The sequence below is a fragment of the Erythrolamprus reginae genome, chromosome 10 (genome assembly GCF_031021105.1).
Source record: "Erythrolamprus reginae isolate rEryReg1 chromosome 10, rEryReg1.hap1, whole genome shotgun sequence".
Taxonomy (NCBI): domain Eukaryota; kingdom Metazoa; phylum Chordata; class Lepidosauria; order Squamata; family Dipsadidae; genus Erythrolamprus; species Erythrolamprus reginae.
This window is the reverse complement of record NC_091959.1, coordinates 34064499-34205190: the sequence shown is the minus strand read 5'-3', so window position 1 is coordinate 34205190 and position 140692 is coordinate 34064499. Positions and strand designations below refer to the sequence as shown.

The following is a 140692-nucleotide window of genomic DNA, read 5'->3' as shown; positions in this document are numbered from 1 at the left end:
AAATGTCATAAGGTTTAACTAGTGTATTTAACTAAATATATAAAGGTTTAATATTTAATAATATGTTTAAATATATTGTGGTGAGGCAGCGTCATAAAAGAGATGGGGGGCAGCGGGGGAGCCTACAAATCCAATAAATAAGGTTGTCTCCTATTTGAACTGTGTATAAAGTTGGCTCTACTATGACTTGTGGACATCAACTCCCAGAATCCCCGAGCCAATCATGTCAACTCAGGAATTCTGGGAATTGAAGTCCACATCTCATAGAAGAGCCAACTTTGCCTACCCCTGGTCCTAGACCATTTCAAACAAGTGGCTGTCCAGTCTCTTCTTTAAAACCTCCAGGGATGGAGCAACCACAACTCCTGGAAGCAAGCCCTTTCACTGATCATAACAGAATCATAGGACTGAAAGAGACCCTTGGAGGTTATTTATTTTGTTTATTTATTATTAGAGTTGGAAGGGACCTTGCAGGTCATCTAGTCCAACCCCCTGCTGGTGGAGAAGACCCTACATCACACTAGTCCAATAGCAGTCCACTTTCCTTGAAAGTCTCTAGTGCTGGAGCATTCACCACCTGTGCAGGCAAGCCATTCCACTGGTTGATCGCTCTCAGTCAGAAAGTTCCTCATTCCCAGGTTGAATCTCTCCTTGGATAGCTTCCTTTGTCCGTTGCTCCTTGTCTGGCTCTCTGGTGCTTTGAAAAATAAAGTGACCCCCTCCCCCCTGTAGCAGCCCCTCAAGTATTTATAGACTGCTATCATGTCACTCCTGGACCTCCTCTTTGCTAGACTATCCATGCCCAGTTCCAGTTTTCCTCGTATGTTTTTGCTTCTAGTCTCTTTATCATTCTGGTTGCACTCTTCTGCACTTTTTCTAGAGTTTCAATGTCTCTTTTGTAGTATGGTGACCAAAACTGAATGCAGTACTCTAGGTGTGACCTAACTAGGGAATTATAGAGTAGTATTAGCACCTCCCTTGTCTTGGAGTGTATTCCTCTGTTTATGCAGCTCAAGATTGTGTTGGCTTTTTTAGCCACTGTTGCACATTGTTGACTCATGTTTAGTTTGTTGTCCACTAAGACTCCAAGATCTTGCTCACATTCACTGCCGTTGAGAGTGTTTTCCACTAGGTATGTGTGTTTTGGGTTTTTCTTACCTAGGTGTAGGATCCTACTTTTCTCTGCATCAAACTTCATTTTCTTTGTTTGGGCCCATTGCGCTGCTTCAATGATGGCGAACCTTTTTCTCCTTGGGTGCCAAAGGAGGGTGCATATGCGCTATTGCGCGTGCGCAAGTGCCCACACCCATAATTCACTGCATGGGGAGGGTGAAAACAGCTTCTCCTGAACCCCAGAGGCCCTCTGGAGGCCAGAAACAGACTCTTTCCCAACATTTGGTGGGCCCAGTAGGCTCATGTTTTGCGCTCCAGAGACTCTCTGAAAGCCAAAAATGCCCTCCCAGGTGTTGTGGCTGACTTTGGGCCAGCTCCTGCAGCGGGGAATTTGGATGTTGATTTAGGGGAATCCTCGGGTTATCAGAGACCTGTTTTATTGCCAGTAGAATCAGACAGCGAAGTTGACTCACAATTAGGGACAGACAGTCGGGGAGAGGAATCAGACAGGGAGATAGGTGCAGCCAGCCCACTAGTCAGTGCTCCAATTAGTGAGTCATCAGAATCAGAGGAGGATCCACTTGTGGATGCCCATGTGCGCAGGCTTATGGCAAGAAGGGATCAGTTGCGCAGGCATCTCAGAAGATAAATGAGCACACCTGTTTAAGGGGTAGTTATGTTAATGTGTTTGGTGATAAATGAAGGGTGTTGGGGAGTGTGAGTGTGGGCGTTTATCCGTTAGAGAAAGAGACTCCTGGAAGAACATTGCTACAGCTCGTATTATTCAAGGACTTCTACTGTACTTTGGATACTCCATAGTTAAAGTACTCTTGAGGATTATTTGGCATGGGTGGCTGTGGAGATTTACAGCTGTCTCATCTGCCCTTTTATTTTGGTACACTGTTGCATTCAAGGACTTTTTTCGGGTGAGAGAAATTTGGCTCCTCTCAGAGTTTGGGTTTACAAGATTGCTTGATAAACTTGCTTTCCTTTTCCCTGTGACTGTGTGTGTGTTTGAAATTCATTCCAAACTCACTGAGGGCTAATTGCCAAGGGCCCGGCATAACACCAGAGCCTCCATGTGAGACAAAAATCAGCTGGCCAGTACAAACATGCATGTTGGAGCTGAGCAAGGGCAACGGCTCACATGTAAGCAGATATGGCTCTGCGCGCCACCTGTGGCACCTGTGCCATAGATTCCCCATCACTGACATAGGCTATCCTGCTTTTTGTCTGATCTGGAAGTTTTCCCCCAGGCTGTTTATGTTTTATGTTTGGTATGTATGTGTTGTTTGGTTTTTAAATATGAGAGGGTTTTATATGCTTCTTTTTTAATATTAGATTTGTTTCGCTATAATATTGTTTTTTATTGTTGTTGTGAGCCACCCCGAGTCTTCGGAGAGGGGCGGCATACAAATCTAATAAATTATTATTATTATTATTATTATTATTATTATTATTATTATTATTATTATTATGAATGTGTTCTACTGCCCAGCTGTGTAAAACAGATGGTGCACTACAGGTGGTCTAAGAGTCTAACCCAGAGGTCTTTATACTTGGCCACTTGTAGAGTTCATAGCTGGCCCTTAAGTCTTAAAACTGCCAAGTTTGGGGACCCCTGGCCTAGCCCTTTCTTTCATCTGCTGTGCTCTGCTTTTCCAGGTACTTCCTCTGCAAGGTCATCTCCGAAGACCCTCGCTGTCGGCAGTTCATTGAGGAGCGCATAGTGCACAATGCAGTGAAGAATGCAGTTGCAAGAATACATGGAGACTTTGGAGTCGCCTGTTGCTCCATCGCTTTTTCAGGTCTGGTTTCCAGGGCTTTGCTTGTTCACACAGTGCCAGGTCGTCTTTGACTAATGGCCGCGATGCAGCCTCTACATTCATTCATTCATTCATTCATTCATTCATTCATTCATTCATTCATTTATTAGATTTGTATGCCACCCCTCTCCGTAGACCACATTGTGGTCATAAATCGTGATAGTTGTAAAATACGTCATCTCACCGGCCTAATTTTTATGACATTTGCAATGGTCCATCACTTTTTGGCGATGCAGGCTGGGGAATTCTATTTGAACTCCACAAAAGGTCAAGTTTGAAAACCCTTGCTATATTTATTTATTTGTTTGTTTATTTATTTATTTATTTGTTCATTCGTTCAATTTTTATGCCGCCCTTCTCCTTAGACTCAGGGCGGCTTACAACCTGTTAGCAATAGCACTTTTTAACAGAGCTTCCCTGGTGCCGGGGGAGGGTAAAAACACCCTGGAGATTCGTACTGCCCCCACCCTCTTCGCCTTCCACAAAAGTCTTAAGACTCATTTATGCCACCAGGCTTGGGCCGCCCCTGGCCAATGAATGGTTGTATGGCTGTTGTTTGAATGGGTACGACTGTTTTTTAGTAAAACTGGGAATTTTAGATTGTTTGTCTAGTTTTAATTATTTGGATTTTGTAGTACTGTATTGTTTTTCATATATTGTAAGCCGCTCCGAGTCTTTGGTGAGGGGCGGCATATAAATCCTAATAATTAATTAAATAAATAAATAGAAATTGTATTAAAGGGTCGCGGCATCAGAAAGGGTGAAAACCACTGACTTAGAGATTCTCTGGTTTCTCTCTTCAGTAAAATACCTGAATGCCTACACGGGAGTGGTTCTCTTCTGCTGCCGGAAAGATTTTTATCGGCTTCTGTGGTCGTCCCTTCCTTTTATTACTCACTTAGAAAATAGGAGCCAACATTGCCCTTGCTCTTTCAGCACCCTTCATGTTGGAGGTAAGCTTTCTCTTGTGAGAGTCTGTATTTTAACACGACGTTTTTTTAAAAAAATCTTCCCTTGTGCAATCTCTTAAGGGAAATAATCTAATTTATTGGCACCATGTTCATCTTTGCCAGAAGTGGAATAATTCAAAGTCTGGGTTATATTTTTTAAATAAAAATCTATACAATTTACAGTTAATAGCACCAATAAATACGGTGTTAACAATTTCTAAAAACAGAAGGTTGAAATGAAAAAGGCCGTATAAATATATAAAGAATGAACTGTGATGATAAAGTTCAAACAGGATGGGGGGTATGTTGTGTTAGGTTTTGTTTTGTTGACTTATAAGATGTAAGTACAACATTTAAACAAGTATATTGTAAAACGATATTTTTTTAAAAAAAGAAATGAAAAATAAAAGTCAAGTTGGTATAGTTGTTAAGGGCCCAGCAGTAGAAATTGGGAGGAAATGAGTTTTATTTTGGATTTAGGCACAAAGCCACATGGGTGACTTTGGGCCTGACTCTCTCTCTCTCACACACACACACACACAACTTGGAAGAGGACAAAGCAAACCAATAAAACTGCAGGCAGCCTCTGAGAATCAGACATGATTAAACGGGAGGGGGGGGAATTCAAAAGGACACAAGTAATTGGGAAAAGTTAAGCTTCCCAACATCACCTCCTTAGATGTAGCCATCAGGGATGGCCATCAATAATACCATATTTTGTGAGCCAACTCTGATCCAGAATATTAATATCAAGAGATTTTTCATTGGCACCAATTGTTTAGCTGGGATCCATCCAGAAACCATGCTAGCAGTTCAGAAAATCTATTTTCTCTTGCCACCAGTATTGGGTAACAATTATGTGTTGTGTAGCTTACACAACAAGCCAGTCAGTCAATTTCTTATTGTGTACATGTTATTTCTGTGCTAAAATATAATGCACTTAAAGTATTATAGACTGATTTCTGGATTTCATAAATAGTAAATAGTGTTTAAGTCACCAAATGGCAGCAAAGAGCGCAGTAGTGTTTTACTGCCCTCTAGTGGTTGTCTGGATTTGTGCAATTTGGACACAAATTGTAAAAGTTACATGGAGAACTTTAATATAGTCTTTGTTTCTTGCTTTTACGTTAAAAATGGGCAAAGAGAATGACTCATTGTCGTTTATTTTGTTAAAAATTCATTATTGTCTTTGTTATACCCAGTAATATAAAAATCCATTATTCTGAATATTTAGGCTGCAAGTATTTCTTTGCCTGCAGAGTCCTAATGTCTTCCTTCTCTGCTTCTAGCAACAATACGCACCTGTCAGAAATTCCTCATTCAGTACAACAGGGACCAGCTCCTGCTGCTGTTACGGAACTGTACCAGTGAAGGTAATTCATCATAACCTGGCATGTTGGCAACCATTTGGTTTGCTGCTCCAGACGCTTGACCAACAGGATTGGACAATCTAGGAAGGCATCCGTTGGACAGGGAATTCTGGGAATTGCTGCAGTCTAAAGTGTAGGAAGGAAAGCTGCAGTATTCCTCCACTTTTTAAGATTTCAACTTCCACAGAATTCTTGAGTTGGCTGGGGAATTCTGGGAATTGGAAGTTCATGGCATGAAGTTGCTCAGGATTGAGAAATACTCCTGCAGAGGTCTTCAGACTTGGCCATTTTAAGACTTGTGGACTTCAACTTCCAGAATATTTGGCCGGAGAATTCTGGGAGTTGAAGTCCACAAGTCTGAGAAGTTGCCAAGTTTGGGGATCCCTGTTATAGAGTCTTTCAGGGATGGAAGGCTTTCAGGCATCTACTAAAATGATCGTGCAGATCATTGGTTTATTCATTTTAAGTTATTGCACGATGTTGGGGCCCCTTATGCTAGAGTTGTGGTACTCAACCTTCCTAATGCTGTGACCCTTTCATACAATTCCTCGTATTGTAGTGACCCCCAACCCCCAAATAATAAAATTATTAGGAAACTCAGGGGTGGGGTCTAACTTACCTTGCTGCTGCTTCTCTTCCTCCTGCGCTGCGTGGGTGCGCCTTATGGGTGCACACACACCTGCAGTGCCGATTTCTTTTGAATTGCAAAGAAAAAAAAGGCGAAAACAAAATGGCAATGCATGTGCAGTGTCAGAAATTCGTTTTCTGCGCATGCTCAGAAGTTCCCGTGGAACGGGGTTTTTGGCTTTTTTTGCAGAAGTCTATTTCCATGTGGGTTGACCCGCCTGGAGACAGATAGAAGGGCGGTGTCTTTGTTCCTAAGACCATCGGAAATATTTTCCCCCCAATGGTCTTAGGCCACCGCCAAAGGGGTCGCAACCCACAGTTTGAGAACCGCTGTGCTGGAGATATTCCATTGCCGTTATGTCAGTGTTCCTCAACTAGTGGGTCGGGGGCCCCTGGGGAGGTGCGTGACCCTGGTGAACATGCTTTTTTTTTATGCAGGGAGTAGGGGTTTTTTTTGCACCAAACAATAGCACACAGCACAGAGCAGGATATATGAAGTACAGATAGCAAACCCTTAAGAGACAGTGTGGGAAAAATATTTAACAGGGATGAAAAGAAAGGAGGAGAGAGACGGAGATCATGAGACAAACGTAAGTCTCCCGAAAGCTAAGAGGAGGAAATATGACGAAGCATATGTAGCGCTTGGCTTCACTGTGACTGTGGTGGGAGACGAGGAAAGACCGGTAGGTTTACTGTCGAAAAATGTTGGCAGCAGGCAGCATGAAGCCACATAAATTAAGGCGTCACTTAAACACATTACACCCTAATCACGCTGATAAACTGCCTGAGTTTTTTCAGCAAAAACGTGGTGAATATTGCAAACAATTGTCCCGGCGGAGAGTTGGGGGGGCGCAAAATGTTTATTACTTCCTGGGGGAGGCGCAACAGAAAGTAATTGAGAAACACTGCGTTACATCAACTAAATGAAGGCCACTGAAAGTTGGGGAGGGCTTTTTATTGACATGTCCACGAGGGTGTCTTTCAAATTCCTTTCACCTGTTTTATCAGCTGACAGAGAAGCCATCCGGAAGTCGGTCCAGAGCTGTGTATTTGTGGGAGTGGAGCAGTTCCAGAGTGAAGAGGAAGAGAGTGAGGAGAACCTGGAGATGGACTGAATTACATCAACCCTGAAGTGCTTAGACAATGATGCCTCTCAAGGGCGAGGATCAGTATCTTTTCTCCATTGTATAGATACTTTTTATAGAGTTTTACACATCTCTGTATAATAAAACTAGCTGATGCTATGTGTATTGTACCAATCTTGCCCCCCACAGGTCCCTGCTCAAGGGGCAGAGGAGGGGAGAGCAACTTTTGACCCATAGCAAAACCCACATGGAATTGATGGTGTGATGTCATGGTGATATTGAGTTACTTCCAGAAGAGTGAGCTGGAGGCTGTTATCTAAGCATGGATTTAGTGCAGTGATGGCAAACCTTTTTTTCCTCGGGTGCCGAAAGAGCATGCTCGCGTGCTATTGCGCATAAGTGAGTGCCCACACTAATTCAATGCCTGGGGAGGGCAAAAACACCTTCCCCCAACCCCCTGGAGGTCCTCTGGAGGCTGGAAACTGCCTGTTTCCCAACTTCTGGTGGGTCCAGTAGGCTCGTGTTTCACCCTCCCCAGGCTCCAAAGCTTCCCTGGAATCGAGGGAGGGTAAAAATGCCCTCCCGCATCCCCCAGGAGGCTCTCTGGAAGCCAAAAACGCCCTCCCAGAGCCTCTGTACAAGCCAAAAATCAGATGGCCAGCACACACATGCACTTTGGAGCTGAGCTAGGGCAACGGCTCACATGCCACCAGTGGCACTGGTGCCATAGGTTCGCCATCATTGATTTAGTGTATTTGCTGGAAAATTGAAGACCATGAATGCACACAGAGAGGCCAACAATGGGGTCACTGGCGGATTTGCAGAGTGCAGTTAGCAGCTGCTGCAAAGACAGCAGTCTGGGCAGCAACAAATGGCCATGGCTGGGCACCCAACAGCTCCATGGAGCGGATAAAATGGTGCCCCTCCTCTGATAAGGAGAAGCAGAAGCAAAAAGGTTACCCAAGTGAAATCCCCGGTCACCAAGAAAGTGCTTGTGTGCGATGGAACTAGCAACAATTCACAAGGTCTGAATTTGGAAGATCCGCATTTTGTATATGGTGGAGTCAGCCATCCAGAGTTTGACCATTAGATAGCATTCAAATGTATATGTGTCATTCCATCCATCCATGGGATTCATTTCTTCAGTTTATTTACTCTGATATATGGCTCATACTGGAACCAGTGTTTCAATTCCACATTTAATCGTACTGTCCTGAGTTTCAAAGGAAACTTTCCAGAATAACTTAACCATCCTCTGTTCAATACAAAAATACTCTGTTGCTGTAAAAGAGCATAAATACAGGAAACTTAAAATATATGAAATATGCCCCTGCAAATAAGCTCTGCTTTCCAAGAGGAGTAAAATCACGAAGACTCTTAAGAGACAGATGCAATACCACTTGGAAATGGTATCAAGGCCTGCTCTCATGTTCCTGAATGATGGACAGTTAACAATATGTTGGGGTCACAGGTAGATGATAATCACCAGGAAAACATGCTTACCCAGGGTGTCCAGGGAAAAAGGCATTTTGAAATTCCCTGACATTTCCCTGTAAAACTTACGATCTGGTTAAGGCATGGTCGTAGATGACGTCATACCAAACGGCTAAGCCGTGGAGCAATATCGGGAGCTGAGGAAGCAAGTTGTTGCCACAGTTATGCTCATTTTTGCTTGACTCTGCCAGGCAGCATGATCCGTTGGGTTTTTTTAACATGATTTTTCCCTGACTTTTAAACATTTAATACAGTGTTTTTTCCCCGATTTATTCCGTTTTTTTCACAAATTCCCTGATAATTCTGTGATATTTCCCGAACCGCCTGATTTTCCTGATAATTTTTTCCAGATTTGCTGGACACCCTGTTACCATTAATAATAATAATAATAATAATAATAATAATAATAATAATAATAATAATTTATTGGATTTGTATGCCGCCCCTCTCCGTAGACTTAAGAACAGTGGAGCCTGTTCTCTGGAGAGGGGGTGGATTTTTCATCATTAGGTGTATTCCAGGGGAGGCTATAACTTGGATCCCTGTTCTGAACAAGGGAATGACATCAATGGCCCTCCAATTCCAGAGTCCTATGATACGGAAGGGAGACATACTGCCACCACATTATTTTATGTGCAGTTGTGATACAATTCCATGCAGTCCCTTGTCATGCCATACTATAAAGCCTGAAGACATGTAGTAGTTTTGATGGTTATCAACTCTACTGCAATGTCCTTTGAGTTGCTGCAGATTCACTTAATACTGAAAAAGCAACTACTACTACAGTTTTTGTAAATCAGTATAGCTTTGTTTTTGGCATGGCATGTTACAGAAAAATATTGCGGATAATTAGCCAGTGGAAAAATATTGTGGACAATTAGCCCGTGACTTCAGATGTTGTGAGTGCTTCCATCACTGAAGGCTTTTAACAAAAGTCTGAAATGGTCTAGGGCAGGGGGTAGGCCACGTGGGCTCTTCTATGGCTTGTGGACCTCAACTCCCAGAATTCCTAAGCTAGCATGATTGGCTCTGGAATTCTGGGAGTTGAAGTCCACAAGTCATAGAAGAGCCAACGTTGCCTATCCCTGGTCTAGGGTTCTCCTGCTTGAGCAGGGGCTGGACTAAAAGATTTCCAGGTGCCTTTCAGCTCTGTTTATCTTGGATTTAGCATGCAGAAGGCCATTAAACATCCTGCTAGTTAAAAACCCATTGTACTATTCTACATCTGAAAGCAACACCTACAGGTCTATTTATAACCATTGATTGGATAAGGGTTCAAACTTACGATGTTCTAGAAAAAGTGACATGATCCATCCTTAAAGTTACAACCATAATATGTCTACCATAATCACTTGATCACAATCTGGGTGCTTGACAGCCAACTCACAATGGTTGCAGTCTTGCAGACCGTCCTAGTCGGCTTCTGGCAAAACAAAGTTAACCGGGGAAGCCAAATTTACGTAAATGCATGACGTGACTCGCTTGATGATTGCGGTCATTATTTATTAAACTTCTTTGCTGCTCACCTCGCCCAAAGGTGACTCTAGACAGCTTACAATCGATAAAAACAAGGTGAAACATTAAAACAATATCAACACTAAAATGGATTTAAAATTTGACAAAAATAGGAAGGGAGAAAGATACACATTGAAGAGGAGGTGAGGTTTTAGCATAATAACCAGGGTAAAACTGGTTATAAAATTGGGTTCAGTCACCTGATGACTCCCACTGCTTAGAGATGGAAATTATGAGCCCAACCTTGGTCAAGTCAAGGAGTTTCTCCAAGACCAGCACATACTGAGGGACACAGGTGGGCTACTAAGGGGTAACGGTGACGTGTGCTCGCCTCCATGGCTCTGAGTGCTAGCAGAGTCCAGCGCAATTACGCTACTGCATCTGGGCAGGTCGCGAAATTGTGCGCAGACATGCAGGGGCACCACTGTGGCGCTAGCGGACACAGGTGCTGGCGGAGTCCAGCGTGATTCTGCTACTGCACCTAGGGAGGTAGCAAAATTGCGCGCAGACATGCAGGGGCAGAATTGCGCTGGACTCCGCTAGCATTCAGAGCCACAGGGGCGAGCACAAGTCAATGTTCCTTCTGAGCAGCCCCCCTCTGCTGAGGGAATATTCTCAGGAAAGAACTTATGCAGTCTTTCACGGATCACTTAACAAAGGCTGTTTCATGCATCTACGAAAACGAAGTGCTCATAGAGAGCACTGGTTTAATTTTAAGTTACCGAATGATGCTACTGGTTTGGTTTGCAATGGAGTAACAAGCCACAGTTTCCTGTTCTGGAAGATCAACTACCTGTTTCTAACCTGGTGACCCATTCATAATAAAGCAAGTGGATTCCAAATGAGAGTGACTCCAAATCAAAGATAGAATTGGCGGGGGAAGAAAAGGGAAAAGACCTGCAGAAATACGAATTGTGATGCATATGGTTTATTGCAACTATTTACCTTTGCTGGCATATTACACCAAACTTCATTGTAGTCAATGGAAATGACACTTTAGTACTAATTAATTTCAGATCAAGCCCAAAAGCAGTGCAGAATGAGGGGTTTATCTCAAACAGAAAGAACAAAAATGGGAAAATAACACACATCCTCCTACCCCAAAACTGGAATCTGGGCACCCCAGGAATTAGCCTCTTCACCCCAAAAGCAGCCCCTGCACACCAACTGACCATGGAAGGTCTCTTCCAACAGAACGTCTGCAAACACTGGTCTTCACAGAAAGAGAAAGAGTAGTATTGGGGGGGGGGGGACCGAGTTACGTGCCCCACAGTTCTCATCCGAGTGCTCATTTAGTGGGCATAGCCATCAGTTAAGTGTCTCATTGGCTGGGGTCTTCCCCAGAGGTGGGCTCCTAAGGGGGAACGGTGACGGGTGCTCGCCCCCATGGCTCTGAGTGCTAGCAGAGTCCAGGATAATTCTGCTACTGTTACCTGGGCAGGTAGCAGAATTGTGCATGGAGACGCAGGTGCACCGGTGTTTTGGCATTCGCAGAAGTAAAAAACACAGCAAAACACCGGCGCGCCTGTCTCTCCACGAACAATTCTGCTACCCGCCCAAGTTTACAAGCAGAATTGCGCTAGCACTCAGACCCACGGGGGCGAGCACACGCCACCCTTCTACCTTAGCAGCCCACCTCTGCTTTCTACTCAGGTACACTGATCAACTGAAGCCAGGCACCTTTCTTTTCTTCCTAGGAGCTGGTGTGGCCTGCCAGAAGCCTGCGCAGCCAGGGGTTTTGGTCTTCCCTATGAAGTGTGAGCAGCAGCAGCATCGTGGTTGAACTTAGCTCACTGCAGCCCCAGGCTGATGGCATTCATCCTGTCCCCTGAATGGCCAAAGCAGCTGTTGCACCCTAGGCTATACTTCTACTCAGCCCAAAGGCAAGCCAGGTGAACGCAAAGCCAGCCTGGCGAAAACACGCCTCCTTTTAGCCAAGGGTGTCTCTGAGTGTGTGCGTGTGTGTATGGGTGTGTTGCAATACTTCGGTTTGGTTTCAGCAAGCAAACAACAAACATATGCCCGTTTTAAATCACACACACCCCCCAGCCCACCCCGCTTCCCGGAAACAGATCGTGTTCGAACTAAAATAATTTATCCCTTCTAGCAGCAAAAACACAAAAGCAAACCCAATAAGTGGAGAGGAGGAAGAGGAGCAATTCTGCCCACGGATAAAATCACTTGGTGTGAACCACTGAAGTGCTGAAGAGCAGCTTCTGCTTCTTTTTCTTGCCTCGTTTCTCCTCTGCAAAAGGGAAAAAAAAACACCTCCCATCAGGTTCTTTCATTTGAGCAGAGGTGGCTAATCTATTGGCCAGGAGACTAATCTATTGGCCCCCAAGCCAACATTCCTGGGCAAACAAGCTGCAACTCCAGTGAGATCCGCCTGCTGCAGGTTACATAAAGCTCTCTGTTCTATTTGGCTCTAAAGTACAGCCTCTGCCTGTTGTAAGTACCTCTGGGAGAGGGGTGTCAAACTCAAGGCCTGGGGGCCAGATCTGGGCCGGGGGAGGGGGGGGGTTGGTGTTCTTAGATCTGGCCCACAGGACTAGCAAAGGACCAGCCCACGGTGGCTCTGCTCGCCAAAATGGGGCACCCAGCCCCAATGTGCCCCATTTTCTGCCTGGGTTGCCTCCTGCGGCACTCTGGCAGCCAAAACTTTTTGGCTGGCAGAATTTAATTTATTTGACTTCTATGCCGCCCACTCCTGTAGGACTCAGAAGGCGATCAGAAATAAAAACAAAAGTAAAAGGAGAAATGTTTCCCCTTTTGCCATTTGAACATGTGGGAAAGGGAAAGACAAAGCAGAAAAGATGGGGAGAGGGCAAGGAAGGAGAAATCAGGAAAGGGGAAGAAAATGAAGAGGGAAAGAAAAAGAAAAGGAAGGAAGGAAGGAAGGAAGGAGATAATGAAAGTGAGTGAGTGTCTCAAGGAAGTCCTGCCTTAGCCCTTGGCCACCACAGGTGCTCCCAACGAGTGAGGTTGAGCTGGTCATGCCTGCTCACCCCACCCTCCAAGGTCAAACAATACCCAGATGTGATCCCCAAAGAAATTGAGTTTGACACCCCAGGTCTAGGTTCTGCTCTTCCAGCAGATAGGTAGATTCGGCTAAATATTATTTCCCGGCACAATTATATTTATAATGTATTAAATTTATTATTCAGCCAAAGGAAGCTTTCCACTTGTGATCTCAAGGAGAGCAAGCTGGCATTGTCACGCCACCTTGTTTTAGAAAGGTGCACAACATTCTCAGAGACTCTTCTCATCCTGCTTACAATCTTTTTGGACTGCTGCCTTCTGGCAGAAGATCCAGAACAATTAAAAATCAAACCACACGTTTTCTGAAGTTTTTATCCCAGAGCCATAATTGCACTTAACAATGTAGTAGGGGGTCACCATCAGTGAACTGCTGGACAATACTACTTGCTCTGTGGTTAGGATGGTTCAAGTGTGAAATTGTGGTAGGTTGAGCATGTTCTTTTGGATTGCTATGTATGTTGAGATTGGTCTTTGGCATTGTACGAATTTCGTTGCCTGTGTATATCGTGAATACACGTACAATGACAATAAAGTACTGTATTTATTATTTTTATTTTTAAAAGGTCTGTGATTTGTACATTGTACAGGCAATCCTTGACTTACAAGTTTGTTTAGTGACCACTCAAAGTTACAGCGGCACTCAAAAAATTAGAGGCTTGCCACTGTTTTTCACACTCACGATCATTTCAGCATCCCCAGGGTCATGCGATCAAAGCTTCAGAAAATTTGGCATCTGATTCACATTTATGGTGGTCGCAACATTCTGGGGCCACTTGGTCCCCTTTTGCAAGCAAAGTCCATGGGGAAGCCAGATTCACTTAACGACCGTGCTACTAACTTAACACCTGCAGTGATTCACTTAACAACTGTGGCAAGAACAAGTCATAAAATGGAGCAAAACTCACTTAACAAATGTCTCGCTTAGCAACATAAATTCTGGACCCAATTGTAGCCGTAAGTGGAGGACCACCTGTGTTCAGCTGGAGAACCTTAAGGCAGGTGTGACCTGTCAAGGTCGGAGCCTACTTGATGCCATATTCCAAATTGCAGAGAGAGGAATTGTAATGACTTCAACCATGTAAAACTGCTTAGTCACGGTGAATATGCAGATTGTAAGGTACTCTGATTGGCTGACAAAAGTATATAATGCACCATTACATAGGTGTGGCTTGGCTTGAAAGTATTGTGGCTTAGTCTAGTTTAGAGTGGCTTGTAAATTAGTGTGGCCTGTGGTGGCTGAAGACTTGTAGCTGAATATTGAAACTGAGAATAGTAGACTGAGAATTGTGAGTACAGTGTTCCCTCGATTTTCGCGGGTTCAAACTTTGCAAATAGCCTATACCATGGTTTTTCAAAATATATTAATTAAAAAATACTTCGTGGTTTTTTTCTATACCACGGTTGTTCCTGCCCGATGATGTCATACATCGCCAAACTAATAATTTTTGCAAATAATATATATATATATATTGTTAATAAATAATTATGTTTATAAATATCAGGATCACTAAGTGTCTTATTCAATGGTGAGTACCAGTAATAATGGTGAGTAAATGGTTGTTAAGGGAATGGGGAATGGTAATTTAGGGGTTTAAAGTGTTAAGGGAAGGCTTGTGGTACTGTCCATAGCCAAAAATGGTGTACAGTGGTACCTCGAGATAAGAGTTTAATTCGTTCCGGACCTGGGCTCTTAAGTCGAGCAGCTCTTATCTCGAACGACTTTTCCCCATAGTAATTAATGTAAATAATTTTAATTGGTTCCAGCCCTCAAAAAACTCACAAAGTTAGTCTAAATTATGCAGAAAGACATGTTTTTAATGAAGAAATGTACATGTATATATAAATGAATAATGAAGTTTCTTTCACTTAACTTGTAAACTTTCTTAAACTTTTAAATTTACATATGTTCAACTTCTCTGCCACCCAATCCTGTAGGACAGAGGTCCCCAACCCTTTTTGCACCAGGGACCGGCTTTAAGCGATCAAGAGAGGAATGGGTGAATGAATGGACGGAGGGTGGGAAGGAAGGAAAGAGGGAAGGGACAGGAACAGAGGAAGGAAGCAAGGAAACTTATGAAAGGGGAGAGTAAGAGAGGAATGAGTGAAGGGAGGGAGGGATGGAAGAAGGTGGGAAGGAGAAAGAAAAGAAGAAATAGAGGAAGGGAAGGTAAAAGAGAGAAAGAAAAAGAGCAAGAAAGCAAGAAAGCAAGAAAGCAAGAAAGAAAGGGGGAAGGGACAGGAACAGAGGAAGGAAGCAAGGAAACTTATGAAAGGGGAGAGTAAGAGAGGAATGAGTGAAGGGAGGGAGGGAGGGAAGAAGGTGGGAAGGAGAAAGAAAAGAAGAAATAGAGGAAGGGAAGGTAAAAGAGAGAAAGAAAAAGAGCAAGAAAGAAAGAAAGAAAGAAAGAAAGAAAGAAAGAAAGAAAGGGGGAAGGGACAGGAACAGAGGCAGGAAGCAAGGAAACTTATGAAAGGGGAGAGTAAGAGAGGAATGAGTGAAGGGAGGGAGTGAGGGAGGGAAGAAGGTGGGAAGGAGAAAGAAAAGAAGAAATAGAGGAAGGGAAGGTAAAAGAGAGAAAGAAAAAGAGAAAGAAAGAAAGAAAGAAAGAAAGAAAGAAAGAAAGGGGGAAGGACAGGAACAGAGGAAGGAAGCAAGGAAACTTATGAAAGGAGAGAGTAAGAGAGGAATGAGTGAAGGGAGGGAGGGAGGGAAGAAGGCGGGAAGGAGAAAGAAAAGAAGAAATAGAGGAAGGGAAGGTAAAAGAGAGAAAGAAAAAAAGCAAGCAAGAAAGAAAGAAAGAAAGAAAGAAAGGGGGAAGGGACAGGAACAGAGACAGGAAGCAAGGAAACTTATGAAAGGGGAGAGTAAGAGAGGAATGAGTGAAGGGAGGGAGGGAGGGAAGAAGGTGGGAAGGAGAAAGAAAAGAATAGAGGAAGGGAAGGTAAAAGAGAGAAAGAAAAAGAGCAAGAAAGAAAGAAAGAAAGAAAGAAAGAAAGAAAGAAAGAAAGAAAGAAAGAAAGAAAGGCAACTTCAAAGAAAGGCTCACTGAGCATCTCTCACTCTCTCTCTCTCTTTCTATCCCTCTCTTTCTCTGTCTCCCCCCTCTCTCTTTCTCTTTCTCTCCCCCTCCTGGACTCCCGGATCGCTCGCGTGTGGCAGCGAACATGCTTTGGGGGTTTAGCTGGGGAGGAGAAGTAGCACCTTCCAAACCCCCAAAGCATGTTCGCTGCCACACGATTTAGCGGCGAAGTAACGTGAAGGATTGGAAAGCTGAAACCGGGCGTTTTCAGCTCCCCAATCCTCCACGTTCCTTCGCTCCTTTCCTGGCTAAATCGTGTGGCAGCGAACATGCTTTGGGGGTTTGGAAGGTGCTACTTCTCCTCCCCAGCTAAACCCCCAAAGCATGTTCGCTGCCACACGATTTAGCGGCGAAGTAACGTGAAGGATTGGAAAGCTGAAACCTGGCGTTTTCAGCTTTCCAATCCTCCACGTTCCTTCGCCGCTTGGAAGCTGGGAGGGGGGCGGAACGTCTTTGGCCACTTAGCTCTTCCGCCCCCCTCCCAGCTTCCAAGCGGCGAAGTAACTCAGAGCGAACATGCTTTGGGGGTTTGGAAGGTGCTACTTCTCCTCCCCAGCTAAACCCCCAAAGCATGTTCGCTGCCACACGATTTAGCGGCGAAGTAACATGAAGGATTGGAAAGCTGAAAACGCCAGGTTTCAGCTTTCCAATCCTTCACGTTACTTCGCCGCTTGGAAGCTGGGAGGGGGGCGGAACGTCTTTGGCCACTTAGCTCTTCCACCGCCCTCCCAGCTTCCAAGCCGCCTTCGCCTTCCTCCGCCGCCGCGGTTCCGAGTTGGGGGGTGGGTGGTGGGTGCTGGCAAGTCCCCCAGGTCGGCTGCAGTCTTTTAAAACAGCCCCGCCTTTGGCTTTTGGCTTCAGGAGTCAGCGGAGAAGCGGCGGGGCTGTTTTAAAAGACTGCAGCCGACCTGGGGGCTTGCCAGCACCCACGAAACCGCTGCTTATGCCGGGCGGCTCACCTGGAACGCCAGCAATGCCGCCCGGCCGATTGCCGAGCGGGGGCGGGAGGAGGCAGCGCCGCACCGGACCCTTCAGGCCGCTCCACCCGGGGCGAGCCCCATCCCGGGCGGAGCGGCCTGAGGGGTCTGGGGGGGCGCTGCCTCCTCCCGCCCCCCGCCCGGCAATCGGCCCGGTGGCATTGCTGGCGTTCCAGGTGAGCCGCCCGGCATAAACAGCGGTTTCGTGCCTCGGGCCGGGCAGACAAGAGGTCTGGCGCTCCCACAGGGAAGGGAAAAGGCGACGGCTTAAGCCCTTCCCTGTGCTTTGGAAGCCGCCGAACGCCGTCAGAGGGGCGCGTCAGCGGCGGGAGCCGGACCCGGCCGCCGCCCCCCCCCCCTAGCAGAAGCCAAGGACCCCCAGAGTGGGGCATCAGGGGAGGCGACCGCCTCTCCACCCACCAACTGCCGGGATAGGAGCCGAGAAGAGCCGGGCTGGTTTACTTTCCTTCCTTTCCGGAGTGAGCCACTCGAACAAAGCGTCACGCCCCCCTGACGCTTTTGGCGGCAAAAGAGCCCAGCGTCGCTTCGGAAGCCGCCGAAAGCGTCAGGGGGGCGTGACGCTTTATTCGGCTCTGCATCAGCTCGGGAAGGAAGCAAAGCAAGCCAGCCCGGCTCTTCTCGGCTCGTATCCCGGATTTGAGCTCGGGAGTCGAGCAAAAATTTCTCTCCTCTCCCAGCTCGTATCTCGAGTAGCTCGTAAGTAGAGCTGCTCGTATGTCGAGGTTCCACTGTATTTACTTTCGCATCTCTACTTCGTGGAAATTCGACTTTCGCGGGCGGTCTCGGAATGCATCCCCCGCGAAAATTGAGGGAACACTGTACTTTATATAGTAACTGCTCGAGAGATGGCAACAGTGTAAATAGTGTAGGTTTGCTATGAAAGAAGTAAATATTTTCCTAAGAAAATCTGCAGTACGTGTCTTCAAGAAAAAGGTTCTTGATATCCTGGTCCAAGGCGGCTGGTTAGCTGCTATGGCTATCTGGGTGGGCTAGCTTATGCAAAACGTTACCCCAACCCGACCATGGTGGGACAGGCAGCCTAGCCGCCCCAGCCTTGCTGCCCAGAATTAAGAGCCAATGGCCCTTTTCTCTGACTTACCCAAGAGGTGGTCAGAAGTGGACGGTTTGTCCAGCTTAAGGAAGGCTGCCTCGATAGCTTTGCTGAAGGAGTTCTGGAAACTAGGCACGGGCACACGGTCCGAGTTATCGCTCTCGGCGTCGCTGTCTCCTGGAGCCGGAGGTGCCACAGTGGGGCTCTCTTCTGAAAAAAATGCTGCTTTGAGATTTCCGGAAAGGCTAAACAGTTCTCACAAGAGAATAATTGACCTGGAAGCTCTTCTCTAGTTACTCTCCCCCTTGGTTAGGCAAAGATCGAGGTCTTTGGCCTTCCAGGTTGCTCAGATGTTAAAATCAACAAACTCTTTTGAATATTTCAGTAGTGTTTCACGACTTGCCTTGGTTCATTTTACTTTTAATCTCATTGACAGAGGCTCACTTTTTTTTTTGCATTTCACCGCTTGTTATGGTTGGCTCACAGCCAGGCCCTCTGGCAACGGACTTTGAGCCTGATGAACTGGGCACGGTCGGCCTGTGTGGCTGTTGGAGGAGTCAGACAGTGAGCTAGAGAGGGAGGGAGAGTCTGGGCGTGAGGAGCCAACAGAGGCTATGGAACCCCCAACTGGAGATTTGCCAGCGTCTGAGGAGGAGGAAGAGGAGATAAGGGATCCGATCCTGAATGTATGCGTAAGGATGCAGGGGAGGCAGGAGCAGTTAAGGAAGCTCAGAAAGAGGAAGTGAGCACAGCTGTGCATAGTCTGCACTCCCAGACAGTATATAAGGGGGAGGAGTTGGAAGGTGCTCTTTGCAAGAAGCCAATGTTCAAGCCTTCAGAGGAGAAGAGCATGTGAATTGTTTTTGCATGACAAACCCTGATACAGTATTGGACATTTGTAGAGTTAATATTCTTGTAAGTAGACTTTGGCTGTGAAGCAACTGTTTGGGTGTTTATCTTATCAACTTGGTCTCACTCCTGAATTTTTGGCAGTTGAAAGACTGTTTGGTTTGCGTTTGTGCAGTTCAACAAACGTCCTTGTAAATAGACTCTTATTAATAATAATAATAATAATAATAATAATAATAATAATAATATATTAAATTTGTATGCCACCCCTCTCCGAGGACTCGGAGCGGCTCACAACAATACACCATATATAAATCTAATGTTAAAAACAATTTAAAACCCTTATTATAAAAAGAAAACAATCACACAACCTAACAGACCATACATAAACCATAATAGCTAAGGTTATATCAGTTTTCCCATGCCTGGCGATAAAGGTGGGTCTTCAGAAGCTTTCGAAAGGCAAGGAGGGTGGGGGCGGTCCTAATCCTTGGGGGGAGTTGATTCCAGAGGGCTGGGGCTGCCACAGAGAAGGCTCTTCCCCTGGGTCCCGCCAGACGGCATTGTTTAGTCGACAGTCTAAACACGATCTGAATTTTCTGAACATTTTTCAAAGGTAGCCCCATGTAGAGAGTGTTGCAGTAGTCGAACCTTGAGGTGATGAGGGCATTCCTTTTGAAAGCTTTGTGTTTGAGCTTTAATTTGGGGCTAATTACTGGATAGCTGCCGTGCAAGACAGAACACTGCTATTGTTGGCTATTTCAAATGTGATGTGCAAGAAAGGTAGGATTATTTTGAAAGGACCACTTTAGAAAACGGCTAAATCTAGTTGGGTGATAAAGTGTCTGCAGGCAAACCAGCCAACACCCTCAGAGAGACTCCCAGAAAGGCCCAGCCCAACAGAATAATCCTGCTTACCTTTCTTCTTTGGCTGAGAACCATTCCATACTTCTGGTTTGGCTTTTCCAGCCCTCAGCATCTGAAAAGATGCAAGATGAACTCAGAAACCGGAGTATTCACCTCTCATGCTGATGTTTATTGATTTGGGAATCAAGGGTGGATCATCTGATTACCAATAAAGCCGCTTGAGGGAAATGAGAAAGGGAACCGCAAATTCTACAATTCAGATTCACTCAAAGGTGTAGGCTGAGTTCAGCCTCAATGTCTGCTCTCTGTAAAATGAAAAGAGGAGGACTTGCAAGCAGCTACACACACCTGGGCAAATGAAGGGAAGGCAGAGTCCTCCTCCAGACTTCCAACAAGGAACGGGGGACTGCCGAGGCTGGAAGATGACACTGGAGTCAACAAGGACTCTGGAAGACACAAACGAGCCAAATGTTCAATGAAGACTTGTTACTAAAGAAGGCAGGGACTATAATTCCAATGTTTATCATTACATTAACCCTCCTGGTTTTTCAGACGTGGGCATCCTGTAATTCAGGTGTCTCCAACCTTGGCAACTTTAAGCCTGGCAGACTTCAACTCCTAGCATTGCTTGAAGCCCACCAGGCTTAAAGTTACCAAGATTGGAGACCTCCTGCTGTGGTTGATTTTCAGCCCACTTAGAGCTCCAGCTTGCAGATTTCTTTTTGCTTTGCCTTTGAAAGCATCTGGCAGGAAGTAGTTATTATGCCAATGTTAAGTGTCACCACCGACTGGTGTCGGAAACAGATTTACATAAGCCTTTACAGAGCCCTGGCAAAGTTTAAGATGTATTTATTTATTTATTGTATTTGCTGCTCATTCCAAAATGGACTCAGAGTGGCTGAAAACAGTTATAAATACAACAGTAAAAAAAAAAAGTAAAAAAAGAACAACAATAAAACCAGCAGTATAATAAAAGCAATACAGTGATACCTTGTCTTACGAACTTAATTGGTTCCAGGACGAGGTTCGTAAGGTGAAAAGTTTGTAAGACTAAACAATGCTTCCCATAGGAATCAATGGAAAAGCGATTAATGCGTGCAAGCCCAGAATTCACTCGTTTTGCCAGCCGAAGCACCCGTTTTTGCGCTGCTGGGATTCCCGAGGCTCCCCTCCATGGGAAACATCACCTCCAGACTTCCGCGTTTTTGCGATGCTGCAGGGGAATCCCAGCATCGCAAAAATGGGCGCTTTGCTGGCAGCGGAAGTCTGGAGGTGGGGTTTCCTAACGAGGGGAGCCTTCACCTGGCAACGGAAGTCTAGAGGTGGGGTATCCCAGCGGCGGCAGTGGGTTCGTAAGGCGAAAATAGTTCGGAAGAAGAGGCAAAAAAATCTTAAGCCCTGGGTTTGTATCTTGAAAAGTTCGTATCATGAGTGGTTCGTAAGACAAGGTATCACTGCAATATCATTAAAAAACCATGCATACATTACAATCACTTTGGATCTAATTCCACGCTTCAACTGGACTTCAATTCCCAGCATTGCTGGCAAGGGAATTCTGGAAGTTGAAAGTCTGCCCACCCTTAAAAAGTTGCCAAAGTCAAGAAATGCCGCTTTAGAGCAGGGGTCTAAACTCTCAGAATTTGAAGTCCGCCAGGCTTAAAGTTGCCAAGGTGGGAGACCCCTGAATTACAGGATGCCCACAGGATGCTTTAGAGGATGCTGGCGATGGCTGCAATTGCTTTGACTGGCTTACCTGACTGGGAAGTGGGACTTCCTCCAACACAAGGTGGTAGCAGGTGGCTCTGGTTCTCAGGGCCCGCAAGTTCTCCTGAGCAATCGCTGAAGGCCGGAAACTGCTGCAGGTTCTCTAACGCAATCCGGACCTCTGGATCTAGGTGTCAAAGCAGAGATTCCACTCCCATAAGAAACTCTAAATAGTTTTCTACCAGAGGAGGGCTGCTAAGGTGGAAGGGTGACGTGTGCTCACCCCCATGCCTCCGGGTCCTCAGAGAGGGGCGATATACAAGTCTAATAATAAATAGAATTGTAGCAGAATTGTGCCGGACTCTGCTAGCACTCAGAGCCACAGGGGTGAGCACACGTCATCGTTCCACCTTAGCAGCCCACCTCTGTTTTCCACTCAGGTACACTGGTCAACTGAAGCCAGGCACCTTCGTTTTCCTCCCAGGAGTTGTTGTGGCCCGCCAGGAGCCTGTGCAGCCAGGGGCTTTGGACCCTCCATCACTTCTTGGCAATGCCGAGAAAGGAGGGGCTACTCCTTTCCTGAATGCAAGAGCATGTAGGGATGTGAAGAGGCAGGAAGATTTACTCTGGAGGAGGGCTACTCTGGGAGCTAAATTGGCCCTGTCCCTAGTCCAGTGTTTCCCAACCTTGGCAACTTGAAGATATTTGGACTTCAACTCCCAGAATTCCCCAGCCAGCGGATGCTGGCTGGGGAATTCTGGGAATTGAAATGCAAATATCTTCAAGTTGCCAAGGTTGGGAAACACTGCCCTAGTCTATTTGAGAAAAGCTAGAAAGATGCAGGAATCAATTAGTTCCAAATTCCCTGTTTTTCCTGTGTTGGTTGGATGTCTTATCAAAAGGGGCTCTTGGGCATTTAGCCAAAGCTTCGGACATTTCCTAACATAACCAGAACTAATTGTCTTCTTTGAAGCTAAGACTGACTGAGCTTACTGTCAGTGGCTAATTAGTATTCATTGGCAACTGAGTTTTTGTGAACAAGGATTGTGTCTTTTGATTTGTGTGCTGCCACTGCAAAGCCAATATTAGCAGTGGTACATTAATAAAACTAACTTAGTTCCAACCATGTGTTTATGATACATTTCTGACTAGGGACAGAAGAGGAGCAATGACCTCAACAGCTCTGTGGCTTCACTGATGCAAACAGGTGTCTTCCATTTCTGCATGGGCAAGCAAACTTTGCCAAAGGGTGGCGTGGATGATCCCTTAATCTGGGCCTTGCCTCTCATCTCTGCCAACCTAGGCCTAGACCTGTGCCTCTTCCCCTTCCTTTCAACTCTGTGTGATTCTCGGAGGCTGCCTGGACAACTGCCTGCAGTTTCCTTGGCAAGGCTTTTCAGAAGTGGCTTGCCACTGCCTCTTTCCCAACGCAGAGAGAATGTACTAGCCCAGTGATGGCGAACCTATGGCACGGTGACATGCGGGGCCATATCTGCTGGCACGCGAGCTGTTGCCCTAGCTCAGCTCCAATGTGCATGTGTATGTTGGCCAACTGATTTTTGGCTCACATGGAGGCTCAGGGAGGGTGTTTTTGGCTTCCAGAGAGCCTCCAGGGGGATGGGGGAGGGCATTTGTACCCTTTTTCTTGGCTCCAGGCAAGCCTTTGGAGCCCGGCGAGGGTGAAACATGAGCCTACTAGGGCCACCAAAAGTTGGGAAACAGGCCGTTTCTAGCCTCCAGAGGGTCTCCCGGGAGGGGGGGGGGGTGAAGCTGTTTTCACCCACCCCAGGCATTGAATTATGGGTGTGGGTACTCATGCATGTGTGATAGTGCACACCAACACTCTTTCGACACCCAAGGGAAAAAAAAGTTCACCATCAGTGTGCTAGACACTGGGCTTCGTGCCCAAGGCAGGATTAGAACATGACGTGGCCAGATTCCTTCACCACTACGGCAAACTGACTCGCTACCTGCCTGCATCCTGGGGTGGAGATAAAAGACACACAGGTGAGCCACTCACATTTGCCCTGCTTCTTGTTTTCCTCCATCTCAATTCTGCGTTCCCGGCGCCGTTCATCGCATGCTTTCTTCTGCCTGAGCCGCTTTCGTTTCTCAATGTCATCTAAGTTGAAAGAGAGACTGGGTAAGATGGGCTACTGCAGGCCCCCAAATCTCTGCTATGCCAGCCTTTCGGGGAACTGGGCGGCAGTTCCTCTCCCTCCACCCATATCCCTCCGATGCCCACCCCAGTCCTTGGACTTCGTCTTTCAGTGACTACCAAAGTCATCATCCTGGATCCAATCTCTCATTTCCAAATTCAACACTTCCATTAACTGCCTTTCTTTTCTCAACCCAAATCTCAAATACTCGATTTTTCTAAATGGAACAATTGGGGATTTTTTCTCACTATTTCAGTTTTAAAATGAGAGGATAACTTTGTCTAGTCCAGGGGTGGGCAAAGTTGACTATTCTATGACATGTGGACTTCAACTCCCAGAATTCTTGAGCTAGCATGATTGGCTCAGGAATTCTGGGAGTTGAAGTCCACAAGTCATAAAAGAGCCAACTGTGCCCACCTCTGGTCTAGGCTGTTTTTTAGGCAGTCTTTCTTGTGGATAATGTAAGTTGGAACTTGAAAGATGGCTGACCCTGTTCCTGAGGATTTCATGGCCACATCCATCAAGTTTTCTTAGGGAACAAAAGGAAAGCACTTGGGCCTTTGTTCTTCTGCCCCAGAAGAGCGTCCAGCTACTGCATTCTTAGTGGGCTTCCAACTACGAGGGTTGCCCAGAAAATAATGCACCACATTTTTTTTCTCAGCCTACAGTAATAGTACGAATGTGAAAATTAGATATACATTATTTGAAATGTCAGGAGCATGTGTGTAAATTTTGCATTTCTTCAGACGGATAGCGTAGCTGCAGCAGTGTTTCAAAATGGCGTCTGCAAGTGACGTCCGTTACAAGCAACGTGTTGTCATTGAATTTCTCACTGTGGAGAAAGAAACTGCTGGGAACGTTCACAAACATTTGTGATGGAGGATCTGCAGTCGACAGAAGTACGGTTAGGGCTGGGCACAGAGGGTGAGGCCATAAGAGGTGCAGAAATGGCTTCGTGTCCCAAACATGGAGTGGTACCGACAGGGTATACACGCCCTTGTGTCTCATTGGAGGAAGGCCATAGAATGGATGGAGATTACGTGGAAAAATAGGGAGTGTAGAAGAAACATCATTCTTTCTTGTGTGTCAGTATCATTGTGTTCAATAAATAATTGTTGAAGAAAAAAAATGGGGTGCATTATTTTCTGGGCAACCCTCATAAAAACTAAGCGTGGCTCAATGCTGAGTTCTGGCAAGGTTAGACGGGCACCTGCTAAATAGAGGATTAACTTTTTCCTGAACTCCTATTTTTATAACAGAAGGCAGATCTCCGGGAGCTCCATTTTTCTGACCTCACCTGAAAACATCTGCAGCGTTTCCTTCGAAATGACAGGCGGCTTCAAAGCTAATTCGCAGATACTGAACTCACAGGTGAGGGGCAAGTGGCAGAGGTAACGATGACGCTGACGGACATCCTATAGGCAGGAGTTGTGATTTAGGGAAGAGAAATGGACCCCAAACTCTTCTCCCCCCCCCACAAGAACAAGGGGGCCCAATCTGAGGTTAGTTGGGGGAAAGATCAGAAGCAACGTGAGGAAATATTATTTGACTGATAGAGTCATAGATGCTTGGAACAAACTTCCAGCAGATGTGGTTGGTCAATCCACAGTCACTGAATTTAAACATGCTTGGGATAAACATAGATTATATGCATGGTATGTCTGAATGTATGTTTGGTTTTTACTTTAATGGGTTTTTAATTGTTTTTACTATTGGATTATTGTGTATACTGTTCTATTATTGATGTTAGCTGCCCCGAATCTCTGGAGAGGGGCAGCATACAAATCCAATAAATCAAATCAAATCAAATCAAGATCCATCCTAAGATAAAATACAGGAAATAGTATAAAGGTAGACTAGATGGCCAGGAGGTCTTTTTCTGCTGTCAATCTTCTATGTTTCTAACTTCCCCCTTCCTATTTTCAGCAGACAAAAGAGGCAACCCCAAGAGACTCCCAGAAAGAGATCGAACAGAAGCATCTCCCAGCAAAGGAGGTTTAATGCTCGTCCGAGGGGCCTTGTTTGTCCACCCCCTCCTTACCTCTGTCATGGAGTGGCCAGATATCTCCACCACTGTCGCCGTGATCCTCTCTGGACTCTTCTCAAGGCTCCCGTATTCGTGCACGAGGCAACGGACGTTCACTGGGTGCAGGTAAAGACACTGCCCGTCTTCAGCTGCAGCATCAGAAAAGAAGTTGCAGGAGAGTTAGTCAGGAACAGCAGGGAAAGACTGGACTGATGACCTTTAATTGGGATCAGAATGTCTTCTGCTGACCTTGGTAGAAGTAATAGGAAAGAGAACTCTGGGCGTGTCTGCCGGCAAACGCAGCCTTGGGTTTTCCTGAGGCAGATGCACTCAAACCGGCTTCTCCTCCTTCACCTGCGCTTGACGGATCCATGTTCCTCCCCAGGCCGTTATCCACTGCCGCCTCCAAAGCAGGGCGCTCTCCACTCGCAGGATCCACAGGAGGAGATCCCAGCAATTCATCATTGAAAGCAGAATGGTATTCCAGAATGCACTGCAGCAACAAAAAGCAGTTAGCACCCACAGGTCTTTGGCCACTTGATTTCTTCTTTCTTCCCCTCCATAGGGCTCAAGAGAGGCCAACGCAAAGACACGGAAGAGGAAATTGGAGAATCGCACCACAGAACAAAGGCAGAATTTTTATTTTTAAAAAACGGGTAGAAACTGCTTACAAAATGGCCTCAGGAGACAAGTGTTCTCGGGGAGTCTCTGGGTGGACAAACGGCCTGGTGGCCTCACGTCCTGGCCCTCTTGCCCTGCTCTCACCACCACTGCACTCAGGCCACCAACAAGAGAAGCAGAGAAGATCCTAGAGAGGCTTCCTCGGGCATCCTTCTGTACACTCTTTCTAGAGTCTCAACATCTTGATGATTTTATAAGATCTATCTCAAGGTAGTGGCAGCAACAAGTGCCATGCAGTCTTTATCTACAAGTTGGATTATCAACCTGAAATTAATAAAGCCATTGAGCGAAGTGTATAAAATCATGCATGGGATAGAAATTTTTTCCCCTTTATCACACAATACTAGGACAAGAGGGCACTCCCTAAAGATCATATGTAAGAAAGTGAGGACAAATAAAGGGAAATATTTCTTCACCCAGAGGGTCATTGGTTCATGGAATTCACTTCCAGAAGAGGTCATGACAGCTGTCAGCCTTGATAGCTTCAAGGCAGGATTAGACAGATTCATGGATGCCAAGTGTATCAGGGGTTATTGAAACAGATGTCCAAGTGCCACCTCTATGTTCGTTGAGGTAGGCAGGGTTCCCTTGGGTCCCATTTGTTGGGGGTCAAGGGAAAGGGAGGGTCTTGCCTTCTCTTTCTACTCAAGATCCCCATGTACAATTGGTGGACTCAGTGGGCTTTGGCCTGATTCAGCAGGGCTCTTCTTATGTCCTCAGAGGTGGGTTACTAAGGTGGAAGGGTGACGTGTGCTAGCCCCCGTGGCTGAGTGCTAGCGGAGTCCAGCGCAATTATGTTACTGCATCTGGGCAGGTAGCAGAATCGTGCATGGAGGCGTAGGTGCACCTGTGTTTCAGTGCAGATTTTTGCCTCTGTGCGCACGGAAGCAAAAAACTGCGCCCAAAACACGGGCGCACCTGTGTCTCCAGCCGCGGTTCTGCTACCTGCACAGCTGCAGTAGCAGAATTGCGCTGGACTCCGCTAGCACTCAGAGCCACGAGGGTGAGCACACGCAGGGTGTCCGGGGGGAAAAGGCATTTTGAAATTCCCCGACATTTCCCTGTAACTTGCAATCTAGTTAAGGCACGGTCGTAGATGATGTCATACCAAACGGCTAAGCCATGGAGAAATATTGGTAGCTGAGGAAGCAAGTTGTTATCAATTATGCTCATTTTTGCTTGACTCGGCCAGGCAGCACAATCTTCTTTTTTTTTTACATGATTTTTTCAGACTTTTAAACATTTTAATAGTTTGGTTTTTCCCCCTGCTTTATTCCCGTTTTTTCCACAAATTCCCTGATATTTATTATATTATATTATATTATATTATATTAATTATATATTTATTTATTGGATTTGTATGACACCCCTCTCCAAGGACTCGGGGCGGCTCACAACATATCAAAACATATACAATATACATATATAAAAAATCCTATTAATATAGCTAGTTCCCGAACCACCGATCTCCCTGATAATTCCCTGATTTCCCTGTTTTCCAGGTTTTCTGGACACCCTGACACGTCACCATTCCACTTTAGCAGCCCACCTCTGCTCTTCCAGCTCATGGGCTGCTCGGTGCTAATCAAAATAGCAGGAGGCCTTTAGGCAGAAAGGATCATCCACCCGTGTTTTAAAAACCCACGTCCTTTGTGAGCAGGGAACTAACAACATAAGAAGAGCCATGCTGAATCAGGCCAAAGCCCATCGAGTCCAGCATTCTGTGGCCCACCAATTGTCCATGGGGATCTTGAGAAGAAAGGCAAGACCCTCCCTTTCCCCTGACCCCCAACAAATGGTACCCAAGGGAATCATGCCTGCCTCAACCAACACAGAGGCGGCACAATGTCTCTCCAATGTCTGGCCACAACAGGGAAGAAACAGATGTTTACAGGAAAGCATCTAATTTGGTGATCACTAACGTCCCCCTGGCCCCCAATCTCAACACACAACTGCCAGAGTTTGTTGCTCTTTTCTGGATGTCCTCTAGATTGGAATTTCTTCACTATGAATCCTTCTATCCCAATTCTCAGCAATCTTTCAAAATGCAGCATCCAGAAGTGGATGGAACCAACTCCAAGAGTCGTTACCCTCACGTATAAGTTGCTCTTGTCCCAATTCATTCTAGGAAGCCTCTTCCTGTTCCCCTGGACAGCTTCTGAAGGTGGATGAAATGCAATTGAAGATGGTACAAGTACTCACCTTTTCCTCCTGCGGTGCCGCCGGAGTTTCTTTCTCAGAAGCTTCTGTCATGACGAGTTTTTCCACAGCTGCAGTGACACCAGGAACATCACCGTCACACATCAAGTGGCCTTCACGATCCTAGAAGGGAAACCGATTAGGTGGTTTTAGAACTGTATAAATGTAAATCTAATCCAAGTCTTCAAACTTGGCAACTAAGACTTGTGGACTTTAACTCCCAGAATTCTACAGCCAGCATAGTTGAAGTCCACAAGTCTTAAAGTTGCTAAGTTTGGGGACCCTTGCTGTAAAATAACACAGTGTGTGTAAACTGGAAATATACAAGCTACTCTAAAGAAAATCCCAACTGCATTAAAACAGGGGCCTGTACAAGAAAGTGTTCCAAGCCAACAACTACCATTCTACAAGTACAACATTACACTGATTTCCAATTCCTCTCCGCACATGAATTCCAAAGTTTAAAGGGTTCTCCACCTTCAGTTCCTGCAGGGCTGCTTCAATGAAACATGCTTCGGGGGTATGTTTTTCCTCCTCGTACTGATGCAGAAGGGCCATCTTTTCCTCCAAGATTACTTGCTGGAGGACCTGAGCCTCAGAGGCCAGAAGCAGCTTTGAATACTGGCTGTGTGGCTTATCTGCATGAAGAAAGAGTTAGACATTGCAACAAACGTTACATTGGATCTAATGGACATCAAGCCCTCCCACCACCACAATGCACTTCAGACTCTTAAGGAGTTTCATTAAAAACTTTGCCCCCAATGACAAAATAATTAAGGTTTACAATGAAGAACTTCTGCACCATTACAAATAACCTCTAGTTGGTTTCCAGGCTGTCCAATCAGAGTCTGTGTGGTGTCTTTAGAGGGCAGGGATTGGTTTTCAGTAATGCACAGACTGGCCCACTGTAGAGCAACAGTTCTGAATGGAATTGGAGCTGTCCCTTTTAATAAGATTCACAAGAGATAAAGTAGCTCTGGAAGCAATTGGGCTTCATTCTGCGCTTAGCTCAGGTTTGCAGAACTCAAATCAATCTCCATTCACAAGACCCTTGAATCCTCAACATAGAAAATAGAATAATAGAGTTGGAAGGGACCTTGGAGGTCTTCTAGTCCAACCCCTGGCTCAAGAAGGAGACGCTATACCCGTGATGATGAACTCATGGCATGTGTGCCCTCTCTTGAGGCCACACATGCCGTCACCAGCTGCTCTTCCGGTTTCTGGCATCTGCAGCTGGACTTACACGTGCCAGAGCACTGGAAACCCAAAGACCAGTTGGCCAGTGCACATGCCCGCACTGGTCACCTTGTCTTCAGAATCCCGGCACTCCAATGCGCATGAAGACCAGTTGACACCCCAGGAAAAATGAAGGGGTGGCCTTGTCTTTGGGTTTCCAGCGCTCTGGCATCTGCGCATGTGCACTTAGTGCCAAAAAGATTCACCATCACTGCCCTATGCTATTCAATCAGAATAGAGCTGGGAGGTAGCTTGGAGGTCCTCTAGTCCAGAGGTTGGCAAAGGTGGCTCTTTTATGACATGTGGACTTCAGCTCCCAGAATTCCTGAGCTAGTATGATTGGCTCAGGAATTCTGGGAGTTGAAGTCCACACCTCATGGAGGAGCCAACTTTGCCTATCCCTGCGTCTAGTCCAACCTCTTGCTCAAGCATGAGAACTGATGCCAGGGGTGTCAAACACAAAGCCTGAATCAGGCCGGCTGGGTGCTTAAACCGTCCTGGAAGCATAAAAGGACCGCCCTACAGTGCCTCTGGTGACTAAAACAGGCGATGTGCACCCCCTGCATCTTGTTTTCACCCTCAACAGCCCCCTGCAACAGTCTGCTGGCCGAAAACGGGCCACATGACCTGTTTTCAGCTGGCAGAGTGCTGCAGGAGGATATGGAGGGCAAAAATGAGGTGCAGGGGGGCAGCGTGTGGATCCCCACGCCCTGTTTTGTCTGGCAGGGTGCTGCAGGAGGCATCTGCCCTTCCCCCTGCTACCGCCCTCTCCTTGGAGATCTCCAATGGTGATCCGGCCCTCAAAGAAATCCAGTTTGACACCCCTGCCCTATACCATGCATGCCCAAGCAGGAGCCCCTCTACCCTTCCAGACAGGTGGTTCTCCGGTCTCTTCTTAAATGCCTCTAGTGATGGAGCCCCCAGCGCTTCTGGAGGCAAGTGACACTCTTTTTTTTTAAATAAAATATAATCTTTATTGAAGATAAATAGGGGAGGGGAAGCAGAAAGCAAAAGGACTATGTAAATATTAGTACAAATTTATATGAATTTAGAGCATGCAGTTACAAAACAAAATGCACACTTACATAAGGGAAGAAAATAAAGAGGAAGAGTTAAAGAGAGAAAGAAAAAGAAAGAAAGGGGGGAGAAAGAGAGAAGGAAAAAAATTAAAAATAAACAAAAGAAGAAGAAAGAAAGAAAAAATAAGTTCATCTATGAGTTTATCAAATGTCATAAATAGTGCCAACTTATCTGTTGACCCGATTACTCTACAGCTTATAAGAGTGACGCTCTTACCCCGCAGGTGAATCGGCTGCTCCACATGGGCGAGTGCTGACTTTGGCAGTGCTATCAAGGCTCCTTTCTTCCGCTCCATGAGCTGCATTGTGATTGTATCGCCGATTGCATACTGATGGGTTTCTAGAGCCACAACACTGGAAGGGGAGGAGGGAGAGAAACACAACACACAAACACCCAAGAGGTCAATGGCAGCTGAGTTGGCACAGGAGGAAAAGGATGCCTCCTTCAGGGCAAACCTCTGTACCTTTTGAGGTCCTTCCTGTGGATAGAGCCGTAGCAGATGGGGCACTTGCTCCAGGTCTTCTCACTCAGGGAGAGATAGTGCAGGATGCAGGCCCAGCAGAAGATGTGCCCGCAGCGAGTGATCTTGGCAGCGGTGGGTGGGTATAAGCATATTGGGCAGGAGGGCACTTCATGACTGTAAATCCGCTGAAAATGGTGCAACAGAATCCCATTGGTAAAACTGAACTCTCAAAAGGTGATCTTCTTTAAAGAGCAAAAGATATACTGCTCAAAAAAAATAAAGGGAACACTTGAACAATACAATATAACTCCAAGTAAATCAAACTTCTGTGAAAGCAAACTGTCCACTTAGGAAGCAACACTGATTGACAATCAATTTCATTTTGTTGTCAGCACATTCAACTTTGCAGAAAACAAAGTATTCAATGAGAATATTTCATCAGATCTAGGAGGTGTTATTTGAGTGTTCCCTTTATTTTTATTTTTTTAGCAGTGTATTAAACCATGATGTGGGGAACTGACTATTCAAATGCCCAGTCATGAACACAATAAAGAAGGTGGCTGTCTGATTTATAGTTATTTTTAAAAACAGGTTTCTCTCAGTAGCACTGAGGATTGTGATTCTAGCACCTGCCCGGATTAGGCATTTCAATGGAGAAAACATAAGAACATCATTCCTGTGAAGTGACTGTCCAGGTTCTATATGAAGTTCTAGAGAAAAGCAGCCCCCACAATCTGAGATTTTCCCTCCCACTATCAAATTGCTTGGACCATGGAGAAAAACTTAAATTTTCTCCCCTGCAATTGCCTTTCTAGCATAAAGCAGGCTAAACCCAATCCCACTGTAGAATATGTTAACAACATGTTAAGATACCATTTCTTGGTTCTTGTCACAAATTATTTAACGCCAATAAAAGTTAAGCAAGGGATTGGTTAGTTCAGAAAGAAGAAATGACCAATTTACATGAGGTGGAAACATAGAACCATAAAATTGGGGCCTCTCCCACCCCCCACCCCCCATTCCTAGGCTATTATAAAAGATACTAACCACTTGTTCCACAAAATCCCAGTTGACCAAGGTATCTGGATCAGTGAAGTGAACCGTGTAGTCCTGATCATCACGCACTACAAACTGGCAGCTGCAAAGAATGTGAGGGATTTAGAACTAAAAACTCATAACCATCACCTGAAACTGATTACCGGTATAGAGAAATGATCCAGGAAGACAGGTTCAGTTTAAGTAACTGTTGACAATTATCTACAACAATCTTAAAACAACACAATTTATTTTGTCCATTATTCTAAGAGTCAGGGTGGCGTAGCAGGTAGAGTGCTGTACTGCAGGCCACTGAAGCTGACTGTAGATCTGCAGGTCCAGTGGTTCAAATCTTATCACCGGCTCAAGGTTGACTCAGCCTTCCGTCCTTCCGAGGTGGGTAAAATGAGGACCCGGATTGTGGGGGCAACATGCCGGTTCTGTTAAAAAGTGCTATTGCTAACATGTTGTAAGCCGCCTTGAGTCTAAGGAGAAGGGTGGCATAAAAATCAATCAATCAATCAATCAATCAAATAAATAAATAAATAAATAAATAATAACTGCAATCCAAGGACATGCAGCACTCTCAGAAATCAATTGTATCAAGGAGAGAAAATTGGAAAGTACAGTATCTGCTTTTTGACCTTCCAAGGAATGCTCTCAATTAACCAGAACTGCGTTCACTAATTATTTCTACAAATAAAATAACGCATGTTAGACCTTGGCATTGACAATTTCATAAAGCTGTGTTGTATTGGACAAAATTGGTCTTCAATTCACTTCATTAATACTTTTCTCTTTCTCTGCCTGGAATGAATTCAGATGCAAGCAGCAATTTAAATGCGTTTCAAATACAACAGGACAATGAGAGTCAAATTATCAATATAACTTCAAATGTAAAATATACGGTGAATCCAAGGAAGTGTTTACATGGAGAATAAAAAAGTTCAAAACAGCAGCTGAAAGCAACAGGTTGGAATAGCACAGAACTTGATTAAATTCTCCCTCAGATATTTGTGATCCAGACGGAGCTCACACTCACTTGGCCTGAAGGAAAAGCTCCTTGCTGAAAGGTTTGTTTTCCCATCTGTTTCTTTTTCCCCAAGTGCCGTGGCTGCTCCCATCGAAATGGCTAGTGTGGCCACGAGGTTCAAAGGTAAAATTCAACAGGTGGTTCAGATTAATCTTCTTGGGGCCGGAGAATTGGGCAGGGCTGAACTCTGCCCGTTGAGTTTCTGCTACCTGAGAAAACAGACAATTTAGTTTACAGGAGTTTCAATTAAAAAAAACCAAGTCCAATGCCATACAAAGACCGTTATTTTTACCAGGAAGTTGAACATTAGGCCAGAACTTTGGAACAATCTCTTGGAAGAGGGGAAAAGGAAACTATAGCTTTACTTTTGCCAAAGATATCATATAGATTTTGCATATAGGAACAGAGCTCAAATTAAAGAAAGCTTTATTATAAGCCAAGGCTTTATTTTTATGTAGCCTTTTACATCAGATAGCAGATGATTCACATGGAAAAGAACTTTTCCCTAACATTATTTTCTATATTATCATCAAAACTCTTTTAAAAATATTTTGCTTTCAAAGGTCATGATCTGGAAAACTGCTTATACATCTCTTAAAGCATGGGTCTTCAAACTTGGCAACTTTAAGACTGGTGGACTTCAACTCCCAGAATTCTCCAGCCAGCATAGTTGCCAAGTTTGAAGACCTCTGCCTTAAAGTATAGGTTAAGACGGACTTGTAATTTTTTAAAATATACAAATAGAAGCAACCTCTACAGCCAATCCCCAGTTTTAATTGATTCATTCAAGAATTAAACATTTGAGTTAACATTTCCATCAGATGCATTTCTTGTAATGAGCCTCCATCATCCTTGAATATGAACTCACCTAGACATAAGGTAAAGTCTTAACCATCTACAGTTTATATACCTAGGAAATGCTGAACATTTATTTTTCTTGAACTCCACAGGCTGGATGGAAACAGCCAAAAAGACAGATGTGACCTGCAAATGCCCAGGCCTGCCATATTTAATTGGCACATTTTATAGAACTAAGAAAAAAATGTACATGCCAACGCCAACCTTTCTTTCTGGAGATTTTTAGAAGCAAATAATCCATAGTAACCTCTTGCACATTTGTAGAAGTAATTTGGCCATTATTTTTTTTCATGATAGGGCATCATTGATTCCCACACCCACCCAAACATGAAGGTAAGAACATTCAATTCAACTATGTTAAATTTAAATTTTACCAACAAAGAAATAAAGGAAGACTAGTATAGCTATTTCAAGTTGTTTAGCTCCCATCAGCTAGTCATACCCTTCTGGGATTTGAACCCAGGCCGCTTGCATATTAGGCAGATAAATTAACCTCTAGGTCAGTGATGGCAAACCTTTTTTCTCTCCGGTGCCAAATGAGCGTGCATGTACGCCATCGAACATGCGCATGTGCCAACACCCATAATGCCTGGGGAGGGCAAAAACAGCCCACACCCTCCTTCACTTTCGTAAATTGCTAAAGACCCACCTAGGTCGCCAGGCATGGGGGAATTAAGATATTTTTTAATATTAGATTTGTTTCCATTGTAACACTGTTATTATTATTATTGTTGTGAGCCGCCCTGAGTCTTCGGAGAGGGGCGGCATACAATCTAATTAATAATAATAATAATTATTATTATTATTATTATTATTATTATTATTATTCCCCCCCCCCCCCCCCGGAGGCCCACTGGGAGCCAGAAATGGCCTGTTTTCCAACTTCTGGTGGGCCCAGTAGGCTCGTGTTTTGCCCTCCCCAGACTTCAAAGGCTTCCATGGAGCTGAAGGATGGTAAAAACACTCTCCTCCATCCCCCCCCCCGGAGGCTCTCTGGAAGCCAATAACGCCCTCCCAGAGCTTCTGTGTGAGCCAAAAATCAGCTGGCCAGCACACATATGCACGTTGGAGCTGAGCTAGGGTAACAGCTCGCATGCCACCTGTGGCTCCCGTGCCATAGGTTCGCCATCATGGGCTCCCCTCACTTTATCAGCCCTACCAGTGTTTTTCAGGTGAGACCAGGGCAACCTGGTCTACCCAAGTATTGGACGGAGCATACTGCTTCTGCTTTCATCTTTCAGCTCCAATCCAGGCGTCTTCGCAGGCTGTTGCTTCCACACAAACTATTTTTTTGTTCGATACAGTCACTTCTGGGACAACAAAGTTTGCAGCAAAAGCGACTGCCTGCGAAGGCACCTGGCTTTGGGCTGAAAGGCGAAAGCAGTATGCTCCGATCCAAATTTGGATAGACTTGGTTGCCCTGACGGACTGGGTCTCACAGGAAAAACTATTATTCGGTTCAATTAGATTCTTATTTTTAATCTGTATTTCAGATTTTTAATGAGAGAAGAAAACTAACAGTTTCCATTGTGTCAGAAAAGAGAGAGAAGACAGAATCTTTGCTTCACTCAAGATAAAAAGTGCTATTGCTAACATGTTGTAAGCCGCCCTGAGTCTAAGGAGAAGGGCAGCATAAAAATCAAATAAATAAATATGTAAATGTCCAAGTGAAGGCAGGAGCTCACCTCATCTCGTCTTCCACCATTAGAATAAAGGCTAAAAGATTTGCTGCCGCTGTTCTGCTCCCCCCTCTGAGGGGGCATCTTGTTAAAAGCTTTGCTTTTCTGTGAAAAGGAGCGACGGGACTGGCTGGGGAAAGTCTCATTTTTGGGATAGGAAGTTTCTCTCTTACGATGATAACGCTGTCTGGATCCACTTGTATTTTTCCCTTCTAAAATAAACAATAAAGGAAAATAAAGTTCAGCATTCAGCAGTCAAAAGCAATTCAATTCAATTCAATTCATTAGATTTGTATGCTGCCCCTCTCCGAAGAGTCGGGGCGGCTCACAACAGTGATAAAAGCAATACTGTATTATAATGGCACAAATCTAATATTAAAAATAACTAAAAACCCTATCATAATTTAAAAAACCAAACAACACATACATACCAAACATAAATTATAAGGAGCCTGGGGGAAAGATGTCTCAAATCCCCCATGCCTGGCGGTATAGGTGGGTTTTGAGTAGTTTACAGAAGACAAGGAGGGCGCGAGCAGTTCTAATCTCTGGGGGAAGTTGATTCCAGAGGGCCGGGGGCACCACAGAGAAGGCTCTTCCCCTGGGGCCCGCCAGACGACACTGTTTGGTCGACGGGACCTGGAGAAGACCAACTCTGTGAGACCTTATCGGTCGCTGGGATTCGTGCGGTAGCAGGCGGTTCCGGAGAGCAAGTAATTCCTAGCAGAGCAAGTAACTTCTATCGGGCCAAAGTGATAGCCAGACTGGTAACACAAGCAAACACCTATCTAGAGCAGGTGTCTCTAACCTTGGCAACTTGAAGACATGTGGACTTCAACTCTCAGAGTACAGGTACTTCTTGCAACTATCATAAATATGAACTATTTGCCAAGCATTCAAATTTTAATCATGAGGGATGCTGCCATGGTCGTAAGTGTAGAAAAATGGTCATAAGTCGCTTTTTTTCAGTTGTGCTGAAACTTTCAACAGTCATTAAATTAAATGTTGTAAGTTGAGGACTACTTGTGTTAGCAACATTAAATTCCCTAAGATATAAAAATTTAAAACTCCGCAATAGAAATTTCCTCAGTTGGAAACAGATTTCCTCCCTGTGTGAAATAATTATATGTACAAGTGACAGGTACATTTGTCACAAAGGAGAACTTGAAGTTTTCTACTTATAAACTTTAAGAACATCCAAGGAGCTTCTCCCTTTAAAAAAGTGAATGATTGACTGGAAATTATCAGAACTTAGGAAGGACGGTACTATACTGGTTTTTTGTGACTTTACTCTTTTATGGAAAGGTCTTTATGCTAAAACATTTGTCATGTATAATTTTATTTTTTATTTTATTTATTAATGTTTTGAATTTATGCGATTTGTAGGCCGCCCAACTCCTCATGGACTCTGGGCAGCAAACAGCAATATAAAAAACAGTAAAACAATTTTAAGAATCCTTAATTTAAACCACTCATCCATTCACTCGGACAAAATGGAACCATTCACCAGCTCCAGGCCTGCCAAAAAAGCCATGTTTTTACCGCCTTTCGGAAGGCCAGGAGGGTGGGGATCGTGCAGATCTCAGGGGGGAGTGGAGCTGCCACAGAGGAGACCCTCCCACAAGGTCCTGCCAGTTGACATTGCCTGGCTGAAGGAACTGTGAGAAGACCAACTCTGTGGGCTCTGACGGGCTGCTGAAAAGTATTTGGTAGAATGCATACCTGTATATAATCTGATCCTAAGCAACCAACAACTTGAATTGTGTCTGGAGACCAAGTGCAGGAAGCTTTGATATGAGTGTATCAAGGTACACCCACAAAAGCTCACATAGCTGGGTTTAATAATTGTCCTTGAATATAGAATAGAATGGAATGGAATGGGATAGTAAACAATAGAATAGAATTCTTTATTGGCCAAGTGTGATTGGATACACAAGGAATTTGTTGGTGCATATGCTCTCAGTGTATATAAAAGAAAATATAGATTTGTCAAGAATCATGTGGTACAACACTTAATGACTGTCACAGGGGTCAAATAAGCAATGAATTGAGCCGGGGTGGCACAGGAGGTAGAGTGCTGTACTGCAGGCCACTGAAGCCGACTGTAGATCTGAAGGTCAGCGGTTCAAATCTCATCATCGGCTCAAGATTGACTCAGCCTTCCATCCTTCCGAGGTGGGTAAAATAAGGACCCGGATTGTGGGGGCAATAGGCTGGCTCTGTTGGAAAGTGCTATTGCTGACATGTTGTAAGCCGCCCTGAGTCTAAGGAGAAGGGCAGCATAAAAGAATGAATGAATAAATGAATGAATGAATGAATGAACGAACGAATAAATGAATAAATAAATAAATAAATAAACAATCCATATTAATAAGAATCTTAGAACACAAGCAACAAGTTACAGTCATACAGTCCTAAGTGGGATGAAAAGGATGATAGGAATGATGAGGAAAAACTAGTAGAAATAGAAGTGCAGAGTTAGTAAAAAGTTTGACAGTTTTGAGGGAATTATTTGTTTAGTAGAATGATGGCATTCAGGAAAAAAACTGTTCTTGTGTCTAGTTGTCTTGGTGTGCAGTGCTCTGTAGCGATGTTTTGAGGGTAGGAGTTGAAACAGTTTATGTCCAGGATGTGAGGGGTCAGCAAATATCTTCACAGCCCTCTTTTTGACTCGTGAAATATATATACAGTGATCCCTTGTTTTTCGCGGGGGATGCGTTCCAAGACCACCCGTGAAAAACAAATTTCTGTGAAGTAGAGGAGATATATATTTTTAGGTATTTAAGGAATATTTGTACTTTTAAAACCCACCCTTTGCATTAAACAGTCATTCTATAATGTTTCTCAGCTGGAACTACATGTGATATCCTACCAGTTTCTTTAATAGAGTACAGTAGTACTATAGAAGAATTTTATGAATTTTTAATGGATTTAAAAATTTTAATGGATTTAATGGATTTAAGCCCCTTTTGAAAACCCGTGAAATAGCGAATCCATGAAAGATGAACCGTGAAGTAGCGAGGGATTACTGTATACCAAAGCATTTGGTAACTGCTAGGCAATTCTGTAGCTGCAGTACCCAGGCTTTGCAGAATGTGAAGGTAGTGTCAGCACCCTCAGCACCATTGCTCTGTTCAGATTAGGACTTAATCAATGACTGCACACACGGCTGTCATAAGCTAAAACAGCACTTTCTAAGTAAAGCTTTTATCTACAAAGAGCCTCCATTTGCTACAACGAACGATTAGTTAAAAATAGTTGGTGAAAATGAATGTCGCCTTCTGTAATGATGGAAGCTTGTGGACTCTACAAAACCATTCTGCACTGTTGTGACCTAGAAGGTCACCTAAGAGCTGTTGGTAAAGATATTCTATAAGGTAGTCTGGTCCAGTGGGTAAAGTAAAAAGCAAGAAATTGGGAGGCCAGGAGTCAACAGTGACTTACAGGCACACAAAAAATTAAAGCTGTATATTCTTTGATACCTTCAATAGCCTTTTTTTTTTGGTGGAGTGATCTCCAGATCCAATTGACCTGCAGGCTTTTACAAGTTTCCCCAGGCATTTGGGTCAGGAGGAATAAAGTCCCATTTGGATGAATTACAGTCCATTTAATCTTGATAGCTGCCCAGTTAGTTGGCAGGAATACCCAAGCCCACAGAAAATAGGAAAAGATCCAGATGGATCGCTAAAGACTTGAACACGGGGCCCTATCTAACAAAATGAAATTTAATAGGCAGAAAAGTAAGGTTTTGCACTTAAGCAAGAAAAATCAAATGTACAGGTACGGAATAGGTGACACCTGGCTCAATACCTGTGAAAGGGATCCTGGAGTCCAAGTGGACAGTCACTTAAAAATGAGCCAGCAGTGTGCAGCAGCAGCCAAAAAAGCCAACACAGTCCTAGGTTCACTTAATAAGGTATATACTCAAAATTATCGGAACTATTAGTACCACTTTATAAAGCCTTAGTAAGACTACTATAGCACCCTGCTTTGGTCCACATATAATATATAAAAAATGTAGACTCTGGAAAGAGTGCAGAAAAGAGCAACGAAGATGATTAAGGGGCTGGAAGCGAAAATATTTGAAGAATGGTTACAGACATTGGGTTTGTCTAGCTTAGTGAAAAGAGATGACATGATAGCAGGAGGTCTGCCGCAAACAAGGGGGAATCAAACTGTTTTCCAAAGCACCAGAAGGAAGACAAGAACCAATGGATGGAAGCTAATCAAAGAGAGAAGCAACCTAGAACTAAAGAGAAATTTCCTAATAATAAGAACAATTCACCAGTGGACTAGAGGTTGCCCTCAGAAGTTGTGGGTGCTCCATGACTTGAGGCTTTCTTATACCAAAATGTTGAGTCAGATGTTTAAATCGGTGAGATGATACTCAGGTGGCATTCTTCATTAAGAAAAACCCAAACCTAACCATAACTGGTTGCTAGCACTTGTCTGCTTCATGAATCTGCTCTGTGGGAATGAATACCACTCCAGTCAAAAGAACGGACTAACTCAGAAAAAGAGGCTAGAAGAACTCACATAACCATTGTCATCATCATCATCATCATCATCATCATCATCAAGCAGGCAAGATTACAAATGAAGAAAATGCAACATTACTTGTCCAATAACAAATCACCCAATATGATGAAGCATATTAACACTCCAGGAGGGTTCAAAGAATAATGGCAATGAAACTGCAGGTACTTTTGGGCTGCTTGATGTCAGTCTATGTGTCTACCATAAGGAAAGTATTGAATAAGAAAGAGCTAGAAGTCCAGGAGAATACGAGGGAAGGATCGCATTCTGCAAATTTACTCTTCTGCCTATTAGAACTGAAGAAGCTTCTCGGATGAGAAGTGAAACTTTTTCAAAGGGAAACAAGAAAGTTCCGTTGTTTTTTGGGGGGTTGGGGGGAAAACTTTTGGACTGCCCATCTCAAGTTTGTCAAGGACCACATGGATGACATAGAAGGCAACTGGAACAATGTTCAAAGGACAAATGAGATTACAATGGTTCTTTAAGACACTAATGAGAAATCTTAGGCTTAGGAGAACACAAAACACTGTTGCACCACATTTCAGATGTGAAGTTTGCCAGCAGAAATATTTGGATCTAGACAGCTTGATCATTGATGGAACAATGGATTCTCTGCTGCACAGGTGAATGCCAGGTGAATATGGGACAGGCTGCCTAATAATCTGCAGGTACATACAGGAAAACATTTGGTTGTGGTGATTGGTGCTGAAAGAGCCACAACTGTTACCATATCTAAAACTACACATAGTTTTTCCAGTGAGGCCACTGAAATGTTGGCTCACAGCCTTCTTTGCGTTGTTTTTTAGCCAGATTCTCTCTGTTAAAATGACATGGATGACACTCAGATTACACAACAGGTCACAATACTGGACATTTCTCAAGGACTCATGAACTTTCTTTTACCACTGAAACCTGAGCAAAATATTCCTGCCCATGAAAAAAGCAGGAGTTAATGAATGATTTCTACATGAACTATGAGATTTGTTTAATAATGGGGAGCCCCTGAATTTAGTTCAATTGATGACTTCATGATTATTATTATTATTATTATTATTATTATTATTATTATTATATTGGCTTCCACTGCTTCTTTCCAAGGTTTTTTCCCCAATCTCCTCCTCTAAACTACACTGACATTTCTTATAGTCCCCAAAAAATTAACCAGAATCAATCTGGTTAAAACCTAAAAACTTAGGTTTTTAACGTAACTAAAATGAGGGTGGTGCTGTCTAGATTAAATTTCAAATATAGCATCCTTGCTATTTATAGTAGAGATGATCAAAATATTTTGATATGGGAACAAAATATTCCACAATGTTTTAGTTGTCTCCAGAATATGCCAAACCTGCCCTTAGACCAGGGGTGTCAAACTTGATTTCATTATGGGTTTGCATCATTGAGGATCACGTCAGGATAGACCTCAAGATCGGGGGGGGGGGGGGAAGAGGCGTGGCTATCTTGATTTCACTCGAATCAGGGACACCTGTGGCCTAAGTGAAAATGGGCTCCCGAGCTCCATTTTCGGCCACGACTGCAGCCCACTGCCAGTGAAAACAGAGCTCAGGGGGCTGCATGCGATCTTTGCGAGCTCCATTTTTGGCTGTGATTGCCTCCTGCAGCCCTCTACCAGTGAAAATGGAGTTCCCCTGAGCTACGTTTCTCCTGGCAAAAGGTTGCAGAAAACCACTGCAGCTGAAAACAGAACTCTCAAGCTCCATTTTTGCTGGCAGAAGCACCACAGGCTGGACCTTAGCTGTTTCCACGGCAGCCTCAGGGGCCAGATCTAAGCACCCTGCTTTAGACCATGCCATTTCTGGAAGTAAATAGACATGGTATTCCAAATGACACCTCTAGTTTGAAGCTTATCCACCCTCTGGCAACTGATGCGGTCAAACTACTTCCATACCACTCCAAAGAAAAAGGTGGGGAAGTGTGGAGGCAGATAGGCTCAACTCATGGGTGTTTGTTTTTCTAGCTCTGCAAAATGGATGGTGCCTCCAGGGCAAAGGAGTGTTTTGTCTAAGACAATTGGCAGTTTGTGACAGAACAACAACTGCATCAAGAATAATGGAGACAAGGATGCCTCACTGATCATCATCATCAACACTGCCACCAAATGTTATTGGAGTGAAGACTTACAGATGCCATCTGTCCAAATAGTTTCACCTCCTTTAAAGGTTGCTAATGTTTAATAAATATTGGGCTTTTTAATTACATTTTGATCTTTATCGGGCAAAACGGCAAATTCCACGGGCATATTTGCTTAGGCTTTTTAAAATGCTATATGTTATCTCCATTTTATATATTTGCTACACAACTGATTACAAAAGTCGTTCCTAAGCAGGCTTCCCCTGTGGTCACTATGAAAAGAAGCTCCTATCCTCCCAAATGACAACTGTTGTTTTGTTAAAAAACAAAAACTGGAGAAATTGAGATTCATAAAATCTTGCAATGCTCCCTGCCTCTTGCTCCATTCTTTGGCAAAGCCAAGATCCAACCTGGTGCTGGCAGCAACTTGACATGAAAGTCTCTTAAAAGAACAAGGGTCAGCCCCGCCCCTCATTGGCTTTCGGCAGGTGGTTGCCTATATTGATGTGCAAGATTCAAAGGTTCACGCTATAGCCAGGATCGGCTCCACAGGTTGTAACTACCCAGGAAGCGGTTGCGGCTGCTTGGACTTGGCTCCAACGCAGGAGTAGGTAAAGTTGGCTCTTCTATGACATGTGGACTTCAAATCCCAGAATTCCTGAGCTAGCATGATTGTCTCAGGAATTCTGGGAGTTGAAGTCCACAAATTATAGAAGAGCCAACTTTGTCTACCCCTGCTGTAGCGCAAGGGTCTCCAAACTTGGCCATTTTTAAGACTTGTGAACTGGCTGCATGATTCTGGGAGCTGAAATCCAGAAGTCTTAAAGTGGCCACGGTTGGAGACTCCTGATCTAGAGAACTCTACCGCATAGAAGTTTCATGACTTGAGGGTAAAACCAAATATCTTTATTTAAAGATCTTGCTAACTGAAGACATTTTGATCTTTAAAAAACTATAATTTTCCAACTCTTGTGCTGACATAAAACAAATATTGTACTAATAATGTACTAAATAATGTGACTACATTTACCAACAGCAGGAAAGGATTACTCTTATTAGTATTTATCCTTAGAATCACTTAGGAAGAAAACCGGGTTGGTCTATGGTGGCTCAAAATCAGGAGGATCCCTTTCCAGACTAACAAAATTTTTATTAACATTGGATTATTTGCTCAGTTGCCAGATTTCATTATTCTAATGCTTCAAATTAGACAATTATACACAAATGCTTTACATATATATACATATACGTACATACATATTTTTGCTGAATTGAAAATGAAGGGAGACTAGTATAGATCTATTTCAAAGTTGTTTCCTCTCATCAGCTAGCCATACCCTTACTGGGATTCGAACCTGCAGCCTCTGCATTGTACCGCAGAGAATTAACCCCTAGGCCACAGGATCTCCTTTTCATATAGAAACATAGAAGACTGAGGGCAGAAAAAGACCTCCTAGTCCAAGGGTAGGCAAAGTTGGCTCTCCTATGCCTTGTGGACTTCAACTCCAGAATTCCTGAGCCAATCATGCTAGCTCAGGAATTCTGGGATTTGAAGTCCATGTTATAGAAGAGCCAACTTTGCCTACCCCTGTCCTAGTCCATCTAGTCTGCCCTTATACTATATCCTGTATTTTATCTTAGGATGGATCTATGCTTATCCCAGGCATGTTTCAATTAAGTGACTGTGGATTGACCAATCACGTCTACTGGAAGTTTGTTCCAAGCATCTACTCCTCTTTCAGTCAAAGAATATTTTCTGACGTTGCTTCTGATCTTTCCCCCAATTAACCTCAGATTGTGTCCCCTTGTTCTTGGGTTCACTTTCCTATTAAAAATACTTCCCTCCTGATCCTTATTTAACCCTTTAACATATTGAAATGTCTCTATCATGTCCCCCCTTTCCCTTTTGTCCTCCAGACCAGTGTTTCCCAACCTTGGCAACTTGAAGAGATATGGACCTCAACTCCCAGAATTCCCCAGCCAGCGAATGCCAAGGTTGGGAAACACTGCTCCAGACTATACAGATTGAGTTCATGTGCATGTGTGTTTGTGTATGCGCCGCCCCGCCCCCCCAGCGCGGCCTTACCCCCTTTGGGCTTGGATTCCCCCCCGGCCGGGCCGGCGGAGTTAGAGCGGGGCTGCTGCCCTTTGCCGCCCGTGGCGGAGGAGGGTCCGGGTCCGGGTCCGGCGCAGGGGCTGTTCTTGTCCATGGCGTTGGCAGGCGGGCGCGGTAGCGCTGCTACGGAGGTGGCGGGAGGGCGGCTGGCGGCTGGGGCCGAGGCCCAGGCTCATGGCCCGGCGGCGGGGTCGGCGCAGCGCAGTCTCGGCCACCCTCATGGCGACATGTTCTTCACGGCTTCGCCCGGGCGAGGGAAAGGACGGGCCGGCGCGCGGCCACCCACAAAGCTCCGGGGCCGAGAGAGAGAGAGGCGGCCGGGAGCGGCCTCGGGAGAGCGCGGGGGCCCGCGAGGCCTCCGCAAGCCAGGCCCGGCCTGCGCCGCCGCCTCGAGAGTGGCGAGGTGGAGAGTCCGCGGCCGAGGGGAGCCGCCCTGTCCGCCTCAGCGCCGCCGCCGCCGATGCCTGTAATGGCGACGAGTCGCCCACCGCCGTGACGGGAAGGCCCGGATGGAGCCTTTCTCCAGGGGGCGGAGCGCGCCGCAAAGCATGCCGGTCGTCGTGGTTCCTCCCTCAGCCGCCGGACGGGGCCACGCGCCGGCCTCCTTTTCCAGAGAAAACTACGCCTCCCGACAGGCACCGGTTGGGACTCGCCCAGCGGTATCGTTAACGTTTGAGGCGCTTGCAGGATTTGTTTGGCAGGCCGAGTTTTGGGGCCGCTTGTTTGGGATGTAGCAGAAATATGTGGCGGCTCCCTCGGTTCCTATCCCCGGGAAGGCTGAAAATTGGCTGTCCTCAGGCTTGATCTATCTAACTCAGGGGTAGGCAAAGTTGGCTCTTCTATGACATGTGGACTTCAACTCCCAGAATTCCTGAGCTAGCGTGATTGACTCAGGAATTCTGGAAGTTCAAGGCTACATGTCATAGAAGAGCCAACTTTGCCTATGCCTAATCTAACTTTTCTAATCGCTGCCAGTCCCCATGGCGTCCAGTTAAGACTTCTGGCGAGACACTGCATTTTTCATCAACTCAAGTGGCCTGATTAACAGGGAGGACCGTATTCCACATCCCTGCCTTATTCATGACCTAAATTCTGATGCCCTTTCTGAAGTGATTAATGGTGGCTGAACCGGCCAGTGCACATAACTTTGTGAGTGGGATGGCTCCAGATCTCAGCGCCAAAATGGTTTACTCTGTAAAATGAAAAAGAGTTGGAAAGGCTGAGTTGTTCTCTTGTCCAGCCTCCTGCTTGGAGCAGAGTTTGCTAAATAAAACATTTCATTGGGCAGACTGAAGAGCCCCAATGAAGGGCAATGTTCCCCTTCAAAGGGCCAAGATATCCCACTGGTTAACCGCTCTTTTCTCTGAAAAATAAGCAGAACTGCAGAAAAAAATATTGCTGCCAACCTGCCTTCCATTGCGGTCCTGCATACTGCACGAGTCAAAAAGGGCTGTGAAAATATCCTGGACACAAACTGCTTCAATTCCTACCCTCAAAACCTCATTACAGAGCACTGACAAGACAACTAAAAAACAAAGACAGTTTTTTCCCCAAATGCCATCACTCTGCTAAACAAATAATTCCCTCAACACTGTCAAACTATTTACTGTACTAAGTCTGCACTACTATTACTACTATTTTTTCCCATCATTCCTATCACCCATCTCTTCCCACTGCAACTTGTTGCTTGTGTCCTTAAGATTTTTTTAATAGTTTCCTGATTGCTTATTTGACCTCTATGACAATCATTAACTGTTTTACCTCATGATTCTTCACAAATTTATATTTTCTTTTATGTACAGAGAGTATATGCACCAAAGACAAATTCCTTGTGTGTCCAATCACACTTGGCCAATACAAATTCTATTCTATTCTTATTCTATTCATAACTTAGCTTCCTACTTCCTCGCACTTTCTCTTATTAGTCCCACACTCTATCTGGACAATGTTTTTCACCTGTAGCAATTTTAAAATGAGTGGACTTCAACTCTCAAGGCAAATACCAGAATTTCATGGCTGACTGGGAGTTGAAATCCACAGCAACAGCAATAACACTTAGATCTACATATGGCACTTAGTGCTTTGCAGCCATTTCTAAGCAGTTTACGGAGTCAGCCTCATGCCCCCAACAAGCTGTGTCCTCATTTTACCCACTTCAGAAGAATGGAAGGCTGACTCATCCTTGAGCCAGTGAGAATCGAACACATTGTACATAAAAGCCATAAGTGATCAATCATGATCACTATACATCATAAATCGTAAGATACGACTAGTGATAGTCATAGGATACTAAAATAAGCAATCAACATAAATCATACTAGGAAACAAAATAATAAAAATCATAAAGATAAAAGCAACAAAGTTACAGCCATAAGTAGAGAAGGAGATAGGTAATAGGAAATATGAGAATAATAATAGTCTACGGAGAGGGGCGGCATACAAATCTAATAAATAAATAAATAAATATGGTAGAAACATAGAAGTCTGACGGCAGAAAAAGACCTCCTGGTCCATCTAGTCTGCCCTTATACTATTTTCTGTATTTTATCTTAGGATGGATATGTGTTTATCCCAGGCATGTTTAAATTCAGTTACTGTGGATTTATCTACCACGTCTGCTGGAAGTTTGTTCCAAGGATCTACTACTCTTTCAGTAAAATAATATTTTCTCATGTTGCTTTTGATCTTTCCCCCAACTAACTTCAGATTGTGTCCCCTTGTTCTTGTGTTCACTTTCCTATTAAAAACACTTCCCTCCTTGACCTTATTTAACCCTTTAATATATTTAAATGTTTCGATCATGTCCCCCCTTTTCCTTCTGTCCTCCAGACTATACAGATTGAGTTCATTAAGTCTTTCCTGATACGTTTTATGCTTAAGACCTTCCACCATTCTTGTAGCTCGTCTTTGGACCCGTTCAATTTTGTCAATATCTTTTTGTAGGTGAGGTCTCCAGAACTGAACACAGAATTCCAAATGTGGTCTCACCAGCATTCTATATAGCGGGATCATAATCTCCCTCTTCCTGCTTGTTATACCTCTAGCTATGCAGCCAAGCATCCTACTTGCTTTCCCTACCGCCTGACTGCACTGTTCACCCATTTTGAGACTGTCAGAAATCACTACCCCTAAATCCTTTTCTCCTGAAGTATTTGCTAACACAGAACTGCCAATACAATACTCAGATTGAGGATTCCTTTTCCCCAAGTGCATTATTTTACATTTGGAAACATTAAACTGCAATTTCCATTGCTTTGACCATTTATCTAGTAAAGCTAAATCATTTACCATATTACAGACGCCTCCAGGAATATCAACCCTATTGCACACTTTAGAGTCATCGGCAAATAGGCAAACCTTCCCTACCAAACCTTCCCCTATGTCACTCACAAACATATTAAAAAGAATAGGACCCAGAACAGACCCTTGTGGCACACCGCTTGTAACCTGACTCTGCTCAGAATACTCGCCGTTAACAATAACTCTTTGATGTCTACGCTTCTTCCTCTGCCAGCCAAACCCCTTAATCATTAGACCAGGCTGACTTTAAATTGGGCCCAGCAACCTACTGACAATCAGTGCAGCTATTGCAAGCTACGTACTGAAGCAGACTTCACTCTACAGAGAGGGGCGGCATACAAATCTAATAAATGAATGAATGAATGAATAAATAAATAAAATATTCAAGTCCAGGCCTGCATAGAGCATATTGCAGAAGTCAAGACCCAGTGATGATAAGCATGCCACTGGCCCTAGAAGGTTCATGACTGGTGCACCAGTAGATGTTGGGCAAAAGACAGCCTTTCAGCCATTGCTTAAGGAAGAATTGAAATTCAGAAGCCCCAAATCACATTTAGGGGGATGGACCATGCCTAGAGCAATCACTAGAGCATCCAGTGTTCTTGAACTCTCTGATGTTTGTGGACAAAAGGCATCTCTGTTTGGGTTTACTCTAAAATCACTTCTCCCAAATCAGTCCTTCAGACATGGGTTCAACACTTGCATAGCAACTTTAGTATACCTGGAACAATACTTTATTATGGGCCAGTATCAGAATGTAGCTAAAATGATACAGTACTTCACCCCAAACTAATACTTTCACCCAGATGGTTCATATGGATATTACATCCAAGGGTTCAATCAATCATTCCTTCCTTGATAATTCCAACTATTCTTTGGAACCTCTCAGTCAGGGAGGAGTGGAACCATATTTTTCTTTCTGTGATTTCAGACATTAGTATTATGCACTATAACTCTGCAACAATACCTCATTAAATCTGAAGAGGAAAAAAAGATAGGCATGTGCCTTTCTAGCAGGACAATTTGTGTTAAGAATTTTTTGATCCATAAACAGGTTGTTGTCTGAAGACGAGGCTGTGGGAAAGTTCTTAGGCACCTGCCTTCTTCACAGAACAAAAAACTGAAGTCCATCTGATCCAGCTTCCTGCTTTCCAACAGCCCTGTTTTAGACGGTTCTGCTGGGTAGGCTCATTTCCTTAGTCCAAATTTCCAGATTGTTGCAATACAATAGAAGCATAAAGTAATTAACTGTAGGAGTTGAGTTCACACAAATTGCCATAGGTTCAACTGGGTTTGCCTAACTGGTAATTCAACACTTGGCTACCAGCCCCCATCATTAGTAGCTATGTTTGGAAAAGGCACATTGCCACCTGATGTTAAACCAGTGTGGAGTGTTTGCGTGTCGCCCTAGAGGTAGATCAGTGCTTTTCAAACATGGCAGCGTTTGAGATGCAAAGACTTCAACTCCCTGAATTCTCCAGACAGACACTTAGGGAATTTTGGGAGTCGAATTCCCCGCATCAGTCTAGTAGCGCAGAACTTTTGGAAAGGAGTGCAAGAGGACACCAATAGGACGTTAAACATACATTGGACAATTGCAAAGGAAATGGCGGTACTAGTCAAAAGGAACGAGATGGGAGAATTTAGAGAAATAAAAGAAGTAGCGATAGAAAGTGCTCAGGCGGTAATATTTCTAGGTTGGAAGGATGCGACAAAATGGACAATACAAAATTGGTATCTGTACACGGTGGATCATATTCAGTTTCAGATCATGGATAAGAGGATGAATTCGGCCAATTAAACTTGAGTTGCGGGAACTGATGGGATGATGGGACAAGGTAAGAGGATATATGGTCAGTAGAATTCAAGACCAAGCTATAAAGATTAAATTAGAATTACTTTATAATATGTAAAAAGATATATTGCTCTTGAGTTAAAGTGATATATAAAGTGGTGTCATCTGGCGGGACCCAGAAGAGCCTTATCTGTGGCGGCCCCGACTCTCTGGAATCAACTCCCCCCGGAGATCAGGACTGTCCCCACCCTCCTTGCCTTTCGCAAACTTCTGAAAACCCACCTTGTCACCAGGCTTGGGGAAACTGACATACTCCTAGCTGTTCCATTTCATGTATGGTTTGTCTGAACTGTATGGTTTTTTTATAAGGGTTTTAAAATTATTTTTAATATTGGATTTGTATCTCATGTATTATTTGTTGTGAGCCGCTCCGAGTCCTTGGAGAGGGGCAGTATACAAATCTAATAAATAATAATAATAATAATAATAATTATTATTATTATATAGAAAATATGCTCCCATTTTGGTGGAGGGGTATGAATGCTGTCTAGTGGTGGGCACATTGAATACTGAGCACATTGTTTTATATTGTCTGAATGTTTTCTTGTTGTAAAAATCAATTTAAAAATTTAACAAAAAGAATTTCCCACATCACAAACTTGCTACGTTTGAGAAACAATGTGCTAGGCTGTGCTTTAAATAATACCAGACTGTAAAAATCAGACTATTGAGTGCCCGCAAAAGGAAAAGTCAGGAATGTCACCTAGCCGTCATGTGGAGGTTTGCAACCCAACTTAGCATTGCTGACTAATAGCAATAGCACTTATATACCGCTTCACAGTGCTTTTACAGCCCTCTCTAAGCGGTTTACACAGCCAGCATATGTCCCCAACAATCTGGGTCCTCATTTTACCGCTCAGGGAAGGCTTGAGCCAGGAACCTTGAGCCAGGAACCTCCAAAGTGTCTCCTCCATCCTCCTTTGCAGAAGGAACTCTGACTACCATTCACACCACCTCGGAGTGCGCCCGTGTCAAAATGGAGGGAGGCGTGGTCTTTCCAGTGCACGCACGTGACCGCGAGCGCTCCGCCCCTTCTCGTGCGCCAGGTTAACCCATCCATCCACTGGCAGCTATAAACAACGGAGCCCGCGTGCGTATGCGCATGGTCCGTCCTCTGCCGCCTTTGGGCCTAATAGGGAGAGCGAGAAAGAGAGAGAGAGACACTATGCGTGACGTCACTCCGCTAGGCAAGATGGCGGCCTCCGTGCTGGCTCTTTCGGGCCGCGGCTGGGTGGCGGGCGGGCGGCGGGGTCTTTTATGGGGTCTTTCGCGGAGCCTGTGCAGCGGGGGGACCACGCACTTTGGGTTCCAGGAGGTGTCGGAGGGAGAGAAAGGAGAGAAAGGTGAGAGGGGAGAACAAGCCTGACTGCTCCCGGGAGCCCTTGAAACCCCCCCCCCCACCCAAACCTTGGCCGCTTTCAGACTTGTAGACTTCAACTTGTAGACTTCAACTCCCAGAAAGGTAGCGGCTCAGGCTTGCCTCTTGAGCTCAGAGCATGGGAAGTTATCAGGAAGGCTGGGTGGAGGCAAGCAAGAATGGGAGAATGTTTTATGAGTGGTTAGAATGGAGGGAAAAAACAAAATAACAATATTAAGTTAATAATGATAAATGATAAATCAATGATTGATTTATTAATACAACCTGCATGTGTGTATAATAGGTGTTATTTGTGTGTGTGTTTCTTCTTTTGTGTGTACAGTGGTACCTCGAGATACGAGTTTAATTCGTTCCGGACCTGGGCTCTTAAGTCGAGCAGCTCTTATCTCGAACGACTTTCCCCCATAGGAATTAATGTAAATAATTTTAATTGGTTCCAGCCCTCAAAAAACTCACAAAGTTAGTCTAAATTATGCAGAAAGACATGTTTTTAATGAAGAAATGTACATGTACATATAAATGAATAATGAAGTTTCTTTCACTTAACTTGTAAACTTTCTTAAACTTTTAAATTTACATATGTTCAACTTCTCTGCCACCCAATCCTGTAGGACAGAGGTCCCCAACCCTTTTTGCACCAGGGACCGGCTTTAAGCGATCAAGAGAGGAATGGGTGAATGAATGGACGGAGGGTGGGAAGGAAGGAAGGAAAGAGGGAAGGGACAGGAACAGAGGAAGGAAGCAAGGAAACTTATGAAAGAGGAGAGTAAGAGAGGAATGAGTGAAGGGAGGGAGGGAGGGAAGAAGGTGGGAAGGAGAAAGAAAAGAAGAAATAGAGGAAGGGAAGGTAAAAGAGAGAAAGAAAAAGAGCAAGAAAGAAAGCAAGAAAGAAAGAAAGAAAGAAAGGGGGAAGGGACAGGAACAGAGGAAGGAAGCAAGGAAACTTATGAAAGGGGAGAGTAAGAGAGGAATGAGTGAAGGGAGGGAGGGAGGGAAGAAGGTGGGAAGGAGAAAGAAAAGAAGAAATAGAGGAAGGGAAGGTAAAAGAGAGAAAGAAAAAGAGCAAGAAAGAAAGCTGCAAGCACACCCCCCCCGAGCCCCCCAGGCCGGCTGCAACCTTTTAAAACACGCGCGCCGCTTCGCAGCTGTCTCCTGAAGCCGAACGCGGAAGTTAGCATTTGGCTTCAGGAGACAGCTCCTTGGCGCTTGTATCTCGAATTTGGGCTTGTAAGTAGAACAAAAATATCTCTCCCCTCCCAGCTCTTATCTCGAGTTGCTCTTAAGTAGAGCAGCTCTTATGTCGGGGTTCCACTGTATTGTATTTTTTTTCTTTTGCACTGTTTTTAATGTACTGTATATAAGTTAATAAAAAAACTTTAAAAAAAAAAAAAGAATGGGAGAGTGGATTAGTACTGGCAAGTGATAATACCGCTTTATACCACACTGTTAAGACCTCATTTAGATGATTGCGTCCAGTTCTGGTCATCAGGATGCAAAGAAGACTCTGGAAAGAGTGCAGAAAAAAACCATAAAGAGGATTAGGGAGCTGGAGGTTAAACCTATGAAGAACATTTGAATACTCAGGTTCCTGTTTCCACTATGCATTCAAAATTGACAGTGAATAGTGTGTGTAGCAGGTGTGTATGTGTGTTATGTGTAATATAGGTATATACTTTTGACAGTGGGCAACAGAATTTCATTTTAATGTGTGCTCACAATAAAAAAATGACAATAAATGTTATGTTCTTAATGAAGTTATACTGTAAGTCTTTATGATAGAATAGAATTCTTTATTGGCCAAGTGTGATTGGACACACAAGGAATTTGTCTTCGGTGCATATGCTCTCAGCGTACATAAAAGATAAAGATACATTTGTCAAGAATCATGAGGTACAACACTTAATGATTGTCATAGATAGAGGTCAAATAAGCAATGAAGAAACAATGTTAATAAAAATCTTACAGTCATAAATAAGTGGGAGGAGATGGGTGATAGGAATGATGAGAAAAAAACTAAAAGTAATAGTAGTGCAGACTTAGTAAATAGTTTGACAGTGTTGAGGGAATTATTTGTTTAGCAGAGTGATGGCGTTCGGGGGGAAACCTGTTCTTGTGTCTAGTTGTCTTGCTGTGTAGTGCTCGTTTTGAGGGTGGGAATTGAAACAGTTTGTGTCTAGGATGCAAAGGGCCAGTCAATATTTTCACAGTCCTCTTTTTGACTCGTGGTCTACAGGTCCTCAATGGAAGGCAGGTTGGCAGCCATTGTTTTTTTCTGCAGTTCTGATTCTCCTCTGAAGTCTGTGTTGCTCCTGTTGGGTTGCAGAACCAAACTAGACTGTTATAGAGGGGCTGATGACAGACTTAATGATTCCTCTGTAGAACTGGATCAGTAGTTCCTTCGGCAGTGCTTACTTCCAAACCGCTGTGCTTGCTCTTGGGAACAGCCCTCCCCAAGGCAGCCCCATGGCTCCTGTCTTGCCTGCCTCCCAGAGAGGCTGCATATGGAGGGATCCAGAGAAGAAGTGGATTCCCCATTTTTTAATGTGCTGACATGGAGGCTAAGCAGCCACCTGTCAGCCATGCTTTAATCCCCGCATTGAGAAGCAGAGAATTAGCTGACTGCCAAAACATTTCCAGTTCCCTGATTCTGTGAAACAGATTGAAGCGTCGTCTAAATATAGTTTCTATATCATATTGCAGTTATGTCTAAGCAGATGATTAACACCTGTCACCTAGCCATTCTCTCTGATCTGCTTTTTCTCCCTTTCACAGTAAACAATCGTTCTCTTGCCAAGCCATAGTTTTGCACAACTTAATGAATCCCAGCAGCCGATAAGGTGCCACAGAGTTGGCCTTTCTGGGTCCCGTCGATTAAACAATGTTGTCTGGCAGGCCCCAGGGGAAGAGCCTTCTCTGTGGCAGCCCCAACCCTCTGGAATCAACTCCCCCCAGAGATTATAACTGCCCCCACCCTCCTTGTCTTTCGTAAATTGCTTAAGACCCACGTATATCGCCAGGCATGGGGGAATTGAGACATCTCCCCCAGGCTTATATAGTTTCATGTATGAAATGCTTGTGTTGCATGGTTTTTAAATGTTGGGGTTTTAATGTGTTTTCCTTTAAACATTAGATTTGTCACATTGTACATTGTTTTATTCTTCTTGTGAGCCGCCCCGAGTCTGCAGAGAGGGGCGGCATGCAAATCTAATAATAATAAATTATTATTATTATTAACAGAACAACAATTCTGCCTTAAAAAGGGCAATTTTGAGGAAGAGGATGGGAGTAGGGTCATTTCATTTGCATGCCCAGCAAAGGTTTCTCTTTCCTGAAGTTACATCCATCCCGAAGCTGCCTCTGGAAAGAGGTGAATCAACTTTTAGTACTGGAGAGTATGGATCAAGATCTCAGATGCAGCATTTGAGACATGAATACCAGTAGGAAGATTTGGAGACATAATTTGTCTTCATGTGGCCTTCTGGAGCTGTGTTCCATGAAAGCTGCCTGCCCTATTGGCTCCAGCAGAGTTTAGATCCCATCAATTAAGTTTGCCTGCTTTCAGGTAATCTTTAAAAACCTGTTTCTGCAAGACTTTTAGTGCCAGGATATAGGCTGTCCTCCTTTATTTTCTCCAGTGTACTACTTACTTTATATACTGTTTTGTACTACATTATGTCTATTATTGTGTTTTAATCTTTTCAAGGCATCCAGGGTCATTTGAAGTTGGATGATGCAGAAACAATGTTAAGTGTTAAGGAGTGCGCAGAGTAATCTCTTAGTAGTCAAAGATACACATACACAGAGGAAATGTGGAGGTTTTGCAGTTATCCAGCTGATAGCCCAGAGATACTAGTAATAATTCAGTAATACAATCCAGATAAATTAAGTATATACAATACTATTGACTTTGGCAATTATCTTGGTCAGAACAGTCCTAATCATGCACAATTAAATCAGCCAATACATATACAAACTATAACCATTACTTGTTCAGCTTACAAATACATAAACCATCATTTGAACACACAGTTCTTTCTACAGCATAGTCACAAAGACAAAAAAGAAATATCAGAGAATAGCCGAGAAAGAATCACGCCTTTGGCTCCCTCTTATGGCAATCTGTAACACTAGCAATAGTGTTCTATTACATGTAAAATATACATTGTTGGGGTTTTTTTATATACAGTGGTACCTCTACTTAAGAACTTTTCTAGATAAGAACCGGGTGTTCAAGATTTTTTTGCCTCTTCTTAAGAACCATTTTCTACTTAAGAACCCGAGCACGGAAAAATTTCCCAGGAAATTTGAGAGAGAGGCGCAAAGGCCCGGCCAGTTTCCTGCCATTCCCCCTTTAATCCTGGCCATCTCAGGCTTTTCTGGACTGCAAGACGAGCCTTTCGGTGGCGCTTAAGGAGGCTTTGGCAGTCTAGAGGGAACAAAGCATTTTCCTTTCTCTGGGCGCTTGGAGAGGGAATAAACCTCTGCCAGCGCCCAGAGAAGAGAAACGTTCCCTTTGCTCTGGACAGCCCAGAGCGAACGGAGCCTTTTCCTTTCTCTGGGTGCTGCCTCAGAGTCCCTTTTTTTTTTTTAAGCCTTAAAGTTTTGGATTATTTTTATTTCCCCCACCTCACCTTCTTCCTTCAGCAGGGACTGTCCTCCTCCTCTTCTTCCTCCTCCTCCTTCCCCCCAAATTCCGAGCTTTTATTTCTTCCTAATGGATTTGCACGCATTATTTGCTTTTACATTGATTCCTATGGGAAAAATTGCTTCTACTTACAAACTTTTCTGCTTAAGAACCTGGTCACAGAATGAACTAAGTTCTTAAGTAGAGGTACTACTGTATTGCCAAACACAACTAGTTATGTACATAGAACTAACAAATTTGACAAATAAAATATATTTGACAGATACATGCTTTGTTAATCTTATAGTATATTATTTAGATTTATAGATGTTCCTGGATATTTGATTTCTGTCAGAATGATATACAGTGTGTTTGTGTGTGTGTGTGTGTTACAGTATTTAATCAGACACCAATTGTGCAAGTTCTCCCACTTAAAAAGATGAGAGAGGCCTGTAATTGACATCATAGGTAGACCTCAACTATGAGAGACAACATGAGAAAACCCATCCAGAAAATCACATTATCTGATTAACGAATTTATTTACAAATTATGGTGGAAAATAAGTTATTTGGTCACCTACAAACAAGCAAGATTTCTGGCTCTCCCAGACCTGTTAACTTCTTCTTTAAGAGGCTCCTCTGTTCTCTGTTCTGGCTAAATACTTTCCCCCCCACTATAAGTCAGCGATTCCCAACCTTTCGGGCGTTGCGGACCGGTGGTGGGGGCCCGGGGAGGGGAGAGGGATGGTTCCTAATAAGCAGCAGGGGCACAGGCTTACAACTGCTGCTTGCCTGGCCGAGTGCTGAACTGGAAGTTGGGGATCCCTGGTATAGATAACAGAACTGATTTCAGTATAGCTAGGCTATGAAATCTTCGACATCACCAAGCAGAGAATTTTAACAGAGCGTGGATGTGTGATAAAGCCAAGACACAGACTTAGTTAAATAAGTATTATTTACATATAAACAAAATATAAACAATCCAGAATAAGCACGAAGCAAATACAGGATAATAAGCACTGAGCAATTACAAAGCAAATAGCACTGAGCAATTAAAAGATTAGAGCACAAAGCAAAATACAATATAGATAAAAGCACAAAGCTTATATAAGAAGATAATAAGCACTGAGCTTATACAAGAAGATACGCACAAAGCGTAAACACAACTCCCCCTCTCAGGCAAAGTGAAAAGGAAATGACTGAGCAGAATAATGAGCTTTTATAGCTTCAATGAGGAAGTGATGAAACAGCCTTGAATATTAACTCTTCAAGTACAAGTTAACTCTTTAAGTGCACATTAATTCTTTAAGTACAAGTTTGGTACAAGTGTACAATATGCAGTTTACAATGGCAATCCCTAACAACTATGTACCCTGTACTAACAAAAAAACATGAACATTTCAGTTTACCAGGTGTTTGAAAATGTGGCAAAGAAGTATGATCTCATGAATGATTCGATGAGTCTGGGAATCCATCGTGTTTGGAAGGACGTCCTGCTGCGTCAGATGAACCCTTATCCAGGAGCCCAATTAATTGACGTTGCTGGTGGGACAGGTAAGTGCCCCAGGGCAAGAGTCCTTATTCTATCCTGGACAAAAGATTGTCCAGTCTTTCACAATGTCCACCAGCCCCATCCAGATCTAGCTTAGTCTGAGAATGTGTAGCCCTCAGTAGTTAATTGCCACAACATGGGGCTACCTTTGAAAAGTGTTCGGAAACTTCAGATCGTGCAGAATGCGGCCGCAAGAGCTATCGTGGGGCTTCCTAGATTTGCCCACATATCTACAACACTCCGTGGCCTGCACTGGCTGCCAATCAGTTTCCGGTCACAATTCAAAGTGTTGGTAATGACCTTTAAAGCCCTACATGGCATTGGACCAGAATACCTCCGGAACCGCCTTCTACCGCACGAATCCCAGCAGCCAATAAGGTCCCACAGAGTTGGTCTTCTCCGGGTCCCATCGACCAAACAATGTTGTTTGGCGGGCCCCAGGGGAAGAGCCTTCTCTGTGGTGGCCCAGGCCCTCTGGAATCAACTCCCCCCCGGAGATTAGAACAGCCCCCACCCTCCTTGTCTTTCGCAAGTTACTTAAGACCCACCTATATCGCCAGGCATGGGGGAACTAAGACATCTCCCCCAGGCTTATTATATTTCACGTTTGGTGTGTATGTGCTGTATGGTTTTTAATTGTTGGGGTTTTTATATATTTTATTATTAGATTTCTCCCATTGTTATACTGCTTTTTTATTGCTGTTGTGAGCTGCCCCGAGTCTTCGGAGAGGGTGGCATACAAATCTAAATAATAATAATAATAATAATAATAATAACAACAACAACAACAACAACAACAACAAATGTAATGTGTGTGCATGGATGGAACTTCTCAGTCAACAATCCCAAGCTATTGGGAGGAGTGGTTTGAATGATTTGCGTGCCTTCCTCCTTTCCTTCCCATTACACTTAATTTCAGGAAAAGGAAATCTCACGTTTGGAATCCTTCTTTTCAAAACAAATTCAGGTGACATCGCCTTTCGATTTATCAATTATGTTCGTTCCCAGCGGGAGTGTCAGATCCAGCAGAAGCTGAAAAGCCACCAGAATTTATCCTGGCAGGAGATCACTCAGCTTTACCAGGAAGAGGAGAACGGATCGCTCGGGGGATCCCACGTAGTGGTCTGCGACATTAACAAGGAGATGGTGAAGGTTGGGAAGCAGAAATTGCAGCAACTTGGCTACTCGGAAGGTAATAACTTGTGATTTCAAGAGGGAGATTTAAGTCAAGACCGGTGTGTTTGTGAAGGTGAGTGTTTCCTTGTTGCTTGCTGTGAAGCAAGGAATCCTGTCCCTCTGTCTCTCTCTCTGAAACATGACAAGGAAGAGTCAGGCCTCAAAACCAAAAATGACATACGGTGATTCTCCCCAGCTGAGTTCTATATTCTTTTACACCTATTTTGCCTGACTCTAAAGTGTGTGTTTGTTTGTTTGTTTGTATGTATGTATGTGTATATATAGGTAGATATAGATATATGTAACATTTTTGCTGATAAGGAAAAGGAAGGGAGACTAGTATAGATCTATTTCAAGCTATTTTGCTCTCATTAGCTATCTGTACCCTTACCGCGATTTGAACCTCGGAGTCTGCCTGTAAGCAGTAGCTACACACAAAAACACACACACACTGCATATTTTCACATTGTCCTGTTCACTTTACCATTTATGTATGCAACAGAGGTTCTTATTTTCATAAATTGCATTGCTCTTTAATGAAAGATGTCTTTGGAAGGTCCCTTGAAGGAGCACCGACTGATTCCTTTTCTCATTCTTTGAAGGACTGTCCTGGGTGGTGGGGGATGCTCAAGATCTGCCCTTCGACGATGACAAGTTTGATTTTTACACAATTGCTTTTGGGATCCGTAATGTCACTCATATGGAGCAGGTGAGTGTGTCCGGTCTTATTGGTCTATGGAGCAGGGGGTGGGCTGTGTGGAGGCTTGCGAGATTTATATTTGCCTTTTTGCCTGTCACTCAAGGTGGTGTTCCACTCCTGCACTTACTAGTCCCAGCTCACCTACCTGTTGTGAGTGCTCCTTGTCCACCTGAGGCCATGCCTGATTTTGAGGAGGATGAGCCAGGCCCCTCGGGATACCCTGGACCAGTTGGGGGGCCTGCCAGAGGAAGCTGAGGCCAAGAGTGAGGCAGACAGTGATTGGGGAAGAGACAGAGGGGGCTGAAGTTACAATGGGAGATTGGTCTCTCTCAAATAAATAAATATACAGTCATATCTCGTCTTACCAACTTAATTGGTTCCTGGAGGAGGTTCGTAAGACGAAAGGTTTGTAAGACGAAACATTGTTTCCCATAGGAAACAATGTAAAGTCAATCCGTGCAACCAAACCCCCCCCCCCCCCGCAAAAAAAACGCTGCCGCCCGGCTGTCACCTTTTAAAACAGCCTGGGGGCTTCTCAGCGACCTCCCGAATGCCGAACGCCAAACCCGAACTTCCGGGTTCGGCGTTCGGGAGGCCGCCGAGAAGCCCCCAGGCTGTTTTAAAAGGTGACAGCCGGGCGGCGGGACTTCCCAGCAGCCTCCGAATGCCGAACGTGGAAGTTCGGGTTTGGCGTTTGGCTTCGGGAGACAGCTGGGAAGCCGCCCGGCTGTTTTAAAAGGTAACAGCCGGGCTGGGGGGCTACCCAGCAACCTCCCGAACCCCGAACTTTTGCCGAACTTCCGGGTTCGGGGTTCGGGAGGTTGCTGGGAAGCCCCCCAGCCCGGCTGTCACCTTTTAAAACAGCCGCGCGGCTTCCCAGCAGCCTCCGAACGCCGAACGCGGAAGTTTGGGTTTGGCGTTCGGCTTCGGGAAGCTGCTGGGAAGCCGCCCGGCTGTTTTAAAAGGTGACATTTTTTCTGAACCCCGGGTTCGTATCTCGAGTTGTTCGTAAGACGAGGGGTTCGTATCTTGATGTACCACTGTATAAATAATAATAATAATAATAATAATAATAATAATAATAATAATAATAATAATAATAATAAGCGTCCTCCTGGATCCACAGTTCACATTAGAGAAACATCTTTCAGCTGTGGCGAGGGGGACGTTTGCCCAGGTTCGCCTGGTGCACTAGTTGCGGCCCTATCTGGACCAGGACTCACTGCTCACAGTCACTCATGCCCTCATCACCTCGAGGCTCAACTACTGTAATGCTCTCTACATGGGGCTACCTTTGAAAAGTGTTCGGAAACTTCAGATCGTGCAGAATGCAGCTGCGAGAGCAATCATGGGCTTTCCCAAAAATGCCCATATAACACCAACACTCCACAGTCTGCATTGGTTGCCGATCAGTTTCCGGTCACATTTCAAAGTGTTGGTTATGACCTATAAAGCCCTTCATGTCATCGGACCAGAATATCTCAGGGACTGCCTTCTGCCGCACGAATCCCAGCGACCAGTTAGGTCCCACAGACTGGGTCTTCTCCGGGTCCCGTCAACTAAACAATGTCGCTTGGCGGGACCCAGGGGAAGAGCCTTCTCTGTGGCAGCCCCGGCCCTCTGGAACCAACTCCCCCCAGAGATTAGAATTGCCCCCACCCTCCTTGCCTTTCGTAAGCTTCTTAAAACCCACCTCTGCCGCCAGGCATGGGCGAACTGAGATACTCTTTCCCCCTAGGCCTTTACAATTTTATGCGTGGTATGTCTATATGTATGTTTGGTTTTATTATAAGGGTTTTTAACTGTTTTAATATTGGATTGTTTATATGCTGTTTTTATTACTGTTGTTAGCCGCCCAGAGTCTATGGAGAGGGGTGGCATACAAATCCAATAAATAAATAAATAAACAAACAAATAAATAAAAAACAATAATTTATTAGGTTTGTGTGCCGCCCCTCTCCGAGGACTCACAACAGCAAAACACAATGTACAAATCTAATGTTAAAAACAATTTAAAACCCTTCTTATAAAAAACAATCACACCACCTAACGAACCATACATAAAAAAACTATAGTAGCTAAGAGGTGTATCAGTTTCCCCATGCCTGGTGACATAGGTGGCTTTTTAGGAGCTTTCAAAAGGCAAGGAGGGTGGGGGCAGTCCTTATCTCTGGGGGGAGTTGATTCCAGAGGGCCGGGGCTGCTACAGAGAAGGCTCTTCACCTAGGTCCCGCCAGAGGGCATTGATATACAGTGTGTGTGTGTGTAATAGAGTTTTATTTCAAAGAAGTGGGTTTTTGAGCCTTGGAAAATTACCGGAGACCAAGAGTAGAACACTACCTACCTTGTATAATAATAATAACCTGGTCAGGTAATTAGGAAGTAAGATTGGTCTGAAGTCAGCCGGCGAGTGACCGTTTGCACCTGAATCATCATCTCTCTGAGAGTTATGCAACTTAAACCTTTTGTCTCATCTTCATTGCTCCCACCTGGCAGTATTTCTCCTCCTGTCTTTCAGTGAGGAATCTTGTAAAAAGTTTTCAAAAATTTCAAACCATTAATTGGCTATTGTTTAATCTAGATGTAACCTCCTCTTCCCGAAAACTCCGCTGGGTGAGAAGGGAATACAGCCATGTGAGGGTCCAGAATATGTCTTCTTATTGTGGGTTTTCTTTTCTTTCTTGTTTGTTTCCTGTGTGCTTCCAGGCGCTTCAGGAGGCGTATCGGGTCCTGAAACCAGGAGGGCGTTTCCTCTGCCTTGAATTCAGTCACGTCAACAATGCCCTTCTTTCCAGGTTGAGATAAAGTATTTCCTTTTCATTTTTTAAAATTCCCCCTTAAGCAAATAAGTACCGTGATGGTGTGAGATATTTCCTCTTTATTGAATTTAGCACATTATGGGTTGTCCTAGGACACCTGCTCATTCTGTGGCTGAGTCAGGCTCAGCTCACAATTATGACGTCACAGCATCCCGCCGTGGCCATGAAGTTGCCTCTCGCCATTGTCTTTGCTGGCTTGCTGAATGCAAAGGCTTTGGAGAAGCCAGTATATCACAAGTGGCATCCACACAACATCCTTGCTTAATGGCAACTGGAAGTGCTGGATTTTCTGTTGCCAAGCAGTGTGATATTGTATTTTTGTTGTGAGCCCCTCTGAGTCCTTGGAGAGGGGTGGCAATCAAATCTAATAAATAATAATAAATAATAACATCCATCTAGTGATGAAAATTCCTCTCCCAATTGCCCATAAGTGAGGACTACCTGTACATATTTCATGCAGTTAGGTTTTTTTCAGTTGGTGACCTCTCCTTCCTTCCTTCCTTCCTCCCTCCCCCCAAGAAAACAGTAAAAAGCAGAAATAGAATAAGTGTTTACTTAGCCCAGGGTGAGTAATTTAACAGTTTGACCTGATAAACTAGAACAGTGGTGGCGAACCTTTTTTTCCTTGGGTGCCGAAAAAGCGTGCACACATGCTATTGCGCATACGTGAGTTCCCACACCCATAATTCAATGCCTGGGGACGGCAAAAATGGCCTCTCCTTCCCGCCAGAGGCTCTCTGGAGGTCTGAAACAGCCCATTTTCCAACCTCTGGTGGGCCCAGGAAGCCCATTTTTACCCTCCCCAAACTCCAGAGGCTTCCCTGGAGCTGGGGGTGGATAAAAATGCCCTGCCCCATCCCCCTGGAGGCTTTCTGGAAATGTTGGAGCTGAGCTAGGGCAATGGCTTGCGTGCCACTTGACACCCGTGCGATAGGTTCACCATCACTGAACTAGAAGAATCTCTTCATTCATTCAAATACAATGCCCCAAACTAGATGTAATATATGCTTGGCCTAGAGGTGGAGCTCTTGCCTCGTTATCAGGAGGTTGTGAGCTCCTCCTGCTTGGGCAGGGGGTTGGACTGGATCAGGCGTAGGCAAAGTTGGCTCTTCTATGACATGTGGACTTCAACTCCCAGAAGTCCTGAGCTAGCATGATTGGCTCAGGAATTCTGGGAGTTGAAGTCCACCAGTCATAGAAGAGCCAACTTTGCCTAGTCCTTGACTAGATGACTTGCAAAGTCCCTTCCAACTTTTATTATATTATCTATGCAGTCAAGAGGGAAGGATGATACCTTATATATTGCACATTTTTGATGTGCAAATTCGTGAGAGCTAGATGAACTGATTGGTTGTCAGCTTTATAGGAGATATGCAGATAGTCCTTGGTTAATGACTGTTTGTTCAGTGGCTATTTGAAGTTACAGTGACTCTGAATAGCAATACTTATATACCACTTCACAGAGGTTTACAGCTCTTCTAAGTGGTTTACAGAGAGCCTATTGCCCCCAATAGGAGGCCATTTTCCCCAGTGAGTGAATGCTACTTATACCTAGCCTCTAATGTTATGGCTGTGGCAACTCTCCTGTGGCATGTACAGGGAGAATAGAATAGGATTCTTTATTGGCCAAGTGAGATTGGACACACAAGGAATTTGTCTTTGGTGCAGATGCTCTGTGTACATAAAAGAAAAAGATCCATTTGTCAAGAATCATATGAAAGATTCATAAAATCTTTCAAATACACAATACAGGTAGTCCTCAATTTATGACTGCATACTACTGTTATGTTTGTAAGTTGTGCCAGTTGTAAGGCAGGTCATGAAAGGACCATCCACAACTGTAGGACCATTTTTACTGGCTGTTAAGTGAATCCAGAGTTGTTAAGCAAACATTGCACTTATTGAGCAAACCCATTGTTTCTCATGTGGCATTTTTGCCTACGGAAATGGTGGTTTTCAGCCAAATTGCCATAAATTATACTAATATGAGCGCAAGATGCTGCAAATGTGGGCCGGTTGTTGGGCAACCAAAATACAATGCGACCATGGGGTGGTGGTGGTGGCCATTGCAACTTCAGAACCAGGTTGTAAATAACTTTTAGGGGTCCGTCATAACTTCAAGCAATCATAAGAGCCACAGTGGTGCTGTGATAGCGCAGTGGTTAGAGTGCAGTACTGCAGGCTACTTCTGCTGACTGCCTTCAATTTGCAGTTCAAATCTCACCAGGCTCTATGTTGACTCAGCCTTCCAGCCTTCTGAGACGAGTGCTATTGATATTGCCCTTCTTTCCTTCCTCGCTCCCTTTCTCCCTTCCTGCCTTTCCTAAGTGATGGAGGGGTTGGAATGCAGTATCGCAGGCTAACTGCCAACTGCTGGCAGTTCAAATCTCACCAGGCTCAAGGCTGACTCAGCCTTCCATCCTTCCAAGGTGGGTCAAATGAAGACCAGATTGTTGGGGGCAAGAGGCTGACTCTGTAAACCACTTAGAGCAGAGGTCTCTAAACTTGACAACTTTAAGACTTGTGGACTTCAGCTCCCAGAATTCTCTAGCCAGCATAGCTGGCTGGAGAATTCTGAGAGTTGAAGTCACAAGTCTTAAAGTTGCCTAGTTTGGGGACCCCTGACTTAAGAGGGCTGTCAAAGCACGGTGAAGCGGTATATAACTCTAGGTGCTATTACTATTAAGTGAGCATTGATAAATCGAGGACTACCTGTATTGCGTCTTCAAAAGATTTTATGAAGTTGCTAGAGCAGAATAGATGCCTCTCCCCAAGAAAATTCAAAGGGCACCAAAAGCCTGTTGGGGTCCCATTCAAAGCTTACTTTCAACATGTGAACATTTGTCCCTGAAGTCAAACTACTTGTGGAAAGTTTGGTCTACTAGATCAGTGATTTTCAACCTTTTTTGAGCAGCGGCACATTTTTTACATTTACAAAACGATGGGGCACATGTGTGTGTGGGGGGGGGGGGGCCCTAAAAAAAGTTTGGACAAAAAAATTGTCTTCCTCCCTTTCACTCTATTTCTCTCTCCCTCTTTTTTCTCTCCCCATCCCTTTCTTTCTTTCTCTCTTCCTTCTTTCCTCTTTTCTGCTCTCTCTCCTTCCCTACTTCCCTCTATGTCTTTCTCTCTCTCTCTTGCTTTCTCTCTCTCTTGTTCTTTCTCTCTCTTGCTTTCTTTCTCTCATTTTCTTTCTCTCTCTTTCTCTCTCTTGCTCTTTCTTTCTCTCTCTGAGCTTCGCGGCACACCTGACCATGTCTCACGGCACACTAGTGTGCCACGGCACACTGGTTGAAAAACACTGTACTAGATAAATCGCTTGCATCCAGTATCTTAATGTTTTTACATTTTGTTTTCAGTCTGTATGATCTTTATAGCTTCCAAGTTATCCCTGTGCTAGGAGAAATTATTGCTGGTGATTGGAAATCCTACCAGTACCTTGTAGAAAGCATAAGGCGCTTTCCAACTCAGGTAAAAGACCTCCAGGTTAATCTAAAAATTAAAATTTCGGTTTTATGCACTGAAGGTTTAGCACTAAACACTACATTTACCACTTTGTTTTAGGAGGAGTTCAAGGAAATTATTGAAGAAGCTGGCTTTCTGAAGGTGGACTATCAAAATCTGACATCCGGCATGGTGGCCATTCATTCTGGCTTCAAGCTGTAATCTTTATACTGAGGGGAAAGCACTGGACATTCAATTTCAAGTCAGGACAAAAGAAAGCAACTCTTTTCCAGCTGTGCTTATTTAAAACTTTGGTATCATTTTACTGGACACTATATAGTTCATTCAAAACCTGGACATTAAAGTACTGTATCCTTCAGAAATATTTTAATCATGTCATCCAGCTGAGCTGTGGCTAAAGAAATAGAAGTGAATGGAAGCCACATTTCCTGTTCTAAAGGTCCAGACTTTTATCAAGAGATGTAGGATTACTTTATATATTAAAATTAGTATTTAAACTTTCAATTGTTTGTTTTCCTGAAATGTTTTACATTATGAGGCATATTCAAGAAGAAAAAAAAAGAAACCTTAATTCATGTTCGGGTGGCAGCAGTGGTTAGCCAATTTCTGAAAAGTATGCAAATTCCTGAATATTCCCTACCTACGTAATTGACAGCAAGTTCTAAGCTAGTGATTTATCCAAATGTGCAGTGTGAATCCAGCTGTTCTCACTCAATATGAAAGACTAGCTTAGAAACATAGATGACTGACCTCATGGTCAAATCTAGTCAGAAAAAGACCTCATGGTCCATCTAGTCTTCCCTTATACTTTTCCCTGTATTTTATTTTAGGATGGATCTATGTTCATCCCAGGCATGTTTAAATTCAGTTCCTGTGGATTGACCAACCATGTCTGCTGGAAATTTGTTCCAAGCATCTACTACTCTTTCAGTGAAATAATATTTCCTCACGTTGCTTCTCATCTTTCCCCCAACTAACCTCCGATTGTCCCCTTGTTCTAGGGGTTCACTTCCCTATTAAAACACTTCCCTCCTGAACCTTATTTAACCCTTTCACGTATTTAAATGTTTCGATCATATCCCCCCCCTTTCCCTTCTGTCCTCCAGACTATACAGATTGAGTTCATGAAATCTTTCCTGATAAGTTTTATGCTTAAGGCCTTCCACCATTTTGTAGCCCGTCTTTGGACCTGTTCAGTTTTATCAATATCTTTTTGTAGACGAGGTCTCCAGACCTTGACACAGTATTCCAAATGTGGTCTCACCAGAGCTCTATACAACTAAACACAATGTAGTTAAACTCTAAAGCAGGAGTATTAAACTGGCGGCCTGCAGGTGGGATGCATCACACGTGGGCCATACCCACTCCTATGAATGGGGAAAACGTTGCAAAAAACATGTGACAGCAAGATGATGCAAGGAGTTCGACACCTTCTAAAGATTTATGACCTAACTGCATAGTATCAAACCAAGATTAACTTTAAAATGCAACAGATTCCATGAGCACATCCATGCAGCTTCCTTGCCACTATGCAGATCTGGCATTGCTGCTTTCTCACTTATTTCTTCTAGTCTATTAATCCTGGAATTCTGTCATCCGGGCACAGACCAAGTTTGATGCTGCTTAGCTTTTGGCTAGCAAGCTGAGAGCTGCCACTTTCTGAGGTGGCACGTACACGTTTGGTTATAATGGTTTACAAAAGCAAATTACTGAGTTTGTATGAAGCCCAGAACATATCACATAATAGTTTAATATGATATACAAATTAGGCCCATCTCTACAGAGCATTGAATACATCACAGTATACAAAAATGCAACACAAGCTTGCTCAGATACAATGCTATGCTTGGTAGTCAAAATGCCCAAAGGCTTTGCATTCCTTAGCTCCAGCTACTTTTATTGATAGCCATGAGACTCTGCCTGTCCTCTGTTAATAAGCCCCTTGCATTACAACTGGCTGGCCAATGTCTTGATATTTTAAAGTAGGTGTACATTGTATTCTTAGAAAAGCTTGCACTATTGCGCTGGGTACTACCATGCACCAAGTTCTTCTATTATAAACTCTGCCACATTAATTTAAGAGTGTTCAAAAAAGTTTAAGGAGTATAACCTGCTTCCAAGCACAATGTACCTATGGAGCAGGGAATAAATCAGCAAATCTTAGGATTAGAAGAAAGCTGAAACTTTTAAAAATAACTTCGCTAATAAATGTCTAGATAATCTACAATTTGCCACTGGTAACATATGTTTTTACATTTTAAAGGCACAAAACATTTCCATGCTTAATTTCACTATCATAATCAGGTGTTATCCCCTCTGATAGTTAAAGGAAGTTCCACGTACTATTTGCACCATATTTTACAAATGCAGATTCTTATTTCCATGGGGTACTTCCCTCATACCCAGTGCTTTAAGACCATAAACTTTCAAGGTTGAAGGAAAAACATTGTAATTAAACGTGCTATTTGTCTTTATAAAGAAGAGCTGATCCCGCAACACATCAACTAATCCATTAAGCACATGTATAAGCAGGGCAATCTGATCTGTCAAGGGAGAAGTGCAGTTACACCTTTTTCCAAATGTGGGATGAAGTAGTCCTGTGATGGGGAACCTATGGTGCACAGGGCCCTCTGTGGGCACATGCACAGTTGCCACAGCTATTCCGGTTTCCAGCTGGTCGGTGTGCATGTGCACACATGTTCTGGTCTGGGCACTCGGGTGTCGAAAAGGTTTGCCATCACTGCTCTAGTCCTTAAAATGTACTGAAACGTTTAGCCCTCGTTTCCCACGAGATACAGTATGATTGTACTGAGCTATCTAGCACATAAGGTTAACAATCCTTCAAGTTGAAGCTTGCATAATAGAGGCAACTAACTCTCTACAGTTTATCTGCCATATACAGAGATGTCAAATAGTTATAAATTTTTAACTTTCTAACTGATTAAGCATCCATAAGTTCCATATGGAAGATTTTGCTTAAATCATTCCATTACAGGATATTATTCTTTTGCACAGATATGCTTCAAAAGAAAAGTCCGAATTAGAAGGAAATCTAATTTTGTGTCTTAAGGTTGTGTTCTCTTAACAACTGTGCTTAAAAAGCACTGGAAGTTAAACACAAGAAACCTAGATACATTATCTGGAACAAAAAGGCATTTTCAAGTTTTTACTCAAATATAGTAACCTAGGCTGAGCCTATGAAACCATGGAGCTAAGCTTGGAAAACACTAGATTTTCATCTCCAGTGGGATATAAGTATCCCAGTAGTCCTATGCAAGAAGCTATTCCAAATACAGAGATATTAGAGTAAGTTAAAGGATAAATACTCTAGTTTTATTAGAAAATCTGGATGGACTGTTTGTTTTAGAAAAAAAAATACATACAAGCTTACTTTTTTGCAATTTTTTATGGCCACAACCAAAACACAAATTGGTACATAGGAGTACCTGTCATTAAAGCAAAAGGCTTGAAGATCAAGGTATGTTCCCTGGGGAAGGCTGAAGACTTCAGTCTATTTGGAATTAGCGTGCAGTCCTGTAACCGAATGCATATTTGGGTGAAAATGTCCCATACGTCTAACCAGATTTGAAAAGGAGAATAGCAACTTGACCCAGGTAAAAGTAGATGAAGTGTTTGGTCTCGTGAGTCACGTAGCTGCCAAAATTTCTTCCCACAATGCAGTGCCAAGTAGGATTGTATTTCTTGTCAAACTCCTGGAAGAGAATCCCTTAAATCTTAGCATCATAGATATTCATATTTCCATTCAATCTATTATACTGAAAAGCATTATTCCAAGTGACTGAATTCAAAATGATTAAATTTTAACTCTTGAGCAAATTTTAGTTCTAGCGCATCCCTGGTTTTTCACCAATTCACTTTTTGGTGTATAGACAAAAGGTGATAACTCCAAGTCCTTCAAAATTTTAAGTGATAATAAAATGCAAGAACGTACACAATCATGTTAGCCAATTCTGCAGTTTCTAGGGAAACTTTATAGAGGCATGGTTAAGTCAGTATGTGCTACTGATAATACTTTCAGCTAGAAAGTAAAAATATTAGAGATGGGAACTCTTATAGTTCTGTGACAGCCTAGTATCTTGCATGCCTCTGGGCCACACTGATCTAGGAGCAACTCTGAATTACAAGTGGCCCATTTGGTTCTCTGATGATACATAAAAAAACCAAGGATCAATTCTGGAATAGGATAGCTCAGAAGAGTAACTGAATATTTTTGAGTTGAAAATGTTGTGGCCCCACAATGGCAGGATTTGTATACAGTGTTCCCTCGATTTCCGCGAGGGATGCGTTCCGAGACAGCCCGCGAAAGTTGAATTTCCGCGAAGTAGAGATGCGGTTGTAAATACACCATTTTTGGCTATGGACAATATCACAAGCCTTCCCTTAACACTTTAAACCCCTAAATTACCATTTCCCATTCCCTTAACAATCATTTACTCATCATTATTACTGGTACTCACCATTGAATAGTGATCCTGATATTTATAAACATAATTATTTATTAACAATATTTTTTTTTGTTATTTATTTGCAAAAATTATTAGTTTGGCGATGACATATGACGTCATCGGATGGAAAAAACCGTGGTATAGGGGAAAAACCGCGAAGTATTTTTAAATTAATATTTTTTGAAAAACCGTGGTATAGGCTATCCGCGAAGTTCGAACCCGCGAAAATCGAGGGAACACTGTATACCAAAAAGGCAAAGGACATAGAGTAATAACAGTATGAGTAGGACTCAACATTCATCACTGAAAGCTATGACTAATGCACTGAAACAAAGAACTAGCACAGGGGTAGGCAAAGTTGGCTCTTCTATGACATGTGGACTTCAACTCCCAGAATTCCTGAGACAATCATGCTAGCTCAGGAATTCTGGGATTTAAAGTCCACGTCTCATAGAAGAGCCAACTTTGCCTACCCATGAACTAGCATCATTAAACTGGTTTATATGAATACCCTGCATACCTTTTCACTCAGTTATCTTTCACATAAGCCTAGTATCTCATTAATCTATGCACCTTGGATATTACATTGAATAATATAACATTATTTACATTGTTAAGGCATTAAGTTAAATGTTTTATTATTTAGCATTTTTCCATGCTTACTTTCACTAGTCAGCCAAAAGCAGAAGATTGTAGCTGGGGTTCAATTAATGTTATATAAAACCTACCCTTTTGAGAACCAAATATTCTGAAGAACACCAGAAACTTCTATCCCCTCTCTAGTTTATGTCAAACATTCTCAGGATCTTGTCATTCAACAGACAATTTGACACTTTCTGAAAGTAAATTCCCCAAAATTGAAGTTTACTGGGAGCAGCATTCTGTCCTTGAAACAGGCTAAGGATAAGAAGGCAGCAAATAATTTCTGATGCAGAGAATTTTACTTCCAGAAGCCTTCAAACTCACTCTGCAAATTCTGTTACAAATTTAGCATAGTTCCATAAGTGAACAAATTTCCTTTCCTTTGACACAAAATCATACTTTTTTTTTGCTAGTTAGGACTTGGTATTACTTTAATATTAATTTATAAATTCCGTTTAGATTATCTTCTTGGTAGCTTTTTTAAACTAAAATTCTAAGCTAGAAGTATGAGATAATGTCTCCACATTACCTTCTTTATATGGGCAGCAATGTCTTTCTCAATGTTATATTTTTCCAGGGCCTGTGTAGCACACTCCACAGAATCCTGCTGCATCTCCTCAGACATGTCTGCATTTTTGATCACAGCCTTTCGATCACTCATGATTACCTACAAAAGATAAGAAATTATTTCATTCATCCATTCTGCAACAAGGTTTTCAAAAGTTTAATTTTTTGAAGTAATGAAAGGGTCGTTTTAAAACAAAGGTTTAGCTCAGAGAGAGAACCTATTCATATTTAGCTCTACAGACAGTCGTTGTTTAATGATGCACTAAGTGATGTGGTCATAAAGTATGACATCACATGACTGCCAATTTATGACAAGAGTTACAACAGTCCTGGATGTTTTCAACTGGTGAATCCAGAATAGTTGCAGTGTCCCATAGTCATATGATTATCACTTGCGACCTCCTGCTTACTTCCCATTGTATTTGTTCACCAGAAGTCAGTAGGGGAGGTTGCAAATAGCGATGTGAGCCCTGGACACTGCAACAATAACTGCTAGCTTATTGCCAAGCACCCAAATAGTGATCATGAGACCACAACATTGCACTAGCCACAATTACAGTCATAAAACTCCTTGTTCAGTTCTTTAAAACCTTTGAACAGTTGCTGTAAGTGTGGTTACAACAAGGACTATCTGTAATTATTTTTGGCAAGCTTAAAAAATGCAATGCAATAAATTACATCCCTCTGCTTTATCAGACTCAGCCTGACAAGTACTCAGAATCCTTCTGGAAAGGATCAATATGTAACACATTCATTTCAAAAGCTAAACATGGTTGGATTTTATTTCTGCGTGATGGAAGACCACCAAGATATATACCATAGATTGGGAAATTTGAAACATGCAAAGTGTGGAATAATACAGACTGTATATATGCTCATGAAGTCAGAGATGTTGAGACTACTTTTCCTTGCTAACATAGCTACAACCTATACACTACTCAAATAAGCAGCACAGGGATCTTTAGGTTGCATGCCTTGTAATAAGGCAGATACCTAACTGCTTCTGGGCATCTCTTTATACTCCACCCACTTGCAGGTGTGCACACTTTTTGCACAATGAGGCTGGCTGTTTATGCAACTTTTGCCAAATTCTCCAGTTATTTCCATAGCCCCATTCCAAATGTTAATCCCTTCATACCAAACCCATCTAGGAATGTCTGTCTCCTAACCCCAATGGACCTCACCAGTTAACCAGGATTACTGTACACCCTACAAAAAGTATCTTAAAATTTTCAATGTCACAGACCATCACCACTCCTCAAGTAGCTCCCCTTAAAATCAAACCATTTTTCATTCTGCAATCTTCCATCTTCCCTTGAAAAGAGGAAATGGGGAGAGACCTTGTTATTTTTAGTACTAGCTGCAGACTGCCTCAGCAGGATTTCCTCCTCAAGCACCTAAACTGGCTCTCAACCCTGAACTATGTCCCTTTAATTAGTGCTCATGCTAGTTTTTAAACAGGAATGGGTTTTATACTGCTCAAAAAAATAAAGGGAACACTCAAATAACACATCCTAGATCTAAATGAAATGTTCTCATTGAATATTCCATTTGTATAACTACCAGTATTCCATTTGCACAACAGCAAGTTAAATTGACTGTCGATCAGTGTTGCTTCGTAAGTGGACAGTTTGATTTCACAGAAGTTTAATTTACTTGGGAGTTATATTCTGTTTTTTAAGTGTTCCCTTTATTTTTTTTGAGCAGTGTATACTGTACAGTATTTAGTGTTGTAAGCCACCCAGAGTCCTCTGGGACGTGGGAAGCATACAAATTTAATAAACAAAGTAGTCCTTGGAGAGGGGCGGCATATTAATCAAATAAATAAATAAAACTAATAAATAAACAAATAAAATGTTACTATTGAAAACCCCGGTAGGTTCTTGAGGTGCTAGAGCTGTGTTTCCCAACCATAGCAACTTGAAGATATCTGGACTTCAACTCCCAGAATTCCCCAGCCAGTATTCACTGGCTGGGGAATTCTGGGAGTTAAAATCCAAATATCTTCAAGTTGCCAAGGTTGGAAAACACTGTGCTAGAGGATATAAAGTGTTTAGACACTATTAACTCTTTGGTTCTGAAACTCGCTTTATATAAAGCAATATATCTATATATTTCATTAAGGAGGAAAAAAAATGATAAAAACCACAGATTAGACACAAGCGGCCCATCCAAAGCCAGCAATTGGGCAGAAGCGGAGCTATCCTGCGGATCCCTCTTCCAAAAATTTCTTCCAGGGGTTCCCCCCCAATCTGCGCCATTTATCCTCTCCCCTCCCCTTTCCAAGGATTTGATTTATTGATTCGCTTCTACGCCACCAACTCCCAATGGGACTCAGCGCAAACACGAGGTCAAATTAAATCACTTTCCCCCCCCCCAAAAGCCCCCTTGGCGCTTTCTTCACGAGGCCAAAATACGCAAGGCAGCCACAGGTGCCTCCCATGAATTAACTATCATGGTCAAATTGTATGAACGCTAGGTAGGTATATCTATTATTTAGCTCATGAGGGGTTTTAATTTGGGTTCTATTGCTAAGATTGTATATTCCACTTCTTTTTAATTGCCTTTTTATATTATATTGTTGCAAGCCGCCCTGAGTCCTTCGATTGGGCGGCCCAGAAGCAGAATTTAATAATGGTAATAATAATAATAATAATAATAATAATAATAATAATAATAATAAAAATTATTAAATATCTTTCAGGGGGGAAGCCGCATAAGGGGGAGAATGCTCGACGGGGGGTGGGTTCTCGGCGGGGGTCTCTCCAACCGCCTCCGCAAGGCAGGCCAGGAGGCCCATAGGAAGGCGGCGGGGACTACAACTCCCATCATCCACCAGCACCCCCCCCCCCTCCTCAACCAAGCTCCCCTCAACGGGCTCCCCCGCTCGTTCCAAGCCGCCGGAGAAGAACGCTTCACACGTGGGGGGTCGAAACAGTCAGGCAGAAAGAAAGCGCCCCCCCCCCCCCGTCGTCGTGGTGGAACTATAACTCCCACCATCCAGCAGCGTCCATTCACCCCCCTCCATCCAGCTCCTCTCAGCGGGCCTCCCGGTCCCTCCAAGCCGCCGAGGAGGCCTCACACGTGGAGTCAAAACGACCAGGAGACCCCGTCGTGGTGGGACTACAACTCCCATTATCCACCAGCGACCCCCCCCCCCCCACGACTGGGGATTTTTAAATTTTGTAGTCGTCTCCACCACCACCACCACCCGCCTCGCCGGAGCACTCTGGGTTGCGCCCGCCTCCACACGAAGCCCGTCCAGCCCAATGGGCCATGTAGTCGTCGTAGTAGTAGTAGTCTGAGGCGCGTCTCTCTGTCTCTCCCTCTCCTCACCGTGCGGTGGTGCGGCCGCTGCTGCCGGGCTGCTTCCGAGGAGTGCGGGAAGGGAGGTCTGTGGAGCTGGTGAGCAAGTGGGCACCTCGGCGCTCCTCCGGGTCCCCCGTCGCGCTAAACGCACTGAGGTAAAAAAAAAAAAGGCCCGCCCACCCTCGCGCGCGCGCGCTCTTACGCTCGCACAGCCGCCCTCGCCCGCCTCGCCCGCAACAAGCCTCGAATGCCGCCCGGCCCGCCGCTTTTACCCCTCCCTCCGGCCCGCCGCCCGCCGCCGCCACGCCCAGCGCGCCGCGCTCCCCCGTCCCACAGGCAACGGTCATTGGCCGCAACAATACGCCTCGACGCCCATTGGCTGCGGCGCCTCCGCCTTCCCCCGGGTTTTATTGTTGCATTTTATTGCGGCCCGGCAGGCACCGCGCCGGGCGTCCGTTGCCGGGGCGACGGGCCCAGGCTGTTTCATGGCCTGCCCGGGCACGTGGGAGGGCGGCAGGAAAGTGAACTGCTTGAACGAATCTTAAGGAAACCCGTATATATACATATACATATACATATACATACCTGTATACACATATACATATATATATATACACACACATATATAAAAGGAAGGAAAAAGAAGCTGTGATGCTCATTCCATATACCAGGATGACTCAACAGAAAAAAATAACATGTATACACTGCTCAAAAAAATAAAGGGAACACTCGAAAGAACACATCCTAGATCTGAATGAATGAAATATTCTCATTTAATACTTGGTTCTGTACAAAGGGACGTGCATAAGTGCACCAGTGTGCATAAAAGGGCGTGCATAAGTGCACCAGCATGCCTTCCGTCTCCTGTCCCACTCTCTCCTATATCTCTTAATATATCCTTCTATTCCTAAATCTTTTCTTCTATTCTTTCATTGATTTATTGTATTCCTATATCTCTCTTCTCGTCTTTCATTGATTTAACTCTATAACCTTCATCATGTTCTGGACAAAACAAATAAAATAAAATAAATAAAAGTTGAATGTGCTGACCACACGTGAAATTGATTGTCAATCAGTGTTGCTTCCAAAGTGGATAGTTTGATTTCACAGAAGTTTGATTTACTTGGAGTTATATTGTGTTGCTTAAGTATTCCCTTTATTTAACAGTGTATATGTATATAATTCATATATAATTCAGGCCCAGCAATAGAGTTCCTCAGAGTATATGCAGAGATTATTCTTCTCAACTTCAAATCTCAACCTCTGTCTTACACTTGGACAAAAAAATCAGAACACAAAATACAAGCTTTGTTAGACACAACCTTGTAAACGACCCCTCACTCTGTCAAAGACCTTGGAGTACTCATATCCAAGGACCTGAGTGCCAGAGTCCACTGTAACAACATTGCCAAAAAGGCACTAAGAGCTGTTAACCAAATTTCGCGCAGCTTCTTCTCTGGCAACATTGCACTGCTAACTAGAGCATACAAAACATTTGCCATACCAATCCTCAAATGCAGGTCACCTGCCTGGAACTCGCACTGCATATTGGACATGAATATAATTGAGATAGTCCCGAAATATTTCACAAGAGTCCTCCACTCCTCTGCTTGCAATAGAATATCTTATTCCACTATACAGTGTTCCCTCAATTTTCACAGGGGATGCGTTCCGAGACTGCCCGCGAAAGTCAAATTTCCGCAAAGTAGAGATGCGGAAGTAAATACACTATTTTTGGCTATGAACAGTATCACAAGCCTTCCCTTAACACTTTAAACCCCTAAATTGCAATTTTCCATTCCCTTAGCAACCATTTAGATTATTACTCACCATGTTTAGTTATTAAAGTTTATTAAAAAATATATTTATTAAAGGCAGACGAAAGTTTGGCAATGACATATGACGTCATCGGGCGGGAAAAACCATGGTATAGGGAAAAAACCCACGAAGTATTTTTTAATTAATATTTTTGAAAAACCGTGGTATAAACATTTCGCGAAGTTTGAACCCACGAAAATCGAGGGAACACTGTACTTGAAATTTTGGTCTTAGAAAACCTAGAGCTACCTTGCCTCCGCTCTAATCTAAATGTAGTTCATAAAATCATCTGCTACAATGTCCTACTGGGTTCATAAGAACATAAGAAGAGCCAGGCTGAATTGGGCCAAAGCCCATTGAGTCCAGCATTCTGTGTCACACAATGGCTCACCAATTGTCCATGGGGATCTTGAGCAGAAAGAGAAGGCAAAATCCTCCCTTTTCCTGGACCCCCAACAAATGGAACCCAAGGGAACCATGACTGCAACCAACATAGAGGCGGCACTTGGACATCCCTTTCAATAACCACCTATGATACACTTGACATCCCTGAATCTGTCTACTCCTGCCTTGAAGCTGTTCTGCTGGCGTGTCCCAACTGCCCGTAATTACAGGGTAATTAGTCCCAAACAGACACACACCACACGATAGAAGGAAAACAAATGGTCTTTATCAACAGAAAAGCAGAAACAACTCCCTTTTTAAATGTCAAAGGGATTTTCTGGTACACACAAGGCACAAGTTAAATGCAATCCAATTTCTCACCCAGTAACTGGGAAATTGAGTCCAATTTCAAAGTCCAGAAATTCCACACACAGTCTTGAACAGGGAAACAGCAAACCACAATTTTGACAAAACTATGAATCAGACAAACTTCCACATGGCTAAATCAGCATGCTGCTCTTTTTATCTGTAGCACTAATTACAGCAGCCCCACCCAACCACAGGTGGCCTCACTTATCTCCTGTAATAATCCTTCAGTTGTTCTCTCCTATGCATCACTCTACGCATGCGTGAGTCCATCATAAGTTCTTGTTCAGAATCCAGGGATGATAAGGATGATTGATCTCCTCCTGAACTGTCTGCCAAACTCCCCTCTTCCCTGTCACTCACGCTTCCTTGGTCAGAGGAGACTTCGTCGGCAGATTCTATCGGGAGCAAAACAGACCTGTGGTATGTGGATGTTTCCCCCACCTCCACCTCCACATTCCTTGGTGAAGGAGATGGGCCACAGCTAACCACAACAGAAGCTATCCAGGCTCACAGCTGTCATGATCTCTTCTGGAGTGAATTCCATAAACCAAGGACCCAATGAATAGTTAGCTTCAGCCACAACAACACACATGCACAAAATAGATTCAAACTCAATGTAAACAACTCAAAACTCAACTGCCGAAAATACTTCAACATAGTGATAAATGCCTGGAATACACTACCTCATTCTGTGGTTTCTTCCCCAAACCCCCAAAACTTTAACTTTAGACTGTCTACAGTCCTTCTCAACCCATTCTTAAGAGGTGTGTAAGGGTCGTGCATAAGTGCACCACCATGCCTACCGTCCCTGTCCTATTGTCCAAATTTACCAACACCTACTTGCTTTTGTTTATGTTTATATTTATATTTATTCTCTGGTACACATTTTGACAAATAAATAAAATAATAATGAGCAGAATGAATTTCACTCTGTCCTTCTCCAGGTCTATTTCTCAACCTCAGCAAATAAAATATGTATGCACTTCAACTTCGAGAATTCCCTAGGTTTTAGGCTTTTATTACATTTTATATTGAAGTTATATTAGCAGGGGGGCGGGGGTTAACTTAAGGAAACCATCCAAAACTGTTCTTTTAAACTTGTCTTTGGATGAAAAATCTGGTCCAGTTCTGGGGTGGGGGTGGGGGGTGGGGTTGGAAATAAAATGGAGGCTGATTGGGAAGAAGGACCCTGCTGATTGATGAGCAGAACCAACCACAGCATTCAGTTCTGGGACATCTGACCAATTGGTTGGATGAGTGGATGGATTTTTATAGGTTTATAGGATCTTTAGAAAGGAATTTATAAAGTTTGAAGTTTGAACTGTTCTTGAGATTGTGTCTTTTGCTATTTCAATGATGGTGGATCAATCCTTTGATGTCCTAAAAGGTCATATCCTGTCCTTAGAATTTGGGTGGCGAGAATGCAAATTCTTAATCTGGTCATCTGGAGCTGGAGGTGTTGTTTGTGAATAGATTAGCCCAGTCTTCCTTAATGGACACTGTTTTACTATACAGGAAACTACCGTATTTTTCAGAGTATAAGATGCACCTAAATTTTAGAGGTGGAAAACAAAGAAAAATATACAGTATTCTGAACCAAATGGTGTAGTAATATACTATTTAATAAAATAACAGTGTAGCAGAATACTTTTTACAAACATGTAAACTTTTTACAAACTTCAAACTTGACATTTTTAAGACTTGTGGACTTCAACTCCCAGAATTCCTCCTCCAGCCATGCTAAATGGGGTAATTAGAAGGCAAAAACAGACCCATTTTTGCAAAAAATTGGCCATTTTTTTGCCTGTTTTTTCACAAAAATGGGGTGGGCAAAGGGTCCAGGAAGCCTGCAGGGAGCTCCTCGGTGCTGGGTGCTGGAAAAATGGCCCAATTTTGTGAAAACCGACTGTTTTTCAGCCACTTTTTCACAAAAGCGGGGTGGGCAAAGGGTCTGGGGAACCTGCAGGGAGCTCCTGGAAATTGGGGGAAGGCAAAAATGTCTCCATTTTTGTTTAAAAATGGTAAAAAATGGCCCATTTTAGGGGTGTGTGAAAGGTGCATTTCATCTTATACTCCAAAAAATATGATATGTTTTCTAACTTTAATGTTTAATGTTTTCTCCGTTTCTCATTTCGGCAAATATAATATTCCCCAAAATATTTCATGGGGGGGGGGAGTTACACATGCAACACTAACCCATTCATAAACTAAACCAGCCAGTAGTGTACTGCAGCTGCCCCCCAAAAAGCCAGTGGAGCCCTAGACTGCATCAACAGGGATAGTATCAAGATCACATGCAGTTATCTTCATGGGAAAGGGAAACCTGAAGCGTTGCAGCAAGACAGACTAGAAAATAGTGATCTCAGAGTAGCTTTATGGATATCCAGTCTGATTGGAGAGATCCATTTGCTGGAGAGAAGAAAACATTGCAACACTTTATAGAATCTAAAGGAGAAAGTGCAGCTGTGTAATCTGATCTTGACTGTAAGAAGATAATTTGAAAACTTAGAAAACCTTTAAGGAGTCTTTCTTTTGCCTATGCTGTTTGGCTTTAAAAAAAAAACGGCTGTGGAGGACAGTACATTTTGGAATTGGACTCAATTGGATTAATATTAATATTACTAAATTTATGATTGCAGGCCAAAGACTTCCAATACAGGAAAGTAGGAGCACATTCCAAAGTGGGAAGTGAGAAAAAAGGTAGCACAGCTTGGAGATAGATAGAAGATGGAGGAAATGAGTCAGGATAGCCACTCCTAGGAATCTATCTATTTATTTTTTATTTAATTATTTAATTTGACTTCCATGCCGCCCAATCACGAAGAATTCAGGGCGGCTTACAACAATATAAAATTACAACAGCAATAAAAATAAAAATATCTCAGGGTATATCCATTTGGATGAGGACCTGTACACTGCACAAGTCAAAAAGAGGGCGGGGAAAATATTTATTGACCCCTCGCATCCTGGACACAAACTGTTTCAACTCCTACCCTCAAAACGTCGCTACAGAGCACTGCACACCAAGACAACTAGACACAAGGACAGTTTTCCCCCGAACACCATCATTCTGCTAAACAAATAATTCCCTCAACACTGTCAGACTTTTTACTAAATCTGCACTTCTATTTCTATTAGTTTTTCTCATCATTGCTATCACCCATCTTCTCCCACTTAGGACTTTAGGACTGTAACTTGTTGCTTGTATCCTAAGATTTTTATTAATATTGTTTCTTCATTGCTTATTTGACCCCTATGACAATCATTGAGTGTTGTACCTCATGATTCTTGACAAATGTATCCTTTTCTTTTATGTACGCTGAGAGCATCTGCACCAAGACAAATTTATTTATTTATTTATTTATTAGATTTGTATGTATTTGTATTTGTAATTCCTTGTGTGTCCAATCACACTTGGCCAATAAAATTCTATTCTATTCTATTCTATAAAAGTTGAGTCAAGTAATGTTCTGCTTATTAGGTATAAGCAAATAAAGAACTGAACTTTGGCTGAATTGTGCTGTCATTCCTGGGCTGGGCCTGACAGGCACTGAACGAAGGGAATTATGACTCTTGCCTGAAGTTATCGCCATTGTAGCACGTCTGTCATCAGACAATCCAAATTCCGGCACTTGACAGTGTACCCACCCACCCCTATTTTCCTCTCCATCTCTATTATTCACACAGCCCACCAGAATATGCAAAGCAGCTGTAGCTGTGTGGAGTCCTTGACTGCTCCTTGCCTATTTCTCCATGCCCCACCACACCTGGAAGACCAGGGCTGCCTTCCTCACCCCAACTCAGCCTTCTCCATGCCATAGCTTACCAGGGTCCATTTGCCCTTTTCATATAGAATATCAGAGTTGGAAGGGACCTTGGAGGTCTTCTAGTCCAACCCCCTGGTTAGGCAGGAAACCCTACACTACTTCAGACAAAGGGTTATCCAACATCTTCTTAAAAACATCCAGTGTTGGGGCATTCACAACTTCTGGAGGCAAGCTGTTCCACTGATTAATTGTTCTGTCAGGAAATTTCTCCTTAGTTTTAAATTGCTTCTCTCCTTGATTAGTTTCCACCCATTGCTTCTTGTCCTGCCTTCAGGTGATTTGGAGAAAACTCTCTTTTTTGGGACAGCCCCTGAGATATCAGACAGTGCTATCATAACAGCTCCTTTCTTTTAATTAAACTAGGCATACCCATTTACAGCAACCGTTGTTATGATCGATCTATCTATCTATCTATCTATCTATCTATCTATCTATCTATCTATCTATCTATCTATCTACCTACCTACCTACCTACCTACCTACCCAAGGTGTAGCCAGATAGCAAGCATGATGTTCCTGAAGAGGCCCTTTGCAAGCGTGCCAGTTTCCCTCCCCTTCCAAAACTCAGCTGATACTACTGATGTAGCTGTGATGTGACTTCATTAGCTTTTTTGGCAGCTGCAGCACATTGCTGGCTGATATTTAAATGATTGTCCATTAGGGTTCCTAGATTTCTAGATGTAGGTTTTTCTAGGTTTAGATTTTATTTAACAAGTTTGCCAACCAGTTACTTGTTGAGAAGGGCAGCTACATAAATTGATGAAATAAAACAAATGTTTCCAGATTAATGTTTTATTTACAAAGCCGTGAACAATAAATTGTGGTTAACTCTCCTTTATGGCAGGGGTGTCAAACTCAAGGCCCGGGGGCAGGATCAGAGGTGGGCTACTGCCCAGACAGGTGGGAATGCAGTGGGGTAGCAAAAATGGAGCTCCATCCCACAGCACCCAATTTACATTGAAATATGTTGAAAAAAAAAATGCAGGGCATCCTGCATAAGCCATGCCCACGGTGTAGTAGTAAAGATTTTGGTAGCCCTTCACTAGGCAGGATCTAGGGGTCCACCCTGGGAACAGCGAAGGACTAGCCCACAGTGCTTCTGCTAATAAAATCGGAGCTTGGAAGGGCCACTCACGGCCTGCCCGGCTCTGTTTTCGATGGGGACAGCCTCCTGCAGCCCTCTGCCAACGAAAATGAGCAGCCTGACCAGGCTATTTTCAGCTGCAACACCCTCCTGCAAGTCTCTGCCAGCAAAAATGGAGTCAGGGTGAGCCATATGAGGCCTCCACAAGATGTGTTTTCACCAGCAGAGGGCTGTAGGAGGTTGTTGTGGTCAAAAATGGACCCTTGATGAATGACATTGAGCAGGCAGTTCTGATTGGTTATATAATTTGTAGCTAAAAAATGATATAGCTGCAGGCAAAATCCCCATTCTTGGAGTTATGTGATCCCATAGGTCTTAATGTGGATGTGTGTGACTATGAGTCAGAATGGTTTAATTTTAAAGGATTCAAAGTATGTTTTACATATCCACACACATCTCTTCCAACTGAGGCCTGGCTTCATTCATTTTTGGAGCACAGCTATCAGAATGTTATATAGTCAAGCCCTCGAGCTGCTAATGAAAGTTGTACGCCTTTAATTTATGGCCACACCAATACAGCCACTAATTAACACACCTTTGGTTATGTTAAACATTAATCATCTACACTTCTTTACAGAGTACAAAGGATGAAATAGTACAGCCACTTCATGACTCCAGAACTGCCAAACAGACATTTAAGTTTGATGTGTTACCTGAACCCATGTAAACCAATACTGTATACAGAAGTTAATGGTTATCTTTGTGCTGCAATGATTGCCATTACGGTTATAGACTGCAATACTCCTTCTGTTAATAGATACAACGCAGACGGAAATAAGTCAATCTAAACTAGTGTTTCCCAACCTTGGCAACAAGATATTTGGACTTCAACTCCCAGAATTCCCCAGCCAGCGAATTCTCATTCTATTCCGATTCTCTTCCTTAATCTATTCCAATTCCTATTTTCCAATTTTATTCTAGTTCTTGTTCTATTGTTCTATTCTACATTGTACATTCTTTTCTACTGTATTTTACATTGCATTACTCTCTATTCTACTCTGTTCTATTCTACATTGTATTCTCCTATTCTATTTTATTCCATATTCTATTCCATTCTTATTTGTCTTCCATTCCCTCCTGTTGTATTCTATCCCCGTTCCGTATTCTATTCTAATCCCCCGCACAGCCGGAAAGAGGCAGACTTTAAACGCGGGGCTGGCAGATCAGGTCATAAAGGGTCCCACCATTTCTAGCCAAACGCGGGTCCCCAGCAGCCAAACCGGCCGGAAGTCCCGCCCCGCGCGCCAATTCCCCCCCCATCCATGGCGAGGTGGGCGCGAGCCTCCCCTCGAGCATGCGCCCTGTGACCCCTGCTAGACCCAGCTTCCGGCGCGCGGCCGCTACTTCCTCCTCCCCTTTAAGGCGCGTTCTTCTTTTTCTGCCCTCCGTCAGGTTGCTCCTGAGGGGAAGGCCGTGCGGGGAGGCTGCAGCGGTCGCCGAGCGCGGAGAGAAAGGCGGGCGGGACAGCGAGCGAGCGCGATGTCCGGGGGTTGGGGCCGGGATATGATGGATTACGGGGACGGGCCCGGGATGTCCGGCGGCGGCGGCGGCGGCGGCCGCGGGGGGAGCAGCGCCGGGGGCGACGGGCGCATCTACGTGGGCAACCTGCCGCCCGACGTGAGCGAGAAAGACCTGGAGGACCTCTTCTACAAGTACGGCCGCATCCGCGACATCGAACTGAAGTGCAACCGCGGCCTGCTGCCCTTCGCCTTCGTCCGCTTCGAGGACCCGCGGTGTGTGAGGGGAAAAGGAGGGGGGGAGGGAGGGGAGGCCATTTCCCGCCTGCGACGCGGCCCGGCCGCAGTTGCCCCGCGCGCGCCGTCGCTGTGCGCGCGCCCGACGTCCCGCCCTGGCGTGGCGGGAGGGGGGGCGTCTCGAGGGAAAGGGAGACCCCGTTGGGGGGGGCGCTCCTCCCTCAGATCCCTCGCCTCATATATCTATATATCTATATCTGTACTGTATATCTATAATCCCTGGCTGCCAAGCCTCGGAAACTGAGGGCGGAGCGGGGATTCGCCAGGAATGGCGCACAAAAGGACTCGCCGAGATGGAGGACGGCGCGCGCCGAGAGGCTCCCACCGCGGCGCCTTTGAAACCCGCCCGTTTTCTAGCGCTGCTCCTCCGCTCAAGGCAGCGGGCGCGGATTGGAAGCGGCTCTGAAAATAAAACATTGAGGCTCTGGCCCCAACGGCCACGAGGACGGCTGCGCGTGCACACACACAAACACACGCACTCTCACTCACTGTATGTACTCTGTCTCTCTCTATATATATATATATACACATATGCACACACACACACACACACTGAATGTACACACACACAGAGTGATGGGCTCCTATGGGTATGGTCAAGCACGCAGACCTTGTAAAATTTTGGCCAGGCATGCAGAACTGGGAGAAAAAAATTGATTCCCCCCCCCCTCTGGCCTCTGAGTATGTTCTTGCTATTGCAGTAAATGCAGTTCAACATGTATAATTTTAGAAGAGCTGGGCCTACATACACTTTATATAGTAGATAATGTATATTTTTGTGTGCTTGTGTGTAATACGTATGTACACATATGGCATAAATAAAGAAGCAACATCCATAGCGATCTCCGGAACGTTTAAAATTTATGTAAACTACTTCAATTAACTAAGCTTTCATTAGTGTTCTATTAATGTCGTCAGAGTGTTAAAATCCCCATTGAAGACAGTTGATTTTATATAGTGCTGCTCAAGTTGTCTTCAGTGGGGATTTTAATACTTTCTGACGACCTTAGTTGATGACTAAGGAAAGCTTAGTTAATTTTAGTAGTTTTAATCAATTTTAAACATTTGCAATGGCTGTTGCCTCTTTATTTATAAATATACCTGGAACTCGCATTTTTAGAACAATTCTTGACATATGGCATATATACATAGAATTAAATATTATATTTTGGATATTCAGTAATAGTAATAGGGAAATTGTATCTCTGAGGCGAGGAGAGGCCAGGCACCCTAATCCAAACCCTTGACATGAATGATGTCAAGTTGGCCACCTTTAAGCCAGTCACATGACCATTAAGCCACCCCCCGGTCACAGGGCCGACAAGCCACACCCACAAAATATGTCACGCCCACAGTGGCAGAAAATTTTTGGCATTTTTGCTGATAATGAAAAGGAAGGGAGACCAATATAGATCTATTTCAACTTTATTTTGCTCTCATCAGCTAGCCATACCCTTACAGGGATTTTAACCTGGGGAGTCCGCCTTGTAAGGCAGTAGCTTTAATCTCTTGGCTTGTGCCAGGGAAGAATTATATGAGGGGTTTTTTCCCTGTCAAATCACCCTGATATACCAAACATGAGAGGGAACATACAGCCCCTCCAGGGGTCATATCCAAGGCAGTTAAATTATTATAGCTGACAAACTACATTCTATATGAGTAACATATTTTTGCTGATAATGAAAAGAAAAGGAGACTAGTATAGATCTATTTCAAGCTATTTTGCTCTCATCAGCTAGCCATATCCTCACCCAGATTTGAACCTGGGGAGTCTGCCATGTAAGGCATACATACCCTTATGTGTGGGTGTACACACACACTCCCAATGTATGTATGTATATACTTGTGTATGTATATAAAATCATTTTCCCAGCCCAAGATTCTTCAGGTGACTGACAGGAATTCCACAAGTAGGGAAGTCAAGAGTTCTTTTTAATGTGCCTGTGTGAGAAAATGCAACCTGGCTCCAAAAATATTGTGTGCAGCTTTGTTTGGTCTGCATGGCAGTGCTGCGAATGGCTACGGCAGGCATTTTCTTTGGGATGTTTTCTCAATATCTTAAGTTTTTAATTGGGTAGGATGGTTTATGTATGCAGTACTTTATACCAGGGGTTTCCAACCGTGGCAACTTTAAGACTTGTGGACTTTAACTCCCAGCTTTTCTGGCTGAAGAATTCAGGGAGTTGAATTTCACCTTTCATTCAATATCAGTTGGCAGGGTGATTATGAAAAATAAAAACTGGTTTATATTCAACCAATCTTCAGCAATCATTAGAAATAGAATGAGATGCAAATGGGCCTTTGTACTGTACAGTGAGCAAGAATATTCAAAGCATTTTGGGAACAATATTGAAAAGTAGTGGTGATAAATAATCTTCCAGGCAAAGTTTGATTTGCCATTGACTTTTGGTGGCAGTTTTGTAGCAGTCTCTATTTAAATTCTGAACAGATTTACCTCCACTGATTCTGTGTATCTTTCTCTTGATCAGCTGGGCCCCGTAAAAACAAAGCTGGCATCTAATCTAATCTAAACAGGGATGTTGTGGTGCTTCTTTGTTTTACAGGAGCAACTTGGCTTCAGTGAGCAGCTCATGAGTTCAGTCTAGTATGTTTTAGGCCATGAAGTCTTCTGTGCTCCTGTACAAAGAGACTTCTTTGGCCCATCTTTATAAAAGAATAGTGATTTTTAAAAAAAATATGTTGAATTCTGTCAAAATATATTGTTCATATGAAATGTAGTCTTGGAAATCCTAACACAATCTTGTATACATCTATAATAGCCATGCTGTTCTTCCCCCCCACATATCTTCACATTTTGACCCAGACAAGAAAAGCATTTTGATCACTACAGTCTGTTCATTATAAGAGCAGATGTTTTTCCCTACATCCACTTTGTCTCGACATGCCCTCCTCAGAGACGCTGAAGTTTCCATTACTGAAGTTTCCATTACTTCATCGTTTTTGCTTTCCTCAAACCTTAAATGCCCCCTCTCTTTTTTTGCGAGATTTGCTCAAATAATTAAGTTTGAGTAGACTAATGGGAACATTACTGACCCCTTCCAAAGCACTCAAAATGGGTAAAGTATCTTGCATTTCCTGTGTGCCTGTCTTCTGCGTCTTATCAGAAAAGGATAATTTTCTTTGTACAGCATACCTCATTATTGTTAATAGCTATATTCCACTTGCTGTACAAAAAATAGTACTTAGAGCAATAAAGTTTATTGGTGCTGTGTAGGTGCAAAAAGAGTTTAACTGTAAGAGCTGCCACTCTTTCACAAATAGGCATGTGTACTAGATATGTTTGTTACCTTCACTTATAAGATTTTTATCCGCCTGTTTATATATAACAAAACAATTACCTTATGAAAGACACTTCTTTCCATTCCCTCATTTTCTGAAATATATTCTCTAACTTTAACTTGCAATGATAGGAATGTTAAAATGGTGTTTCCTTTTTAGGCTATAAGTTAAAGAAATAATCATAGTAAATATGTTATTTTCTACCTTGGTCATGGCCAATCATAGAAAAATAAATCTATTATGGCCCATTTGTGGCTAATACTGTACAGATATGTCTGGATACGGAGAGGGGCGGCATACAAATCTAAATAATAATAATAATAATAATAATAATAATAATAATAATTATTATTATTATTATTCATTATTGTTTTTCTAGATCTGGAATATTCTAATCATTTACAGAGTGCTTGATAGCAAAATAGGATAGTACAATTTGGATTCCACCCAATGGAAAAAAAACTGAAATACGTATTGTGGACAAGTTTTAATTTTTTCCCTTTGAATCTGATACAGTAACTAGGGTATACAGTATAGAAATTCAGTTTTACTGATTTATAGGTAGTCTTTAACCTATGACCACAATTGAGCCCAAAAATTCTGTTGCTAAACCAGATAGTTACAGTAACTGAATTTTGCCCCATTTTACAATGTTTCTTGCCATGCTTGTTAAGTGAATCCCCACAATTGTTAAGTTAGTTAAAAGAATATGACTTCCTCAATGATTTTACTTGTCAGAGGATTGCAAAAAGTGTTCAAATGACCCCAGATACAGCAACTGTCATGAATACATTCCAGTTGCCAAAGTATCCAAATTTTGATCATGTGACTAAAGGGATGCTGCAACAACCATTCATAAGTCAAAGTGTAACTCAGAACGGTAACTAAATGAATGGCTCTAAGTTGAAAACTACCTATAATGGTAGTTTTTACTATATAGGTATAGCAGAAACTTGGGCATGGATTCACCAGCACATATTAAATTTGCTTTGTAAAATGTACCTTTCTGACTCAAGTTAATTAAGTGAATGTTTTTGATTTAGCTATACTTCAAATGTAGTTTATTCAATTCCACATTTGAATCAAACTTTATACAGTGATCCCCCGCTCGTTGCGAGGGTTCCGTTCCAGGAGCCCCCGCAACGAGCGGGTTTTCGCGAAGTAGCGATGCGGAAGTAAAAACACCATCTGCGCAGGTGCTAGCGAGGAGCCGAAGATTGGGGGCGGCGCGGCTGTTTGCCGCCGGCATGGGGGGCTTCCTAGCAGCCCCCCAAACCCGGGTTGGGGGTCCGGGGGGCGCTGTCTCTCGGCGCTTTCGAGCTGAGTCCGGGAGCGAATTCGCTCCTGGACTCGGCTCGAAAGCGCCGAGAGACAGCGTGGACAGGCCCGTTCCTTGGCGCTGTCTCTGGGCGCTTTCGCTCCTCGAAAGCGCCGAGAGACAGCGTGGACAGGCCCGTTCCTTGGCGCTGTCTCTGGGCGCTTTCGCTCCTCGAAAGCGCCGAGAGACAGCGTGGACAGGCCCGTTCCTTGGCGCTGTCTCTGGGCGCTTTCGCTCCTCGAAAGCGCCGAGAGACAGCGTGGACAGGCCCGTTCCTTGGCGCTGTCTCTGGGCGCTTTCGCTCCTCGAAAGCGCCGAGAGACAGCGTGGACAGGCCCGTTCCTTGGCGCTGTCTCTGGGCGCTTTCGCTCCTCGAAAGCGCCGAGAGACAGCGTGGACAGGCCCGTTCCTTGGCGCTGTCTCTGGGCGCTTTCGAGGAGCGAAAGCGCCGAGAGACAGCGTGGACAGGCCCGTTCCTTGGCGCTGTCTCTGGGCGCTTTCGAGGAGCGAAAGCGCCGAGAGACAGCGTGGACAGGCCCGTTCCTTGGCGCTGTCTCTGGGCGCTTTCGAGGAGCGAAAGCGCCGAGAGACAGCGTGGACAGGCCCGTTCCTTGGCGCTGTCTCTGGGCGCTTTCGAGGAGCGAAAGCGCCGAGAGACAGCGTGGACAGGCCCGTTCCTTGGCGCTGTCTCTGGGCGCTTTCGAGGAGCGAAAGCGCCGAGAGACAGCGTGGACAGGCCGTTCCTTGGCGCTGTCTCTCGGCGCTTTCGAGCTGAGTCCGGGAGCGAATTCGCTTCAGGACTCAGCTCGAAAGCGGCGAGAATGAACGGCGTGGGCGGGCGAAAGCGAGGAGTTTGCGTGGGCGGTGGGGAAACTCCTCGCTGACGCCAGCAAGAGGGGGAAGACCCAGGAAAGCCACCCAGCAGCTGATCTCCCGGTTGCCATCTACGCATGCGTGCCCATAGAAAAAAACGCACGCATGCGTAGATGGTATTTTGACTTCCGGGTTGAAAAATCGCGAAGTACCCTGTTCGCAATGGTTGGGGACGCAATAAACGGGGGATCACTGTATTTGAAGAGTTTAAATACCATTTATTATTCAACACCGCAACTACATACACATACATACCAGGGAAGAGAAGCCCCTATTCTTCTGGCCTTTTGAAAAGGCATTTATCAGGCCTGGCAGCCATCTTTTGCATTGGGCCTTCAGGCCTGCCACAGTTACTACTGTGGAAAACTGGGAAGAGGGATTGTATGGAGCATGGGTGATATGTAGTCATAATAACGGGGTTTTTTTCACAGAGTCAAGGCCCTCCTTGCCCTGTACCTGGAGGAGGGGTGTTTAGGAAAAACCTCCTGTTGGGATGGTTTTGATTGGACGATATGATGGACTTGTGGATGCTGGGCAGGGGCTTGAACTTTCCTTTGGGTGGGGAAAACCTGGAATTTTTCACATTTAGGTTTTCCCAAATGTGCCAGTATGACATCTCTAATAAAATGGAACTTTGAGGAAACGCATGGCTGGGAGTCTTCTAACATTGGGAGTGTTATTTGGAACCCTGATAGCATTAAAACTGGACTCTACAGCCTCAGGTGGTGAGCGCAAAGCAGCACACAACCAAGAGCTTGGTTAGCGTCCTCTCCCTTTGCCTTTTCAACTAATTTCTAACAAATGTTAATCATCTTTGCCACTTTTTAAATTCTAAACTTTCTAAATTTTTAATTTTTATACATTGTTTTTATATATTTTAACATTTTATTGGGTACTTTACCCAAAGTCCCTACTATGCAGAAGGAGATGGGCAGTTCAAAACTGCAAAAAACAAAGATTTCCTGCTAACAAAGTTTCCTGAATGAAGAAATAGAAGGAATGGACTGAGCCAAATAAAAAGCCACTCTTATCTATGTTATGGTTCAGTCTGGGACCCCTCCGGGAATGGCTGACCTTCTGTCGGTTTCCAGCTCAGAGGGAGAGGCTGAGGAACAGGAGGTGCAGACTGACGAGGAAGAGGAATCCCAGGCTGAAGAAGAAGGACAGCCAGAGTCCCACCAGGGGGAGCTCTCCCCAGCAAGCAGCCTGGATTCCTTAGGGGAAAATGCTCAAGACATCATAGATATGCGACAAAGGAGAGCTAATCAGAGACGGACTCAATTGGCTAAGTATTTCCAGCATTAGAGGTCACAGCTGGGTTTGGGTGTGGTGCTCTTGGGAAAGGATAAAAGGCGGACCCACCCTTCCTGGCTTGTGGAGTTTTATCTTGGAGATTCGTGAGACCTGTCTGTGAACTTTGGTGGCTTACAATCCTGGTTTGTGCCTTGGACTATTGAAACCTTGGGGGGGGGGGGGTGCCAGCAAGAAGCTTGTGGTATTGACTGGACATCAGGACCCTGCTGTAACGTATTATAGCCTGTCTGTTGTGAAGACAGGTTTTCCTTTGTGCTTATTTTTTCCAGCTATAAAATACTTTTGGCTTTTACCAGAGTGTCTGGCTGTTTTTTCAGTTGGTGTTGAGGTCTGGGAAAACCCAGACAGAACAATCTATAACATGGCAAAACTAAGAACAAAGAATGAGCAAAGACTACTGCAACCCTGAAGTTAGAAAAAAGATCCAAATAAAAAATACTTGTATTGGCCTCTCAATTAAAAAAAAGGTTTAAAATGATTTATAGAACAAAAGTTGATACTCCAAGCTGCTTGCTTGATTGTGGACATCTGGAACAATCTTAGGCTCAGAAGCTTCTTTTCTTAGTATCAAGAAATCTGTTCTAATTCTTCTGTGAAGTTTAGGATTTAGAGATATGAAACTCTTAATTTTGCTGCTAACCAACCTAATCCTATGAAAAGGAGAGACTCCTAGATAAATATCATAGAACAAAGCAGAATTTTCAAATTTGGGACTTTGAGTATTGTGATCTATTAAAGCAAATTGAAATTTACACTGGTTTTTTCCACCTCTGTTGTAATTTTGATCTGTGTTTAGCTTATGATTAATTATAAGTACAGTGTTTGATTCTTTTTTTATTTAGATCTGTATTTTGGCAAATTCATTCCAATTTATGAAATATATAATCACTGCCTCTCATTTTTTAAAACTTAAATGAAGTCTTCTGTGGGTATCCTTGGTGAAAGTTATTTTCACTAAGGGGTAAATTTGAATGTTTTTCTCTGCGAAGGCACTATTTATTGAACTGACTTAGTCATAAATTTGATCATGATTGTTTCCATGCACTTCTTTTGAAAATGTTATAGCCACCCACTCTCACACAGCATGTTGAAGTAGATTTATAGAGAAGCTATTGTAATTCCTAAAACAGTTATACTTTAAATGTATTACATTTTGCTGAAGAACTGTCTTCTTGAATACACAATAGTGTGGCAACATATATTCTGCTGCTATTCATAAAACATATAGCAGCTTCTGTGATTATGTAGTGGTGCTTCTTCTATAGTCCCAAATTTCTCAATTCTTTTTTGAAAAATAACCTGCATTGAGAATGAATATTTGCAATCTCTCTTAATGCTGTGACTTTTGTTGCAAAATGGAAGCATTTCTGTCATTTTATCAGCTTCACGTTTGAGTACTTCTAAAATTCTGATAACTCGGAATTTTTTTTGTGTGTGTGATATTTCTAAAAAACTGAACTTTGATCTTAAGACCATTTTAGATTCAATCAAATGTGTTTGGGCATGTGCTAATCATGTTTGCCAGCTTACAGTAGAAACCAGCAGCTTCTAGCTCTTAGCTTTGTATTTCAGCGTTTTGCACTTTTAAGTCTTAACCTGCAACATTTTCAAAACCGTTCATGTTCTTCACAGATTGTTTGGATAGTTGTAAACATGGCTATATGTTGTTTGTTCACAGAGATGCAGAAGATGCCGTTTACAGAAGGAATGGTTATGATTACGGCCAGGGTCGTCTCCGTGTTGAGTTCCCTAAACCTTCCAGAGGTCGGGGAGGCTTTGGTGGAGGGCCTCGTGGGAGGAATGGCCCTCCTTCACGACGATCTGAATTTCGAGTCCTTGTTTCAGGTATGTCCCCTTCTAAACTCCAGGTTGACTGGAGTCCCTCCGATGCAATCTCCAGTTGCAATGGAGAGAAGATTATTTTATTTATTGCCATATTACATGGTTTCTTTCTTAATACGGAACCTGTCCCTGTGGAGGAGCTTTTTAGAACTGCAAAAGGACACTATACTTTTCTGATTCAATCCATGGAGGAAGTCTTGCTGATGGATACATCAAGGTGAATGAATGGTGAGCAAAAACGTCTCCAGCTGGAGGCAAGAGTGAACTCTTGGATGCAAAAAAGGGGTCATTACGTGGGTGTGCAAAGGGAAGGAATAAAAACTAGGGGTCAGTTTTATAGTGTTTATGGCAGAAGGAACAGGCTTTAGATGGTGCTGTGCAACCAAAATATGTCTTATTAAAACCTGAAAAATGGCTGCACAATGTCTGTGTCCTTTATGAAACAAAATTAACCCGAAATTAGATCCCCTCTGTTCAGAGCTTTGTGGATTCCTCAAAACAATCTTGATATACCTGGAATAGGTGTCTGTGTCTAGTGAGTTGGGAGACAAATGAAAAAGTCCTAAAACTCACTGGAAGGCAATGGACGTATTTTGGAGTTTTGCCATGGTGATCCCGTCTCTGAAGAAAATTCAGCACGCTGTGGCCAAACGTATGGAATGGCCCACTTAACCCATAAAAATATTCCTAAAAACTAAACTAAAAATGCCAAGGAGTCTGCATGTTGCTGTGGCATGGCGGCTAGAAATAGGATTCTCGGTGAGGAAATGGCTGAATGGCAATCAATTTTGCAGCAGGACCTGGAGACGAAAAGGCTCAACCCCAGGTGTCCCTCTCCCACACAGGAGCCTGGGAGGGCAGGGAGGACACCTGCACTGGCCTTGAAGGGGAAGCCTGCCTTGCTAGAGAGTGTTGTGAAGCGTTCTTGAAACTGCCAGGAAGCAGCAGCATACTAGTTTCTTCAGGATATGCTGTGGAACAGGGACCTCACTTCCCTTTTATCATTCTTTATAGCATACCTGTGGATAGCTAACACAGGTATCCTTGCTTCGCTGCCCAAGGATAAGCAATTGGAATCTAAGGACCCAAACACTCTTAGAATGGGACCCTCATTCTTGGACGGGAATCTAATTTTGAGTACATGGAGAGTACAATCTGTCCAGTCAGAGTTAGGGGTGATATTATATTTACATTGGACAAATAGGAGGATTCCTCTGACCACCCAGTGCTTTGAATCCTTGATCTATCTAGGGGACATCCTTGCTGACACAGAGGGCTCATCCTTTGGAGTGGAACTTATTGCTGTGGACCCTATTTGTAGCCCTGACTCTCTGGAATGAACAGGACCTCTATGGAAATGGTGGACCACAGCCATGCCTGGCGTAGCCTCAGCAACTTGTGCCCTCTCTTGACATCTCTTGTGTTTTGTGTTCACTGCTCAGGGCTTCCTCCATCAGGCAGCTGGCAGGACCTGAAGGATCATATGCGTGAAGCTGGTGATGTATGTTACGCAGATGTTCAGAAAGATGGAATGGGGGTGGTTGAGTTTCTTCGCAAAGAAGACATGGAATATGCAGTGCGTAAACTGGATGACACCAAATTCCGATCTCATGAGGTGGGTTCCTGCCTGTGGGTGAAGAGCATGTGTGTGTGCCAGTTCATGGAGGAACATACATTAGCCTGTCCTTTTGTGATGCTCAAGAGGCTTCTGGGCAGAGTCTAGCACTAGTCTGGAAATGGTGGCTTAAACTTTGTAAGGTTAAGGGTTGCCAAGGCTATGTGAAACCCCATAATAGTGTGGTTAAAAACACTGAAGCAGAAATTAGGCTTTGTGCTTTGTTCCTGGAAAATGAGCATATGGATTACTTGCTTTTAACATCTGAGCAAGTCGAGTTGATTTCATTTGTCCTTCTCCCATTGATGGGTGAACAAAGATGGCTACCAGCTGACTGTTTCAATAAGCTTGGTTTGCTTTTTATTGGCAAGCTGAAGTGGTATTTCCCAGAGGAGCAGCTGTGTAGCTTTATGGCTTACCTAATAGTAATCTTCCCCACCTGTGCTTGGATCTTCCTAATTAAGGTGGATACCTCTACTATAAACCAGGTTATTACTCTTGGGGCATTGCTACTTCATTTGCAACCACCTTCTTCTAGTGGCTGGCTTGATCTTCAACCACCCAGATGGAGGCTGCTTGTTATGGAATTTTCTTCAAGAATCTGAACTGCAGAAACAATTAAGTTAAGATGGATTGGGTGAGAATTCACCAAGACCTTTCCTAACTCTGCTGAAGGACTTCACTAGCCTGCATCTCTCCCTCTGATAGTTTAACTTTGGAATCCAACACCATCTTAGTTACAGGGGGACAAAACGTGTCTTGTGTTGGCCTAGACAGTCTAGCTGTTCCGTAACAAGTCCCTTTTCTGCAGACCTGAAGGGCCACATCTGAATTGGCCTACGGCAGCAATAGGATTTGACCTGCCTGTATATGAAAATTCTTCAGTCCTGAGCCACTCTGGGCATTGGTTTCTTGCCATCATGTTTGGCATTCATTTATTCATAGCACTGACAACAGGATGTTATGCCAATATTTGGGTTTTCTCTGTTCTGAATTCCAGGGTGAAACAGCCTATATCAGAGTTTGTCCTGAAAGAAGCATTGGCTACAGCTACTCACGCTCCCGTTCTGGTTCAAGGAGTCGCGATTCTCCCTACCAAAGCAGGGGATCACCACGCTACTCTTCACCCTTTAGGCCATACTGATTGCACCCAGTAGGGACTTGTAACGATGTGAACTGAGCTTGTCATTTCTGCTCAGAGTTTACATTCCAAAATGGATGGATATAGTTTTTCGTAGGAACCTTTCCTTTCTATTCAAGAAAATCTTTTTTTTATGACAACTGTTTTTACTAGGGAAGTGTTGGTAATGAAGTATTATGAATCATTGCCACTTAAAATGAATTTTATTTGGAAAATGTAAGGTTGTTTTTGCTTTCCTTCTCAGTGAGGGAAAATGAGCTTGAAACTCATACGTGTTAATAGTTTGCTGGATGGGCTTTTAAAGCAGAAATTGTTGGTGTTTTAAAATATATTCCAATGTTTCTGTTACTCATAAGTGAGTGGCTGTCTTTTTGTGCAGTCAGGGTAGAAAGTGGAGATAAAACAGATGATTCTGGTTTCTAAGTTGCTTTTTCTTATTGGGATTTAAATTCTAAAAGTTTTTGCTCTTTGCAGCTGTCATACTGGAAACATCAAAGGGGTGTTTAAGCTGTCCTATTAAAACACCAGTGCAATTACTTTTACTGGCTGTTTTGATATGTAATTTTACAAATAGTGTCCAAGACGGATTTTATCAAGCCTGGAAGGGTTGAGAGCAGATTTAATACAATTTCATTAGTTAAAGGAAGGGGCCGAAAATTTGGGAAATGTACTGGGGAAGGAGTGTTCTGTGCTTCTCACTAATTGCAAAATGTGTCCAATTTTAAGTTTTATGGAAGTCCCATCATTAATTTGAGCCATAAAATAAAATGGATTTCAATGGTTTTGTGCTGAGTTCACTTGTAAAATGAGGTGTTTTATTTGAATTCCGTGTCTAATTGTCCACAAATTAAGAGCTTGCAAGTTTAGAGAAAATGCTGCCAATCTAGCTGCAGTCACATGAATAGTGGGAGAATAAAACTAATGGCATTTTGATATAAAACTAATTAAGCTGCTTGTATGAAATACAATTTATGTACAATGATAAAGTAATTGCATGGCAACATTTGGCTAGAAACACACCAAGCAGTATATGTCCACTGTAAAATCCAATGTGACATATTTGTCCGAAAGTCTCTGTGCTTTGCTTACTAAATAGTGGCTGCAGTTCAAAATGTGCTGAGTTAAAAAAAAATACGGCTTCTTAGTGGCATAGTGATTAGATACCCTAAATGTGGTTCATCTACTGCAGAAGAGCATTAGATGCATTTTATTGAGGGGTGTGTGTGAGATTTTAAGATGCTAACTTCCTTCTTTTAAAATAGATCTCTCCTGAATTGGACTCTTTTCTCTGCAAGGCTTAAATGCCTCCATCTGCTCTCCACAAAGCACAAAAATTGGCTGGCCATTTTGGGATTTTTAGATGCCAACTAACCATAAAATGCTGTTACAGGGCACACACAAAAATGGCATATGTACAGAAGTTAGCTTAAACATTACCCTTCATCCAAAAAAGGGCTACATTTCTGCAGCAACCCATTCCCATCTGGAAGATTGTCTCTAAAGACCATGATTCCTCAGTTAGTTAAATGCCACAGCATATCTTAATATACAATACCACACATATTCTTTTGCAATAATTAAATTTCAAAGTATAAAAGGAATTGTGCTACATTTTATTCAGTTTTTCTGGAAAAAAGTATTTTCTGTTTCATAACCGAATAACAAAGTAACAGTAATTTGAATTCATAAAGTGAATGAATTCAGTTTTGCAGACTGTTTTGCCCTCAGCAGTAACACATGGTCCCTCTTTTGTGCTGGGATTTTTAAAAAAAATCAAAGACAGAAGCACACGTCATTTATTAATATCCCTTTTTCTGATATTTCTAGTCCTGAACACTCCATTCTAAGGATCTGTGAATAAGATTTAATCAGTAGATCTTGGCATGTGCCAATGCCTCCCAGCTTATGGACTGGCAGTCAGAAGCTAACTAATGATGGTATTTCAATAGTTTTATATTTAAGCTTTAAACTATAACAGTTCTGGATACTTTTCATGTTCCTCCTGGATTGACTGAGCATGATTATGTTATTTGCTCACAGTGATTCAGTTTATGGAGGAATTGAAGTTATGGCAGTGTTGCCTCTATATTCAATTTTCCCAACTTTTAGAGAATTGAGCCTATGAACTTCCATATTTCATGGCTTTTGAGCATATTCACAATTATGTGCTTCTTTGGGGGGATTTGGTGACTGAGGTATAAAATGTACCAGTAAATTAATTTTAATATGACCAGAATTCTTGTATGGGGTTTAAATGATGTTCTAGACATGTTCGCACACCATGATTGTGTTAAACTTAGTGTGAATGATACTCTTTTCTAATCCGTACAGCTCTACGGTATATCTTTTTTTCTCGTCTAAGCAACACCAGTCACTTTAGTTCCTCTTCCCTCGCCAATTATATGAGGTACTTGATATAAAAATTATAGATGAAAATGCACAATGTGTCTAAATGCAATCAGTGATGGCATTTCAAGCCGGATCTTCTGTTAAGAATCTTCCTTGTGAAGAAAAGTATTTCTCTCTTCTACCTTTGGCAGAGGAATGTTACCTAGTGCAAACAAAAATTGGCAGGAATAAAATACTTTGATCGTTTTGACCATTTCTATTAGAAATACAATTTGATTATTATCCAACATATAATTCAACTATCAGTTCTAAAGTAAAATTGGATGCATATTATTAATGAAGAGGACTTGTTTCCAAAGAAAGAAGCTTCAATTGTACTACTTGTAAACATGCACTTCAAGGCAACACCATACAAATTTTAAATGGAAAATGTCAGATGTCAAGGAAGTTCATGGCACAGCTTTGTGTTGCTTCCAACATAGTATCAACCAAATTATACTCTGTAGAATAACTGAAATTAAGCACATGTAATATTGAATTCAATAATTTAGGCAAACTCAAAAATCCAGAATGGTATTTCTTAGAAATACAAAAGACCCACCATTACTGCATCCTATATAATGAAACTTTCTCTTGCCATTCACATTGTGAAAATAGCGTTTAACATTCTGCAACATGGATTTCCCTGCACGCTGCCTGCAAAATGTTACCTGGTGGAGCTACGAAATAGTCTTCAACCGTCTTTGCAGACTTCTCCAGTAGTTCCTCTGCACAGTTGCCTTCCAAAATATTATCTTCCCTGAGGAAAAGATGCCTGGGGAACACAAATCATTCATCACCAGCCTGCTAGGAAGCTTAGAAATATGGCAGGTTTCTGCAATGTTTTCTCCTTAAAGGCCAGGTCATATGACACGGCTTGCCAAGGTTAGAATAAGCAGCGGGTGCAAGTAGTTCCACTTTTCATCTGAATGAGGAATGATTCATGAATGGAGAATGATTGCCTTGCCAGCCTTTTACCTGCCAGAACTTGGCTGCTTCTCAAGGGGTGATGAATACCCTTCCTCAGAATTAAATGGCTTCCTGAGAATACCAAACCTGCATGGCTGTCCTGGACCTGGAAAGAAAGCAAACTACCTGTCTTCCAGCACCGATTCCATGGGCTCAACTCCATCCGTGTTCACCTCTTGAAGTTGTTCAGCGAATTCAACTGCGCTCTCCAGGCGGTGGACGCCCTCCCAGTTGCGGAAGTCAACCAGCGCCAGTCGCTCTAGATGATCCAACAACTCCAAAGTGATTTTTGGCTGCTGAAACAATTTAGTTTTTTTTCAAATAGCGTGTTTAAGCCTTGCAACAAATACTGGCAAACCATACTGTGTGGCAACTGAGAATATACTCCTAGAAATGGGACACAGAGAAATTCAGCTGGACAAGGGACACATTTCACATTTCATTCTGCCCCTGCCCCCCTGAGGAAAGCGGAGCAGCTCCTCTCCACTCCCACCCACCCCACCCACCAGCAGGGCCCCTACAGCATTATGAGGACCAGGTAAAAGCAGTGTATTGGGGCCCATATGACAACCACCCATGGGAATAAAAATGTAAATTGGTCGATAAAATGAAACATTGGTCAAGTCTACGGAGAGGGCCGGCATACAAATCCAATTAAATATTTTATTGGCACTTCCAACAAAATCCCTGTTGAATCATTACAAACATGATGTGCAGCAACAATGAATCAATATGATAAAACATTTGAACTTCTCTAGCTGCTGTGGCCTAGAGGCGAGCTCTTGCCTCAAAATCAGGGGGTTGGGGGTTCGATCCCAGGTAGAGCCAGATGTCTCAGGTAGAGCCAGGTCTCCTGCTTGGGCAGGAGGGTTGGACTTGAAGACCTCTAGGGTCCCTTCCAACTCTGCTAATCTCCAAGGGAGTGGAGGGTGGGGAGACCGCCCCAAACTTGTCTTTCGGGAGCCTTCCAACGCTCCCTTCCCACACTGGGGAGGCTGCTGTGTGAGCGATGCTGGGACAGTTGTTAGAGTACAGTATTGCAGGCTATTTCTGCTGATTGCTGACTGCTTTCAATTTGCAGTTCAAATCTCATCAGGCTCAAGGTCAGTGGTTTTGAACATTTCTAATCCCCTTAATACAGTTCCTCTTGTTGTGGTAACCCCCAACCGTAAATCTAACGCCAGTTCTCCCAACAGAGCTTGAAGCTGATTGGCAGGAAGGTCAGAGGGACACCCCCACTGTAAAACGCCTGATTGGCCGGATTGTCAAAATATGTTCCAAGGCATCAGAATAGAAGCTTCCTAACACTGTGGGAAATTTGTCTTTTCTCATGGTATTCTTAGGCGACCCCTGTGAAATAGTGGTTGGATCCCCGAAGGGGTCCCGACCTGCAGGTAGGAGCAGATGTAAGGGTCTTCTGCTTGGGCAGGAGGGTGGATCAGAGGTGGGCTGCTAAGGTGGAACGGTCACCCCCGTGGCTCTGAGTGCTAGCAGAGTCCAGCATAATTCTGCTACTGCTGCTGGGCAATCACAGGCGTCCCTGCAGGCGAGTTCTCTACCTGCCCAGGTGCAATAGTAGAATTGCGCTGGACTCTACTAACCCTCAGAGCCACGGAGGTGAGCACACATCACCCACCTTAAATCAGCCCACCTCTGGGTTGGACTAGATCGGGGTAGGCCAAGTGGGCTGTTCTGTGACTTGTGGACTTCAACTCCCAGAATTCCTGAGCCAATCATGCCAGCTCAGGAATTCTGGGAGTTGAAATCCACATGTCACAGAAGAGCCCACTTGGCCTACCCCTGGATTAGATCGGGGTTTCCCAACCGTGGCAACTTGAAGATATCTGGATTTCAACTCCCAGAATTCCCCAGCCAGTGAATGCTGGCTGGGGAATTCTGGGAGTTGAAGTCCAGATATCTTCAAGTTGCCAAGGTTGGGAAATACTGGACTAGATGACCTGCGAGGTCCCTACCCATTCAATCTGATTTGAAATCCACGAGGCTTTGAGAAAACAATAGCAAGCCATACAGTCGCTGTATTTATAAGATACAAGGTGTATTGAAGGGTCAACGCACAGAGGTTAATAGGGGGTCCCTATGCTCGTCGACGCCTTAAGGGTCCTGCCTGCCAGACTAACTCAGGCAGTGGAGAGCCGAGCTGGAGGAACTCCCTGCAGCAGAGCCCGGGGGGAGGCTCAGACCGCGGCCTAATGGTGTCCCCCTCCGGTCCTGGCAGGGAGGCCTCCCGAACCTCCCCAACTCACCCGGCCGGATCCGGCGCCCTCCGCCGAAGAGGCGCCCCTGCAGTCGAGCGCGCCGCGGAAGGCGCTCCAGCCCCGCCGGGCCCACCTGCAGCCCAGCATTGTCGGCGCGCCGCTTCTACTTCCGGTGTCGAGGCGGAAGTGACGACGCGCCTGTACTCCGCTGCGTCAGTCCGCCATGAACAGCGTCGGCGAGGCCTGCACGGAGCTGAAGCGCGACTACGACCAGTGCTTCAACCGCTGGTTCGCCGAGAAGTTCCTGAAGGGGGAGGCCGGCGTCGGGGGAGACCCCTGCGTGCAGCTCTTCAAGCGGTACCAGCTCTGCGTACAGGTGAGGGGCGGGGCCTCGTTGGCGGAGAACGGGGTGGGTGGGCTGCGGTCGCGGAAAGGCGAGTGGACTTCAACTCCCAGAATTCCCCAGTCAGCGAGCTGGGCGGGAGTGACGTCTCCAGCGAGCGCCTCCCTTGGAGGTTTCCAGGCAACCTCCTGGAAGCGAATTGGGGGCCCGAGCCTGCGCGCCCTTTGGCTCGGGGCTGCCTAGTTTGGGGATCTGCTACATGACGGGCCTTCAACCTTGGCCACTTATATGCCTGCAGGAGGACTTCAAGTCCCAGAATTGCTGGCTGGGGAATTCTGGGAGTTGAAGTCCTCCAGGCTTAAAGTTGCCCTGCTCTAACTTACAGCTGAGACACCGAATTTTCTCAGATGAGTACACAAGGTTGGCTTAAGAGCAACCTCCTAGTGCAGGGATAGGCAAAGTTCGCTCTTCTATGACTTATGGACTTCAATTCCCAGAATTCCTGAGCCATCAGGCTAGCCTGTGGTAGTGGTTCTCCACCTTTCTAATGCTGTGACCCCTTAATACAGGTCCTCACGTTGTGGTGACTCCCAACCATAAGTCTAGCGCCAGTGCTCCCAACAGCGCTTGAAGCTGACTGGAAGGTCAGAGGGACACCCCCACTGTCAATACGTGATTGGTCGGAATCTAAAAATATTTTCAAAGGCGCCAGAATAGAAGCCAAACACAAGGGGAAATTTGCCTTTTCCCAGGGTCTTAGGTGACCCCTGCGAAACGGTCATTTAGACTGTCTTTCTACAGGTCCCATCAACTAAACAATGTCACTTGGCGGGACCTAAGGGAAGAGCCTTCTCTGTAGGGGCTCCAGCCCTCTGGAATCAGCTCCCCCCAGAGATTCGTGTTGCCCCCACCCTCATCGCCTTCTGTAAGAGTCTAAAGACTCATCTATGCTGCCAAGCTTGGGATCATTAGATTCTACCCCCTGGACAATGAATTTATGGTGGGTTTGTTTAAATGGATATGTGTGTATGTTAATAGGCTTTTTAGTTTTTAAAATATAATTCTTACTTTTAATTTTAATTAATTACATCTCGGAAGTATACTGTTTTTATATGTTGTAAGCTTCCCCGAGTCCTCAGCGAGGGGCGGGATATACATTTAATAAATAATAATAATAATAATAATTTCACCCCTAAAGGGGTCTCAACCTCTAGGTTGAGAACCACTTTGCTAGGCTGAAATGTGGTAGGTGGCTCATCCTGTCGTGTAAATCCAGTCTTGGGAATAATGACTGAAGGTTTGCCAAAGGCCTTGTGAAAAAGGGAGGAGCTAGGGAGTTCTGCTTGCAAATCTGAAAACAAATGATGCTCCTTTTCTACAGTTTGGACATTTTATCTGTCCTGGAATTTTCGTGCTTACAGTATGTTTTCTTGAGCCTTCTTGGCATCTTAGAATATCCTTCATTTATTTCCCTTTCAGAAAGCTATTAAGGAGAAGGACATACCCATTGAAGGCTTGGAATTCATGGGCTCCAGTAAAGAAAAGTCTGAGAACTCTTCATAAATCTGATGACACCTGCAAATCAACCCCCCACCCACCCCAGACTATGAAACAGGCAAACTAAAATGAACCGGCTGCCAAACAAGGAACTTGCCCTAATTCCGCTAATGCAGGTGGGAAGATACAGGGTGCTGCTTCCTTGCAGTGTTTGTCTCATCAATCTAGTGACTGCTGCTTTGTTTCCATTGCTGGGAAAGGTTTGACCATGATTGCCTATGTACAGTCATGTGAAAAAAGTAAAGGCCCTATTGAAATTTTTGACTTGTCCAACCTACAGATACTTGAACTTCAACAATATTGATAAAGAGGACACAATATAACACATATCATGCACTATTTAAATTATGTGGACCATTGTAAATTGAAATAAAAATAATTGAAATTTTGCATGTAGTAAAAGTAAGTATACCCCTATTTATCACTAATTCAAATATTTACCAATAGGGTTTTGATGAGTAGAATATTGTTCGGATTTTGGAGAAATCTGTCTTTAAAGCAGGCTTTTAGTTTGGTTGCTGTGCTGATGAAATGGGTGATATCACCATGCTTTGTTTGAAAGAATGTTCTGGGGCCTTCCAAAGGATTATAAAAACCAATGAGCCATGAAAGGGTTTTAACAGATTACAAAACAATCGGGCAGCAATCATTCCAATGATTGCCTACAGTACTAGTGGAGATTTCAAAGAACAACCAGTTTGTCCAGGCACTGGGTGATCAGTGACCAAAATAAAATATCTCATTGTCCATCCTAGGATGTCTCATTAGGTTTACCCCAAGTACAAATGCCTAAGAACCTCAAAATTATGTCACATGACCAACAGGTAACTAACTCTCTTAACTATTGATGCCGAATAGAATAGAATAATTTTATTGGCCAAATGTGGTTGGACATGCAAGGAATTTGTCTTGATGCATATGCTCCCAGTGTACATAAAAGAAAATATACATTTGTCAAGAAACATGAGGTACAACACTTAATGATTGTCATAGGGGTCAAATAAGCAATGAGGAAACAATATCTGTATGATGGTGGAAGTGTATGATTCCACCATTAGAATGAAGCTGCACAAATTGAATCTACATGGGAAGTGAGCCAGGAAACCTTTGATCTTCAGGACAACTAGTTTCCCCATGAACACCTAGATGTCATGGCCCAGGACTCGGATAACTCTTGAGTCTAAAGAAACTGCTACCAACGAAACTAGTGGAATGTCAGCCTCGGGAGACGCCAACCCAGGAATCCCCTTAGGCTGATCAAAAACATTAGACTAAATGGAGTCACTTGGAAGGTAGAGCTGACTGCGAGCCTTGTGCAATGAGACTCCTTGTCAAATGAGCATGCATGCCTTAATTAAGAGCCGTTGGCTACAGCCTAGTTCAGGGGTAGGCCAAGTGGGCTCTTCTATGACATGTAACATTGGACCAGAATATCTCAGGGACCGCCTTCTGCCGCACGAACCCCAGCGACCGATTAGGTCCCACAGAGTTGGCCTTTTCCAGGTCCCGTTGACGAAACAATGCTGTCTGGCAGGACCCAGGGGAAGAGCCTTCTCTGTGGCGACCCCGACCCTCTGGAATCAACACCCCCCCCCCGGAGATCACAACTGCCCCCACCCTCCTTGCCTTTTGCAAACTCCTTAAAACCCACCTCTGCCATCAGGCATGGGGAAATTGATTCCCCCAGGCCGTTCCGTTTTATGTATGGTTTGCCTGGGATGTATGACTGTTTTTAGATTTTATTTTATTTTATGTTATTAGATTTGTACTGTGTATTGTTGTTGTGAGCTGCTCCGAGTCTTTGGAGAGGGGCGGCATACAAATCTAATAAATGATAATTATAATAATAATGTGGACTTCAGTTCCCAGAATTCCTGAGCTAGCATGATTGGCTTAGGAATTCTGGGAGTTGAAGTCCACAAGTCATAGAAGAGCCAACTTGGCCTACCCCTGACCTAGTTTAAGAGGCAGCTCTGACCCACGGAAGCCATTCTGATTTCCTGTTGTGATAATATGGTGTTCCTGTGTCTTCTGCCCATGTAAGAAATCCGAAACTCCCACCCTAGGACTGGCTGAAGAGCCTAATTCGCTCAAACCTCTGGGCTGAATCATCTGCTGTAGCCAGTCCTTGTGGAAAGGGAGGCTACTTGGGCAAGTTTTATCTTCAGAGATCCTGACTTACGTTACTTTGTTGAGCCTTAGGTACCTTGCTTTTCACTATGCAACTCTGTGTTTGTGTTTGGAAGCAGAAATGGTGGATCAAGGCTAAGCAACATTTGGGGTGGGGTACACTCTGCTTGTGGATAATTTATACCTTGCAATTCCAACATGCTTTTCTGAGGCCTGGAAATTGATGCTTTGCAGCAGGACAGGTGGCTGTCAAATCCTGGATCAGTTGAACAATTCTCTCTCGAAGGATTCTGCCAGTCTGAATGAAAAAAAAGGAGCCCTCCCATCTCTCTGGTAAGGCGGTATGAATGCCTACAGGCCCTCGGAAGGTACCACAAAGACAAGATGCCACCTCTGCTCTTTGCAACCAAGGTTGTTAAATAGGCCACCCGCTCAGGCCCCTGCTCTTGTACCCTGGGCCAGGTTCAAAATCAGAAAAAGGGAAAAAAATGAGCCCTCTGCCTTGTGGCCTGTGGAAAACCCTGCATGGCGACCTGGTCAGGCTTTGGGGCTCTGCCCTCACAAGGACCCAGCTAGTGGCGCTCCTCTGCCCTCAATCTGCATCTTGTGTGCAGAACCTTTCATTCTTCCAATGTAGGAATGAAATAATTGGATAAGGGACATTAGCATTAATATATTTTTTTTACCAAAGGCATCGTTATCGCAGCCAAATTGGAGCAACTAGTTTAAGGTGCCTCAACTTTCCTAAACATTTCTAAGCTGGATACTAGGATGAGCTTGTTAAATCCTTGCAGCAAAAAGGGGGGGGGGGAAAGGTCTTGTTTTCAGGAATGCCATCTGTTTTCCCCCCCCAGTTAATGCCACCGTTGAGACATCAAAAACGTCAGACTTTGCAATACAGCAAGAAGCTTTGAATCCCAGCCTGCATCACTTGTGCCAACTCCTTTCAGCAAGCATCATTGCCAGGAAAAGAGCATTTTAAAGAAATACCTGACATTAGAAGAGCAACGTAGAGCAAATTCTGGTTCCCCACAGCAAATTACACTTTAGTTTTGAGAGAGAAAACTCTTAGATGGAATTTACTGGATTAATCCTCTCACGGCACCCACTCCTTTACTCTGTCTCCCAGGTTTATCAGCGAAAGCAGCATCTCTTCAAATATACCAAGGCAATCTAAAACTCATTTTCCTGTGTGTAATAGAAAACACTTTGGAGACTCACAAAGGTATGGAAACAACTCTTGCAGGAGAAAGTGCCTTACAATGTGATTGAGTTAAAAAGTGTGTTCTGGTACATGCAATAATGGAAATTAAATTAGGAAACAAATATAAAATTAGAAATGACTTGTAACTTAGCTTTCAACTGAGGGTTATGCTTTGGCAGCAGCATATTAAATTACATTATTAGAGTTGGAAGGGACCTTGTAGGTTATCTAGTCCAAACCCTCTGCTCTCTATACTAGGGAGATGGCAGTCCATCTCCCTTTGAAAGTCTCAATGTTGGAGCTCTCACGACATCTGCAGGCAACTTCTGTTCCACTGGTTGATCATTCTCACTGTCAGAAAGTTCCTCCTTATTGAAGGAGGTTGAATCTCTCTTTTGTCAGCTGCCGATCAGTTTCCGGTCACAATTCAAAGTGTTGGTTATGACCTATAAAGCCCTTCATGGCATTGAACCAGAATATCTCCGGGACCGCCTTCTGCTGCACGAATCCCAGCGACCGGTTAGGTCCCACAGAGTTGGCCTTCTCCGGGTCCCATCGACTAAACAATGTTGTTTGGCGGGACCCAGGGGAAGAGCCTTCTCTGTGGCGGCCCCGACCCTCTGGAACCAGCTCCCCCCGGAAATTAGAACTGCCCCCACCCTCCTTGCCTTTTGTAAACTTCTTAAAACCCACCTCTGCCGTCAGGCATGGGGGAACTGAGACATCTCCCCCAGGCCTATACAGTTTATACATGGTATGTTTGCTTTTAATAATGGGGTTTTTAGTGTTTTTTAAATTATTAGATTTGTTTTTACATTGTCTTTATTATTGCTGTGAGCCGCCCCGAGTTTACAGAGAGGGGCGGCATACAAATCTAATAAATAAATAAATAAATAAATAAATAAATAAATAATTCCTTTTTTTGGCCTTCAGGTGCTTTGGAAAATAGCTTGTCCCCTCCCCTCTGTGGCAGCCCCTCAAGTATTGGGACACTGCTATCCTGCCTCCCTTGGTCCTTCTCTTTGCCAGACTGGCCGTGCTCAACCGCTCTTCGTATGTTTTTGTTCCCCTTACCATCCTGGAGTTATGCTTTACAGAAATATAGAAGCTATGCCTGACAGAAAACCCATTCACCACCTCAATTTCAGAGAATCCCTCCACCAGCTGGGGGTGGGTGAGTTACTGCCCTCTTGCCCACAAATCAGCAATGGATGCTGCTCTACTGAATAAAACACCATTGCAGATGCCAACAGTAGGATGCAATAACACGCCACTGCTATTTTTCACATCGTGAATTTTTTAAAGCAGTATCGGATCACAGATTTGAAAGGGACTTCAAGTGTCCTGAAGTTTATCTCCTGCCTGGTGTAAGATTTAAAAACAATTATGGACAGAGGGTTCTGTTTGAAGACTTCTGGCAAAGGGAAACTTTAAAAAGCAACTTATTAAGACTGGCTGATAGCTGTGAACACTGAGAAATTTCTCCTGGTATCTAACCAAACATACTTACTTAAAATCTGGTTTCAACCTACTGATTCTGGTTCTGATCTCAAGAACTTGATGCCTGCTCCCTGCTTTATTTGACAATGATTTACAAATCTATTGTATTTTCCCTCCGTTTCCTGTTTTTTTAGGATATACACACCTAGATCTTTCAACTGTTCCAAAGGCTTGGCAGCTCTCCTCTGAACTTACTCCAGTTTTCAATGTCTGTGTTAGATCGCAGCGCCTAAACTGGGAAGAATATTCCAAGTGGGCCTCACCAAGGCAAAGAGAAGAGCAAGAAGTTGACTTCTGTGATGTGGATTCTATGTTCTTATTAATGCATCTCAAAACAGCACTTGCCGCTTAATAGCTGCGCTAAGGCAAGTCAGGTCTAAATAGTGCTGGAAAATTAAATAACCATCACAAGATTAATCATTTTGCGTTCACCAAAACGATTACTCATTTTCTTGTCAGTTTCCATACAGAAAGCTAACTTACTTCAGAAAATATTTTGTCTTAATTCCAAGCAATCATGACCAGTGTCCGTTTATACCACTTAACAATTTGAGCACCACTGCTTTCCTGAAAACACAGTGCTGCCTAATTTTGCATCTACAAACAATGCCTCCCATCAAGATAGCAGGATAAAAGGTATTGATACAAAGGTTTTTTTAAAAATCAAAGAAAGATTTGGCTAGAATATTTTTTTATTTCATGAGACTTCTACAGGAAGAACATTCAACTGTGAGAAGTCAGAATAAACAATAATACAGGAAATGCAGATTATGGTCCCAGCCTCGATTCTGGTCTAGCTACCTTCAATGGTCCATGCTGTGGTTATGATCCACTTGCCTATTGGTCAGTCTTCATAGCCAGTTGGAAGCGCATTGACATGCGGATTATGGAAAAGAGTGTGGTTCCCGTCACCCCAAGGGAAGGGCTGCAAAGAGAAGAGAGATGGTATTTTGAGTTTCCTAAATGATATATAAATGAAGATTAAAGTGACCAGATTTTAAGATTGGGATAGAGCGGGGAACCGGGGGACCCCATGGACCTAAAAAAAGTTTAGCCAAAAAAAATTATCAAAACAAAAAATTCTCACTCTCGGTCTCTCTTCCTCCATCCCTTTCTCTCCATTTCTCTCGCCATCCCTCTTTCTTTCTCCCTTCCTTCCTCTTTTTTGCACTCTCTTTCTATCTGTCTTTCTCTATCCCTCCTTCCCTCTTTCTCTCTCTCTTCCTACCATTCTATTTCTCTTTCTCTCACACTTCCTTTCTTTCTTCCTCTCTCTCTTCCCTGCCCCAATGGTGCCTGGGTAGAGGCGAAGGCAGGAGAGGAGGTGGGGGTGTGTGTGAAGTGGGTCTGAAGGCTCAGCAGGTGCTTCCCTTCTCCCGTGGAGTCTCTGCCCAGCGGACCCAGGCAGCCCCCTGACCCGCCCTCCAAGTTCCTCTGCTGCTCTTTCACACACACCCCTGGCTCACGACCGACATAGAAGGCCAGCTGCGGGCGGGAGGAATGGAAGGATGACCCCCCACTCAGTTCCACTGCCCTGTTATTCACCCACATAGCTGGCCTTCCTCTTTGGAGTGGGGGGCTGGGAAGGAAGAGCAGCCAACAGAGGCCGAGCCGGCCCTTAAGCTCCTCCCAGGTCGCAGGGCTGCAGAGCCAGGACACGACTGGGCCTGTCCGGGGGCGGGGTGGGGGAAACAGGCGAGCAAATACCCTGTACAGCTGGCCGGAAGTAAGCTCAGAGACCTCCGGCCAAGCTGGGTTGGGCGGGGAGGGCAAGGCAACAATGGAGAGCCCGGAATCCCCTCCCTCCAGCCTCTTTCCAAGGGGGCTATTTGGGAGGGAAAAAATGGTACATACTTCAAAGGATATGGGACAAATGATGAAAAGTCGTGAGTGTCTCGCTGAAAGCAGGATGTCTAGTCACTCTAATGAAGATCTTTATACAGTAATGGCTTTTTGACCAGCAAGGTGGCATCAGCCTGCCAATGTTATCTCAAAAGGCTAAAACTGGTCAGATATAATTAGCATAGAGATGGGGGACCACTACAAAATCCCCACCCTGTAGACTAGATTATGAAGTCAAAAAGGGGAGGGAAGGGGAGAAATCTCAGAAGGAAAGGCAAACTAGTTTCACTATGTCGCCAAGAAAAGTGCCTGAGTCAAGAGTTTACCAGTGGGCAAACTGCTCAAAAAAATAAAGGAAACACTTAAACAACACAATATAACTCCAAGTAAATGAAACTTCTGTGAAATCAAACTGTTCACTTAGGAAGCAACACTGATTGACAATCAATTTCATTTTGTTAGCACATTCAACTTTGCACAATGAGAATATTTCATTCATTCAGATCTAGGATGTGTTGAGTGTTCCCTTTATTTTTTTTGAGCAGTGTATATTAGGCAATTTTAAAAAACAATAAGTTTCAAAAATCAACCCTTGAAGATGTTGTGCAGCTGAGTATGCAGAACAGTGACTTTGTTTGGCAATAACACAATCATTTAAAAAAAAAATTTGGCATCCACTGGGGTTTATCAGAAATGGAACTTTTTATATTTTTGTCACTGTGGCTCAGAGGCAGGAATTGGCCCAAAATCATGCACAAGGATTGCATGTACAATAAATCAACAAGCTGGGTGAGAGACTGATTTTTCTGTATTGGAAATAAAGCTCATTTCCTCAAAATTTAGTTGTGAGTTTTATGTAATTGACTCACCTTTAAAATTTGCTGTGAACTAATAAGAGCCCAGGATACTAAATAACTATACAGTGATCCCCCGGGTATCGCGATCCTGATCATTGCGAACGGGCTAAATCGCGATTTTTCAACCCGGAAGTAAAAACACCATCTGCGCATGCGCGCCCTTTTTTTATGGCCACGCATGCGTAGATGGCGCCGGGCAGATCAGCTGCTGGGCGGCTTCCCTGGGTCTTCCCCCTCTTGCTGGCGGGAGGGAGAGAAGCCCCCCCAGCACCCGCTCGCCCGCCGTTCGCCCGCCGTTCGCCCGCCGTTCGCTCGCTGCTCGCCCGGCCACCCGGGTTTGGGGGGGTGCTGGCAAGCCCCCCATGCTGGCGGCGATGTTTTAAAACAGCCGCGCGGCTTCCCAACTGAGTCCCGAAGACAAACGTCAAAGGCGAACTTCTGCGTTTGTCTTCGGGACTCAGTTGGGAAGCCGCGCGGCTGTTTTGAAACGTCGCCGCCGGCATGGGGGGCTTGCTAGCACCCCCCGGACCCCCAACCCGGGTTTGTGGGGCTGCTAGGAAGCCCCCCATGCCGGCGGCGACATTTTAAAACAGCCGCGCGGCTTCCCAACTGAGTTCCGAAGACAAACGTCAAAGGCGAACTTCCGCGTTTGTCTTCGGGACTCAGTTGGGAAGCCGCGCGGCTGTTTTAAAACGTCGCCGGCGGCATGGGGGGCTTGCCAGCACCCCCCGGACCCCCAACCCGGGTTTGGGGGGCTGCTAGGAAGCCCCCCATGCCGCCGGCGACGTTTTAAAACAGCCGCGCGGCTTCCCAACTGAGTCCCGAAGACAAACGCGGAAGTTCGCTTCAGGACTCAGCTGGGAAGCGGCGCGAGCGAACGGCGTGGGCGGGCGAAGGGCGGGTGCGCGGGCAGGCAGGCGGCGGACAAACGGCGGGCGCGGCAGCAGCGAGGAGTTTGCATGGGCGGCGGGGAAACCCCAATCTTCGGCTCCTCGCTGCTGCGGCGGAAGTAAAAACACCATCTGCGCATGCGCAGATGGTGTTTTTACTTCCGCACCGCTACTTCGCGAAAAACCGATCATTGCGAGGGGTCCTGGAACGGAACCCTCCCAATAATCGGGGGACCACTGTAATCAGTTTTAGCAGGTAGGCAATGTAATTCTCACCTTACTTCAAGCCATAGCATTTAGACTTATGTACCGCTTCCTAGTGCTTTTACGTCCCTCTTTAAGTGGTTTACAGCAGTGTTTCCCAACCTTGGCAACTTGAAGATATCTGGACTTCAACTCCCAGAATTCCCCAGCCAGAATCAGCATGCCTCCCACAATATGGGTCCTCATTTGACCCACCTCGGAAGGATGGAAGGTTAAGTCAACCTTGAGCCGGTGGTGAGATTTGAACTGCTGAACTACAGCTAGCATTTAGTTGAACTAGGCTGCAGTGCTGCACTCTAACCACTGTGCCACCCTGGCTAAACCCAAGTGTAGAAGAGACTTATAAGAAGGGAAATACAAGTAATTCTCCACTTACAACAGTTCATGTGGCGCCCATTTGAAGTTAAAATGGCACAAAAAAATCCGACATTGGCATTTTTCACACTTACTTTCAGGATCTCCATAGACATGTGACCAAAATTTGGATGCTTGACAACTGACACATAGTTATGGTGACTACAGTGTCCCGGGGTTATGCGATCATCTTTTTTGTAACTTTCCGGCAAGCAAAATCAGATTCACTTGACCAACATGAGCGTATCATGCCGCTTTGATTGCATCAGCGGAAACTCGCCCGGCATGATTAGGGTGACCCACTCCCTTTTCAATCAGAGAGGGATCGCAACTTGGGCGTCGTCCTCAATCCACAGCTAACATTAGAGAATCATCTTTTGGTTGTGGCAAGGGGGGGCGTTTGCCCAGGTTCGCCTGGTGCACCAGTTGCGTCCCTATCTGGACCGGGAGTCACTGCTCAGAGTCACTCATACCCTCATCACTTCGAGGTTCAACTACTGTAATGCTCTCTACATGGGGCTACCTTTGAAGAGTATTCGGAAACTTCAGATCATGCAGAATGCAGCTGCGAGAGCAATCATGGGCTTTCCTAGATATGCCCATGTCACACCAACACTCCACAGTCTGCATTGGTTGCCAATCAGTTTCCGGTCACAATTCAAAGTGTTGGTTATGACTTATAAAGCCTTTCATGGCATCGGACCAGAATACCTCCTGGACCGCCTTCTGCCGCACGAATCCCAGTGACTGATTATGTCCCATAGAGTCGGCCTTCTCCAGGTCCCGTCGATGAAACAATGTTGTCTGGTGGGACCCAAGGAAACAGCCTTCTCTGTGGCAGCCCCGACCCTCTGGAATCAACTCCCCCCGGAGATCAGGATTGCCTCCACCCGCCTTGCCTTTTTGTCTGGGATGTATGACTGTTTTATATTAAGGGTTTTAACTGTTTTTTAATCATTAGATTTGTACTGTGTTTTGCTGTTGTGAGCCGCTCCGAGTCTTCGGAGAGGGGCGGCATACAAATCTAATAAATAATAATAATAATAATAATAATAATAATAATAATAATATATTACTAATTTAATAACTGTAGTGATTCGCTTACAACAGTGGTAAGAAAGCAAAACCCATTTTACAAACACCTCACTTAGCAATGGGAATTTGGGGCTCAATTGTTGTCGTAAGTCAAGAACTACCTGTATTAGATGAAAAACAATGGGTGTCCAGGCCATGCTTTTGGGATCTGACCCAACCGGTCAAAACCTCAATTTGTGCAAAAATCTCCCAACAGCCTGCATAGAAGAGGTCTAAAAACAATGCAAATTCAGTACCTTGGTCCGGATGTAAAGATGCTGGTAAGGAATAAATTCTGGCCTTTCATGATGCTCCTCTTTCTTCTTCAGATAGCAATTTAGCTGGCAGATAGCCACGGAAGGAAGAGCAACCACAAGAGACAAGATTTTCCATAAACGAGCTAATTGATTGAATTCAAACACAGGCAGAAAGTCAAGTGCTGTTATTTCTTTGCAATAAATACTATCAAAGCCTTTTAATTCAATTTGCGGATGGTGCAATGAAAAATTGTTGCAGGATAGCTTATAACTGAGCTGAAAATGGACCAAGAGGAGGAAAAAGTGGAAGATGGCAATTTGCTTGGAATTACTTCTTGATTATACAATGGCTCAATTCACGAAGATGCTAAACTAAAATTGGGCTGCTTTGTAACCTTTTATAAAATAGATATACTAAAGATCACTTTCAATTTGTGGAAACAAAGATACTTCTGTATGGAATCACTGCATCTTCTACCTATGAAATTTAGCATGTTACATACCATAATTTAACTTAGTATACTTTATTGTCATTGCATCTCATACAATGAAATTAAATGCCATCTTCGGTGTAACATTATAAAACACACACAACCTTCACATTCTATACAATAGAACTGAAAACTGAAGATATTGTATTAATATTGCACTATAGAGTAGAATTCAATAGTTACTGCCCTGGGATAGAAACTGATTTTCAGTCTATCTGTCCTTGTTTTTATTATCTGCAAGATAGTAATAATTCAAGAAAAAGGGGTTGTACAATTTAATATCCTGTTTTATGTTACCCTGTTTTCTCCAAAATGAAACATCCCCTGATAATAAGCCCAATCAGGCTTTTGAATGCATGGTAATAAGCCTAAGTGCTTATTTCAGGGTTAAAAAAACCAACAACATAAGAGGGGTCTTATTTTGGAGGAAACGCAGTAATTAGATTTTTATATTCCTTAAGAGATTTCTTAGAGGCAGACTGCTCCCAAATAATGTCTTCTGGGAAATGCTCATCCTGTTTTAATGAAGGGTTTTTTTTGAGAACCCGTAAATTGCTGTGTAAATGTAATATGATGAGCAGGACGTAGGAGGCTAGTTTTGGCACAGGGGCTGCATTCATACACCCCCCTGACCTGGTTTACAGTGCATGATGCCATCTCCCACATTCAATCCACAGCAGACTTAGTTCAATGGGCTGAGCTCGCACAAACAGGCCAAGTCGTGAAAACTAAATGCAATTACGTTGTCTATTGTCTGCCCAGAGGCCACATCAATAGCAATAGCCCTTAGACTTCACAGTGCTTTACAGCCCTCTCTAAGCAGTTTACAGAGTCAGTGTATCACTCTCAACAGTCTGGGTTCTCATTTTACCCACCTCGGAAGGATGGAATGCTGAGTCAACTTAGAGCAGTGGTTCTCAATCTAGGGGTCGGGACCACTTTGGGGGGTTGAACGACCATTTCACAGGGGTCACCTAAGACCAGGAGTAGGCAATGTTGTCTCTTCTATGACTTGTGGACTTCAGCTCCCAGAATTCCTGAGCCAATGATGCCAGCTCAGAAGTCCACATGTTATAGAAAAGCCAACTTTGCCTACCCCTGCCTAAGACCATGGGAAAAGACAAATTTCCCGTAGTGTTAGGAACTAAAGCTTCTATTCTGGTGCCTGGGAACATATTTTTACAATCAAGACAATCAGGCCTTTACAGTGGACCTTCCTGCCAATCAGCTCCAAGCTCTGTTGGGAGAATTGGCGCAAGACCTATAATTAGGAGTCACCACAATGTGAGGACGTATATTAAGGGGTTGCGGCAGAAGAAAGATTGAGAACCACTGACTTTGAGCCTGGTGAGATTTGAACTGCAAACCGAACGCAGGCAGCAGAAGTAGCCTACAGTACCGCACTCTAACCACTGCACCACCATGGCTCAAAGACCAGCCTCCCCAGTGCGGGGAGGGAATGCTGGAAGGCTCCCCGAAAGGCGAGGTCGGGGCATTCGTTCCCCTCCCACCCCTTGCCGAGTTGGAAGGGACTCTGGAGGTCATCTAGTCCGACCCCCCACGCCCAAGCAGGAGACCCATCTGCCTCTACCTAGGATCGAACTCACAACCTCCTGATTGCTTCACCTCTACGCCACTCGGGCCTCTAGGCTTTTCGGGGGGGGGGGGGCACTAGGCCCACCGCTTGCAGAGGCCGCGGCGGCCCCGTTATGAGGAGGAGGAACAAGCCCAAGGTCACCCGGTCAACAAGGCCGTCTCCACTCACCGCTAGCGCCGTGGTGCTTCTCCGGCGCCGCTGCCTCAGTCGACAGAGCCCGCCTCCAGCCCGCCCCGGCCCTCAGCCGCCGCAAGACCCCTCCGAACACCGACATGGCCGCCATCTCCTCTGTCCTCAGGAGACAGGGTCGCTCGGAACCGGAAATAGAATGGCGGCGCGGGTATGTGACGTCACGGCAGCGCGGAATGGTGACGTCTACGCGGTCGCGGTTACTTTGGAAGGCAAGTCGGCTACTTCCGGGTTCCCTCAGAGGCCGGCTGGGCGTGGCTTCGCTGAGGAGCGGCTGAATAAAGCCACGCATGCGCAGGAAACTATGGAGGCCGCCTGGTCGCAAGGGCTGCATTGGATGGTCCCCCAAACTCGGCCACTTTAAGACGGGAATCCTGGGAGTTGAAGTCCGCCCGTCTTAAAGTGGCCAAGTTTGAAGCCCTCTGCTTCTATCCTATTGATTAATCGGCATAAAAGTCCAAATTAATAAATACATTAATAAATACATCCGCTTGAGAAAGCGCCCTTCCCAGAGCGACACTTGTCTAGCCGGCATCTCCCTTATAAACAGACCCAGGCAAGTGATGGCACTGATGATGTTCCGCGGCTGGGTCGCGAGACGTCTGCAAAGGCGACTGCCTGTCCGGCTCGGCCGAGCGCAGGAGTCGCACCCCGGTGGAAAGGTGACTTTCCCCAGAAGAACGGGGCCAAGGGAGCCCCGGGAGCCCCTGCAAGCGGCGGGTGGGGGTGGACTAGACACTAGAGGACCTCTAGGTGCCCCCCGACCTTCCCAACCTGGAGGTCGCGCGGAGCTTCGCGCATCCCCGCAGCACAGTGGCCCCCAGGGCTGCTGCTCTCCGGGCTAAGTGTGGTGCCCAGGAGCAGCAGGGCCTGGGCAGGAGCCCCCCGTCCGTCCGCCGGCCCTGGCTGAGCGCGGAGCCCCGATCTGCCGGTCGCCTTAGCTGCAGTCCCCACGGGTTCCGCGCGATGGCCCGCTCGGCCAGCCCTTGTCTGAGCCTGGGAGGCGCAGCGCTTGCAGGCAGCTGGAAGGCTCGGGCAGAGTCAGAAAGAGCAAGAGCCTTTAGTTTAGACTTATATACCGCTTCCCAGTGGGCCGTAAAAGCACGCTGAAGCGGTATATAAGTCTAAGGGCCATTGCATTTGCAGTACAGTATAGCAATAGCATTGAGACTCAGTGCGACGTCTCTTCAAAACTCCACAGCCTGCACTGGCTGCTGATTAGTTTCCAGACACAATTCAAAGTGTTGGTAATGACCTATAAAGCCCTACATGGCATTGGACCACAATACCTCCAGAACCGTCTTCTGCCACAGGAATCCCAGCGACTGAGTTGGCCTTCTCCGGGTCTCGTGGACCAAACAATGCTGTCTGGCAGGCCCCTAGGGAAGAGCCTTCTCTGTGGTGGCTCCAGCCCTCTAGAATCAACTCTCCCCAGAGATTAGAACTGCCCCCACCCTCTTTGCCTTTCGTAAGTTGCTGAAGACCCACCTTTGTCGCCAGGTATGGGGGAACTGAGATACCTCCAGGCTTATATAGTTTATGTATGGTATGACTGTGTTGTATGGTTTTAAATGATGGGTTTTAGATGTTTTTAATATTATAACATTGTTGTTATTATTATTGTGAGCTGCTCTGAGTCTACGGAGAGGGGTGGCATACAAATCTAATATATCACCATTATTATTATTATTATTATTATTATTGCCCTCTCTAAGCGGTTTACAGAATCAGACTCTTGCCCCCAACTATTTAGGGCCTCATTTGACTCACCTTGGAAGGATGGAAGGCTGAGTCCACTTGAAATAGATAGATAGATGATGGTAGAGAGATGATTGGTGGATGGATGGATAGATGGAATAGATGAAACAAACAGAATATAGCAATAGCTTAGACTTATATAATAATAATTTAATAATAATAATTTATTAGATTTGTATGCTGCCCCTCTCCGCAGACTATAGTGCTTTTATAGCCCTGTCTAAGCAGTTTACAGAGCCATCCAACAATCTGGGTCCTCATTTGACCCACCTCGGATGATGATGATAATAATGATAATAATGATAATAATGATAATAATGATAATAATGATAATAATAATAATGATGATGATAATAATGATAATAATGATAATAATGATTGATAATAATGATAATAATGATGATAATGATTGATAATAATGATAATAATGATAATAATGATTGATAATAATGATAATAATGATAATAATGATTGATAATAATGATAATAATAATAATAATAATAATAATAATAATAAACACAGTCCTAGATGCTTGGGAAGTGTTTGACGTATAATATTGTGATACGAAATCCAGAATATAAATCTCATTTGCTATCTCTTACTGTTTCTTTGTGAATAAAATAATAATATTATATATGCAGGTAAAAAAATAGGGATCACTTTGGTGGGCAGGTATTTATTTATTTATTTATTAGATTTGTATGCCGCCCCTCTCCATAGACTCGGGGCGGCTAACAACAATAATAAAACAGCGTATAACAAATCTAATATTTAAAATAACTAAAAACCCTTATTAAAACCAAGCATACACACACACAAACATACCATGCATAAACTGTATAGGCCTGGAGGGAAAGGAGTATCTAAATTCCCCCATGCCTGATGACAGAGGTGGGTTATGCCGGCCAGATGACCACAGAGATGTCTTCAGACAGTGCTGGCTCTTTGGCTTTGTAATGGAGATGATCATCACCCCCTAGAATCGGGAATGACTACTACATACATGCAAGGGGAACCTTTAACTTATAATATAAAATACAGATAAAAACAAAGATATTAAGGAACTAAGGGACGGAATGCAAGGGAAAAAGCAAAAGGGGGAAAAAGTGATTTCCAACTTTGTTTATTTATTTATTTAGTTATTTATTTATTTTGTCCAATACACAATGAGGGTTTTAGTGGGTATATATCTATATGCACATAGTAAAATACATGATGAAGGTTATAGAGGAGATACTCATAGTAAAATATATCGAAGAAATAATAGAAAAGAAGGTATAGTAATAGAACATATCAATGAAAGAATAGAAGAAGAGATATAGGAATAGAAGAAAGGTATAGGAGATATAGGAGAGCAATAGGACAGGGGACGGAAGGTACTCTAGTGCACTTGAAGTCGCCCCTTACTGACCTCTTAGGAATCTAAGGGTAAAGTGTTGGGGGTTTGGGGATGACACTATGGAGTCCGGTAATAAGTTCCACGCTTCGACAACTCAGTTACTGAAATCATATTTTTTACAGTCAAGTTTGGAGCGGTTAATATTAAGTTTAAATCTGTTGCGTGCTCTTGTGTTGTTGTGGTTGAAGCTGAAGTAGTCGCCGACAGGCAGGACGTTGCAGCATATGATCTTGTGGGCAATACTTAGATCTTGTTTAAGGCGTCTTAGTTCTAAACTTACTAGGCCCAGGATTGAAAGTCTAGTCTCAGGGTATTCTATTTCGAGTGGAGGAGTGAAGGCCTCTTCTGGTGAAGTATCTTTGGACATTTTCAAGGGTGTTAATGTCTGAGATGCGATATGGGTTCCAAACAGATGAGCTGTATTCGAGGATGGGTCTGGTAAAAGTTTTGTAAGCTCTGGTAAGTAGTGTGAGATTGCCAGAGCAGAAGCTAGGTAGGATTAGGTTTACAACTCTTGAAGCCTTCTTGGCTATATTGTTGCAGTGGGCTTTGGCACTTAAGTCTTTTGTTATTAGTATACCAAGGTCTTTAACTTTATATTCAGTATAATATATAATTCAGTTACAACCTCAGCTTTTTGCTTTATGTATTTAGTAAGCAGTAGACAATTCTATAACAAATTAATCACAGTTTTAATCTCTTCTGTTCCAAGCATAAAGTTCAGAAGTGGTTTCCAAGCTGAAACAAAACCAAATAAGTTCTCCTTTAATTTAATTTTGCCATCTCTTCCGATCTAGAAGTTTTTTTGATTGGAGACTTCCAGGAAAGGTTCGAGGGCTGGAAGTAGGAAAGAAATCCAGGCAGAAGACACAGAGGTTGCTAAGTAAGAGACAAAGTTGACTTAAGGGAGACTTTTTTTTTTAAACTGCTTTTCCTCTGGGAACTCAAGTAGGTGATGCCTTCAGTTTATCCTCCACATAAGCATTTATCTATTTATTTATTCATTCATTCATTCATTCATTCATTCATTCATTCATTCATTCATTCATTTATTTATTTATTTATTTATTTATTTATTTATTATTTGGATTTGTATGCCGCCCCTCTCCAAAGACTCGGGGCGGCTCACAACAAGTGAAAAACAGTCCAATACATAATCCAATCAACTAAAATATTCAAAAATTTAAAAAACCCCATATACTAACATACACACACACAAGCATACCATGTATAAATTCAACGTGCCCAGGGAGAGATGTTTAGTTTCCCCATGCCTGACGGCAAAGGTGGGTTTTGAGGAGTTTAGGGAAGGCAGGAAGAGTAGGGGCAGTTCTGATCTCCAGGGGGAGTTGGTTCCAGAGAGTCGGTGCCGCCACAGAGAAGGCTCTCCCCCTGGGGCCCGCCAACCGACATTGTTTAGTTGACGGGACCCGGAGGACGCCCACTCTGTGGGACCTAATCGGTCGCTGGGATTCGTGCGGCAGAAGGCGGTCTCGGAGATATTCTGGTCCGATGCCATGAAGGGCTTTAAAGGTCATAACCAACACTTTGAATTGTGACCGGAAACTGATCGGCAGCCAGTGCAGACTGCGGAGTGATGGTGAAACATGGGCATACCTGGGTAAGCCCATGATTGCTCTCGCAGCTGCATTCTGCACGATCTGAAGTTTCCGAACACTTTTCAAAGGTAGCCCCATGTAGAGAGCATTACAGTAGTCGAACCTCGAGGTGATGAGGGCATGAGTGACTGTGAGCAATGAGTCCCGGTCCAGATAGGGCCGCAACTGGTGCACCAGGCGAACCTGGGCAAACGTCCCCCTCGCCACAGCTGAAAGATGTTTCTCTAATGTGAGCTGTGGATCGAGGAGGACGCCCAAGTTGCGGACCCTCTCTGAGGGGGTCAATAATTCCCCCCCCAGGGTAATGGACGGACAGATGGGATTGTCCTTGGGAGGCAAAACCCACAGCCACTCCGTCTTATCCGGGTTGAGCTTGAGTCTGTTGACACCCATCCAGGCCCCAACAGCCTCCAGGCACCGGCACATCACTTCCACCGCTTCGTTGACTGGGCATGGGGTGGAGATGTAAAGCTGGGTATCATCAGCATATTGATGATACCTCACCCCATGTCCTTGGATGATCTCACCCAGCGGTTTCATGTAGATGTTAAATAGCAAGGGGGAGAGGACCGACCCCTGAGGTACTCCACAAGGGAGAGACCTCTGAGTCGACCTCTGACCCCCCACTAACACCGACTGCGACCGGCCAGAGAGGTAGGAGGAGAACCACTGAAGCACAGTGCCTCCCACCCCCAACCCCTCCAACCGGTGCAGAAGGATACCATGGTCGATGGTATCGAAAGCCGCTGAGAGATCGAGGAGCACCAGGACAGAGGATAAACCCCTGTCCCGGGCCCGCCAGAGATCATCCATCAACGTGACCAAAGCGGTTTCCGTGCTGTAACCGGGCCTGAAGCCTGACTGCTGGGGACCTAGATAATCGGCTTCTTCCAAGGACTGCTGGAGCTGGAGTGCCACCACCTTCTCGACAACCTTCCCCATAAAGGGAAGGTTGTAGACTGGACAATAGTTGTTCAGTACGGCTGGGTCCAGGGAAGGCTTCTTGAGGAGGGGGTGCACAAGCGCTTCTTTATAGAGTGTTGGAAAAACTCCCCTCCCCAAGGAAGCGTTGGTAATCTCCTGGGCCCAGCTCCGTGTCACCTCCCTGCTGGCCGAGACCAACCAGGAGGGACACGGATCCAGTAGACAGGTGGCGGAACTCACAGCTCCAATGGCCTTGTCCACTTCATCAGGTGTCACCAGATCAAACTCTTCCCAGACAGGTGGACAAGTACGTGCCCCAGTCACCTCGACTGACTCATTGTCAGTCGACTCTGTTTTACAATTGGAGTCGAGGTCGGCCCGGATCTGAGCGACTTTATCAGCGAAAAACGTGTTAAACTCCTTGGCACTACTCTGCAAGGGCTCCCCAACTCCCCCCTGGTTAAGAAAGGAGCGGGTCACCCTAAACAGAGTGGCCGGGCGGGATTCCGCTGATGCAATCAAGGCAGCATGGTACGCGCATCTTGCCGCCTTGAGCGCCACTTTGTAAGTCTTAATAAAAGCTCTTACAAGTGTTCGATCAGATTCAGACCTACTCTTCCTCCATCGCTTCTCTAGACGTCTCTTTTGGCATTTCAACTCCCGGAGCTCCTCGTTGAACCATGGGGCTCTACGGGGTCTAGCGCCACGGAGAGGTCGCAAAGGCGCAATCCGGTCGAGAGCCTCCGCAGCAGCCGTATTCCAGGCCTCCGCAAGAGACTCCGCCGAACTGTGGATGAGTGCCTCTGGAATAACCCCAAGCGCCGTCTGAAAGCCCTCTGGGTCCATCAGGCGTCTGGGGCGGAACATCTTCATTGGTTCCGCCTCCCTGTGGGGAAGGATTGGAGCCAGGAAGTCAAGCCGTAGTAGAAAATGGTCTGACCATGACAAAGGCACTGCTTCTAAGCCCCTTAGTCTCAGACCATTACTCAATTGCTCGGAAAGGAATACCATGTCAGGTGCGTGCCCCCCCTCATGAGTCGGACCCCGTACTACTTGAGTCAGGTCCATGGCTGTCATGGTGGCCATGAACTCCTGTGCCAACCCAGAGGTTTCGCCGAGTGACGGCAGGTTGAAGTCCCCCAAGACAATAAGTCTGGGGAACTCCACCGCCAACCCGGCTACCTCCTCGAGTAGCACAGGCAGGGCTTTTGACACGCAGCTGGGACGCAGGTACGTGAGAAATAAGCCCACCTGAACCCCTAAGTCCAACTTCATCAAGAGTGACTCGCAACCCGCAATTTCCGGAGCAATGAGTCCACGTAGGCAAAGGCTCTCCCTGGCTATAATAGCCACTCCTCCCCCCCTTCCCTGGGGTCGAGGTTGATGCCATATCTGAAACCCAGCTGGGCAAATTTCAGAGAGAGGAACACCTCCCTCTGGGCCCAGCCAGGTTTCAGTAATACATGCCAGGTCGGCCTCCTCATCCAGGATCAGATCCCGGATGAGGAGAGCTTTATTTACCACCGACCTGGCATTAAGCAGCAGCAACCTGAGCCCAGGGCCAGAGTTACACTCATCACCAGTACCCAAGATTGGACTCACGGAGCCAGAACAAGGGATCGTTATTAAGCAACGGTCCCTCGTTCCCCTGAAACGGCTAACTCCGTGGCCCCCACCATATCTGCCTCTCCCCAGCAACACAGGAATATTCCGACCCTCTGCCACCCCAGAGATCGGTGCCCCATCCCCTCCCGCCTCTTGAGCGTCAGGTGGGCCAGATCTTGTGAGATTAAGTTAGGATGAATGTGACTGACTTAGAGTTGACATGTCAAGTTTGCTTGATCCCTCTGATAAATTGAGAAACTCAAAGAACAAACTTAGAAAAGGGGCATCTAATAAAAACAGAATGTCAGGCAATGGTCAGATGTTTGGATGGGGCATGGTACCAGGAAGATACAAATACAGATTAACCGAGTTGGAAGGGAATTTGCAGGTCATCTAGCTCAAACCCCCCACCCACCCAATCAGGAGACCCTAAACCAGTGATGGTGAACCTTTTTTTCCTCGGGCGCCAAAAGAGCGTGCGTGCGTGCTTTCGGCATGTGTGAGTGCCCACACCTATAATTCAGTGCCTAGGGAGGGCAAAAACTGCCTCTCCCATCCTTGGAGGCCCTCTGGAGGCCCAAAACAGCCTGTTTCCCAACTTCTGGTGGCCCCCATGGGCTTGTGTTTTGCCCTCCCCGGCTCCAAAGGCTTCCCTGGAGTTGGGGGAGAGTAAAAATGCCCTTCCCCATCCCCTCGGAGGCTCTCTGGAAGCCAAAAACACCCTCCCAGAACCTCTGTGCGAGCCAAAAATCAACTGGCCGGCACACACAGGCACATTGGAGCTGAGCTAGGGCAACAGCTCACATGCCAGTAGATATGGCTCCATGTGCCACCGGTGGCACCCGTGCCATAGGTTCACCATCACTGTACACCATGTCTGAGAGATGGCAGTCCAGTCTCTCCTTGAAGACCTCCAGTGATGAAGCTCGCACAACTTCCGAAGGCAACTTCAGTTGATTCTTCTCACTGTCAAAACATTCCTCCTTATTTCCAGGTTGAATCTCTCCTTGCTCAGTTTCCATCCATTATTCCTAATCTGGCCTCTGGGCAGGGGTGGGCAGCAGGCAGGACGGGGTGGAACGCAGTTCTACCGGTGGCAATGAAGCTGTGTGCCCAGCTTTAGCTGACCACCCCCCCCCCTCATCCTCCTCTTTGGAAAGTGGCAGGGGGACCAGCACCAGTAGGAGTTGCAGAGGGTCCATTTCTTCCCACCTCTTTTCTCAACAGCTGATCGGCACCCGTTCACCTAGCTACCCAGCCTGAGTCAGGGGGCGACCCAGGAAGGAGAGCGCGGGAAACGAGAAGCAAATGGTCACCCCAGAGAGCGACACTGCTGAGGCTGTAAGTCAAGGACTTAAGAGTTCGCTTTATTTATTTATTATTTATTTAATTGGATTTGTATGCCACCCCTCTCCAAGGACTCGGGGCAGCTCACAGCATGTACAAAAAAACAAGAAACAATAATAGCAATCCAAATAATACATTAAAAAACAGTCTTTAAAATTCTAATTAAAAAAGAAAAACCATCCATATCATTCATTCAACAATCAAATACAGTGATCCCTCGATTTGCGCGTTCTCGATTAGCGCGAAACGCTGCAACGCGGTTTTTCAAAAAATATTAATTAAAAAAATAAAATATTAAAAAATAAAAAATAAGTCCACGCTAGTTCTCTCTCTCTTTCTCTCCCTGTTGCCGGCGTGGTATATGAGAGAGAAAGAGAGAGGCAGAGGTCGGGCGCATTACCGGGAGGTGGAGGCGGCGTGGGGACGCTGGGTGCCGGGGACTCCGAGGAGGGGGTGGACGTCTGTTCCCTGAATGGAGACCGCCGGCCGCTCAATCGGGCCGGCAGGGAACAGAATGGAGCCTTCCGCGGCGGGGCTGGTAAGGGGGGGAGCCGAGGGGGGAGCCGAGCCCAGCCCCGTGGCATTCGCTTTCCTCCCGCCGGCAGCCGACTGATTGTGGGCTCCTTCGCAACCTCGGAGAGCTTCCTGGTTTTCGTGAGCTTTCATGCCCTGGAAGCTCTCCGAGGTTGCGAAGGAGCCCACGATCAGTCTCGGCTGCGGGTGGGAGGAAGGCGAATCCCCCGTGGGCTCCGTTACATCTTCCGCTGCCAGCCAGGCCATGCTGGCGGCAGCGGAACAATCGCTGGCTGTCAACTTTTCTTTTTAAAACTGGGCAGGAGCTGACTTGCCTCCCCAGTGCTAAAAAGAAAAGTTGACAGCCAGCGCTGCGACTGACGGAATGCTGAGCCTCCCGTTCTCCCCCACCTCGCCCCTTCCGGTTTCGGCGTTTGGCAACGGAGTCCGGCGCTGGGGCCATGCGGGGCCGCTCATCCAGGGGGGCGTGTGTGGACTGGCAAGCGGCAAGCGGCAAGTGATCTGGCGGGAAGACCAAGGGAAGGTTCCTTCAGCTGCCCAACACCTGATCCGCTCCGCAGCGCGGCAGCAGCGAGGAGCCGAAGATGGGGTTTCCCCTTTGCCTTTACCCCATCTTCGGCTCCTCGCTGCTTCCGCGCTGCGGAGCAGATCAGCTGTTGGGCGGCTGAAGGAATCTTCCCTTGGTCTTCCCCGCCGCCCACACGCAAACTCCACCATCTGCGCATGTGCGGCCATGAAAAAAATGGCGCACATGCGCAGATGGTGGTTTTACTTCCGCATCCAATATAACGCGGAAATCGGTTAGCGCGGGAGGTCTTGGAACGTAACCCCCGCGCTAACCGAGAGATCACTGTAAAGCATTCATTGGTCAGGGGGGAAGATCTAAGGCAGCGTTTCCCAACCGGTGTGCCGTGCCGCGAGACATGGCCAGGTGTGCCGCCAAGCTTCAGCTGGGCGGGGCGCTGCCGGTACTTCTGTCCTGGGGCTCCCGTTCGCAGCTGTCCCCAGCCTCCTGCTCGATGCCGCGGTTTTCGGCGCTCTCCTGCTGGGCCCCAAAGAAGGAAGGCAGGAAGAAGGAGAGCTCCATTCTTCGCACATTTTTCCCGCCTTCTTTCTTTGGGGCCCAGCAGGAGAGCGCCGAAAACCGCGGCATCGAGCAGGAGGCGGGGGACAGCTGCGAGCGGGAGCCCCAGGACGGAAGTCCCGGCAGCGCCCCGCCCAGCTGGAGCTCTTCTGGCGTCGACGGCAAGTGTCCAATGGGAGCGGGGGGGGGGGTGGCCGCAGCGGCCGCAGGCAGTCGGGGGAGATGGCGGCGGCGAGAGGGATCGCTCGCTCGCTCTCTCTCAGCTGACTGCAAGTGGGAGCCCTGACGGTGGCGGTTGGACGTGCTGCTGGACGTCGTACATGCTGGCGCTGCGTGCCTGGCATATACGGTGTCCAGCACCACGTCCAGCTGCCGCCGTTAGGGCTCCCGCTTGCAGTCAGCTGAGAGAGAGAGAGAAAGAGAGACATATAAGAGGCAGAGAGAGAGAGAAAGAGAGACATAGCAAGAGAGGCAGAGAAAGAGAGACAGAGCAAGAAAGAGAGGCAGAGAAAGAGAGATAGAGAAAGAGAGAGAGAAAGAGAGACATAGCAAGAGAGGCAGAGAGAGAGAAAAAGAAAGAGAGACATAGCAAGAGAAAAAGAGAGACTTAGCAAGAGAGGCACAGAGAGAGAGAGAAAGAGAAAGAAAGAGAGACATAGCAAGAGAGACAGAGAGAGAAAGAGAGATAGCAAGAGAGGCAAAGAGAAAGAAAGAGACATATAGCAAGACAGTGAAAGAGAGAAAGAGAGCAAGAGAGAGAGAAAAAAGCAAGAAAGAGATAGCAAGAGAGACAGAGAGAGAGAGCAAGGGAGAGAGAAAGACATAGAGGAAGGGAAGGAGGGAGAGAGAAAGAGAGCAAAAAAGAGAGGAAGAAAGAAAGAAAGAGGGATGGAGAGAGAGAATGAAGGGAAGGAAGGAAAAGAGAGAAAGAGGGAGAAATAGAGCGAAAGGGAGGAAGAGAGAGGGGTTTTTTGTCCAAACTTTTCTTTAGCCCGCCCCCCCCCCCCTTTCAGTGTTCCCCAGGATTTTGAAAATACGAATAATGTGCCGCGGCTCAAAAAAGGTTGGGAAACACTGATCTAAGGAACCCCAGGCCTGGCGGCAAAGATGAGTTTTTAAACTCTTCCAGAAGGCGAGGAGGGTGGGGGCAGTGCGAATCTCCGGGGAGAACTGATTCCAGAGGGCCGGGGCCCCCACAGAGAAGGTTCTTCCCCTAGGTCCTGCCAGCCGACATTGTTTGGTTGACGGGACCCTAAGGAGATCAACTCTGTGGGACCTCACCAGTTGCTGGGCAGAAGGCGGTCTCGGAGATAGCCTGGTCCTATGCCATGTAGGGCTTTATAGGTCATAACCAACGATGATGATCGTTCAAGCCACTCTCACCAGGTCACATGGCTGGCAAGCCACTCCTACCTAGTCACATGACCATCAGGCCACACCCACAAAATAAGCCACACCCACATTGTGGCAGTTAAAAATTTGGCTGCCCATTACTGCCTCTGGGTGCTTGGGTGGAGGGTTGGACTAGATAACCTACAAGGTCCCTTCCAACTCTGCTAATCTGTGAAACTTGGTGTCCTTCAGTTTCCATCCACAGCTGAACTATGATCTAAGCAGAGGACTTACTTGAGATGGGGACCTCAGGCTGAAAAACCCCTTTTTTCCTTTAGAATCCAAAGCTTGGGACTGCTGAAGGAGATAGAAACATAGAAGACTGACAGCAGAAAAAGACCTCCTGGTCCATCTAGTCTGCCCTTCCTGTATTTTATCTTAGGATGTATATATTAATAATAAATATGTTAATAAATTAATAATAAATATGTTTATCCCAGGCATGTTTCAATTCAGTTCCTGTGGATTTACCAACCACGTCTGCGGGAAGTTTGTTTCAAGCATCGACTACTCTTTCCATAAAGTAATATTTCCTCATGTTGCTTCTGATCTTTCCCCCAACTAACCTCAGATTGGGCCCCCTTGTTCTTGGGTTCCCTTTCCTATTAAAAACATTTCTCTCCTGAACCTTATTTAACCCTTTCACATATTGAAATGTTTTGATCATGTCCCCCCTTTCCCTTCTGTCCTCCAGACTATACAGATTGAGTTCATGAAGTCTTTCCTGATAAGTTTTATGCTTAAAACCTTCCACCATTTTTGTAGCCCGTCTTTGGACCTGTTCAATTTTGTCAATCTCTTTTTGTAGGTGAGGTCTCCAGAACTGAGCACAGTATTCCAGTTGTTGTTGTCTTCATCCTAAAACTTGGCACTAAAAATGCTTAATTTTGTTTGTTTGTTTGTTTTAAAGAATTTAAATAAATGTTTCCCAAACTCGCCCTTCAAGATGGGACAGCTAGCTGGCTGGCTTCCTTGAGAGGTTGCCATGGCTTCCAGAGTCCCTTTCCCTTTTGCAGCTGGAATTTTTTTTTGGGGGGGGGGCTTTCAGCAAACCACACAGTTGATTGGAGTGGCAAGTTGCTTGGAAACATTTTCCCCTTCTCTGCAAGATTAAAGGAGTGAGGGTTAAAAAGGAAGATGCTGATAGACGAACAGCTGAACTGTGTCTCAAGTTACATTTTATAATTTTTGTTATCTACATAATGTTTACAGCAGGATGTTGCTATTAAAGGAAGCTTCTGGATTAGATTTCATTATCTAAGAGGTGGAATAAGGTGTTGACCTTTCATTTCTTGCTAGTGAGCCGAGAAAATTCTGCCGCATGAATCCCAACGACTGGTTAGGTCCCACAGAGTTGGCCTTCTCCAGGTCCCGTCAACTAGACAATGTTGCTTGGCGGGGACCAAGCATATCTAGGGATTGGATATTGTAGCCTTGAGCAATGTTACCCAGCGAATGCTGGCTGGGGAATTCTGGGAGTTGAAGTCCAGATACCTTCAAGTTGCCAAGGTTGGGAAACACTGGCCTAGAGGTTAATTCTCTGCCTTACAAGGCAAAGGCTGCTAGTTCAAATCCCATTGAGGGTATGGCTAGCTGATGAGGCCAGAACAAGGCCAAAATAGATCTATCCTAGTCTCCCTTATTTTTCAAATTCATCAAAAACATGTGACACATACAGAATATAGTTTGTTGGCTATGAACAAATCAACTGCCTTGGAAATGGCCCTGGGTTGGGCCTAGAGACAAAAGGAAGCTGTGACACTCCTTCAATATACCAGGGTGATCCGACAGAGGAAAGAAACCATATTACCCTTTCCTGGTACAAAGCTGAAAGGATCAGATCCTGTAGCCTAGAGGGTAATTCTCAGGCAGAGGCTACCGGATCAAATCCCAGTGAGGGTATGGCTAGCTGATAAGGCCAGAACAAGGCCGAAATAGATCTATTCTAGTTTCCTTTAATTTTCAAATTCAGCAAAAAACATGTGACACATACAAAATATAGTGTGTCAGCTATGAATAAATTAACTGCCTTGGAAATGGCCCTGCATTGGGCCAAGAGGCATTCAACAGAGAATATATATATATATAGAATATACCAAGACCGTCATACCTGTACCCGTGAAAATCTACGAATATATATATATATGTCACATGGTTTTTTTGCTGAATTTGAAAATTAAGGGAGACTAGGACAGATCTATTTCGGCCTTATTTTGGCCTCATCAGCTAGCCATACCCACTGGGACTTGAACCTGCAACCTTTGCCTTGTAAGGCAGAGAATTATCCTCTAGGCTACAGTATCCAATCCCTTCAGCTCTGCATATACTGTATATATATATATATTCGTAGATTTTCACGGGTACAGGTATGACGGTCTTGGTATATTCGGGTTTCTTCCCATGTAGGATTTGGAAATTTCTGGCGACGTTTCGACGAGGTCTCACTCGTCATCTTCAGGCTGGTGTTTCTGTCCTTGTTCTCAGGCGAACACTGCGAGACCTGAGCTGCCTTCCTTCTATAAATACTGGTGGCTGGGTGTGGTTTGATGACTCAGCAATTGCCTGCTGTGCAGAAACTTCCTGGTGAGTCAGTGGGGTAACAATTGGGGTCGTTGATGTAGCTGAGGTATGCTGATTAGTTAATGGTTGTAGATTAGGCGTGATATCCTGAGTAGTTGGAACTTGCAGGCTACTTGATTGTTTTACAATGTGTGTTCTGAGTCTGGTTTCTATGGCTGGGATACGTTTGAGGGCTGGTTTCCAGATGTCTGGTAAGCGAGAGGTATCATCCCGCTTGTTCATATTTTGGGGATGTTTTTCTATCTCGATGGCTTCCATGATTATTCTTTTGCTGTAGTGTTCTGTTTTGGAAATTAATTTGGTACTGTCGAAATCAATTTCATGTCCTGTAGTTTTGAAGTGTTGGAAAAGGGAGGAGGTTTTTTCTTTTTTCTTTAATGCATTCTTATGTTCTGCAACACGTGCATTTACTCTCCTGTTAGTTTGTCCAATATATGTGGCTGGGCAGATTTTACACGGTATTTGATAAACTCCCTGGTTTTCTAGTTGGATATTGTCTTTCGGGTTTCTTAGGATATATTGGATAAACGAACAGGAGAGTAAATGCACGTGTTGCAGAACATAAGAATGCATTAAAGAAAAAAGAAAAAACCTCCTCCCTTTTCCAACACTTCAAAACTACAGGACATGAAATTGATTTCGACAGTACCAAATTAATTTCCAAAACAGAACACTACAGCAAAAGAATAATCATGGAAGCCATCGAGATAGAAAAACATCCCCAAAATATGAACAAGCGGGATGATACCTCTCGCTTACCAGACATCTGGAAACCAGCCCTCAAACGTATCCCAGCCATAGAAACCAGACTCAGAACACACATTGTAAAACAATCAAGTAGCCTACAAGTTCCAACTACTCAGGATATCACGCCTAATCTACAACCATTAACTAATCAGCATACCTCAGCTACATCAACGACCCCAATTGTTACCCCACTGACTCACCAGGAAGTTTCTACACAGCAGGCAATTGCTGAGTCATCAAACCACACCCAGCCACCAGTATTTATAGAAGGAAGGCAGCTCAGGTCTCGCAGTGTTCGCCTGAGAACAAGGACAGAAACACCAGCCTGAAGATGACGAGTGAGACCTCGTCGAAACGTCGCCAGAAATTTCTAAATCCTACACGGGAAGAAACCCGAATATACCAAGACCGTCATACACACACACACACACACACACACACGCACACACACATGCACATAAGTGTGTGTGTGTGTGTATAGATTGTTGTGAGTTCGAGATTTTTCCCGTGTAATATTTTGAGTGTCTTTGCGACATTTCCGCAAAATCACATTCACTATCATCTGGTTGAAGTTACACACATACAATAATATATACTGTTTATTATATTATATTATATTATACTTATATTGTACCTTATGATTCTTGAAAAACTTACCTTTTCTTTTACGTACACTGAGAGCATTTGTGTGTCTAATCACACTTGGCCAGTAAAGAATTCTACCCTACGCTACACTACGCTACGCTACACTATGTTACCCTACCCTACTCTACCCTACCCTACATTCTATTCTATTCTAATTGAGCAGGGGGTTGGACTAGAAGACCTCCAAAGTCCCTTCCAGCCCTATAGTCCTGTGCTCTATTATTTCCCTCTGCTTTTGGTCTCAACTGGTGCTGAAATAGATCTGGAATTCGCACGGGCCCCCTGCTTTGCAAACTCAACAAACAGGCTGTTCTAATTTGCAATGAAATCCTCCTTGCCTTCGCTTTTGTCTCTATACTCAGGCAGATTTACAAAGCCAGGACAAAATCGGGGACAATCTTTTGACGGGGGTGAGGATGATTTGAGAAGCCTCCCCTCCCACGAACTCACATCATGGGGGCAGGCCTAGGGGCAGGGAAGGAGAAGGAGGAGGAGGAGGAGGAGGAGGAGGAGAAGAAGAAGAAGGGGAAGAAGAAGGGAAAGAAGAAGAGGAAGAAGAAGAAGAGGAGGAGGAGGAGGGAGAAGAAGAAGAAGAAGAAGAGGAAGAACAAGAAGGGAAGAAGAAGAAGAGGAAGAGGAAGAAGAAGGGGAAGAAGAAGAGGAAGAAGAAGGAGAAGAAGGTGAAGAAAAGGAAGAAGAGGAAGAAGAATAAAAAGAAGGGGAAGAAGAAAAAGAAGAAGGGGGAAGAAGAAGAAGAAGAAGAAGAAGAACCAACTCAACCGTCCATTCACAGCCATTAATCTGCCTGGATGCCACACCAGGCAAGAGCAAAAGGCGAGAACCAGCCATGGCCAATGCACTGCATTTCCCTTCCCCCCAGACCCCCTTCTCCCCTCTTGGAAACTCTTGCATGGTTTCCATCTCATTGTATCCTCTCCACCCCCACCCCCCCATCGCCCGTCCTGTCCCCTTCTTTTGACAAGCCCCTCCGTGCCTTTGCCAGGGAGGGAGGCTGGAATGCCATTGTCTCCTCTCTAAAGAACCAGGCATCTTATGCAAATCTTTATTGGAAGATCCTGGGAACTGGGTCTCCGGATAGGAGGGGGTGGGGGAGGCCTAGCGAAGTGGGGGGGGGCAGATCTTTTGGCAGGCTACTTCAGGAGCAATTCAGGCTGAGCTCTTTGCTTTGCGCTGCTCCCTATTCAAGGAGAGCACCACCCATGGTGGAGATGTGGGGGTGTGCGCTCCTTTTGGTTATGGTTTTTTGGGCGGGGTGCCTTTTCAGCAGGGAGTGAAACAAAAGAAGATCAAAGGGACATTCCAAAGGCCCCCTTTACACCCGGTGAAGCCCCCCCCCCCCCCCGCCTGACCTTACGAAGCCTAGAATGGAGCCAATACTGCCTGAGCTCCAATATTCCATCCTGGTATTTATCTATTTGTTTGTTTGTTTTGTCAAGTACGTATTGGTGGTCTACAAATAATAATAATAATAATAATAATAATAATAATAATAATAATAATAATAATAATAACAATAATAACAATAATAACAATAACAACAACAATAATAATAATTTATTAGATTTGTATGCCGCCCTTCTCCGAAGACTTATTAATAAGTGTTATTAATAGCCAAAGGATCTCAGCAGACATTTGAAAAACATGGGAATTGACAAAATCTCCATCTGTCAATTGCAAAAAGCGGCTTTACTGGGATTGGCACACATAATTCGCTGCTACATCATGCAGTTCTAGGTGCTTGGGAAGCGCCCGACTGGTGATGAAACACGAAATCCAGCATAGTGATCTCGTTTGCTGTATAGTATTGACATAATAATAATAATAATAATAATAATAATAATAATAATAATAATAATAATTGAAGTTAGTTGGGGGAAAGATCAAAAGCAACATGATAAAATATTATTTTACTGAAAGAGTAGTAGATCCTTGGAACAAACTTCCAGCAGACATGGTTGGTAAATCCACAGTAACTGAATTTAAACATGCCTGGGATATCCTAACATAAAATACAAAAAATAGTATAAAGGCAGACTAGATTGATCATGAGGTCTTTTTCTGCTATCAGTCTTCTATGTTTCTATGTTTCTATAATAATAAAAAGGTGGGGAGAAGCCTCCATGGGGCCTCTCTAGGAATCTCCTGGGAGGAAACAGGGTCTCCACCCTCCTTGTGGTTTCCCCAATCGCACGCATTATTTGCTTCTACATTGATTCCTATGGGAAAAATTGTTTCTTCTTACAAATTTTTCTACTTAAGAACCTGGTCACAGAACAAATTAAGTTCGTAAGTAGATGTGCCACTATAAAAAACAAATAATCAAGACACACTCTATTCTCTTAGCTGCTTTTCTTTTACTAATCAGAGCATCAAAATCAGCCACCCAGAGTCGGTGCAGGAGGCAGAGGCTAAGTGGTGCAGTGGTTAGATCATGTTGGAACTCCCTGGCAGTGAGAAAAATTAACCAATGGAACAGCCGTTGCTCTCAGAAGTTGTAAGTTTTCAAGAATATACTGGACAGCCTTGAGCAGGGAGTTGGACTAGAGTAGGGGTCCACAATCTTTCGGACCTCAGGGACCACTATACAGTGATCCCTCGGGTTTCGCGAGGGTTCCGTTCCAAGACCCCTCGCGAAACTCGATTTTTCGCGATATAGCGGTGCGGAAGTAAAAACACCATCTGCGCATGCGCACCCTTTTTTTCATGGACGCACATGCGCAGATGGTGGAGTTTGCGTGTGGGTGGCGGGGAAGACCCAGGGAAGGTTCCTGCGGCTGCCCAACAGCTGATCTGCTCCGCAGCGCGGCAGCAGCGAGGAGCCGAAGATGGGGTTTCCCCGTTGCCCAGGCAACGGGGAAACCCCATCTTCGGCTCCTCGCTGCTGCCGCGCTGCGGAGCAGATCAGCTGTTGGGCGGCCGAAGGAACCTTCCCTGGGTCTTCCCGCCACCCAGGCAAAGGGGAAACCCCAAGATCGCTTGCCGCTTGCCCGTTCACCCGCCCGCCCGGCTGCTCGCTTGCCCGTTCACCCCGCCCACCCGGCCACTCCGCTTGCCCGATCACCCGCCCGCCCGGCCGCTCCGCTTGCCCGTTCGCCCGCCCGCCCGGCCGCTCCGCTTGCCCGTTCACCCGCCCGCCCGGCTGCTCGCTTGCCCGTTCACCTGCCCGCCCGGCTGCTCCGCTTGCCCGTTCACTCGCCCGCCCGGCTGCTTGCTTGCCGCTCGAGAGCAAGAGGGGGAGAGATAGAGAAAGAGAGAGAAGGAAAGAAAGAGATGAGAGAGGGAGGAAGAGAGTGTGAGAGAGGAAGAAGCAAGATAGAGAAAGAGAGAGAGAAAGAAAGATGAGAAAGGAAGGGAGTGATGTCATCGGGTGGAAAAATCGCGATATAGCGTTTCGCAAAGATCGAGATCGCGAAACTCGGGGGATCACTGTATTTACTGCCCAGGCGAGAGCCACAGGGTGAGCACACCTCACCATTCCACCTTAGCAGCCCCACCTCTGCCTGGGGACCCTTCCCACCATCACATCAAAGCGGCATAGAAAAGTTTTTCAGGGGTGTGGCCACTAATGGGCAGCCAAATTTTTTACTGCCAAACTGGGTGTGGCTTGTTTTGTGGGTGTGGCTTGATGGCCATGTGACTGGGTAGGAGTGGCTTGAACGATCATCATCATTCAAATGAACTGTTAAATCCTCAATTTACAACCTAAACTAGTGTTGCTTGCTGGGGTGACAGTTTGCTTTGCGTTTCCCGCTTTTTTCCTCTTTCCTCCTTCCTGGCCTCGGGAGGTGGCCACGTGAGGAGAGAGTGAAGCTCCTCCAAGGCCCGGAAGGAGGAAAGAGGAAAAAAGCGAGGAGCACACAGCATCAGCAGCAGGGGGAAAAAGGAAAGCCGAGCCGAGACCAGTAATCCAGGAAGTGACTGCCACCGGTCAGCTGGAGCTGTGTACGCAGCTTCATTTCCACTGGTGGAACTGCGTTCCACCCCGTCCTGCCTGCTGCCCACCCCTGGGTGTGGCCCAACCCCTTTGCCAGGCTGTGAGTTGAGCAGGCAGACTGTGACAAATGACACAAACACACAAGAGGGCACTCTTGGACCAGGCTGTCCTTCGGCAGATCTGGTCTGAAGATCTTTGGCCGATGCTTTGAAGAAGACAAGATCTTCAGCCTTTGGGTTTAGCAGTGATCCACAAATGCTGGTGCGACAAAGGTAGAAAATGTTGGTGTTAATTCTATCCTGCTTTCTTTGAAATCCCCCCCCTTTTTTTAACCTGTCCAGAGTAAAAGCAAAGTGACGTTGTTGATGGGGCTGTGATGGAACAGTCCCAGATCCCTCTTGTCAAAAGACCCAGTAAGGGAATCGCAGGGCTAGTTTTCTGGGGAAAGTTGGATTGTTTGATGCCTCTTCCCACTCATTGGAGGGAATGGAATGGAATGGAACTTATTTATTTTATTTTTATCTATTTGTTTTGTCCAATACACAATAATACACAATGAAGGTCACATAATATATTTTCAAGTAGAATATATTAAAGAAAGAACAGAAGAGAAAATATAGGAGTAAAATATAACTAGAGAGAATAGCAGAAAAGATAGAAGAGATAGAAGAGATAGAAGGGATGGAAAAGATAGAAGAGATAGAAGAGAAGATATAGAAAATATAGGAGAGACAGTAGGACATTGGACGGAAGGCACTCTGGTGCACTTATGTACGTCCCTTACTGACCTCTTAGGAACCTGGTGAGGTCAACTGTGGATAGTCTAAGGGTAAAATGGTAGAATGGAAGAGGAGAGAAGAGAAGAGAATGCAGAAAAGAAGAGAATGCAGAAAAGAAGAGAATGCAGAAAAGAAGAGAACACAGAAAAGAAGAGAATGCAGAAAAGAAGATAATGCAGAAGAAAAGAAGAGAATGCAGAAGAAAAGAGAAGAGAACGCAGAAGAGAAGAGAACGCAGAAAAGAAGAGAATGCAGAAAAGAAGAGAATGCAGAAGAAAAGAAGAGAATGCAGAAGAAAAGAAGAGAATGCAGAAGAAAAGAGAAGAGAACGCAGAAGAGAAGAGAACGCAGAAAAGAAGAGAATGCAGAAGAAAAGAGAAGAGAACGCAGAAAAGAAGAGAATGCAGAAAAGAAGAGAATACAGAAGAAAAGAAGAGAATGCAGAAGAAAAGAGAAGAGAACGCAGAAGAGAAGAGAACGCAGAAAAGAAGAGAATGCAGAAGAAAAGAGAAGAGAACGCAGAAAAGAAGAGAATGCAGAAAAGAAGAGAATACAGAAGAAAAGAAGAGAATGCAGAAGAAAAGAGAAGAGAACGCAGAAGAGAAGAGAACGCAGAAAAGAAGAGAATGCAGAAGAAAAGAGAAGAGAACGCAGAAAAGAAGAGAATGCAGAAAAGAAGAGAATACAGAAGAAAAGAAGAGAATGCAGAAGAAAAGAGAAGAGAATGCAGAAGAGAAGAGAACGCAGAAGAGAACAGAACACAGAAAAGAAGAGAATACAGAAGAAACTAAGAGAACGCAGCAGAGAATGCAGAAGAGAAGAGAACACAGAAAATAAGAGAACGCAGAAGAAAAGAGAAGAGAACGCAGAAGAGAAGAGAAGGAAGAGAAGAGAAGGACTGTGGTGGGAGAGAGAAGAGAACAAGAGGCCTATGGAGCACAAAAGGGCCACATTTTTAGCTAAATGTAATACTTTGTAGACCATAGACTGCTGAGGATGATGAAGATCACAGGGTGGAAGCATGTCATGTAGAAGGAAAGGTATATTTCCTTTCCCCCCTTCCTCTGAAGTTGATTAGTGTTTCCCTTGAAATATCTCCATCAGAGTAACTTCAATTCATACCCTCAAGAGAAGAGGGTTCCTCCCTCCCTCCCTCCCCCATCTCTCTTACACACACACACAAACACACAGAGGGAGAGAAAGAATAAGAATGAGACAGACAGAGATGAAAGAGTCCATCCCATTTCTGCAGAAAACAGTTTTTCTGCACAATTATATTTTCCAATTGTTTCTTTTACCTATCTCCTTATGTTTTTCTTCTTAAATAATCCTTTTTTTGGCAGGGGAAAACCCCTCCAGACTAAACTATCCAGGGAGAAGCAACAACAACAACTCCCCCTAGGAAATTGACGTGTTTGTTTGCTTATTCTTAAAACAAAAACCACCCAGATCTGTAAAGTGAGAAAGCATCAGAGTTGTAGCCCTGTTGCCTTTTGGCCCAGGGCATCGCCTCCTGCCTCCAGAAAGCGGAACTCCTCCCCCTGAAATGAAGCTCCACCTCCAAGATACACTACAGAAACATGACAAAACAAATAAATACAAAATCATGGATACACCCACTTGTATGATATATGGTAAACACAACTGGTAAATGAATTTGGCTCCCCTGTTGATTTTGCTTTCCAGAAAGTCATAAAAGAGGCTCATACGATCTCTGGACATTCATTCATTCATTCATTCATTCATTCATTCATTCATTCATTCATTCATTCATTCATTCATTCATTCATCCATCCTCTCTCTCTCTCTCTATCTATCTATCTAACCATCCATTTATTTATTTGACCTATATGCTACCCCTCTCCATGGACTTGGGGCGGCTTACAACATTTCAATAAAATACAACATAACTATGAATCAGTTGCCAAGCATCCAAATTTTAATCGCATGATAGAAACATAGAAGATTGACGGCAGAAAAAGACCTCCTGGTCCATCTCGTCTGCCCTTATACTATTTCCTGTATTTTATCTTAGGATGGATCTATGTTTATTCCAGGCATGTTTAAATTCAGCTCCTGTGGATTTACCGACCACACCTGCTAGAAGTTTGTTCCAAGCATCTACTAGTCTTTCATTCAAATAATATTTTCTCAGGTTGCTTCTGATCTTTCCCCTAACTAACCTCACGTTGTGCCTCCTTGTTCTTGTGCTTACTTTCCTATTAAAAACACTTCCCTCCTGAACCTTATTTAACCCTTTCACATGTTTAAATGTCTCCATCATGTCCCCGCTTTCCCTTCTGTCCTTCAGACTATACAGATTGAGTTCATGAAGTCTTTCCTGATAAGTTTTATGCTAAGACCTTCCACCATTTTTGTAGCCCGTCTTCGGACCCGTTAAATTTTGTCCATATCTTTTTGTAGGTGAGGTCTCCAGAACTGGACACAGTATTCCAAATGAGGTCTCACCAGCGCTCTATACAGCGGGATCACAATCTCCCTCTTCCTGCTTGTGATACCTCTAGCTATGCAGCCAAGCATTCTACTCGCTTTCCCTACCGCCTGACTGCACTGTTCACCCATTTTGAGACTGTCAGAGATCACTACCATTAAATCCTTCTCTTCTGGAGTTTTTGTTAACACAGAACTGCCAATACAATACTCAGATTGAGGATTCCTTTTCCCCAAGTGCATTATTTTACATTTGGAAACATTAAACTGCAGTTTCCATTGTTTTGACCACTTACCTAGTAAAGCTAAATCATTTGCCATGATAATGAGGATATTGCTATGGTCATGTAATAAATGGCTGTAAATCATTTTTTTCCAGCTGTGTTGTAACTCAAAACGGTCAATCTTACAAATGAAAGGTAATGAGGACTACCTGACTAGCAACTCTAGATAAACTGATCTATCAGCTTTATGGTAATTCAAAGCTAAAGAGGGAAAATTGCGATGCCAGGTTGTTATACTTTTTGTTTTTGACCAAATCCCACAGACCTCTCTGGAAACAATGAGGAGATGCAATCCCAGACTGGAGGAAACAGGTGGAGGGACTTTTATATCTCGTCTTCCTCACCTGTCTCTGAAAGGTGCCACCAAGGACAGTAAGCAACAAGGAAGAAATTGTTCTGGGCAGCCAAAGAGGTGGATTAAACTTTGCGCACCTGAATGGCACCTTTCATGGATGAGATTATTCACGAGGTCTTGAATTACTTGGCACCGTTTTGTTAGAGGTTTGCCATCTTCCTTGCTCCGTCTGTCTCTTCTCCAGGCCCCCTGAATCTGCAGCCGGGCCCTTTCTGCCATCACCTGCCCTTCGGGGGACCCAAAAATGGGTGTCACGTATTTCCCCTTCTCCCCACCCCCCATTCTTGTGTTCACTTTCCTATTAAAAAATTGTTGGAAAGGACCTTGCAGATCATTTAGTCCAACCCCTGCTGGTGCAGGAGACCCTATGTCATGCTAGTCCAATAGCAGTCCAGTCTTTTCTTGAAGGTCATTAGTGTTGGAGCGTTCACCACCTCTGCGGGCAAGCCATTCCACTGGCTGATCACTCTCCTCGTCTAAAAGTTCCTCCTTATTTCAAGGTTGAATATCTCCTTGGACAGCTTCCAACCGTTACTCCTTGTCTGGCTTTCTGGTGCTTTGGAAAATAATGTGACCCCCTCCTCCCTGTGGCAGCCTCTCAAGTATTAAACATGCTCTAAGTATTAAACATGCTTTAAACATGATCTATGTATTGCTCACAAGATCATATGCCGCAATATCCTGCCTGTCAAAGACTACTTCAGCTTCAACCGCAATAACACAAGAGCACACAACAGATTCAAGCTTAATATTAACTGCCCCAAAGTTGACTATAAAAAATACGACTTTGGTAATCGGGTTGTCGAAGCGTGGAACTCATTACTGGACTCTGTAGTATCACCCCCTAACCTCCAACACTTTATCCTTAGACTATCCACAGTTGACCTCTCCAGATTCTTAACAGGACAGTAAGGGGCGTACATAAGCGCACTAGAGTGCCTTCTGTCCCCTGTCCTATAGTCTCTCCTATATCTCGTATTTCTTCTCTACTATATCCTCTATAACATTCATTGTATATGATTGTATATTGGACAAAATAAATAAAATAAAAACAAACAAACAAACAAACAAAATATTTGTAGACTGATATCTTGTCCCCCCTGGACCTCCTCTTTGCTAGACTATCCATGCCCAGTTTCTGCAACCTTTCCTTGTATGTTTTAGTTTCTAGTCCTCTTTATCATTCTGGTTGCTCTCTTCTGCACTTTTTCTAGGGTATAAATATCTCTTGCAATACTCTAGGTGTGGTCTAACTAAGGTATTATTGTTGTGTATATGTTTGCTCACCGTCCATCCACCTCCCCAAAAGACCCTGTCGGTATGACTCAGTCTCTTGTCTAGCAACTTCACTCTTCCTCCTTTGCACATTTTTCTACTGTTGGGTATTTTCTATTAATTTAGATCCTGGTTTACGCAGGTGGTTATGTTTTAAAATTGATTAATGGAGAAGAACATAGACGGCATGAAGCTTGCAGTAAATAGCTCCTGACAATATTCTGACAATGAATTCCAAAGGAGTAACCTAATGAGGAAATTGATTACGACAACATTGACACTGGAGTGGAAGATGAACTCTCATTACTCAGGAGTCACATGCTGCACCTGTTAGGTTTGCCGCTGGTTAAGTCAGCCGGGGGTTTCCGAATTCATCCAGTTTTCGAGTTACACGAGATGCTGAACTAGTAACTTTAAGATCTGTGGATTTCAACTCCCAGAATTCCCCTAAGGAATTCTGGGAGTTGAAGTCCACAGGTTTTAAAGGTGGCAAGGTTGGAGACCCCTGGTTCATACAGCACTCAGGA

At 44.5% G+C, this 140692-nt stretch overlaps 8 protein-coding genes and 1 long non-coding RNA gene across 15 annotated transcripts in view; 5 read left to right on the top strand and 4 right to left on the bottom strand.

The window, feature by feature from the left end:
• POP5 (POP5 homolog, ribonuclease P/MRP subunit) overlaps positions 1 to 7130 on the top strand; it is a 7780-nt gene extending 650 nt beyond the window's left edge. For both annotated transcript variants that reach the window (XM_070761971.1, XM_070761972.1), the window contains exons 2-5: positions 2779 to 2921; positions 3743 to 3892; positions 5179 to 5262; positions 6895 to 7130. In XM_070761971.1, coding sequence (XP_070618072.1) covers positions 2779 to 2921; positions 3743 to 3892; positions 5179 to 5262; positions 6895 to 7001 — 484 coding nt within the window. In that variant the 3' untranslated portion in view covers positions 7002 to 7130. The remainder of the gene's footprint in view (positions 1 to 2778; positions 2922 to 3742; positions 3893 to 5178; positions 5263 to 6894) is intronic.
• Positions 7131 to 10892: 3762 nt separating this feature from the next.
• Positions 10893 to 45338, bottom strand: RNF10 (ring finger protein 10). Of its 5 annotated transcripts, none has more exons than XR_011559951.1 (18): positions 44728 to 45338; positions 36024 to 36229; positions 33490 to 33689; positions 32460 to 32550; positions 31413 to 31597; positions 31166 to 31302; positions 29111 to 29271; positions 28637 to 28756; positions 26003 to 26246; positions 25769 to 25902; positions 25025 to 25142; positions 23589 to 23690; positions 21618 to 21755; positions 20213 to 20310; positions 19916 to 19976; positions 18197 to 18358; positions 11596 to 12225; positions 10893 to 11372 (listed from the first exon to the last, which is right to left on the bottom strand). XR_011559951.1 is itself a non-coding variant. In XM_070762271.1 (17 exons), exons 1-17 carry the CDS (start codon positions 44849 to 44851, stop codon positions 12158 to 12160), a joined length of 2349 nt encoding a protein of 782 aa, XP_070618372.1. In that variant the 5' UTR covers positions 44852 to 45338; the 3' UTR covers positions 10893 to 12157. The 5 variants fall into 5 exon arrangements, 2 of the variants coding, with proteins under 2 accessions (XP_070618372.1, XP_070618373.1); XR_011559952.1 differs by having other exon boundaries at positions 18197 to 18355; positions 44728 to 45290; XR_011559953.1 differs by having other exon boundaries at positions 11604 to 12225; positions 18197 to 18355; positions 44728 to 45290.
• A 5693-nt stretch (positions 45339 to 51031) lies between these two features.
• On the top strand, positions 51032 to 66130 carry COQ5 (coenzyme Q5, methyltransferase). Its single transcript, XM_070762259.1, has 7 exons — positions 51032 to 51255; positions 57319 to 57468; positions 58434 to 58658; positions 59245 to 59351; positions 62049 to 62137; positions 65521 to 65632; positions 65726 to 66130. Exons 1-7 carry the CDS (start codon positions 51078 to 51080, stop codon positions 65825 to 65827), a joined length of 963 nt encoding a protein of 320 aa, XP_070618360.1. The 5' UTR covers positions 51032 to 51077; the 3' UTR covers positions 65828 to 66130.
• Positions 66131 to 67358: 1228 nt separating this feature from the next.
• DYNLL1 (dynein light chain LC8-type 1) lies at positions 67359 to 74722 on the bottom strand. Its single transcript, XM_070762260.1, has 3 exons — positions 74638 to 74722; positions 71264 to 71401; positions 67359 to 69339 (listed from the first exon to the last, which is right to left on the bottom strand). Exons 2-3 carry the CDS (start codon positions 71393 to 71395, stop codon positions 69202 to 69204), a joined length of 270 nt encoding a protein of 89 aa, XP_070618361.1. The 5' UTR covers positions 71396 to 71401; positions 74638 to 74722; the 3' UTR covers positions 67359 to 69201.
• Positions 74723 to 83501: 8779 nt separating this feature from the next.
• SRSF9 (serine and arginine rich splicing factor 9) lies at positions 83502 to 96101 on the top strand. Its single transcript, XM_070762254.1, has 4 exons — positions 83502 to 83885; positions 92390 to 92556; positions 93996 to 94168; positions 95169 to 96101. Exons 1-4 carry the CDS (start codon positions 83632 to 83634, stop codon positions 95310 to 95312), a joined length of 738 nt encoding a protein of 245 aa, XP_070618355.1. The 5' UTR covers positions 83502 to 83631; the 3' UTR covers positions 95313 to 96101.
• Positions 96102 to 96901: 800 nt separating this feature from the next.
• On the bottom strand, positions 96902 to 101213 carry GATC (glutamyl-tRNA amidotransferase subunit C). 2 transcript variants are annotated; one of them, XM_070762257.1, is made up of 4 exons: positions 100931 to 101213; positions 98793 to 98959; positions 98369 to 98472; positions 96902 to 97860 (listed from the first exon to the last, which is right to left on the bottom strand). In XM_070762257.1, the coding sequence occupies exons 1-4, from the start codon at positions 101027 to 101029 to the stop codon at positions 97799 to 97801; spliced, it is 432 nt and encodes a 143-aa protein (XP_070618358.1). In that variant the 5' UTR covers positions 101030 to 101213; the 3' UTR covers positions 96902 to 97798. The 2 variants fall into 2 exon arrangements, with proteins under 2 accessions (XP_070618358.1, XP_070618357.1); XM_070762256.1 differs by having other exon boundaries at positions 98793 to 98962; positions 100931 to 101209.
• On the top strand, positions 99585 to 103171 carry TRIAP1 (TP53 regulated inhibitor of apoptosis 1). The gene is made up of 2 exons (XM_070762258.1): positions 99585 to 101258; positions 102705 to 103171. Exons 1-2 carry the CDS (start codon positions 101106 to 101108, stop codon positions 102786 to 102788), a joined length of 237 nt encoding a protein of 78 aa, XP_070618359.1. The 5' UTR covers positions 99585 to 101105; the 3' UTR covers positions 102789 to 103171.
• Positions 103172 to 108290: 5119 nt separating this feature from the next.
• COX6A1 (cytochrome c oxidase subunit 6A1) lies at positions 108291 to 115776 on the bottom strand. The gene is made up of 3 exons (XM_070762255.1): positions 115411 to 115776; positions 113155 to 113297; positions 108291 to 108541 (listed from the first exon to the last, which is right to left on the bottom strand). The coding sequence occupies exons 1-3, from the start codon at positions 115763 to 115765 to the stop codon at positions 108461 to 108463; spliced, it is 579 nt and encodes a 192-aa protein (XP_070618356.1). The 5' UTR covers positions 115766 to 115776; the 3' UTR covers positions 108291 to 108460.
• A 243-nt stretch (positions 115777 to 116019) lies between these two features.
• On the top strand, positions 116020 to 127456 carry LOC139173101 (uncharacterized). The gene is made up of 3 exons (XR_011559977.1): positions 116020 to 116093; positions 123965 to 124078; positions 127373 to 127456. It is a non-coding gene; the product is annotated as an uncharacterized lncRNA (long non-coding RNA).
• Positions 127457 to 140692: the final 13236 nt, after the last annotated feature.

Excerpts from the sequence above, each read along its gene's own strand:
- COX6A1 (XM_070762255.1), bottom strand. The coding sequence starts at position 115,765 with ATGCAGCCCTTGCGACCAGGCGGCCTCCATAGTTTCCTGCGCATGCGT. Across the intron at positions 113,298-115,410 it reads GAAGCACCACGGCGCTAGCG|CTCGTTTATGGAAAATCTTG; the intron begins GTGAGTGGAGAC and ends TCAATCAATTAG. Across the intron at positions 108,542-113,154 it reads ATCTTTACATCCGGACCAAG|CCCTTCCCTTGGGGTGACGG; the intron begins GTACTGAATTTG and ends TTCTCTTTGCAG.
- COQ5 (XM_070762259.1), top strand. The coding sequence starts at position 51,078 with ATGCGTGACGTCACTCCGCTAGGCAAGATGGCGGCCTCCGTGCTGGCT. Across the intron at positions 57,469-58,433 it reads TGACGTTGCTGGTGGGACAG|GTGACATCGCCTTTCGATTT; the intron begins GTAAGTGCCCCA and ends AAACAAATTCAG. Across the intron at positions 62,138-65,520 it reads AACAATGCCCTTCTTTCCAG|TCTGTATGATCTTTATAGCT; the intron begins GTTGAGATAAAG and ends TTTTGTTTTCAG.
- RNF10 (XM_070762271.1), bottom strand. The coding sequence starts at position 44,851 with ATGGACAAGAACAGCCCCTGCGCCGGACCCGGACCCGGACCCTCCTCC. Across the intron at positions 36,230-44,727 it reads GGAATCCAAGCCCAAAGGGG|AAGGGAAAAATACAAGTGGA; the intron begins GTAAGGCCGCGC and ends TGTTTATTTTAG. Across the intron at positions 33,690-36,023 it reads ATGGTGGAAGACGAGATGAG|GTAGCAGAAACTCAACGGGC; the intron begins GTGAGCTCCTGC and ends CTGTTTTCTCAG.
- GATC (XM_070762256.1), bottom strand. The coding sequence starts at position 101,029 with ATGCTGGGCTGCAGGTGGGCCCGGCGGGGCTGGAGCGCCTTCCGCGGC. Across the intron at positions 98,963-100,930 it reads AGGGCGCCGGATCCGGCCGG|CAGCCAAAAATCACTTTGGA; the intron begins GTGAGTTGGGGA and ends AAATTGTTTCAG. Across the intron at positions 97,861-98,368 it reads CTATTTCGTAGCTCCACCAG|GTAACATTCCTCTGCCAAAG; the intron begins GTAACATTTTGC and ends TGTTTGCACTAG.
- DYNLL1 (XM_070762260.1), bottom strand. The coding sequence starts at position 71,395 with ATGAGTGATCGAAAGGCTGTGATCAAAAATGCAGACATGTCTGAGGAG. Across the intron at positions 69,340-71,263 it reads TTGCTGCCCATATAAAGAAG|GAGTTTGACAAGAAATACAA; the intron begins GTAATGTGGAGA and ends ATTCTCTTCCAG.
- SRSF9 (XM_070762254.1), top strand. The coding sequence starts at position 83,632 with ATGTCCGGGGGTTGGGGCCGGGATATGATGGATTACGGGGACGGGCCC. Across the intron at positions 83,886-92,389 it reads GTCCGCTTCGAGGACCCGCG|AGATGCAGAAGATGCCGTTT; the intron begins GTGTGTGAGGGG and ends GTTTGTTCACAG. Across the intron at positions 92,557-93,995 it reads ATTTCGAGTCCTTGTTTCAG|GGCTTCCTCCATCAGGCAGC; the intron begins GTATGTCCCCTT and ends TTCACTGCTCAG.
- TRIAP1 (XM_070762258.1), top strand. The coding sequence starts at position 101,106 with ATGAACAGCGTCGGCGAGGCCTGCACGGAGCTGAAGCGCGACTACGAC. Across the intron at positions 101,259-102,704 it reads GGTACCAGCTCTGCGTACAG|AAAGCTATTAAGGAGAAGGA; the intron begins GTGAGGGGCGGG and ends TTTCCCTTTCAG.